This window comes from Numenius arquata, chromosome 3 (assembly GCF_964106895.1).
Source record: "Numenius arquata chromosome 3, bNumArq3.hap1.1, whole genome shotgun sequence".
Lineage (NCBI taxonomy): Eukaryota > Metazoa > Chordata > Aves > Charadriiformes > Scolopacidae > Numenius > Numenius arquata.
Window position 1 is genome coordinate 41,188,886 of NC_133578.1, and position 144,179 is coordinate 41,333,064.

Sequence of the window (144,179 nt, forward strand, 5' to 3'; positions counted from 1 at the left end):
CCCCTTCTCCAGTGAAGGACCAGACCCCAAGCCAGCTTTGACACACAGGGAGCCAGTGGAAGCATCAGGATTGTGTCGGGTTTCAGGAAACAAGGTGGATGTTGTCCCCTCGTTTCTACCAAGCACCCTCTCTGATAACCCTGAGGAATGTCTCTTCAGTGGAAGAGGCATCAGCTGTTCAGGTGTTCATTTCTGAATTTTCTTTAATTCCTGCCACCTGGTTCTGTTTCCAGCTGTGCCAGCAATGGCCATCTGTGTAACTACCATGGCTTTCCTTAAAGAGGGTTTAGTCTTCCCTTTAGCCCTGTTAGGCTCTTGCATCGGTCATAGCTCTCTGGACTGATAGTTGGCAAGAATAGTGATGAGAAAATTATGGGTTTTTTTCTTAACGATGACCCAGTTAATAGCTTGATTTATTTAAATCACTTTTGGCTCATTTGAGTAATTGAGCTCCTTTTGGGGAATAAAAAGTATTAAATCATTGAATTCTCTTTTGGGAGGATGTTTTCCTGGTTAAGCAAGCCTCGCTGGTTTCTGCTCTGTAGGCTTGGATATGAAGATTAAATAATAAATTGGCCATCTCTATGACAACAGATACACAGCTTTCTGAAGGAGACATTGTTTTAGAAGACTTGCCAGGTGGATCACAGATAAGAAAATCCTATAAATTATATTTTTGGCTCCAACACATAAAATATTATTCTTGGTGCCTTTCCAAAATGTGATCAGCTAGTGCAGGCTATTCCACTGCCAGGGCCGTGAGCCTGGGGGAGTCCAAGGGCTTTTTGCTGTACAGCCAGACCATGTGGCTCACTTGGGTCTAGAGTAATTAAATTTCCATTTGTAGATTTGGGACAGCTGAAAAGGTGAGCTGAGGCAAAGAGGGATGTTCAGGGAAATTATTATTCTGGTGTTTGTGGAAAAAAAAAAAAAATATATATATATATAACAAAAAGGCAACAGCAAGAGAGAAAGCGTTGGCCAAGATGTTGCGGATGGTGATCCATGGGTGAGGAGGACAGGTGAGAGGCCATCATATATTTTAAGGATTGATGGTAGAAACCTAGGGTGCTTGTTTTCTTGTATATTAGGTATTATATCACCTGGGGCTGCACAGACAAGGAGAAAGATAACTAAGTCCACAGGGGTGATTAAATGCCAATTATGTAAGTGATGATTCGTCTTCTAAAGGAATGCTTGCTACAAAGCAGGCTCTGTGCAGCACTAAAATATTTTATTCCTGCCGAAGTGCCACAAAAGCGTTGCAAAACCACATGGTTTGGCTTTTCTATCTCGTGCCTCATCCATGCCTGGTCAGCACTGCCACTGTGTCTCACTCTCCCTGTTTTTCTCCCTTAGATCTCAACGTTGGGTGCTTTGGAAGAAAGAGAACGGAAGGAAAAGTTGGGTAAAAGACCAAAATGAGGAAACACCGACATTTGCCCTTGGCGGCAATGTTGTGCCTCCTACTCTCAGGCTTTTGCTCGGTTCGTGCCCAGCAGCAAGCAGGTAAGACTGGACTGCTTCACCTGACTTTGCGCCCGTACGAACATGCCGCTAGTTTGCACCGTTTGGTTTTTAACATGCATGTTGATGGTACGTTGTGGTTGACCTTCTGCTCCTCGGCTCCCAATCAGCTGAGGGTCCTTTTGGACCCAGACCTTAGCCAACGCGCGTGGTGCCTTCCTGAGCATGCTGCTGGCTGGTGGTGCGCCTTTGAGGATGCTCTCCAGGGGACAGGGGTGTGGGACGTGCACCCAGGGTGGCCCGGAGCTGGTTTTCTCCTTCCTTGCATGTGTAGGAGGGATTTTTGCAGTGAGAAGAGTACTGTCACCAACCTGCAGAAAGGCTGTTTGGCTTTTTTTAGAGGAGATCCTAGTGCCTTTGGGACCAGAGCTGGTGTCACAACGGGGGCCAGGGGGAGGGAAGGGAGATGGGGGGGTGTTAGCAGCAGGAAAAATATGGAAAACTTACGCCAGCACCCAGGCTGTTTAAAGCAAGCAGCCCTTCCTTCCTCGAGCAATTCCGCAGAGCCAGCAAAGCCCTGAGCAAGCAAGAAATGTGCAGGAGACCATGAGAAGAATGAGCTAGAAGATGAGCAAGCCTAAATTCACACATGAAGCTGCAGTCATCTTTGTCTGGCTCAGGGCTGGTGTCCAAACCCGTGTGGCAAGGGTCTGGGAGGGGAGAAGCATCTCACCTCCCCTTCCCTGGGAAGGGTAGGTCGCATGCTGTCCCCTCCTGTCCCCCAGTGCCTGTGGTGTCAGGGTGCTGATGGCTGCCTGGTTTTTCTCTCGTGCTTCTAGTTTGCTGCGGGCGACAAGGGGAAGCTAAGCTTCACTTTCACCATGCAAAAGAACCTGTCTGTTGTTCGGGTGAGGAGGAGGAGGAGGCATGCTTGCGCTGACCGATAGAAAATCCTAAACCCCCATCTGTTTTTTTAAAGCTGTCAAAACCGTTGCTGTGGCTGATATAATATTTCTAGTGGATTCCTCTTGGAGCATTGGGAAGGAACATTTCCAACTTGTTCGAGAGTTTCTGTATGATGTTGTAAAAGCTTTAGATGTGGGAGGAAATGATTTTCGCTTTGCCCTGGTCCAGTTCAGCGGAAACCCCCACACAGAGTTCCAGTTAAATACCTACCCCTCTACCCGAGACGTCCTGTCCCATATTGCCAACATGCCTTACATGGGGGGAGGCACCAAGACTGGAAAAGGATTAGAGTACCTAATCGAGAATCATCTCACTAAAGCTGCTGGAAGCAGAGCCAGTGAAGGCGTCCCCCAAGTTATTATAGTGTTAACGGATGGACGATCCCAGGATGATGTGGCTCTGCCATCATCTGTCCTTAAATCGGCCCATGTAAACATGTTTGCGGTCGGCGTGCAGGATGCAGTGGAAGGGGAGTTAAAGGAAATAGCGAGCGAACCCTTCGATATGCACCTTTTCAACCTAGAGAATTTTACCGCTCTCCATGGCATAGTTGGAGACTTAGTGGCGAGTGTCCATTCATCCATGACTCCAGAAAAGGCTGGGGCCAAAGGACTGGTTAAAGACATCACAGGTAATGGCTGACTGCTGATGGCTCCCATCAGTGTGGTATCTGCTGGTGTTGCGCTGTTTAAAGCCTGTGTAGAGGCAAGACTGAGATGGACGTTCAGAGGTTTAAAAACAAAGGTTTGAAGCATGCGGCCCCGTGTTTGTAGCTATCAGGGATGCCGTTGTTTGCAGACCGAGCTGGCATCCCTACCAGAGCTGCCAGGAGGCAGCGCGGGAGCCCTTGGATGGGCAGTGGCCTGTTGTGGCCATCCATTTCCACCCCTAGCATGGAATTGCAAAGGTAGGGAGATCTGCAGAGTTATTAAATTGCCCCATCCTATCCACTCCCAAGGCAGGGAAATAGGGATGAACGCACCAGCCGTGAAGGTGACTCTTTGAGGCTCTGACCGAAAACCCTCTGGAGGCCGAGAAGGTCACTGCTGGCTGCAGGAACACCATGTGGGATGTCCCCTTGCAGCTAGCGGGGGAAATAGGCAATGTGCTACTCCAGAAAGTCACATTCTTGGATGAAGACAGCAAAAGCAGTGCAGGGGTGAACTTCTTCACTGAAACCCCATCCCTGAGTTGGCCCTTAGTCTCTCTCCTCATCCACTTGGGGAAAGCATGCATGGTTGGAGAGTCCCTTTTGCGATGCCACTCAAACACCTTCTTTACAAGCCAACGGCTTCCACCTGCTGGAGCGCTGGACCCTCCCCATAACTGAAACCTCTCTGCAAACCATGTTGGCTTCAATGGATCTCTGCTGACTGCAAGCCAGGGGCCCAATTTGCCTGGGGAAAAAAAAAGAAAAAAAAAAAAAAAAAAAAGACAATCTTCCTCCTTCTTCGTCTCTTCTCTGTTTATGAAATTTCAGTGTGGAAAGAGCCTTCTGAGCAGCTTTGTGTTTCAAAACACAAGTCCCAGAGATCAAACCTTTCTTTTTATTCCTGAGACTCCATCTGAAGGTCAATAGCTTGTGGGGTGATGTAAGGCAACAGCGGTGTGACGAGGCAGTGTAACATTAATCCCCCTGTGTTGTCTTGCCTGATTAACCCTCACGCCAGCCCCACTGGGTGCTCTCTGTCACTGCATGACACCGATCCACGCCAAAAGGCTGTGCTCACGTGTGTTTTTATTGTGCGAAGTGCTTGACAGGGCAAATAATCCAGATCATGTGAAAGCCACAGGGAAGAAAAGCAGCTGCCCTAGAAAGATGACATAAACGTTGCCATTCCAAGAAAATAATGTCAATATATATGGAAAAAAATGAATGTTATACCCGACCTGCTGACAGCCCTGCAGTGGCTGTTTGGCATCTTCACCTTAAAGGATCCCAGTGCTTCCCTGTTGAAATCAATAGGGGAATTGGTCTTTGGTGGCTGGCTGTCATTCTCTAGGGCACGCCAGCAGGTAACCCCATAGTACATAAACACCTACAGTCACAGACATTTCTTTAAACCTTTAAAGGCAAATTCCTGCTTCATGTATATCATGCATTTCCCAGTTAATTTCTATCCAAGGATATTTTCTGCAAATATTTCCTTCCCCCCTATAACAGAAATTTTAACTAATCCTACTATTGTAGCTTTGCCCCTGTGTGACTTGCACGGGCAATCTACGGAGCATCACTAAACATGGGAAAAGATGTTACAGGCCCTAAACACTGGATGAAAATAGCGTGCGAGGCATGGTACAAATAACTTTTTGCATAAGAGTTTAATATGACACTTATTCAGCTGATAACTCCATGTAATGTTAAAATGTATAAAAATGCCTTGGATGTTATGCTAGAAATGAGCCCTAATATGAAACAAAAATGGAAAAAAAAACAAAGGTCCTGTAGTACTTCCAGTATGGAGTACCAAAGCTGTTGGTCTGTGGCACTCCCCAGAGCTGACTAGCCTAAGTATGAAAGTCAGCCCCCAGTTTGCCCTCATGTATTTGTTGAATCTTAGCTGTCTGTCTCATCTGACCCTCCTTGCTTAGTTGTGTAACAAGCATGCTTTTATTTGTTCTCCGGCACCAGCTTGTTCCATAAGTGTGCACTGAAGTACAAGGTTTTTTTACAGTGATGACAAATTATCCAACGCATCTGCTTCATATCTATTTTCTCTTCTGTGGCAGTGACCCGCGCTGCCATGATGACACCCATTGGTGTCTGAAATTTTGTTCCTCAAAAAGATGTCCAGGGTATCTAAAGCAGTGCTGGGTGCAACCACTTTGAGATTTCCCTTTCATTTATATGGTGAAGTAGAACGTGTTTATCCCAACTGAAAATGGCACAGCGAAGACAGCCCTAGGCACCCCTAAATTTCGATACAATGATGCAAAAATAAATCCTGGAGCCCTTTGCAATTCTGAGCCACGATGATGTTCTTCAAGCCGGCACTGGCTATTGAGTTGGCCCAGGAAAGCAATGATGCCCTGGAGACCTTCTCCTTTGTCACTGGCTTTGTGGCATTATTTCAATCTCTCGGTGGCATTGTGACGTATGAAAACATTGTCAAGAAAAACAACCAAACAGGCCAAAAAATAAAATAAAATATTGACACCGCTAGTTAATAGCAAAGACCGCAGGTTTATTCCTGGCCTTGCTAAACCACATGCCAGTTGTGCTACTGGTTTCACCACCTTCTTTCAAAAGTTGAGAGCTGGGAGTGATTTCCAAATGTTGCTTGTCATTCATTTGCAAATAGTCTGAAATTTGATTTCTTAACAGTATTGGAGAGTAACAGCATGGAAACATCTGAGCATGCCTTGGGGTCTCCTTCCTCCCCCTTTTTGCATGCATACAGCTCTTGGTGCCGCTGATGGTAAAATTAGTTGAGCAAAAGAGTAAGAGCAGATGCCAGGGAATTTTGGGTCTGCTTCGGTAAGTCTCACAGCAGAAATGCTTCCCCCTCAGCAGCCGTGTTCAAGCCATATAAAAGTTTTGTTTGGTGTGTGTATGTTCTCAGCAGATGCTTGCGATCATCTGGGTATGGTCACAACAAACAGAGTTGGATAATTGTGTCATGACTGATTTCATCACCCTGTTTTAACCTGATTCTGCATTCCTTGATCGAATATTCGAAGTCCATATGAAAAATACAGACCAGACCCCTCTATCGATAACCGATGCATCTTTGTGCAAAATAATGAAAGCGGGACTATTTTTGCGTGGCACAGGCTGACAATTGTGCGGGTCAGCTTGCTGGACAAATACCATCATGTAAATGCTGGCAGCTGGTAAAAGAGTTGCAGTGCAAGAGTAATAACTAAAACCTTTTCAATTGTTTCTAACAAATGGATTTCAAATCATAATCCTTCACGGTGGGAGAAGCCAATATATTCAGCCACTGTTTTTAACCAGCAAACGAGCAGAATTGCACCAGAATCTGAATCTTTCCATGCATCCAGTGGCTTTTCTCTTGCCTGCCCTCCCCACCCCCCAAAAAAACCCAAACCAAAACAGAAAAGTCTGCAATGAGGAAAACCTCCAACCTCTTACGAATATTACTGTCCTCACCCGCTGTCTTCGGGATGAATTACCACCCAAAATCCACTTTTTTTTCTTTTGGCTCTGTCTAAATATTTGGACAGTACTGGCCGCTGATAAAATGGATCTAGATTTCCAAAAACTTGTATTTTGCCAAGTTTTCTCCTCGTGTGCAAATAACGCTGACCGCCGCGTAACTGCAGCCACCGGCCCAGGCGGTGTCTGCTCGAGGCGTCTCTCGGTGGGTAGCGGATGCTGGGATGGGGCTGGAAGTTTGTATTCAATCAGAATGCAGAACTAAGGCAAACATCACCTCCTCAGTGAACATGTGTTTTGTTTTCTCATTTTCGTGTTTCTTACTGGTTTTTCCAAGAAACATGTCAGAACACTGTACAACCGCATGTAATCACCCATTTTAATGCTTTCACCTTTTGCATTTCTTTTTTTAAAGCTCAAGAGTCTGCTGACCTTATTTTCCTTATTGACGGATCAAACAACATCGGAAGTGTCAATTTTCAAGCCATACGTGATTTCCTTGTAAATTTGATTGAAAGCCTCAGAATTGGAGCTCAGCAAATACACATTGGGGTGGTGCAGTATAGTGATCAACCCAGAACTGAGTTCGCTTTGAACAGCTACTCCACAAAATCAGATGTTCTGGATGCCGTCAAGGCACTTAGTTTTCGCGGTGGCGAGGAAGCAAACACCGGTGCGGCACTGGAGTTTGTGGTGGAGAACCTCTTCACCCAGGCGGGAGGCAGCAGGATAGAGGAAGCGGTGCCTCAGATTTTAGTGCTGATAAGTGGTGGAGAGTCTAGTGATGATATCCGAGAGGGCTTGTTAGCGGTGAAGCAAGCTAGTATATTTTCATTTAGCATTGGGGTCCTGAATGCTGACAGTGCAGAGCTGCAGCAGATTGCTACTGATGGAAGCTTCGCATTTACTGCCCTGGATATCCGTAACCTTGATGCTCTTCGAGAATTATTACTGCCCAACATTGTTGGAGTGGCCCAAAGACTCATTTTGTTAGAGGCCCCAACCATTGTGACTGAAGGTATGTATGCCTTTCTAGACTGTTGCATATCGATGAATGAATGAGCTTTTGCACGCTTTAAAAGCATATTTATTTTAATTTTTTTTTTTTTATTTTTGCAATGCATCTCTCTGGTCTGGTTATGGAGAAACAATGGGAAAGACAAATATTCCTGCGGCTAGTGTGCAGAAACTCACTTGCCCAGTGGGTTATCTTTTGAAAACCGTGAGGCTTTATGTCAAAAACTGGCATGGCATGGGGTTTTAAAGGACAAAAGCAGAATGTTAAAAAGCTCATATAATACTTATTGGGCCATTTAAGCACCCTGGGGATAAATACTGCAGCAGTGTCAGTTCTAAAAGCATTTATGTCATGTAAGCTTGCATTATATGTCAGTTGAAAGTGTCAAGAGAATGAAATTCGACTGGGCAAGCTAACAAGGATGTTAAATGGATCCCTGTTTCACAGCATTCAATTTATAAACTTGCTAAAATGGTAAAATTCCATACCTCATTGAAAACTATGCACTATCCTTGGGAAAAGGTTGAAATTCCTGTGTTGAACTTAAAAGCAAAACAGCCCTTAGTTCTTCTGCGGTGAAATCCCTGCCTTGCTAACATTTATTTCCCTTCAATCTGTAAGCTGAGAAAGTTTACAGCTTTCCATGAGGCTATGGGCAATGAAAATGTAGGTGTCAATATTCCACTTAGGTCACTATGTCGCTTTTAAGTCCCCGTTGACATTGTTTCTGGACTAGCATTAGCTTGGGAGCAGTAGAATAATGAATATCTGGATTTAGGGAGCAAGCAGGTGATTAAGAGTTTCCCACCCTATGGTTTTATGTCTAAAATAAATATACTGACAAAGAAGCTTTATGAAAGAAACAATACGTCGTACTTCAGAGGCCCCTAGAAAGGGCCAGGCTGCGGTTGCTGCACTTAATTACCAGGGCGCTTAATGCAAACAACGCTTTTGGGATCTAAGTGCCAGTCTGGAGTTCTGTACGTGCTGTTCAGCTCATGATGTATGTTGACATATAAAACTGCCTTCCAGATGTCTATGCTGATCTACGTCTAAACATGATTGCTATCCCATGGCTCAAATCAAAGGGAGGAATTTGCCTAAGAGATCATTTTATGACCCTGCCTTCATTGTTCCAGGAAAGAACATAAAGCACTTTTGCTTGTAGCACCCCACAAGAGCCATATTTAGCTAAATAAGCTGAAGTGTGCATGTCTAGCTAAAATGTGCATGCAAGGAGCCATGCAAGTCAATGGAAAACCTCTCTTTAACGCTGTGTTGAATGGCAACATTCAACACAGCATTAAAGTTCAAGATTAAAAATGTTGGTACATTTGGTTTCATCTGCGCTTGCATATTTTTTACTTAAAATGCCAGCTCGTTTGTAGAAGGTACTGCAGTAGCATCAGCCTGCGCAATTACATATAGATGGATACGCTAAATGGAGAAGTTGGTATTTTCAAAGAAGCTTTAGGGTATTTCCTTTGCCTAGTGTCCATGAAAATTAATTTTGACTGGTCTGCTTGATTCAAACCAGGACAGCCTTGGAAGTCTGCAGCATAAAGCACTGGTTTGGGACACACGGCCTGAAATGGATGCCAAACCCATTGAGATGCCAAGCATTCCTGTGAAATACTGAAGTCACTTCACTTTAGGTCTCAGCTGTAGGCTGGTCCTCCTGGGATGAATGCGTGTCTCAAAGTGTCTTTTCTGCCTCTCTTCTCCCCTCTTCTTTAGCTACTGGGGGAGGCCAGATGATTAAATTAGATGAGGTCCTTCACCAAAGATAGCTGAGGTGGCAACGAGGAGAGATCTATGCAGGGCTGGGTTTGATCCTGACACACTCTGATATTCTCAACTCTTAGAGTCAAAGATATAATGCTTTGATCCCAAATCCATTCAAATTTCTGGGAGAGTTGCCATCAGCTTCACTGGGCTCTGGATCAGACCCTATGCGATGTGTACAGCCTTGAATGCTTTTGCTTTAATTGTATCCATTGAAATTAGCACTGTGGGGTGTTTCTTCCTGTGGGTTTTGGTTTCGGTTCTTGCATTTCTCTTCTCTAAGGAAATGTACTGCAGGGTTTGAGAGCTGCAAGAAGAATGAGTAGCAGAGGGAGCTCTTACTTCCTGGCCTCCCTCATCTCTGCAAAGCCCCTTTGATGTTTCCCAGAAACTTCTATATAAAGTCAAAAGTTTCCAGGGTCTTCACTTCTTAGTATCTAGCTGCTGACAAGCTAAGGAAGCACTTTGGACATCTCTCCTTGAGTGATACAAAGCAGGGATTTCAGCCTTTGTTATCCCTTTGGAAAGTTTCCTTTTTTTTCAGCCCTCTCCTCCTCAGAGTAACTGGTGAGGAAAAAAATAGCCCGGCTGGTGGGCTGAATGCTGGAAGTCTCGCTGCTCTGGGAAGGGGATAGTTTAAACAAATCCTTGTTGTTTTGTGAGTAGCTCCGTTTGGATAGCCCGGGTAGTCAAGTGCAAGCCACCAGCTGCTCACGCGAGCCTGTGGCTTGGAGAGGGGACCACCACCTTCGCTTTGTGCAGGGTTTCATACTTTTGTGTCCAGCAGCACCCCGGTGGGCTATTTTAAGTGTCAAATTTTGACAAGCGGTCCTTGCTCGAACAAGTTCCAGCAAGACTTTCTGAGAGGCTTTTGCAAAGGCTCACGCTTGCTGTCAGAGGCAGGTTTCTTGGAGTCCCAGGGCAGAGGGGGCAGATGAGTTGCAGATGTCACCTCCAGTTCTAAGTCACTCCTTAGGGTAGCCCAATCTCATGGCACTTGCCCGTAATGAGAAACCTGACAGAAACCGGCCTTTGGGAGCACTGCTTTCTGTGGCCAGCTGGTGTCCAGCCAAGGAGGACTGCAGCCAGAGCTTTGTTCTCTGTTCAAATCCAAAGTAAATAGCCTTCACGCAGAGGAGCCCTGATGGGCCGAGGGACTGCCCTTTTCCACCCAGGCAGGATACGAGGCCGTTTTCTACCACTTGCCCCGAGTGGTGTGAGATCCCCACGATGCTGGGTCTCCTCTTCCCCTGGGCTGCGTGCTGAGCACAGCAGTGAGGCTGGGAGGTGATGCACCTGCTGCTTTGAATATTGATCCCATCTCAGGAGCCCTTAGGTGGGTAGGCAATTTAAGGACACACCAAGTCCAATGAAACAAGATGATCCATAACGCTCCAGCATAACCTGGAAGGAGCACAAGATTTCCTTTTTCACTTCAATGGCATGAAACAGGGAGGCGATGATGACAGTGGGATTATTTATAATATTGGCCATGGCTCACTGCTTCAAAGAATACATGTGGGTTGTCCAAAAGATGGTATGAAGATTATCTCCAATGATGATCATGTAGAATGCTTTTATCATAATGCTATTGGTGGTCTTGTTAATATTTACTGTTTTTCATGTACATTTGCTGAATTAAATATGATGGTGCTGTGGTTCCAATGGTGTACAACAGGGTTTTTTTTCCCCTAACTATCTTCCTTCAAACTTAGGCAGGGAACTGGAAAGCTAATTGTGTTCTTCCTGTGTCCTATGCCATCATCAATGATAAAGTTTCAGAGATTACAACGCAGGGGACCCGTTTTGTTAAAGACATGGCAACCAGAATATAATTCAGCTCTTCCATGACTGGGCTAGCTGTGCCAAGAAAAATTATAACTTGTTTTTGTTAGATAAGGAATAACATGTAGGATGCGAAGACCCAAAGTCCAGGTATGTTGAGTAAGTGGAGACTGTTCTTTACTTGTGTCATTGCTCTTGGGAACCTAATCCTTCTGAGAACAAACCACACTCTGGCATAATTCAGGTGGCTCCACTGCAGAGAGAGGGAGCATCACCTGCTTTTTTTATCTCATGTGCCAGCTGAGTGCCAAGATTTCTCCTGTTTGCCTTTCATTCTTGTTTTGATGAGAAATGTATATGCATTTTAATATCAATTTTTATAACCAATGCAGTTCTTGCAACACTTCTCTGTTTTAGAAAGGAGAAACGTCCGTTCAGATTTCTTATTAGCCCTCTGCCAGAACCTAAAAAATAATTCTGTTTTGAAAGCAAGACCCTTTTAAAGGTGTTGAGAGTAACAGGGCTTCAAACCAACAAGGCGTCCTAAATGTTGCTGAGCTGTTGTAGATCTGATGCACACTGTGGTGAAGGCTTTCACTAACATTTATGTTCATGTGTTACTTGCAGTTATTGAAGTGAACAAGAAGGATATAGTCTTCCTGATAGATGGCTCAACTGGTTTGGGGACTGCCCCCTTTAATGCAATTCGTGATTTTGTTGCCAAAATTGTCCAAAGGCTGGAGGTTGGACCCGACCTGATCCAAGTTGCTGTGGCGCAGTACGCAGACACTGTGAAGCCAGAGTTTTATTTTAACACTCACCAGAGCAGAAAGGATGTGATGGCTAACGTGAAGAAAATGAAGCTCATGGGTGGTACGGCACTCAACACTGGCTCAGCACTGGACTTTGTGAGGAACAACTTCTTCACCAGTGCTGCCGGGTGCAGAATGGAGGAAGGGGTGCTCCCTATGCTGGTGCTCATCACTGGTGGTAAGTCCAGGGATGCTGTTGACCAAGCTGCAGCAGAGATGAAAAGAAACCGGATAGTGACCCTTGCCATTGGGTCAAGAAACGCCGATCTGGAAGAACTTCAAGAAATTGCCCATGAGAGAGATTTTGTGTTCAACCCAAATGACTTCCGTGTTCAGTTCATGCAAGGCATTCTTCCTGAAGTGCTGTCGCCTATCCGGACACTCTCTGGCGGACTGATTGTCCAAGAACCACCGTCAGGTAATTAATTACCTTGTTCTAATTACGGAGATAGGGTTTATATGTTTGTCAACCCTTACTCTATGATGTGTAGAGATAAGGGGGAAAAAAGCATCAAGCACGTGTTTCAGCATAGCTAAATGTTGTCTCTGATTTGTAAAACATGCAGGAACAGATCAGCGAATTTGGTAGTGTGGTTGTTGTTACAGGTTTGTCATTCCTTCCTGCAGTTTTTTGTCCCATTCCATGTTTGTCACCAAGATTTAAAGGCCTTGACGTGGAAGATGTGCTCTACTAGTTAGGTACTGAAATCTTTCAGCGGAGGCTTTTTCTCTCACTTAGGGTTTGTGTAACCTATGGACAGGACACACTGTGAATGCTATAATCTCTTCCCCAGTTTGAAAATTGTCCATAGTGGATATTTGCTCAAGAAAGCTTAAAAGTTGCTTCTGAGTGTAAAGAAAATAAGCAAGTTTGTTCATGGAGGTGTTCAGAGAAAGCTAGCCTGACACTGTTGGACTGAAACTCACCCTTTAAGAACATATTTAGAGTTTTTTTATCATTTACTCAGTTTAAGCCATAAAAGGCATACAAGATTATTGGAATGTTGATTATAATTTAATCTGTTTGGAAGACGATCCAAAGCCCCAGGAAGCCAGTGGATTCTTGTGACTTGGTCTTGTCATTGACGTCAGCAGACTTTGGAAGCAATCCAGGTGCTAGAGTCATGTCTTCTGAGGCAGTTTCCCTTTCATTTCAAGAGGTGTTCTAGCTGCATAGAGATTTTATACCAAATTTCTCAGGATTTCTTCCCAATAAAGGCACTTGACGTTGAATTAATGTTCAGTAGGTCATATTTGAACTTTGCATTTCTGTCTCGTGGCATGTAAACATTAGAAAAACAGGGCTTCTTCCAGCTCCCAGTAAGGTCAATACTGAGGTTCCCATTGGCTTAAGTGGGTGTCAAACCGTGTCCATATTTTTGCTAGTTTCTCTAAGTAATTTAAAATTATAAGACACAGTGCAAAAGAAACTGAGTTTTTTGAAAGAGTCCTTAAAGAAATAAAGCCTATGACTGATTTACATGAAGACCAGACATTTTAAAACCAGTTTACCAATACTTGTCCTTAATTAAGATGAATATCACGGGACTTAGCATTTAATAAGCTTTTTTTCAGAATGTGTTTCCTGCTAATACAGTTTTGCATGGCTATACACCAAACCTGACATTTTAATTTTTTAATGTAAATTTAAAAATGTTCTTATACTTCCTTGTTCTTTAAAGCTCATTCATGCAGCTTCTCTTTTTTTCCAGTCCTTTTGCTCTACTGTACTCACATCTCTTCACATACACAATAAGCAAATAATCATATCCTACTCCATAAAATGACTATTATTAGTAACATAACTGATTTTGACACTAGGCAGTCTGCCACATTTCTCCTAGATATTGTTTTGCCCTGGGCCTTCAATGGCACTTTTCTGGCAAAAATTAAAAATACAGAAAGCCAAGACAATCTGTACAATATGAGAGCAATGCCTGTACTCCAAAGAGCCCTTTTCTCCCTTTTGGTTATAATATCTAAGTATTTATATATTCTATATATAGGACAGCAAGCTTACAGGGATGAGGCAAGCTAGAGAGATGGATGAATATAGCCATATATCCATAGGTAAATGTTTAAATGCTTTAAACAGAAAGATATTGATCAGAATTAGCAATGGGCATAAATATATTATTGAATAACTTATTTGCATGAAGGCATCCAGGAGATGCATCAGATGAGCCCACTCATCAGTTCTCTGAGATCTTATTTAAAGATTTGGCATTATTATTTGGCATTTTGGTCTGTCATCTGTCTGTCATGATGTGTTCAGAGCAAAAAGTGCAGGAGGGTGATGCTGGGGTGTCTTTAGGGTGATGTTGCAGATCTGCCTTGAGGCTCAGATGCTGGGAGACAGCCTAGGAAGGATTTAGCCTTAAAAAAAGGAGCCGAGAATTGGCTGATTACTATGAGAAGCGGGAAATTTTTGCCCCCCTTCAGCAGCCCGCAAAAAGTATGTCTGACACCAAAACGCAGTTTTCTGCCTCAAGTGCAGATGTCAAAAAGGCAGGTGCCCCAGGCAGCCGTTGCAACCACATCAGGACCAGCTTTTCTAAGCCTATCAGTAAAACCTATTTTTAATACCCTCTCAAAATACCAACCGAATTGGTCACTTGGCAGAAGTGTTTTTCCCCATGCAAGCGGAGCCTAACTCTGTGCCGTGGGCCAGCTGATGCTGGCTGCATGGCAAGAGGGTAGCGTGATGATGGAAGTCACTGCAAGGCAGGGACATGGTCCTCTACATCTGGGGATACACGGGAGTGTCCCCACGGAATGGGTGATTGCTTAACAAGGGGGTGTTAGCGCTGGGTGTCAAACCACGCTTTAGGTGCCAGAAAGCAGAAATATTCCCTAAAGCTTCATTGGAAAGCCCCAAGAAAATGCGTGGTGATTTGGCAGATAAGCAGGGTGTCTGCCGGCGTTAATTCAGTGTTGCTCCTCTAAAATCAATGAGGCTGGCTTTCGCCGGATAAGGACCTGGTCCTGAGCAAGCAACTCTGGCATCAACAGCTGTTGAAAACATCTGCCGTGACAGAGACTGAGCCCAGTTGATAAACCTGACGTTTAAAAGACTTTTCAATACAAGTCAGAATCCTCCCCTGCCAAATGTAGTAGTTTCCAGCAAGGTCCTAGTTATTTCTGTGCTGATCACACTCTTTCTCTTCTCTATCTCCTATTTTCCCCGCTTCCTCCTAACGAGGTTTACATGCGTGTACAGCGTACGCTGTATGCACACATGAAAAAAAAATAATCTATTTTTGTTTTCTGTGATGTCTCATGTTATTTTCTGTGCTCTACTGCAGTTCAAGTAACCAAAAGGGATATCATCTTTCTTTTGGATGGATCACTCAACGTCGGAAATGCCAACTTCCCCTTTGTGCGTGACTTTGTTGCCACCCTAGTTAACTACCTTGATGTCGGCAGTGACAAAATCCGAGTTGGTTTAGTGCAATTTAGCGACACTCCTAAAACTGAGTTCTTTCTATACTCATACCAAACCAAATCAGACATAATTCAACACATGGGGCAGCTGAGGCCCAAGGGGGGGTCAGTGCTGAACACTGGCTCTGCACTGAACTTTGTGCTTTCAAATCACTTCACGGAAGCTGGTGGGAGCAGAATAAACGAACAAGTGCCGCAGGTCCTAGTCCTGGTGACAGCAGGGAGGTCTGCCGATCCCTTCTTGCAAGTTTCCAATGAATTAGCTCGGGCCGGAGTTCTGACTTTTGCTGTTGGAGTTAGGAGTGCGGATAAGGCAGAACTTGAACAGATTGCCTTTAATCCAAGAATGGTATATTTTATGGATGATTTCAGTGCTCTGGCAGCTTTACCGCAGGAGTTAAATAAGCCTATAACAACATATGTTAGTGGAGGTGTGGAAGAGGTTCCACTCGCCCCATCAGGTAATACCTACCTTCCTTCATGTTGACTGCATTAAATTGATCTTGTTTCTCTTGGCTCTTTGTTCCCAACGTACACCTTCACATCTGTCAAAGGCCCTGAGTCATCAAAGCGGTAAGGGGTGGGCTTAACCTTAAATATGTGGCTTGATACTGGAAGCTCTTGATTTTGTTCAAGTCATTGCTTTTGTGTGCTTTAAAGCACACTTTAAAGACAGCACAATTTTAAGCCCTTTAGCAGGTCAGGACCGAAGGAGGATCCAAGTGAGTCTGTGCTCACCAGTCACTTAGGGAGGTGTTCCCTTTCGGTTGCCATAATAACGTCACAGCCTGTAAATGCATTGTCTGCACGAGTTCAGGATATGGGAGCAAGCACTTTTGGCCACAAGGAGTGGTGTGGAAAAGTTAAAGTCGTGCCAAAGAGCCCAGAGGAGCAGAGGTCTAGCCAGGTACAGGTGGCTAAATCCTTCCCCTGAACCACTCTGTCAAAGTGCTGTTATCAGGCTGTGAAAGAAGTTGAATTTGACTCGAGATACTCAAACATTCTCTAATATTAAATCCAAAAGCTGTTGGCAAGTTTAACCCTTTTTAAACAGGTATTTTCTAACTAATTCCCTTATTGTGGCCAAGTTGCATACAAAGACTAAAAACAACCGGGATTGCTTAGTATGGAAAGGAGACCATTAAGATGAATATGAAAGATGTTAGGACATAAAATTATGAGATGCTTCATTTTGCCTTGGATATTCAATGAGATTGAAAGGGCATTGAACAGAAACGGGTAAAAGGATTTTTCTCCTCCCAAAGTTGTGACTCACCTGTGGATTTAGATGCCTCCTTGTGTTGCAACTGGGAGAAGTACTTTCAGAGAAATACAGAAAATGCTTTGTGTATGTATGTGTGAACTAATTCTTTATGTTCTTTATCTACTGAGCCTTTAAATAGGAAAAAAACCCCCCACAACCCTCCACCGCTGTTGTACTTCATGCCTGTGTCATCGGCAAATATTGCTAGAATATAAACATCACTGGTATAATCTGAAACAGCCAATTTATTATATGATTTATATGATGTTATGCAATATATGATATGACTGTGTGGTGTCTGAATTTATTGGGTCTTAGGAGAGAGGTGTCTTTGCTTCCCTTTCTTTCTCAGATAAACAAGACAAAGGTACTTTTAGTCCTGTAGCCCTTGAATACTTTGGTAAATGAAAATCACTTGCTTTGCATATTGAAACCCAGCTAATTTGCAGAGAAGTTTCTAGGATGAGATTTAAGAAGAAAAATGTCTTCATATCTTTTTTTTCTTTCCCTCCTCTTTTCGTTTGTGAATTTATTCTAGAAAGCAAGAAAGATATTTTATTCCTGATTGATGGCTCAGCCAACCTCTTGGGTAGTTTTCCTGCTGTCCGGGACTTTGTACACAAAGTAATTTCTGACCTGAATGTGGGTCCCGATGCCACACGAGTAGCTGTAGCTCAATTCAGTGACACGATCCAAGTTGAGTTTGACTTTGCTGAACTCCCATCTAAGCAAGACATGCTTCTGAAAGTGAAAAGGATGAAGATAAAAACTGGGAAGCAACTGAACATTGGAGCTGCGCTGGATGAAACTATAAGGAGGCTGTTTGTTAAGGAAGCTGGAAGCAGAATCGAAGAAGGGGTTCCTCAGTTTTTGGTTCTCCTTGCTGCCGGGAGATCAACTGATGATGTGGAGCAACCGTCAGATGCTCTGAAGCAAGCTGGAGTCGTGACATTTGCTATCAAAGCCAAAAACGCTGACCCTGTAGAGCTGGAAAGGATAGTTTACGCCCCACAATTCATTCTGAATGTCGACTCCCTCCCTCGGATTTCAGAGCTTCAGCCAAACATAGTCAACCTGTTGAAAACTATCCAGCTTCAGCCAACAGGTACAAGGACCCCCCTGGGTTTCCAAGAGGCTGAAAAACACCACTTACATGCCACCTTCAATTTGGTAACTGGGGCAATTGGGTGTCACGATATTTAAAACGATTATGTAGAAACTGCTACCGTACTTGGATTTTCCTCTGGTCAGACCAGCAGATCCAGCAAAGCATTGCGGTCCAAACTGAATTTTAAAGACAAATAAGCAAAAAGCCTTTTGTTTGGCTGCAAGATCTGCCATAGGTGGTGTTACCAGTGTGTAAAACGTGGTACAAACCTGAAATAAGAGGGTTGTTGGTGCAGAGATCTTGCAATAATTGATGTGCAATGCTAAGCAAGGGCTAGAAGAAGCAAAGAAAGGCTTGTATTGATTTCTCTTTCCATCCTCCCCTTTCTGGAGGAGTGGTAGGGAGTAAGGAGAACTGCAGCCCGCTGGATTAACTCTTGCTCCATTATTTCTTACTGGATATGACGGCAGTTTCTACATTTTGTACCTGTGCACCAACAAATTAGATGCTCTTGAATCAGTTACTGTTACAAGCTCAGTAGATGAACAGGGATTAATTAAAGAATTAAAAAAAATATATATTAAAAGAATCACATGGCCACAATTGTAAATCGACACTACGGTATTGGAACTTAGACATGTCCAGCTGCGTGATTTCCTGGGGCAGCCCTAATTTGAGAATTAAACTGTCTCCCAACAGCAGGTGGGAACAAGGAAAAGTATGATAACATCCACGTCATCTCTCCATAGAAGTCCTGGGTAGATGGTCTTAGAATCATAGAAACATAAAAAGAAATAGGGCTGGAAGGGATCTCAGGGTGCCATCTGCTACATACCCTTGTCCCCAACAGGGTGGTCTTGTCCAGAACCAGCTGACATTGGTCTAGTCTGTTCTGAAAATCCTCTGGTGGTGGAGATTTCCCCAGCCTCCGTAATCAATCTGTTCAATCGCTTTTGTCCTTATCTTTCGGTAGTTTCCCTCAGTGACAAACCTCTGCCTTCCTAGTCATAGTTTAAGCCTTTTACATCTCTTTCAGCTCAAGGATACAGATATTAGCTCATTCCTGTGTTTTGTGTGACAGTCTTTCATTTCTTTAAGCTTGCCATGTCCATCTTGTCTCAGTCCTCATGTCACCAGCTGTGTACCCAGCTCATTCAATCTTTCCTTGAAGGTTTTCTACCTTTTCACCCTCGTGTCTCCAAAGTCAGCCTGTTCCAAATGACCAGAGCATAATGATGGTGTCCCCTGGTCATCTCTTACCCCATCCTTTCCATGCAGAGTCATTGCCCTTCCCATAGTTGTGGAGCTTCTGCCTCAACATAGACTAGTGCAGCTGGTGGTCTCGAATTGCTTTCTCCCTTTTCAAACCATTTCTGTCTTGTCAAGATCATTTTGAATCCCTTTGGTCACCAAGTGCTGTCAATAACTGTGCTAATTGCTCACAAATAACTGCATCCACCTGCTTTTCCTAGTATTCTTGGCTAAAAGAAAGCCACTTCATAAGAGTACCCATATTTTTTTCTTCTATATCTGCTACATAGACACCTTTGTTAGGACTATCTTCCCCTGCTCCTGAACTTCAGAGGAAGTGTATGAAACTGGGATACACCAGGCGATGTCTGCTCTCTCTTCCTACCTGTATTAGTCAACAAGCTATGTTAATATTTTAGTACTATGCATTAACCCCCCAAGCTTCCAACATTCCTCTTAAAAAATAAACCTGGTCTGAAGTCTGCATTAAGACTTCATCTGCCCTCGGTAACTCTTTACACGTCTAGCATTCATAAGCAGATATTTAAGATTTTCTTCAGAGGGACAGATCATGCTCCTGCTTGCTCCACTTGACCTTGCTATAAACAAGCCAATGGCATTTTTGGGGATGCCATCCATCAGTTGCTGTGTTTGAGAGGCACTGGTGTTTTCTGCTTGGCTGAGCCAAAGCTTTGCAATTCTGTTAGTCAAGAGCAGAATGCATCAACAGTTCTCTGATCTTTGACCTTTCGCTATCTTCGTTTTTTAAAAAAAGAACATTTGGTCACGCTTAGCATTTTTTTTGTGCTTGAAGTCAGTAAAAAAAAAAAAAAAAAACCAGTGTCTAGCATTTTAGAAAAGCTTTTTCAGTGGGATGTGCCTTCCAGGAAATTCTTATTTTATCTGGGCATGTGCAGGATTATTTATTTCTGAGTTCAGCGATGCTTCAGAAAAGCTTTTCTCTCTCTCTTCACCAGCTCCCTGTGAGCACTCTCTCTGCAGTATGCCATTTCCTTCAGAAACTCAGTTTTCTCTGAGACCAAAAGATACGTGATGCCCCAGCCTCCTGTTGCATATTGCAAAGTCATGTGCCAGCTTCCCAAACCCCTTGGGAGCAGATGGCTTCTTCCAGTCTCAGGTAGGGGATGGCATCCCGAGTCCCTTGGCACTCTATTTCCTATGGGTCTATGATTCTATGACTCGGTGGGTAAGGCACAGCATGCGTTGCACTGCGGTTTCCACCGATTTGCACCCATCTGCCTTTTCACCAAGGATTGCATCCAATAGCAAAGGAACTGAATCACCCGTCCTCACACCTCACTATCCCCTCCCCGAGTTTTGTACTCCTTCGGTTCAATGTAAGTGGCGGATAATAATCACTGCAAAAGAGAATCTCACTTATTCCCCCCTACCCTTACTTGTCTCAAACAGTAGTTGAGAGAAGTGAGAAGAAGGATGTGGTGTTTCTAATTGATGGCTCGGATGGTGTCAGAAGAGGTTTCCCTCTGCTGAAGACCTTTGTCCAAAGAGTTGTTGAAAGCCTGGATATCGGTCGTGATAAGGTCCGTGTCGCCGTCGCACAGTACAGCAACGTCATACAACCTGAGTTCTTACTTGACACCCACGAAGACAAAGCAGATCTCATCAGTGCCATCCAGGAGCTGAAGGTTATGGGAGGATCTCCTCTGAACACTGGAGCAGCCCTCGACTACCTCATCAAGAATGTGTTCACGGTGTCGAGCGGCAGCAGAATAGCAGAGGGCGTCCCGCAGTTCCTGATTCTGCTGACAGCTGATCGGTCCCAGGATGATGTGAGGAGGCCCTCGGTGGTCCTGAAGACAAGTGGCACGGTGCCCTTTGGCATTGGGATAGGAAATGCTGACCTCACAGAGCTGCAGACAATTTCTTTCCTCCCAGATTTTGCTATCTCTGTGCCTGACTTCAGCCAGCTGGATACGGTGCAGCAGGTCATCTCGAACAGAGTCATCCGGCTGACCAAGAAAGAGATAGAGTCACTTGCCCCTGATCTGGTTTTTACATCACCCAGCCCAGGTGAGAAGATGTTTGTGTCTGCACCGAGAGCCAACGGCAAAATATGATGTTTAGTAACATCACGGTTGCAACACAAACTGAGAAAAGATGGTCACAGATAAGACTCCAAGTCCATCTTGGTCTCACTGTCGATATATATATATTTTTTTTTTTTAATGTACATAAGGTTGGTAGGAGCTGTGTAATTCAGCTGAGACACCTTTAAGGCCATCCCTCAAGGTGGTCCATATTGTATCCACATGGAAGACCCACAGAGTGAGTGCTATGACCTTAATCTTATTTTCAGTTGATAGATTCTAAGTCCATGCTATTCCTCCTGGAATGGAAATTGTGTCATTTATATGATATGGGGACACCTTCACACCACTATAAATCAAGGTCAGCTTTCTGCTAAATGTAAGACCTGCTGATGTGTCCTACATTTGCTGTGCTTATTCACTGGGGGAAGGGAAACTGGAAATGGGTATCAGGAAAAGGATCAGATCTCCCATTTCTGGTCTTGCTTGGAATGAAATCCAGCCAGTGTATGCCTGCAATGAAAGGTACCTACTCTAGATCAGTCCCTTTGAAGTCTGCCATCCTATTTTATCTGTTTCTTCCCTTCAGAGCCACACTGATTTCCTCCAACCTCATTTATCAGTGTGATATTCAGCAATAATTCACGCTCTGACCTGAATTACCACTGCAGAAAACACTTTATTAGGAAGCCAAAAGTCATCCTGAAAAGGCAGAAGCTGAGAGAGTAACAGGATAGAAGCTGTCCTAGAGGACAAAGCCAAGGAAAGAGGGCTAATACTGAGCGTAAAACAACCCAAGGCTGCCTGACAACCTGCCCTGAGTAAGGAGCATCACCAGGCTACATGTCCTTGGGTGGAGAGCCCACGAGGAATTATTGTTCCAGGTTTACCCTACTCCCTCTTGCTTCCTTTGCTCTGGAAGTTGCTGTTCTTGCACTGCCTGGGGATGTCCCTAGCGGATTGGTCCTGTCTCTGGGTTGAACCCAGAGTCGCCTGCTGGAGCTCCCAGGAGATGTCACAGGCCACAAAACAATGAGCATCCTCCCCATGGCCAACAGCATAGGCCAGTGAACTAGCTTAGCTGGTCTCCATAAGCAATGCCTGATGCAACCTCTGACTGCTGCCTTCTTTCCTGCAGCGGGTGTGAAGAGGGACGTCGTGTTCATGGTTGATGGCTCACGCTACGCTGCCCAGGAGTTCTACCTCATCCGTGATCTCATTGAGAGGATAGTGAACAACCTGGACGTGGGTTTTGACACCACCAGGATATCGGTGGTCCAGTTCAGCGAGCATCCCCACGTGGAATTCCTGCTCAATGCCCACTCCACCAAGGACGAGGTGCAGAGTGCGGTGAGACGGCTGCGGCCGCAGGGTGGCCAGCAGGTGAACGTGGGAGAGGCCCTTGAATTTGTGGCAAAGACCATCTTCACCCGGCCCTCTGGGAGCCGCATAGAGGAGGGTGTCCCTCAGTTTTTGATCATCCTCTCCTCCCGCAAGTCCGATGATGACTTAGAGTACCCATCACTCCAAGTTAAACAAGTCGGGGTGGCTCCTATGGTGGTAGCGAAGAACGTGGATCCTGGGGAAATGGTACAGATTTCCCTTAGTCCTGATTATGTGTTCCAAGTCTCCAGCTTCCAGGAACTGCCCAGCCTCGAGCAGAAGCTGCTGACTCCTATTGAAACCCTGACTGGGGACCAAATTAGACGTCTACTGGGAGATGTGCAACCCCCCATAGGTAAGGCTTTGACAATACCAGCTGCCTCTGTGTTGCTATTCAAATAAATGTTGCCCAAATGTGTAAATAATTTTCTATCCTTTCTTTCTAAACTGAGATTTTCCTTACTTAAAAGCAAAGGTGTAGCACAGAGTTTTAGAAGGAAACTTTTAGATATGTGGAAATTCTACCCAAGTACCTAAATAGATTGTAACTTTTGATTTTCAAGTCAAGTACCTAAAAGCGTTACATGTTTTGATTTTCAAGTCAAATACCGTCTATTCCCATTTAGCAGCTCTCTAGGAAAGAGACATAAATCTGGGGCTAAATGAAGCTGGAAAAATTGACAAATCCAGAGAAGAGCGTTAATGAACGAAACAGATAAGGCTCTGAGTAATGCATGCTTTGAGTATTAGGCAGACTGCTAACGCACTCATGCACACTTGCACGCAAACCCTTTTGGAGAGGCTCCCAGTAGTGCCATGCCTAAAGTTGGCTAAAATATGCCGCGTGATTTTACATCACATGAGAGCAGATAGCACAGGCATCCTACAGCAAAGCCTAAGCAAAGACTTGGCGCACAAATAATTTCCTCTGTTCTTCCTTCCCTGCAGATGTTTCTGGTGACGAAAAGGACATAGTCTTCCTTATTGACAGCTCTGACAGTGTTAGGCCCGATGGGCTTGCTCACATTCGGGATTTCATTAGCAGAATTGTTCAGCAGCTGGAAGTTGGGCCAAACAAAGTGCGAATTGGTGTGGTGCAGTTCAGCAACAACGTCTTCCCTGAGTTCTACCTGAAGACCCACAAGTCCAAAAACGCTGTCCTGCAAGCCATCCGCCGCTTGAGGCATAGAGGGGGGTCCCCCGTGAATGCTGGCAAAGCCCTAGACTACGTGGTGAAGAACTACTTCATCAAGTCTGCAGGGAGCAGGATAGAAGATGGAGTGCCCCAGCACCTAGTTGTCATCCTCGGAGACCGGTCCCAGGATGATGTGAACAGGCCTGCTAACGTGATCACTTCAACAAGCATTAAACCTCTGGGTGTTGGAGCCAGGAATGTGGACAGGGACCAGCTGCAGGTCATTACCAATGACCCTGAGCGTGTGCTTGTGGTAAGGGACTTCACGGGACTCCCAACTTTAGAAAAGAAAGTGCAGAGTATTCTTGAAGAGCTTCCGATACCTACAACAGAAACCCCTGGATTTTTAGGACCTGGTAAGACTGCTATTCATCCTGTCGACTTTTCTGGGTAGAGCACGGATAGAATTTGTATCATGTGAAAGTGATTCCATAATAACGCCTTTTGATTGGCAACCATTTAGTCACATTGCTTTAAAGAAGACTTTGAAGATCTTGTTGAGCATAGGAAAGAATAGAATTAAATTTGAAATGGGATGAGGGTGTGTATCACAAAAACAAGTATGTTGGATAAAGTGTAATAAATATGTGATATAAAACCTTCCTTCTTGTATGGATGTAAAATCATGGCAAAGACCAATGAAACTAAAAAGGTAGGGAGAAGAGAGAAACACAATACTACTGCACTAAGCATCTGAAATAATACAGATGCCGCAAATAATTATTAATAACTGTGTTTTCTTTGTAATCTTTCCAGGAGGTAAAAAGCAGGCTGACATTGTGTTTTTGCTGGATGGCTCCATCAATCTGGGGAGAGATAACTTCCAAGAAGTTCTCCAGTTTGTCTACTCTGTGGTGGATGCCATTTATAGGGATGGCGATTCTATCCAGGTAGGACTGGCCCAGTACAATTCAGATGTCACCGATGAATTTTTCCTCAAAGACTATTCCACCAAACCTCAGATTTTAGATGCCATCAACAAAGTCATCTACAAAGGCGGCCGAGTGGCAAACACTGGTGCAGCCATCAAGCACATCCAGGCAAAACACTTCGTGAAGGAGGCCGGTAGCCGAATTGACCAGAGGGTGCCCCAGATTGCCTTCATCGTCACGGGTGGGAAGTCCTCGGACGATGGGCCGAGTGCCTCCTTGGAAATCACACAGAAAGGTGTCAAGGTGTTTGCGGTTGGTGTGAGAAACATTGACCTGAAGGAAGTCAGCAGGCTGGCCAGCGAGAGTGCCATGAGTTTCAGAGTGTCCACAGCCCAGGAGCTGTCTGAGCTGAACGAGCAGGTCCTGGTTACACTGGAAGCTGCTATGGAGGAGAAATTGTGCCCAGGAACAACGGATGTTACAAGAGGTAAGTGCGATCCTTTCATAATGTGCTCAGGTTATTCCCGAGGGTGGCTTTTAATATCCAAGGCATTTTGATGGACTTGTCCAACCTGCTCTTGTGCTTCGCCTATAGCCTGAAGTGCACCATGGGCTCAGACCTCCTTCATAAGCGTGGTGGTAGGCTGCAAGCCTTTGGCACGAGAACTGCCTGTTGGTGTGCTTCAACGGGTGAATGGCTGGTGTACCATCACTGCAGAGGTGCCACCGTGGTGGAAGAACTTCAGATACGACAGGCAGACACTAAATAACTGACCTTCTACTACTGCGTTGGAGGGGCTCCTTTAACTAGCTGCCTGTGGACTAAGTCTCACTACCTTCCTCTCCAGATGTGTAGGCACATGGTGCATGTTGGTAGACCAACTTGTTTAGTGCCAAAACGAAAAATGATAGTCCTTGTTCTGCCTGCTGCGTTTGTAACAAGCTAGTTGGATTCCTTGGCCGTTCAGCCCATTCCATCATGTGCATGATGTGGTGGAAATCAGAACTTCTCTTGCCAGATCATCCAGGGTGCCCACTTAATCTCATGAGTGGTTGTATTTTAAGGTAAAATTGCCTTAAGAAGGAATCCTGTGATTTGGCTACTTCAGAAGCCAAGCAAGGGGAGTTGGGGTGAGTAAGCACACTGGTATTGCTGTTGGACCAGAGCCCCTGCAGCTGGTTTAACTTACTACGGTACGGCAAATCCTACTCCCAGCTCGGCCCTCTGGCTTTTGAGCAGAGGCGTCTCCCAAACCTCTGGAGAAGCTGAAAGAGAGCCACAGCAGCCCTGAGCTGAGCAGCAGCTCTGGCCAGGATGAAAAACTGAGTGCAGGGACAAGCAAAGTGCTCCTGGTGGTAACCATGAGTGCTTCCCAAGTGCAGCAGCAGCGTGACGAATATCAAAGAAATTTCAGACACCTCCATGCTTGAAAGCCCATGTAGGTGCAGGAGATCCAGACAAAGGGTGGCTGACAGCCTGATTTCCCCATACCCCAGACCAATGGGCATCTCAGGCATGCAGGTTGGCTCCAAGCCTGTGCTAAATATTCCTGCAGAAAGGCAGACCGTGCATGACTTTATGCGCTTGGGCTGAGCAACTTCAATGCCTCTTTCTGCCCTCGTTCCCAGTTATCCCATATAAATCCTAGCTACACCGTTCAGGGACTGGAGATCAGTCGTCTGATCGTCACCTCCCTCTACATCCCCCTGACTGCAGGATGGTTGCTTCAAGCACAGGCAGAAGGCGCATCAACACTCTGCAAGTCCTGACAGGTTTCCATGCAGTGGAGAGAAAGCAGCAGTCTTGGGTGCCCGATGGAAATGCAAAACCCTTGCTAGACTTGGTCCCAAAGCTAAGCAACAATTGCACAGGAAAAAAAAAAAAAAAAAAAATTAAGCTCATAAAATGCAGATTTTCCCAGGTTTTCATCATTGTCATGATGAAAGGAAGGCTGAGGCACTTGTGTATCAAATGGTAGCAGTTCTTGGTGCAGAGTGTCTTCTCTAGCGACTAATAGAATTAGGAAAGTCATTACTTGAAAAGCAACAGCTGTATTGCTCAAAGGTGACGTTCTCCTCTCCTCTCCTCTCTGCGTTTCCCTTTCAGATTGCGACTTAGATGTGATAATTGGCTTTGATGTCACGGATGTCGGGTCCGGACAAAATATATTTAATACCCAGAGGGGTCTGGAGTCCCGGGTCGAGTCCGTCCTGAACAGAATAACTCAGATGCAGAAGATCAGCTGCACTGGCAACCAGGCGCCCAACGTCAGGGTGGCCATTATGGCTCAGGCTCAAGGGGAACTCGTGGAGGGACTGGACTTCTCTGAGTACCAGCCTGAGCTCTTTGAGAAGTTTCAAGCCATGCGTACCCGCGGGCCCTATTTTCTCACGGCAGACACACTGAGGTCCTATCTGAACAAATTCAGATCTGCGCCCTCCAGCAGCACCAAGGTAAATCAAAACCAAGGCCCCATGGATGGTGTTGGCCAGGAAAGCTGACTTCTGATGTATTTTAGTTAGCAAAGCAACTGTTAATTCTTAATAAATTGAATAAATTTATTCATTAAATAAAGAAATTTATTGCAGCCTGTACCCATGAGTACTGCTTGGCTGCAAACTATTGCTTTCCAAATTTGCCCTATTGGTGCTTTAAGAAAAAACATCTGTGTGGTGTGGTACACCATAATCTGGCAAAGAAACGCAAAGTTTCATGGCCTGGAAAGGGCATAGTAATTCCCCCGTCTCCTCTCAGATGAAACGTCCCTTGGAAGGCGGCCCTGCAGGTTACACATTGATTGTGTTTCACACCTGAAATATTCTGGGTCCGGACATAAATTTGTTTCTCTCCCAGGTCATAATCCATTTTACTGACGGTGCAGATGACTCCATAGATCAGCTGGAGGCTGCTTCGTCTGCTTTGCATACAGAAGGTAACTTTTTTACTCAAGGCAGTGATTATAGTCCATGTTAACATGTGGCCCATTTTACCACCGTTTCTCATAAATCCACCAGCTTTTGATAGTAATGGTTTCTATGACTTCTACATGCACTTGCTGTTCTTCATTGCCTTCCTGTGATATTTAGCTACCTGCTGGCACCTAAGCATGTGGAAAACTTGCACTGAATGTGCTTGAAGATGTTTGTTCTCAATTAAATAAGCTCTGTTTGCAATCGAAGAGGCGGATGACGACCCATCCTTGCAGGGGAGGGTGTGCAGGCTCTGCAGATCACCCTGACCCATCACACAGCCCCTTCTGCTTCCCTTCCCTCCCACTCAGGTGTCAACGCTCTCATCTTCGTCGGGCTGGACCGAGTGAGCAATTTCGACAGAGTGATGCAGCTAGAGTTTGGTCGTGGGTTCACCTACAACAGACCGCTCAGAGTTAATCTGCTGGACTTGGATTTTGAGCTGGCAGAGCAGCTCGTAAGTAACTTGGCACAGGCAGCGCTGTCTTGTAATGCTGGAGGAAAGCCAACGGCTGGAACTCCTCCAGGGCTGAACTGTGGCTGAATTACACCCTCTTGGCTCCGGTCCTCTCCCTTCCCTACTTCATGTCAGCTCTTTTTACAGATGCCACTGCAAACAAAGTTAAGAGCAGATCATGGTGTTGCCTGGTCTCGTACCATTCTTGGAGAAGCCCTACTCCAGCCGAGGCTACAGCGCATGGGATTAAGTTGAACGAGATGGGATAAGATGCCATCAAAAGCTGCCATGCCAGAAAGCCCTCCCTCCGCCTACATTTATACTGTTGTTTTTTTTTAACCTTACGGATAATGCACTGTCATGCCTTGCAGTGCTAAATCTCTTGCAGAAGCACTGCTTTCTAGGTTTTTTTCCTCAAGTTGATACACTTTCTGTATTCCAGACATGCTTTTAACGGATGAAGGAGTTATCCTTTCTTCTTTATAGATTTACTTCCCTCCCATTTATGTAGTCCCTCTTGAATTTGTTGAGTTAATTTGCTATCAACCTCGGTATGTCCAGTTCCTCCCAACTTCACATCTGCTACCAGCATCGTTAAGCTCCTTTTCCAGTGGATTTAATAAGATTGGGCTTAACCACTGATCCCTGTGGTAACCTCGCTGGGCCCTTCTCGACAAATCAAAGTTACTTGGGAGTGAACCTTGGGTTTTGGGATAAGAGCTAGTCTTCAGCCCATCCCCAAGTAAGTCAGATGCCTAGGAAAATACTTTCAAAATATAAATGTGCAAAGCTGGCAGGAAACATTTTCAGCCAGAAATGTACTTGGCAACAAAAGTGATTTTTTTTTTTTTTTTTTTTCTTTCAATTGGATGATGCAAAACCAAGCTGTGATTTCTCTGAATCCATATCTTTGTTTTTTTCTGCCTTTTTCCTCTTTTGCTGCTTGCTCACAAATTGTTCTCTGCCTGTGGGTTGCTGGTGAGCTACTAACTGCAATGACTTTCTTATGGCCTCTTCCACAGTCCGGATTTGTTTCTTTGGAGAAGAGATTGCTCTTCGCAGTGACAGATAGCGCTCTGGGGACTGATCTTCTACTAAATGGTCCTACAAATTGTGCCCCACGCAGTTCCCATTGAAACCCTTGCCCCTGATGTTCAAAAGATAATGTTGACTGCTGTTTTCTAACTGTGCAACATAACCAGTCTGCTGACACACATCTCCTTCTCCTGCTGCTGTGGTTTCAAGGCAGAGAAACCCCAAAATGCTGCTGGACCAATGTTATGCTTGGCACTTGGAGCAATGGCACAGACCTGAGGGCTTGCGGGAGTTATGGCGCTGGGGCTCTGCCAGGTTTCTAACACCTTCCCGTTGTTTCATGTGCGTTTGCTGCAGGACAACATCGCAGAGAGAACATGCTGCAAGGTTCCATGCAAGTGTTCAGGGCAGAGAGGAGACAGAGGTGTGCCTGGCCCCATAGGACCAAAGGTAGGTCACTTCATCTGTGGTCCCTGTGGAAGGTCAGTCTCCACCATGGTGGTGATGGGTGGGTGGCATGCATACATTGTAATGGGTGATGCTAACGGAGAGGTCATCTCCACCTACCTGCCGTTTTAAAGCTGGCCCTATTTGAGAGCTGCTGTTCCCTTTGTTCACAGCCTCTGTGTTGTAAAACAAACAAACAGGGATTAGTGGCTGGAAGGAGGGGGTGAAGTGTCTTGTGAAACAATTTAGGGATGTCAAAGGGTTTCTCTCATTAACTTGTCTACACATATGACCAAGCAACTGCTTTGTGTTAATCTAGGGAAATTTTGACTGTCAATTTAGAGGGAGGTCACAGAACTATGAAAGAAATGCAGAATCCCCTCTGTTATCTTCTAGGGTGCCACAGGTGATCTTGGCTACGGAGGATATCCTGGCGATGAAGGAGGACCGGTGAGTGATTGCCCCTGCTCTGTGCGGTACTGCTCAAATTAGGGGTCTCACCATACTGAAGCATTTGGAGGATTTTTCACTAAATATTTTCTGCTAAGAATGTGGGCATGGATTAGACAAGAGAGCAAGCAGAACTTTGTGTTTCCCCCACCTGATGGCCTGAGTTGATGGTCCCAACTGCTCCTGGGAGAAGGTCAGTAAGGAGCTCCTTGATAGCTGGAGAAGCAAGGACAGGGGAAATAACTCCGATTATTTCATGTGATCCGGCTCTATGCTGCTCCTCTAGGGCAGGTGGGAATGTTTGTAGCTGGTCCCAAACACCTGTGAGCAGGGCAGGGTGATTATGAACACAATCAAATCCCCAACTTCATTAAAGCTGCAGCGTATTCCAAAGTTATCCATACCAAATGCAGCTGAAAGATTTGAGTTAGTCCAATAATGGGACCAAGAAGGGGTGTTTCTATCCATCACAGTGTCAGACAACATGAGTCCCATGACTTCTTACTAGTACTATTCCGTCCAAACTCTGACTTCATGAATCCCATGTCACCCTTGGAATAAACAACTTTCCACACATCACGCCCAGGAGGTGAAGTGGAGGCCAAGGGGCTCATTGGGTGATGCTCATCGCTTTTCCAGTAGCACAGGCAGGGACCAAATTCTGCTGTCAGATATCACGTGCAATGCAATGTTTTCTTGGGGCTTTACGGTCGGAGTGGGATTAAACATCCATGTGAGCTCTAAAGGTTTCATCTTGTCATTTTACCTTTGAAGTAGAAGTTTGATAAAGCTCTTTCATAGCTGAGACTTTGGGAAGGATGTGATGAAGACTTGCAGTTGGTCTCCACATGAAGAAGGTTGCGGGCAGGAAATGGTGGGGTGACCAGGTGTTGACCTTTGAAAACCTGATGCTCCATTTGCTCCCAAACCACCTCCTGTGCGTGCTGATGCATGCAGTTAGCTGAAGAAATGCACTTAGCATGCAAACTCTGACCATTTCATTTTCTTCTCCGTGCAACAGGGTGAGCGTGGACCACCGGGTGTGAATGGGACACAAGGTTTCCAGGGATGCCCCGGGCACAGAGGAACCAAGGTATGTGCAGGAGGAGCCTGCACGAAGCAGACCCAAAGGCCATTTCATGGGAGTCCACCAAGGGCAACTCCTGCTGCTTTAGGATGTCACACTATGGCTTCTAAATCCACTTGAGTGGTGGTGTCCACCTGGCCAAGCACCAAGGCTTTCAGCAAGTGTCATGACTTTAGTGTTGCTATGAAGACCAAAAGGGCACCCAAGCAACTCAGGCTCAATCTGCAGACAAGGCTGATTTATTTTCTGCAGCTTGGCTGTAGGCAAAAGATATGAGAAGAGACAGATTTGTTCTTAACACCAAGCAGCAACATCTGCGTGTCTTGGCCTGGGGCTGGAAATCTGCTGTTGGGGAGGAGGGAGAAAAGTGAGCCATGGTTGCTCCTCTAAAGAGGAACCTTGAGCAAATGGTTCAGGACAGCAGCCATGCCACAAGCCAGAAAAGGTGGTGAAACATATAATATTTTATTATTCAGCAATATTGAGGACATGTTTCCTACCATTTGCTCTGACCACAGCATCCTCTGGCAGGGAGCAGAGGAGTACATGAATCAAGCCCATTAGTTGCAGCTGAGATAGTGAGCCTCTTTAAAAATCTGTCCAGCCTTGGATAAAGGCACCGAGACTGGATCTGGATTCATATTAAAATGGGTGCAGGGACAAAAGAAAGTCAGCGGAGAAAGAGTTGTGGCTAAGTAGTAAGCTATTTTGTTGGATCAGCTGGCTAAACCCAATGATGCACATATTTTATCTCGGCACAAATGTTGAGGAGGCAGCTGAAGAAGAAGATTGGCATAAAAGAAATGATGGAGAGTTGAACCCTGGTGTAAAAAACCCTGGCTTTCCTGTCCTGATCCTGGGTCTATGTCTGCCACCAAGCACAGCCACCCTTCCCCATCACCTCCCAAGGCGATGAACTGGGCAAAAGTGGAGTAACTCCGTTTTCTGATCTCTTTAGGGTTCTCGGGGATTCCCAGGAGAGAAGGTATGGAGTTATTTTCCTCATGCCACGGTGGTGAGCGTGAGCATATGGACACATCGGTATCCCCCTGCCCATTTCCCCTGTCCCTTGGTGAGCATTTGCCCCTTGCTTCTCTTCTGCAGGGTGAACTGGGAGAAATGGGTCTGGATGGCATTGATGGAGAAGAGGTCAGTCGCTTTAATTGCTTTACACTTTATTACGAGATGCTTCAGTGAAGCATCTAAGCAGCACCTTGAAAGTGGCAAATATCCTAAAATATTTTTCTTTTTTAGGGAGACAAGGGTTTGCCCGGCTCCTCTGGAGAGAAGGGATACTCTGGCAGGAGGGTAGGCTTTTATTATGTTTACAGTGGGGCTAATTGATGATGAAAAGGTTGATTAGAGCCAGGAGGGAGTGGAAAGCCATCACGCTCCCCTCAGGGCTGAGGACCCAGGCAGAGGTGTGCAGCAGCAGAGATGCTTTCAGCAGGTAAGGGCTGCTCTCACTAACTCTCTGTCTCTTTCCCCAGGGTGATAAGGGAGCTAAAGGCGAACGAGGAGAACGAGGTGACCGTGGGCTCCGTGGAGACCCGGTAAATATTGCTAAGGCATCTTCTTGATTTTCCATCCACTTTCCATCAGTCCTAGGGGTCTTCAGCAAGCATGCGCTTAGGCTTATAAATGCTGCTTGGCAGTGGCAGGTCCAGCGACAGAGCAGGGACTTGGAGAAGACATGTGGGTAACGCACGCCTCTTGATACCAACCTGTCAATCGCTGTTTCATTATATTAAAATTGCCCTCCTTCTTCCTCTTCAATATTATTATTTCTCGGTTGAGAAGCTGTGTGTATCTGAAAACACCATTAATACTTCATGTAATTCAGTCAAAAAAGAAAAAGAAAGAAAAAAAAAAAACACGTTGGTTCTGAGCTATAGCAGAGCAGTTTGGGATGTCTGACTTCTGTGTCCCACTTACACAGATGTTTCTCATTGCTCTATTGCTTTCAGGGAGATTCAGGAGCTGATAATACTCAACGGGGAACCAGAGGCCCAAAGGGTGAAATTGGACCAATGGTAAAGTTTCTTTGTTGTCTTTTGTTATTTTTTGGTTTTTACAATAGGATGGGACAGAGAAAGTAAGAAAAGGGGATGCTGCCAAAAAGGTGCTAGTTCTTAAACTCATTATGACTTGTTGGATGGAATATTTTTCCACTGGAAAATGTTGTTGGTTTGCAACCAAAACTTTCTCTGGGAAGACATCAGTTTAAAAGATGTTTTGTGTAAAAAGAGTGTGCTTTTTTTTTTTTTTTAATTATTATTTTATTTTACTACGCCTTTTGGGAGATTGTCACTGAAAACAACTTTGTACGTGGTAATTAACTTTCTGTGTTCTTGAGGCTCATAGTCAAAAGCAAGGAACTGTTTAGATGATACCAAATCTGAATGTTGTGATTCACCTGAAACGTTTGAAACAAAAAACAAACCCACGTGCTCCTTGAAAAATTTCAAAACCTATTTGTTTTCATATTAGCTCAGAATAAAAATATGTCTTAAAATGTCAGAAGGCATTTCCCAAAGAATGAGAATGTCGGCTTGCGCTATGTTGGAAACTTGATGGAAGTTCTCCGTGAGTTGTTAGAAAGATTTCCACTGGTGTGGTACTATCGAGTAGCTTGTGTGAGAGTGTGAAAGGACCCATTTTTTGAGAACTGAACCTATTTTCCTGGCCCCTGGGCTCTTACATAAGTTTGCTTTTCCCTTAGGGAGACCCAGGACCGGCGGGGCTGGATGGCCCGGATGGTGGAGTTGGGAGGAAGGTGAGTTGCCAGACCCACAGTCAGCAAGAGCTGAGCTTAGATTGACCTGGACAGGCTGGAGAGGTGGGCCCAGTTGAACCTCATGAGGTTCAACAAAAGCAAGTGCAGGATTCTGCACCTGGGAAGAAACAATCCTCAGTATAAATACATAGTGGGGGATGAGGTATTAGAAAGCAGTCCTGAGGAAAGGGACTTGGGGGTGCTGATGGACGAGAAGCTGGACACGAGCAGGCAATGTGTACTCGCAGCCCAGAAGGCCAATCGCATCCTGGGCTGCATCAAAAGAAGTGTTGCCAGCAGATCCAGAGAGGTGATTCTGCCACTTTGCTCTGCTCTGGTGAGACCTCTCCTGGAGTACTGTGTGCAGGTCTGGAGCCCTCAATAGAGAAAGGACATGGACCTGATGGAGCAGGTCCAAAGGAGGGCCACTAAAATGATCAGGGGGTTGGAGCACCTCTGCTACGAGGACAGGCTGAGGGAGCTGGGGTTGTTCAGCTTGGAGAAAAGGAGGCTCCGGGGAGACCTCATAGCGGCCTTCCAGTACCTGAGGGGGGCCTACAGGAAGGCTGGGGAGGGTCTGTTTACAAGGGCCTGCAGTGACAGGACGAGGGGCAACGGTTTTAAGTTGGAGAAGGGGAGATTTAGATTGGATATTAGGAAAAAGTTCTTTACCATGAGGGTGGTGGAACACTGGAACAGGTTGCCCAGGGAGGTGGTTGAGGCCCCTTCCCTTGAGATATTCAAGGTGAAGCTCGACGAGGCCCTGGGCAACCTGGTCTAGTTGGGGGTGTCCCTGCTGACTGCGGGGAGGTCGGACTAGATGACCTTTGGAGGTCCCTTCCGGCCTGGACCAATCTATGAATCTATGAATCTATGAATGACTATTTACCCTCCTGCCTTCCCAAGTGTTTTGCTTTTACAAGAGTCAAGAGTTCAACCTTAAAAAAAAAAAAAAAAAAGAGGAAAATGTCTGGCGGTTTGCTGGCTTGTATAGACATTAAGGTCTAATCCTGATTTTATTCCCACCAAAGTAACTGCTGAGATCAGTGACGTTACACTTGGTTTACTCTGGCATATGCACCTGCATTTAGCTGCTGGTTTTTAAAAGGCAAAAACCAAGCTGGAGCTGGTGTAGCTGGGATGTCTGGGGACGTGCTCCCTGCTGCTCCGCTGCTGCCTGTCCCTTGGGGCACGTGTCCCAGGGACTGTGGCATGCTTCTGCATGTGTGAGTGAGCAACTCACCTGTGCAGAGGACTGGGGGATGCAAGGAAGGATTAAAACATGCCAAAGTTTGATTTAAGAGAGCTGGCCATCTGGCAGAAGGTGGAATGTGGATTTCTCTCTCCCTCTCTCCCCAGTAGTTTAAACTATTCAACCATAATTTTGGACTAGGAGGAGCAGTGATACACAGATCTGAAAGCAATAGAGAAACACTTGTGCTTACATATTTGCATAACGAGTCTCATTGTATCTTCATTCACAGGGTATGACAGGACGAAGGGGACCAATAGGTGTTAAGGTAAGTGGTGATGGGGACAACACCTGGAGCTCCTGCCATGCCACTGGCCAGCATCCAGAGGGGATGTGCCAAGAGAAGAGACATGCTTTGCTTCTTCCTCTCTGCCTCCTCTCTTCAAATTTCCCTCCTCTTCCTCTGGCCCATCTCCCTGTATGGTCCTTGCTGGACCCGGTGCAAAAGCAGGCACCCATATGCCTGGGGCTGCCCATCCTCTGCAGCGTTCCCTACTCAGATGCTTCATCTCCATATGCTGCTGGAGTAGCGTAATGGGGCCAAAGGAGAAGCCATGCTCTCCATGAAGGAGACTGATGTCTGTTGATTGCAGGAGGCAAATGAACCTGCCAGTTCTGTGCTCATTCTCTGCTATAACCATATTCTGCAAAAAATCCCCAAACAACTGTTCTTCCCTGCTCTTTATGCAGCTGTAAATGCCCTCTGTCTCCCCACGATGTTGGCCACATGTCCCCCCCGTTAACCTGTGTTGTCCTATTTTGCACTTACAGGGTACCAAGGGCTCACTCGGTCAACCAGGGCCGGCTGGAGAACAAGGCATGAGAGGGCCACAGGTCAGTGAGCTTACGGCAAAGTGAATGTCTCATGTCATGATGCTGTTGCGTTATTTCGTCACAGCTGCTCCCTCAAAGAGTCTCGCCAGTGAGGACTGTTGGGATTTGGGTATTTTTGGGTGCAGTGTGGCCTGACTGTCCTGCTCTGGGACGTCAAGCCTGCCATTCCATTCACACCATCTGAGCTGTGACATGCTTGAAGACCATCTTTTGGGTGCCGTAGCGTTTTCTTCCCCTTGCAATCTCGTGTAGCACTGATGTGGTTTTGCTCAAGTGCTTTGACACAGTCCCTCTTTTCTCCCTGCACAGGGTCCACCCGGCCAGCTTGGCACGCCAGGCATAAGAGGAGAGCAGGGCATTCCTGGACCCAGGGTAATCCCTTCTGCTACTTCTCAGCCATTGACTCAACTGTACTCAGTGTGAACATCTCTCTGAGCTAAAAAGATGCAGCAGATGTGTCTTTCTGTTTCCCTCTTTAAGGCTCTAACTCTGTTTCGTTCTCTTATAAGACACTCCTTGAGTACAATCCTCCTCTCAACTTATGTTAAAGATTTCTTGATCAGGAGTCACGAAAGAGAAAGTGTTAAAGGAGGTCCCTTCCAACTCTGACAATTCCGTGATTCCGTGAAAGACAACCAAAAAGGGATCAGGACTTCAGCATTTGGCTTATTATGGTTTGTGATCTTAACTAAAGAACATCCCTGAGTGACTGGCAGAGCATCTTCTGTGATGTTTCAACCTCTGAAGCCAGAGCATGACCATCTCACATGCTTGCTGGGGGCTCCCCATGCATTTTTTTCTCCCTCTTGCTGCCCACTGCAGCAAGACTCGTGGCCATAAAGCCAGACACATCTTGCATTTCCCTATCCCGAGCAGGACTTTTTCCCTCCTGCTTACACCTTTCCCAGGGGGTTGCTGTGAGGATAATATAGGTTGCTGCTGATATTTGCATTCAACTGACCTGGCCCTTCAGCTCTTCCCAACTTCTGAATTTCCTGAGGTGCTTTGAGAGGCGCCAGCACTACTGGTTAATACATAATTTCTAAGGTCAAACAGTCCCCTGGTTTCTGGCACCCTTTTATTGACACGTTGCCAGTGTGCCTCTCCTTGTTTCTATTCCAGGCCGGTAGTGGACCACCAGGAACCCCAGGAGAGCGGGGCAGGATAGGTCCCCTGGGACGAAAGGTATGTCTTCAAAGCACGGGGCATCAGCAACTAAAACAGAAATGAAAAGATTCTGGATAGGAGTGATCTTAAAAAAAAAAAAAAAAAAAAAGTACTGGAGATTAACAATTTGGAATGAAATTATCTTGTCTTCACTGGGTTGCACAGTGTGGAGTAGAGCAAGGTCTGTGCTCTTGTTTCATTAGGCTCCCATTCCATTGAACAGAGGCAAAAGTAATTGAGTAACTGAGATTCCAGACTAATATTCCAGGATGGATTCTCAGCTGGTGCCCACATGGGAAGGTGCTCGTCATGGATCTCTCCAGACCCTCCGTATGGTTTTATCTCTCCAGACTCACACACACTGGTTCATTTCCATGGCTGCTCCACTGTCCATTTGCACTAGCAAAATCCCCAGAGCTTGGGAGCTTTTATTTTTGCGGTGCTTATAAAAAGCAAACACCATCCTGTGGTGGGATCTGGTCTCCCATGTCCCATTGCTCAGCTTTCCTGAAATCACTAAAAGTCCCACTAAAGGGTAAGCATTTTGTAACATTGCTGGCCATGTAGGTCCAGCCATGACTTTCTGCCTCAAGGACCACTGCAGGCTGGTCTATGTAAAGAAACCAGTGCCGATGGGGTGGGAAAGGCTCAGAGTTGCCTGGAGTTTCAGCACATGCTTTAACAGGTGCTCCTGTTTTCAGGGTGAGCCTGGAAACCCTGGACCCAAAGGGCCAAATGGACAGCAGGGCCCCCGAGGAGAGATGGTGAGTGTGGCCATGCATTCACACCTTTAAGGGTGTTGAGCTGAACTCTTTCCTGTGGCAAACAAGCCACAGCCCTTTGCAGCGGAGAGTTCAGCTCCCCTATGGTCTTTGCATCTTCCGTAGTACAATATGAGAGAGGGAAATCAGCCTTATGTCTTCAGCTGGCATGAGCATAGTTGGTAATGGTCCCTTTGAGGATGTGAATTATATTCACTTGAAAAATGACTTTTAACATCTCAGAGATCAGTCTGCAGGGCAGAGGCTGTCCAGAGTTGCTTGGCCTTGTCCTGGCTCATTGCATGAGGGTAGACACCCGGGGCTGACCCCATGTGGAACCCAAGTTAACCTATAAAAAGGACGTATGGAATCAGCCTTTCCATGGGGCCTGATTCTCGTTATTCTCTATAATGAGGAGCCAACTGAGGAAAAAATGGTTTGTGCAAAGCAAGGATTGACCCCTAGCATTGACTGATCTCCTAACCTGCTTCCCATTGCTGGCTTCCACTTGAGTTTTACATGTTATTTGTGTATACTAAGCAGGTTTTAATTCAGATTTGTAGTTTTGGCACCTTTTGTGCCTTTTTTTTCTTGCAATAATTTCATCTATAGGAGGACTTCTCAAAGGCCTGTGGTATCAGTGGGTTCTTTTTATTGATGCTGCTGGATGCCTGAGGTTTAAGCTATTCACGTATGACTGCATATTAATGACTTTGACTTTCCAATTTTAGGGTGATGATGGACGAGATGGAATTGGTGGCCCAGGTCCTAAAGGCAGAAAGGTAGGTGTATGCTCAGCACGCCCATCTACCAAGATGACTCGCCAAGGATAAGGAAGTAGCCAGTGTAGATGGGCAAGGACAGAGCCTAGCTGAAGTCAGACACATACAGGGATAAAAATCAGCCCTGTGTGTACCCTGGCGAGAAAAACAAGCAAAACTCTTCAAACCTTTCCCCTCTGTCTTTGTCTTGGTTTTGCCTATGTAAATACAATCTTTTTGTACCTTCTAGCCAGAAAGCCCCATGAATGTCTGTGGGACTTTGAAAACAATATGGCAGCATCTCTGATAGTTCCTCTACAGTTGAACTTAGCCTTAGAGGAGCAATCAGACCTTAAAAAGACTATCTGTTACCTTTTTTTTATTCATATGAGGAACAAAATTGCACAGTGAATTTACAGTCTCACTCTCTTTTTCCTCCATTTAATTCCTTCAGCTGTTACAGATCTGCCTGCAGAATCAAATTCATTTTCTAAAACCCTATATTCACATAAACCCTTATGTTGTTTCAGGGAGAACGTGGCTTCATTGGCTACGCAGGGCCTAAGGTACAGTGCAGCCCGTGACCTATGCATTCATTTTCCAAGCAATGTAGCTTGGTCCTGAGCTAGTTTTTGTGGTTTTTCCCTAACTAGGGTGGACCTGGTGACCGCGGTGGTGTTGGAGGCCCCGGCCCTAAAGGAAACAGAGGCCGCAGAGTAAGTTGGACTGTGACACAATTTTTCTCCTCTGCATGAATGGCCTGAAAGAAGTGTGCATCTTTTCCCCCTAAGAGTTGACCCATGCTCCTGGGAGTCCTCTTGCAGGTGTTCATGGAGAGGATTTTTTTTGCTCTTGCTCTCTCTAGGGAAATGCAGGAGATCCTGGGACACCTGGTCAGAAAGGAGAGGTTGGATATCCTGGACCAGCTGTAAGTGTTCATTGCATCGCTGATGCAACCTCTGGCTTCCTCCCCAGAGAGACTTCTGAGTGGCCCTCTGAGAAATGTGGTGGTCTCTATTGTTGCCAGGGGTTGAAAGATATGCCCACCTCCATCTCCTGCTAATTTCAGGTTGGGTGAATTCCTCTTTATTTGTTTTGGATGTGTCTCTGTAAATTCCTAACTAGCTGTTTATCATTGATAAATATTCATCCATGCTCAAACTGCAACGGACAGCAGAAGGAAAAAATCAAGAGATGGGCTCTTTTCAGACACTAGGACTTCCCCATGGCAGCATGCCACTTAAAGCTCCTTCTGGGAAGTTCTCAGCTCTTTATCATTTATCACTCCACACAGGATGTGCTCCATGACCAAATCTGACTGGCACATAACACCCTAGGAAGGCCAAGGTGACTTGGCTTGCTCTGCACATGAACCTAGATCATCATAAATGTCCCTTTTGGGTTTGGTCTCGGCTACGTTCACTCCTCACAGGGAAAAACATTTCCCCCTGTTGTTGGAAATGCCACTGAAAACTGGCAGGTTTAGCTTCTGCTAAGGGGAAGGCTTTGTGTTTAAATAGTTATTCCAACTGGGTTCATGGGGCACCCTGAAAATAAACATCACACTCATCAATTTTATTTTTAAACAGGGACTTAAAGGTGACAAAGGAGAATCCAGGGATGTAAGTGTGGCACCATTTCTCTCTTGTTTTGAAATACTCCTTTCTTGACTGCCTCATATATAACTTTTTTCCCCTTTCTCTCTCATCTTATTTTCTAAAGCAATGTGCACTTGTGCGGAACATCAAAGACAAATGCCGTGAGTACATCAGTGCTTTGCTAGTTCCCCATCACTACCCTTGTATGCCTGTCATGTTACACAAATGGCACTGACCAATCTGCTCTGTTTTTTCCTCTTTTCCACAGCTTGCTGCTATGGTAAGTCACCTTCAGTCCTTTAAACCCCAGTGTGACCATGTGCCAAAATTGTTTCTCTCCCCACATATGCGGTATGAATGATTTACTCCTGCTGAGTAAATCAGGGTCCTTGCACCCTGACAACTATTTGTGGCACTCTTTGTTCCCAATGCATGTTTCTGGCAGGTCCCAAGGAGTGCCCAGTCTTCCCCACTGAGCTGGCCTTCGCTATCGACACCTCCTCTGGTGTTGTGAGGGAAGTTTTCAACAGGATGAAGCAAACCGTGCTCAGAGTGGTCAACAACTTAACCATCGCTGAAAGCAACTGTCCTCGGGGTGCCCGGGTGGCTCTGGTCACCTACAACAACGAGGTCACCACAGAGATCCGCTTTGCTGATGCCAGGAAGAAATCGAGCCTCCTCCAGCAGATCCAAAACTTCCAGGCAACCCTGACTACGAAGCCACGCAGCCTGGAGACCGCCATGTCCTTTGTGGCCAGGAATACCTTCAAGCGTGCTCGAAGTGGCTTCCTTATGAGGAAGGTGGCTGTCTTTTTCAGCAATGGGGACACAAGAGCTTCCCCACAGCTCAACGACGCTGTGCTGAAACTCTACGATGCTGGGGTCATGCCCGTGTTCCTCACCAGCAGGCAGGATGCAGTTCTCACCAGAGCTCTGGAGGTTTGGGTCATTCACCCTTTTTTTCCTAGTCTAGTTTTCTGGGGGATTGGTGGTGTTGGCTCTTATAGGTGGTGGTTGCCTTCCACAGACCTTGCAAGCGCTTAGTGCTGAGAAATCTTTGCTGGCCAAACTCATCCAGCATGTCTATTAAGAGAGAAATCCAAAACATCGTTTCAACATGCTGTGAAATGCTAGTGGGGTTATGATGAGTCATTTGTTTCCCAGAACATGGCCCCAAGGTGCCAGGTGTGGTATGAAACAGAAGAAAAGATGGTCCCCATAGCAAGGAAGGTCTGAATTGAGACAGAAAGGTAAAGGATGGGAAAGTAACATCGTAGAATAGTTTGGGTTGGAAGGGATCTTTAAAGGTCATCTAGTCCAACCCCGCTGCAATAAACAGGGATATTTTCAACTTGATCAGGTTGCTCAGAGCCCCATCCAACCTGACATTGAATGTTTCCAGGGATGGGGCATCTACTACCTCTCTGGGCAATTTGTTCCAGTGTTTCACCACCCTCATTGCAAAAAAATTTCTTCCTTACATCAAGTCTAAATCTTCATTCTTTTAGTTTAAAGCCGTTACCCGTTGTCCTATCACAACAGGTCCTGCTAAAAAGTTTGTCCCCATCTTTCTTATAACCCCCGTTTAAGTGCTGAAAGGCCGCAATAAGGTGTCCCCAAAGCCTTCTCATCTCCAGGCTGAACAACCCCTACTATCTGAGCCTGTCCTCATAGGAGAGGTGTTCCAGCCCTCTGATCATCTTCACGGCCCTCCTCTGGACCCACTCCAACAGGTCCATGTCTTACCTGTGCTGAGGGCTCCAGGGCTGGATGCAGTACGCCGGGTGGGGTCTCACCAGAGCAGAGTAGAGGGGCAGAATCACCACCCTCAACCTGCTGGCCATGCTTCTTTTGATGCAGCCCAGGACACAGTTGGCTTTCTGGGCTCATTGTCAGCTCATGTCCAGCTTTTCATTCACCAGTACCCCGAAGTCCTTCTTGGCAGGGCTGCTCCCAGTCCCCCAGCCCGCTCTCAAATCCCCCCCAACAGTGGGTTGCCCTGACTCACATGCAGGACCCTGCACTTGGCCTTGTTTTGAACCTCATGAGGTTCACATGGTTCCACTTCTCGAGCTTGTCCAAGTCCCTCTGGATGGCATCCCATCCCTCAGGTGTGTCATCTGAACCACTCAGTTTGGTGTTGTCTGCAAACTTCCTGAGGGTGCACTCAGTAAGAAACACCGTTGGCAGGGAGAGAAGTACAGAGATTTAAAGCAACAAAAAACCCCAGATGAGTACACTGAGCACTTGTTCAAGTGCTTCACCCTTTTCTTGGACTTTGTCTCTAAACTAGTCCCACTAACTGTTGTCAGGGGCGTTAGACTCCTCCAAATGGGATCCACCAAAAGCAGTGTGCTGAGTAGAGAATCCCTTAGAGTTGTGGATTGTCCTCCCCTACTTTGAGCTGAAAATAACAGAAGGCAGCATTACTAACACCATATTTTTCTGTTTCCATCGCCCCAGATCAACAACACAGCAGTTGGACATGCAATTGTTCTTCCAACCGGTGGTGGTCAGCTGAATGAAACTATCCGGAGGCTTTTGACTTGTCACATTTGTCTGGGTAAAGCATCCAATTTCTCCTCTAGACAATGCCAAATCCTTCTGGTCATGCAGCAGTTGGTTGTCAGTGGTGCAGAAGGGAAGCCCAGTTGGGAGTCAGCCCTTTTGCTGCTGAAGATAAGGGATTCATATTCTTAGGCTGAGCAGATAACACTGGCATTGTGAATGAGACTTGCTGTTTAGCATGGGCGTTCTCCACTTTGCAACTAGAAGCTCCCTTTTTGGCCAGTTCCCATTTTTACAGCCCAAACAGCTAAGTGCTCTAAAATATGGCTTTCTGCCATTTATGACAGAGTGCTTGAGGGAACCCTTTGGACAAAGGACTGTGTAAAAATACTACATGCATAACTAAATGTGAGTTTGGGATGAAATTACTTTGGTATCAAGTAATGGACCAGTGAATGTTCAATGATAGCAGTATTTCATATGACACGAGAGATTTTTACAGTGACAAGGGAGGGTCATCCTCAGTTCCTCTAGGTGAAACCTAATGTATTTTTTCCCCAGATGTGTGTGACCCTGATCCCATCTGTGGTTTTGGTAGTCAGAGACCTGTATTCAGAGACAGAAGGGCAGCCCCAACAGATGTAGACACTGACATCGCCTTCATCATGGATAGCTCAGAGTCCACCACCCCTCTGCAGTTCAACGAGATGAAGAAGTACATTTCCCACCTTGTAAGTAACCTGGAAATCAGCTCTGAGCCAAAAGTATCTCAGCACCATGCAAGAGTGGCAGTTCTCCAGCAAGCTCCTTATGAATATGAAACCAACTCAAGCTTCCCACCAGTAAAAACTGAGTTTTCACTAACTGATTATGGATCCAAAGAGAAGATCATTAATTACCTTCACAACCAAATGACCCAGCTCCATGGCACAAGAGCTATGGGAAGTGCAATTGAACACACAATGGCTCATATTTTTGAAAGTGCACCAAATCCTCGGGACTTAAAAGTCATAGTTCTGATGTTGACTGGAAAAGTGAATAAACAAGAACTTGCATACCTGCAGAAGGTTGTTATCGATGCAAAGTGCAAAGGGTACTTCTTTGTTGTCCTGGGCATTGGCAGGAAGGTGAATGCCAAGAATATCTATAACCTAGCTAGTGAGCCAAATGATGTGTTCTTCAAATTGGTCGATAAACCAGGAGAGCTTCATGAAGAGCCCTTGCTACGCTTTGGGAGACTGCTGCCATCTTTTATTAGAAGTAAGTAAAACACCCTGCAGCTAAAGTACTATGGAAGGGGCATAGTGTGACCTCAGAGGGGTTAATCTCCCAGGTTTGGTCTACCTGCCCGTTGTTTGGGTGGGCTCTAGACTGACCACCTCCTTGGGCAGCAGGGCCCACTGAAACATTAGTCTCTTTTTATATGTTCTGTTCTGTTTGATCTGTTTTGTTGCTGGCCATAGGTCAGCCTAGTTGAATATGTCTGGTTTTTGTTCACTTTGGCCTCCCCAGCCCATCCCATGCAGTCTGTTAGTCTTCCAAGTAGAGTCTATACTTCTGTCTGGTTTGACTTGGTCTCCATGGGATCCCATCTATGGGATCTGACCTAATCCTGCGTGGCTCGCCGGTCACATTTGTAACATGTCCCATAGGGTCTGGTCCTGCTGGGGCTCTTGGCCCTCTGCAGCCCAGCAGCCTGTTAGCACTCCCCCTAAGCTCCGTGAACATCCAGCAAACCTTTCTTCCTAACTTCAGCATAATCATGTCTAGCAGGCGTTTGGATGGCTCAGTCTGAGATCTGGAGCTGCTCTATGCAGATTTAAGAACCAGATGAACAGGATTCTTTATTCAGGGATAAATAATGCTGCTGTGTTTGGGATGTGCAGATTGTGCCTTGAAAATTTCCATCTCAGCTTAGCTAAGACCCCAGGCTGGATCTCCAGCTAAAGCCAGCTGCCAGATATCCTAAACAGACCTGGCCAGCAAGGACAAGAAATAGGCCTTTTCTAGGAAAGCTAGTTTTATCAAAAAAGTCCTGAAAAATCAGTGTACTGGGCTAATAAACCAGTGTTTCAGGAATGTGTTGCACTAAATAGGAAGCAGACATGAGCATATCTTTCCCTGGAAATCAATGTTTAGGTTTTCTCAGTTTGCTTTTTCCATTTACCACTTACAGGGGGTCCTGGAAACTTCTAACTCTTGAAAAAATATTAACTGTGTGGTTGGAAGTGCCTTGTTATAAGCAAGCTGTTTACATAGACTCATAGAATTGTCTAGGTTGGAAGGGACCTTTTAGATCATCTAATCCAACCATCAACCTAACTCTGATAATCAAAACAAAACAACCCCCCCACATCACCAAACCACGTCACTAAGCGCTATGTCAACTCATCTTTTGAATAACTCCAGGGATGGTGCCTCAACCACTTCCCTGGGCAGCCCATCCCAAGGCTTAATAACCCTTTCAGTGTAAAAATTTTTCCTAATATCCAATCTGAACCTCCCCTGGCACAACTTGAGGCGATTTCCTCTTGTCCTATCGCTTGTTCCTTGGGAGAAGAGACCAACCCCCATCTCTCTACACCCTCCTTTCATCTGTAGAGAGCGAGAAGGTCTAGCCTCAGCCTCCTTTTCTCCAGGCTGAACACCCCCAGCTCCCTCAGCCTTTCCCCATAAGACTTACTCTCCAGACCCTGCACCAGCTTCTTTGCCCTTCTCTGAACCCGCTCCAGCACCTCAATGTCTTTCTTGTAGTGAGGGGCCCAAAACTGGACACAGCCCTTGAGGTGGGGCCTCACCAGTGCCCGGTACAGGGGGATGATCACCTCTCGAGTCCTACTCCCCATGCTATTCCTGACATAGGCCAGGATGCTGTTGGCCTTCTTGGCCACCCAGGGCACACTGCTGGCTCATGTTCAGCCCACAGTCGACCAACACCCCCAGGTCCTTTTCTGCCGGGCAGCTCCAGCCACTCTGCCCCAAGCCTGTAGCGCTGCAGGGGGTTGCTGTGACCCAAGGGCACTGGGCCTTGTTGAACCTCATGCTGTTGGTCTCAGCCCATCCATCCAACCTGTCCAGATCCCTCTGCAAAGCCTTTCTACCCTCAAGCAGGTCGACATTCCCACCCAACTTGGTGTCATCTGTGAAAATACTGAGGGTGCACTTGATGCCCTCATCCAGATCATTGATAAAGAGTTTAAAAAGAACTGGCCCAAATACTGAGCCCCGGGGGACACCACTCGTGACCAGCCGCCAACTGGATTTAACTCCATTCACCACCACTCTCTGGGCCTGGCCTTCCAGCCAGTTTTTAACCCAGCAGAGAGTCCTCCCATCCAAGCCATGGGCAGCCAGTTTCTCCAGGAGGATACTGTGGGAGACTGTATCAAAGGCCTTACTAAAGTCCAGGTAAACAACATCCATAGCCTTTCCCTCATCCACCAAGCGGGTCACTTTGTCACAGAAGGAGATCAGGTTTGTCAAGCAGGACGTGCCCCTCATGAACCCGTGCTTGGCTGGGCCTGATCACCTGGGTGTCCTTCATGCTCCGGCACAATGGCACTCAGGATGGTCTGTTCCATGACCTTCCCAGGCACCAAGCTCAGACTGACAGGCCTGTAGTTCCCTGGATCATCCTTCTGACCCTTCTTGTGGATGGACGTCACGTTTGCTAGGTGCCAGTCATCTGGGACCTCCCCAGTTTGCCAGGACTGCTGGTAAATGATGGAAAGTGGCTCAGTGAGCACTTTCACCAGCTCCCTCAGTACCCTCGGGGGGGATCCCATCTGGTCCCATAGACTTGTTTATATCCAGGTGTTGGAGCAGGGACCTCACCACCTCCCTTTGGATTACAGGGGCTTCATCCTGCTGTGACATGTGACAGACTAAGACATATAGCCCTCTGGTATCCTGTAGTTACTGCTCTCATGTTTGTAAATTGTAATAACAAACCTCCCAGCCCAGGATGCTCCAGTAACCACACCAAAAGTCAAGAGATATTCCATAACTTTTGTCAGAGCAAGCAAGAAGAGAAGAGGGGTTTTTAATCAAGAAGAAATGTATGTATGTAATGTGTCTTTCGTAGGTAACCACCAGCCTTAATACCAATGTTTAATGCCACGCTTTCTCTGTCTCTAGGCGACTTTGCTTTCCACCTGTCTCCAGAGATAAGGAAAGAGTGTGAGTGGTTCCAGAGTGATCAACAAGCCAAGAGCCAGAGCCCCGGGCACACCGGGCACAAAGCAGTGTAAGTAGTGGCTTGTCTGCAAGAGAATGAGCTTTATTAACAGACTGTCTGGGGGAGAAGCATTCATTTCCAAGTCCCTGTTTGGGAAAAAAAAAAAAAACCCCAAGAAAAAGCAACTTCAATGATAACAGTCAGGATTATCAGCATGTTATGAGTTCCTTTAGTGCGGTGGCAAAAGAGCAACAAGTCTAACAGAGAAGGGTAGACAAATACACATGTAATTTAAAATTTGTGTTAAACTTCACATTCGTCTCTGTATAAACGATATGAAGGAGGCACATGCTACTGTCATGCAGATCAGGAATTCAAGAAACTGCTATTAATTTGGGATTTTCCATTCAAAAAACTATTTTCAGAGGCTGGGCTGCCCTGGACTATCTAATATTCAGGACCCATTGTAGAATATATCCTAATGTTTTCTGAACAGAAGTGAAGGCTTGTGTGACCACGACTCGCTCATCGCCGGCACAGAACTGTCCTGGCTTTAGAGGGTCGAGCTTCTTGAGATCAGGCAGGCTACAGTTCTGTTTACTGAATTCACGCTTACGTGTGTCAAGTTGGTGTATAGATAGGCTTGTGCCCCAAGTAAGTCCTCTGAAGCACTTTTCCCTGCTTGGCTGTGGGCATATTGAAAGCTGACAAAGGCTATTGACCTCAGGGGAATTCTTGCCAATGGTTTCTCCAAAGTTCTCCAAAAGTTCCAAAATTCTGCTGATATGGGGGGAAGCTATATCAGATGCTTTTGCTTTGACAGGTATGTGGCACCCAACGCGACCATAAGCCGGACCCTCAGTCCCAGCACCACAGTCAGTGCGAGCATCAAGCCTGTTGCGAGTACCAGTGCCCGTGCCAGAACCACCACTGCCAGCACCACGGCCCAGACCAGAGCCACCGACCAGACCACAGCCAGCACCATGGTCCAGGTGAACACCAGCACGCAGAATGCAGCAAGCACCACCACCCACACCAAAGCCACCGGCCGCACCACCGTGAGCACCACAGCCGCTGTGGCAGGTGGCAGGAGAAGACAAGGCGGTACGTGAAAGGCTCTCCCCACGCGAGCCCTGCCTCTCACCTTGTACCACAGTGGGTTGTGGCTTGTCTTCCTCCCTGAGAGGATTATTCCTATGGGAAATGTCACTAAGAGTCCAAATTTCACGCTTGAAGAAACGAGTATTTAGGTGCAAAACTGGAAATCTGCACTGGGCTTTGACAAACTGTGTTGAGAATTCTGTGCAAAACCAAGCAGGGCGCAGGCTGCCTCTAGGCAAAACACAAGCAGGACATCTAAACATGGGTCAATTCATCATCTGCTGCCATTTCTCTTTCTAGTGTGGCCCATTTGCTTTCTATGTTTTCCTTGTAGCATTACCCCTTGGCTAAGTTTTGCTATTTATGGTGATTCATACAATGGCATTGTTTGAATTCTCTGGCAGCTAATAAAAATAGTTCAGTTCATCACTGAATCAGTGTGGAGACCTATTTGGGAATGCTAAAGCTTTCATGTCAGCACAGTTCATCTATGGGAGTTTTCTGGGGAAAAAAAAAAGGTTTCTTGTGTTTTTCTAAGGGAGCGCAGGCAGCTCTGCACTACCTGAACAAGTAACAAAGAATACGTGTCAAAGCACAGGGATGCTTAACCAGCCAATGAATGCATGTCCCTGTGTAAATATTAAATAAAAAGCAATAAATAAAAGCAATCAGCTTTTGCAAGTTTAATGCTTTCATCAGCTTGAGGGGAACAAGCGTTTCTGGGTGTTTCTTGCTCCACTGCCGCTTCCAAGAAATGTTTATAAAGGTCTCATTCAATACTCTGCCATAGCAGGAAAACCTTTCCCTAATTGCTTCTTTGACCTGTCTTAAGATTATGTTTGATCTTAAGCAGGCTTTGCTTGAAGATCAGCAGGTCGGTGAATCCCTTGCACCCTAGAGAAGGGTCTGACTGGACACGCTTACAATTGTTGGGAAAGTTTTGCTGAGAATCAAGTTTCAAGTTGTGTAAATCTCGTAAAAAAAAAAAAAAAAAAAAAAAAAAGGCTTTGAATTGTTAGGTTGCAGCAGATTATTAGAAAATAAATAAATGACTTGGTCAATCATCTAGGCTGGGAAAAAAAAAAAAGCCTCCCTGAAGTGTGCTGGGTTGGTCAGCTGAGACAGCAAAGTCACAGACAGTTTGCCCACGCCATAACCGGCTGCAGACAAATTTATTTGCTGTGGACTGGGAAGGAGATCCTGCAGCACTGAGACACTTTTCCCTGGAGACCTTTCCCCTTCAAGTCCTTGCTTAGCGTTTCTTCTGATTTTGCATTGCAGCAAAGACCCACGATATCCAAATCACAGATGTCACCGAGAGCGGTGCCAGGCTGCGCTGGGCCAGCCCCGAGCCACACAACGCCTACATGTTTGATATCACTGTCACCTTAGCACATGACCACTCTCTTGTGCAGAAGCAAAACCTGACAGGCACTGAGCACGTCATCCAAGGACTTAGAAGCGGACAGAAATACCTTGTCGTCATTACTGGCTACCACAAATCCCAGCCCAAAGTGACCTACACAGGGACATTCAGCACAAGTAAGTACCCCTTGAGGAAGACACACAAACATTTATTTTTTCATAAAATGGACGTGAAAAATGGAGGGGGAAAAAAAAAAAGTAAAGGATGAGGAATCAGTTGATACCAACAATCTCAGCCCTGGCAATGGGGGCCCTGGCAAAATGCTCAGTTGTGTCACTGCGTGTCTGGCATCCTCCAGACCAGCAGCAGGACCCAGTTATGAAACGCTGCAAATGTGTTTCTTTGGCAAATGCAAGTTAACACTTTAGTGGTGTTAAATCGACACAGATTGTGGGAAAATTAAAGCCAGTCCCAGAGTTGGGGCTTAGTCTTATTGTGCATGCAGGAGGCTTTGAATGGGTCTTGGTGGGGTCCAGCTGGCATTGCTGTAATTAATAAGAGTCAAACTGGTTTAACACAGGGTAAATTCAGTCCAGCCTGATTGCAAAATAAGCAAGAAAAGCTGTTTCTCCAATTGCTATTTCCATAGCCGCCTATCTGCTGCACATACTATGTTATTCCCCCAAAAATACATAACAAAGAGATTAAACAGAGGGTTTAGTCTTTTGAGGATCCAAGCTCCATGTGTACAGACCACATGTAAACCTCATCAAACCCTTTGGCATGGCCAAAAGCTGCTATGTAAGACACAGTGAATTTTTTTTTTTTTAATATAATTTGGCGTAGAGGTGGTTTGGAGAAGTTTGCGCTGGTCCTGCCCAGTGTTGCATCTGGCTCGTTCTGCCACTCCAGAGCCAATTTCAGTGCCCATAGAGAGCCTTTCCACTGGCATCAGTGGGTTTGGATCAGGTCTGAAGTCTCTTACCTTCGCGAGCAATAAATGTGCCCACAAAAATGTTGAGAAAAGACATCAATGTGTAGAAGTAACATTTTCACGTTGCTTACTTTGAGCTCTTGATGCCCAGGGAAGCTGCATTTCCCATAGAGTAAATGTCAAATGGGAACAAATTGGGCAGGCAACAGTGATATTACCTGCGACCCCAAGATGTGACCTGGACACTGGGTAGGACTGTCCCCCTTACCCACACCCATATCCTCCAGAGAAAAGCAAATCCAACCCTTCATGTGGCTACAGCCTCTTTCTGCCCTCCAGCCCCACAGAAAGTGAGCCACAGGTGCCCTGGGAAAGGGGTTTAATGCAGTATGGTGGAGTCATGCAGGGCACGATGCAATATGAACCATGTTCTCCTTTCCATCACAAAGGCTTTCTTCCCCCAGTGACAGTCCTCAACAATATAGTTCTCAGAGGGCCGTAGTGGGAGGAACGTGGTCAAGGAGAGGCAGGCAATGCATGGAGAACCCTTGAGGGCTGCAGGGGAGCAAGAGAAGATCCATGATAGAATCATAGAATGGTTAGAGTTGGAAGGGACCTTAAAGATCATCGAGTTCCAACCCGCCTGCCATGGGCAGGGACACCTCCACTAGAGCAGGTTGCTCAAAGCCCCATCCAGCCTGGCCTTAAACACTTCCAGGGATGGGGCATCCACAACCTCCCTGGGCAACCTGTTCCGGACTATTCATTCCCCTGGAGGATGCCATTATTTTTTTTCTGCTATCTTGTAAGTCTAGAGGTGCAAAGCTAAACTTGCTACAGAAGGGCCACATTTGCTCCTCCAGAGCCCCTGCCCAGTTGTATGCTGTGGGGTGAGCAGGGGTCATCTCCAAAGCAGTTGTGTGGGGCCCTGGGGGTGCTCCTCCGCAGTCACCACAGAGGATGAACCTGAGTGCACAGCAGAGCTGCCAGCTGGGGAGAGCAAGGCAAACCCGTCCCGGTGTGGCTGGGTGGCCATGGATTACTCATCCTGTCAGCTGCCTCCAATAAACATTTCTGAAGTCTATGTGCTGGAGTAAACAGATCCAGACCTGACTTGTGTGTGTCCCCTGTGCTGGAGCTGGGGCCAGTGAGTTTGTTTATGGCTGTGCTGAGGATGCTGCTGCAGATCCCCTTCCACTTGGCTGACCCCACTGCTTCTTTCCTCCAGAGATCCCGGCGCAGTCCAAGGTGTCCCTGGCCAACATGATGCTCAACACTGAGCCCCTGGAAGGGCCTGAGAGTGGTGAGTATGGGCGATGGTTGGGAGTGCTGGGTTGGGGGACTCTGCCAGGACCCTCACCAAGAGCCTGACTGTTTGCGCTGGTCTTCCCTTCTTTGCCTCCTCCCAAACCCGGCCTTTCTTATAGCCCTGCTAGGACCAAAGGATCTGCGAGCCCTTTGCTGTGCAGAGCCAGCAGGTTATGAGCTAGATGACAGCCTCCTCCATGCAGACCTGAGCCCTGCATTGGGGTCTCTGCTCCATGATGGATCCAGAGCTCCCTGAAGTTGTGGTTGCCTTCTTGGGGGACTTAAACCAGGTCCTGTTTCCAGTGCAAAGATGGGAGATGAGCCAGGGCCTAAGCACCAACCACTCTCCAGGGACAGGCTGTGCCCCATGGCCTCCCTGACACGCGTAGGTGCAGGTGTGGATGCAGAACATCACCCGATGCTTGTTTGCACTCTTGCTCCCCACTTGGGGCAAAGAATAGGTCTCGGGTCCTTTGTCTAACACTTGGCTCTCAACAAGGGCTTGACCAACAGCCAGGGATCGCAAGGGAGTTAGTGTCAGACATTTGCACAAATTTGGCTAATTGGTAGCCTCCCTCCAGTTTTAACCCATCTGCCCATGCCCTGTTTCTCTGCCACCAGTGAGGCATGTAGTAAACTGCTAAATGAGCAAGCTGTCAAGTCCTACTGTTGTTAATCCTGTTAACCTGTGTTAATAACCCATAATTACCGTAGCTGTTAATATGTCATCTCACTGCTTTTGTTGACATCAAGTTCATTATATTGGCGCCATTACACTCAGTTGTACCTTACGCGCCGGGATGCAACCCTTCTTCCACAGGTCTGGAAGGGCTCTCAGTCTTCATAAAGCCCTCTTGCAGGCACCGACTGTGGATCTGACATCCAAAACTCATCCCTGAATCTTCACCCTCTTGGGGTTTTTTAAGCCTTTGCTTTTTCTATAGCTCACTTTCTTCCTGAGGAGATTCGAGAGCATGGGGAGATGTTGGCTGAAGGCACTGAGCAGCAGCGAGAGTTGCAAAGCTGCTGTTGGGGTCTGGCTGCTTGCGTTGAAAGGGATGAGCATGGACCTTGTGCCTGGTTGGTGGTACCACTGGAGCTTGCTGCAGCAGAGGGGCTGAGGGCTGGTGCTGGGCCAGGACCATATCATTTCTGCCTTGCTGCATGTCCCATTGTCCCACCCTTCACACATGGTGTTCCCACTCGTTTGGTCCTTCTCCCTGGCACAGGCATCCCCTCCAAAGCCCTCACCTGGCATGCAGCCTTAGGTAGGTCGGTCTGCCCAAGGGAAACGGATGTGCTGTGTGCTCGCTCTGCTGCTCCAATGCAGACCTCAGCCTTAGCTCCTCTTGTTGACCCACTCGCAGCAAACGTGACTGCCTGAGGATTTATGGCAGCAGCAATCTGGGGGAAACGTTCCCTGAGGATGCCAATCTGTTTTTTTCAACAGGCTAAAGACATTAAACGGGGCAGGGGATTTGGGATAGGTAGTTTAGCTGCGTTTTCTCCGCGCAGCAGGAGACCCATGTGTAAATCAGAGGAAGCCCCAAATTCTTCCTTCCTTATATAGGCAAAGCAGCTGCTAGCACGGATGGCCTGTCTTTGCTCATAAAAACTCTGGGATTTGGACCTAAATTATCATTTCTGGGCAGGAAAGGAACGTATGTTTAAATCCTCATCAAGCCTTAAAATCTACCAGGTGTGACTTGCCTTTAGAGATAAAATAAACACACTTAAGGTTTAAAAGTTGCTGCCAAGACAAATAACTTTGGAAATAGGTGGGGGAGTTGTGTGAGGGGCTGATCCTGCATGTCCCAGCAGGAAGTAAGGGGCTCCCACCACCCTGGTCCAGGGACTTGGGGCTTGGGTGTGCAAAGAAATCCAAGAGTGGGGAGAGGCAAGCTGCAGGTTTGCATTCAGCAAGAGTAATGACGCGACAAGGAAATGCCACCACCTCTGTACCAGGCTTTTTTTTTTTTTTTTTTTCCCTTTTCTTTTAAATCTCTTTGCTTTTTCAGCTTTTAACCCTTTCAGAGTCAGTTAACCTTTGCACCTTTTGACATGCAGATTGGCCAGACCCTTGCTTGCTGGACTTTGACATGGGCATGCAGTGCAAGGACTATCAGATTGTGTGGTTCTTTGACTACAAAAACAAGATCTGCAGCCAGGGTTGGTATGGTGGCTGTGGTGGTAATGCCAATAGATTTGAGGCCGAAGCTGAGTGCCTTAGCAAATGCTTAAAACCATGTAAGTACCACGTGGGGATTAATCCTTTTGTATTTTATCATATTGTCAAATAATGTTTGGATCGGAGAGAAAACATCATTTAAAATCCAAACCCACGCACTTTTTCCTCCAGCAGCAGCCGAGAAAGCCATGCAGCAGCCACCCCTTGAGAAAAGATTATCGTCAGGTAACAGTCAAAAAAAAAATATAAAAATCACAAACCAAAGCAAACCCATTATTTCACCTTGACCATTTCATAGCATGCCTCCAAGCTTGTCCAGTACGAGATCACCAGTAGTATAGACTTGGTTTTCATTTGCTCCTTGACATGACCATGCTCTACTATCTGTTTTGCATGAGCAAGTCACCTCGCATGTACATTGTCACACCAGGACGTGTTGTGTTTGCACGACCTGAGTGCAGACCAAACCTATATGGCAAAATCCCACACTGGGTTCGGTGAGAAGTGTGGGGTTGCTGAACTGGAGCACGGCATGGTCCCAAAGCGGTTTCTGTTGTCACTGCATGACTAACCAACGCCACCACTCAGCAGCGTGCCTTCGCTGAGATGTAAAGAACGTTTACATCAAAATGTTTCACTGCTTGTAATGAAAACGCTGGATGGAAAATTACACCACGGGGCTCGGGTCTTGCGTGTAGATGTTTTCCTTTTGCACCAAAAGATAAAAATCGAAGGTGAAGGAGGAGCCCGCAGGAGAAGAGCAACGGCCTTCTCTCCTCAAGATTAAGGGGTTGTGTTTGCAAACCTCTTTGAGACCTGGGAAGGAAGTAGAGACTTGCAATTGCCTGTGTTGGCTCAGCAAGGGGTTGGGATGGGAACTTGACCCCAGCAAAGCCTTGCTATCATAGCAGCCTCCCCCTTCTAGTGGTGTTTCAGGGCCCTTTGCAGAGATGGGAGGGAAACCTAGGAGAGAAGCAAGCTCTGGTACCTAATGGCAGGGCTTTAATCCTTGTGGGGGCATGACAGGGTTTGAAAAGGCAAACTGAGGACCCCTCCCAACCATTTGATTTTTCTTAGGTGTATTTTAGGCTCCTTAAATCAGACTTGGGAATTTTTTGTCAGTGGCAGTGGTGCAGCCTGAGTCAAGCTGTGGGTGCCTCTGCAGAAACACGCGGGCAAGCAGGGATGAGGCTACCACCAGCCACGGAGATGCCTGGGGTGGCAGCTGCTTGCACAAGGATATTACAAGGTGCTTCTGGGCTGCAAAAGAGCATCATGGACAAAGATCCATTGGTTGTCGTTTGAGGACTTTTCAGGCAGAGGAGGCAGTGTATGGCTTGTGCAGAAACCTGTGACTTCAGTCTAGACCAGGATTTCATCCTCACAAAGCAGGGAAGCCTTCCTGATGTGTTTTTTCTCCAGAGGGCACGTGTTTCTGCTAGCCTCATCCCATAGACCAGCCCCTTCTGATCATCGTCACATGCCTTGATGATGTTTCCAGCAACTGTCGTTCAGGCTAAAGTGATATTTCATGAACTTGGCGCTGTTCTGCCCTGGGCAGATAGTCAAGAAAAGCAACGGAGGGGCCCTGGAGGGATGCTTGCGTCTCTGCCTGACCTGTCAGGGTCTCCCGCTCTACTCACCACTTTATTCGCTTTTCGTTTTCTGCAAAACCAGAGGTTGAATCCACCATGGAAAAAGAGGCACAGGAGTTCACGTGCAGCTCAGCTTTTAAAATGCTGGGTGTTGAGTTGGGCTCTCAGCTTCAGCCCATATCAGGCACCGGAACCAGGTGCAAGACTGAGAAATGAGTTGGTCTCCACAACCTCAGGGCTTTCTGGGTGCAAAAAACGTGCTCCAGACCCACCTCCCATTTGAAGCCTTTTAAATGCTGGGATAACCTTTAATTGTTAAAATTTTAAATTGATATCTATTCATTTATTTATTTATTTACCATGACAAAATTAACCGTAAGTGCAGCTGTGGAGCCCAGGTACATTTTCTCCATGGAATGAATTTAAAATCTGGCTTAGAGTGGCTGTCCCCATCTTTTGAACCTGCCAGAGCCAGCCACAGCCTAAAACATATTTTAGCTCCCTAGTTCTTGCTCTCTATCAATTCCTGGATAAGCTTGGTAATTTTTGGATAAGCTTTTGTTTCATTTATTGTGGTTTGGGCTTGGGGTTTTTGGTAGGGGGGAGGTTTTAGTTAAAATGCCATCCAGTGGTTCAGCTGGAGGAGTTACTAGATGGTGTTTGATGGTGCTCTGAAGCTGGATGGTGGCACAATCACCCCATGGTGTGAGTATTAGGGCAGGAAAACTGAAGGTCACGATTCAAGTGAATTTTCAGCAGCTTTCCCGAAGCCAGACCTGGCTCTAAAGTGGTGGCTGAATTTCCCTGTGCATCCGCTGATCCTGAAGGCTGCTTCCACTCTCAAGGGGGAGGAACAGAGCTAAAAGCTGGGCTGCCTGTACCCCTGCTGCAGTGAAAAATTGTGTTATACCTTCCATCAGCTGAATGTTTTGATTACTGGTTGGATTCCTGAAAGGGTGAAGAGGATTTGGGGTCCTTGTATTCGTATCTGCTGGCTTTCAGTCTTTTGGAAGGCAGGAAAGTAGGGAGATGGACTTTGAAAAAAAAAAATCTGAATAATAAAAGGCAAAGAGCCTGCCAAATACATGAGGAAGCTTTGGGCTGTAGGAGCCAAAGAACAAAGCTGAATTGGAAGGTCAATGTTGATTTCAAATTCCAAGGAAAAATGGAGATTAAAAGAGAAACCCTGCTTCAAAACACTGCATTTAGAACAGGACGATGGGCAAGAGCATCTCCTTGGATGTCTCCTCACTTGGGAGGGACATAGTCCCAGCTCCCTCTATCTGAACAGAAAACCCACTGTCCAAATAAACCACCCAATTGCCATCATGGCTGCAGTGTGGACCACTTGAGTTTGACCCCTTCGACCACAGTGTTGTTCTGGCAGCGATCTGTTCGATCGCTCACGGCACGGAGGGAAAAATGCATTTAAAATGAGCTGGCAGAAAGGGTTTAGATGTTTGACAGGGTCTGCCCAGAAGCATGCCTGACATTGGTCTGGGCATTTCCATTTTCCTCCAGGAGCATCCCGGCCTTTGCTGCAGCTTTCCTGGGCTCTGGGCAGCTGCCAGCATCAGCTGCAATTTCCTTTAAAGTAAACCTGCTGCCAGGGTTTTCTTATTGCCTAGGGTCAATTGCCAGACCTACTTTCTGGTTGGGATAACCTGCGCCCTTCTTCCCCTCAAAACTTTAGAGGGGTTTAGTATGCCATTGCTCTCACCAGATCCCAGAGAAGCTTGCTGGCAAATGCACCTTCTTATATATTCACCCTATAGCTATATACTCATTTATGTATTCATTCCTGGGTATGTTGGGACTCTGTTTCCAGTAGAACAGAGAGCTGGGAAGATCTCTCAGCCCTTTGCCATTAGTGGCTGATTGCTCTTTCTTATTGCTTGGGACAGGCAGATTTATAGAAAAGTGAATATAAAATTATTTTTTTACCAGCATTGAGCTCTTGATCTCACAAAATCCTGCCCGAGGATCAGAGCTTCAGTTCAGGAACCTTCACTGTTAGCAAAGAGCTGTTTCTGGGGGACCTGAGTGATTTGGAAGGGGGCTACAGAAGGCTTGAGGCTGTTTTCAGGCAAGTACTTTAAGTAATTTCATTTCTGGCACCTGTTTTACAAAAGGCAGGATCCGAAGACTAGATTGTCAGAAGATAACTTCCAGACCTGAATTTCCCCAGCAGTCATTGCTGATGTACGCTGTATATATTGATTTATCTTTGTATTTGGAATAAAACCAACTTTTTAAATTGGGAAAAAAAAATAAAAAAATTCTGGGTTGCAGATACCCCTCTAGTAAGAGGAACCCCACGCTTTACCCATCTGGCTCCCCACCCCATCCTCATTCATTTTTCGGTGCTAGCTGTTTTACTGATACTCGTTTGACTGATGACTTATGATTTTTATGTACGCCCAAGTCTGGACACCAGCACCTTGAAGCCGTGCTGCGGGTAAGTGGAAGCAATGACTGTGATATCAGAAATTTTTGGGATCTTCTTAACTCAGCGATATGGTAACAAGGCTTTCCAGGACAAACCATGATGGCTGATGATTATGCTGTGCTGAGCACACATCCCCTGTGTGCAGGGGATGCGTAGTTTGTGACTTGATGATCAGTTTGTGATCAGATTTTTTTTACTTTATTTTTTAAAGTGTATTGGGCAATTTCATGGTAACACATCCAAATATGTTGTTATTTGATGCAGAAGAGATGCAGAATGTCACCAGGCAGTGTGTGGTAGGTCCAGGAGCATCTTCATATAGAAAATTTCTCTTTTCAAGGGAAGATAGTGTTTTTAATGGGAAAATGATGGTACAAATACATTTTCCCTTGCAGCCCAGCCAGTCCACTCCCCGTTCTGAGACCTGCCAACTCATTTCCTGCAAATCCAGGGGATTTGCAGACAACTGCTGCTATGCAGCACTCTTCCTTCATCTCAGCATCGCTCCTTGGATGAATGACAGCAACCTGGCTGAGGGCTTGTTGGATCAGGGCTGGTGACCTCCAAAGACAGACCTTCTCTTTGCAAACTAAGAGATGGGATTTAGTCACAGGAGATGTGTGAAGTCTATGCTGTGGTTGCCCTTTCTAAGCTTGCATGCCAGCCCTGCTTGCAGGCATTTCTCTGCCCTGCAAATACATTCAGAAAGGCTGTATTTACCCAGGAGTGCTGTTGCTGACTCTTCTTCCTCCTGCTTTTATCCGCAGTCACGGATATCTGCCGGCTGCAAAAAGACGAGGGGACCTGCAGGAACTTTGTGCTGAAATGGTACTACGACCCCGAGACCAAAAGCTGTGCCCGGTTCTGGTACGGCGGCTGTGGAGGCAACGAGAACAGATTTAACACGCAGAAAGAGTGTGAAAAAGTTTGCATCCCTGGTAAGCAGCATATGCGTGGCTGGAGAGGAGCCAGCCAGGTCCCTGGCATTGCCAGTCCTGTGCACGGCTGTAGTGAGCTTGCTTGTGGTGCTCTGGACTCCATTAAAATCCTGGCAATGAACTCCATTTACCCTCCCTCGATATCCTGCGCAGTTTCCCATGCGTGGAATAACAATTTATTTTCTTTTTCTCCATCAAACCTTTTCAGGTAACATCAATCCTGGCGTTGTTACAACGATAGGAACATAGAGCCAGCGACCTGTCAACACATACCTCTGAGACAGTCAGGAGCATCAGCCATTGCCACCTTACCCCTATAGAAGCTAAGGGTATAGACTACCTTGCACTGTACTATTTCATGCTTTTAACTTCCGAGCAAACCTTGAAGAAGGTGTTTTGCTGCATGACCTATCAATATGGTGCTAAACTGTGGACTGAGTGCTACATGTGTCTGGGTTATATTGTATAGCTTCAACATTACCAAATATTTACCTAATTGCAGATTGCTATTGTCTCTCAACGTGTCTCTAAATTACCCTTCCTTTATGATTCCGGCAATCTGCAATCTAAGGCACCATAAAAATGAGACCAAAAAAAAATCATAATAATTTCACTGCAACTGTTACATGCTTGCTTTTATCATTTTCATAACTGAGCATAACTTTACAGGGGAAACCTTCGCGTAAGAGAGTAGCTAATTCTGATAAACAAGTGGTTCAATTTTTCATTCTTCCTTTTTTTTTTTTTTAATTTTTATTTTTTTTCTCCTTTTGCTGTATTAGATTTCCAACTAGATCTCTTGTATGCATTTTTTAACGTACGCGGCCAACCAAACTAGCAAAGAAAAGGAAACAAGGTTTCCAAAGGCAAATGCACTGCTGGGACCAAGGCCTCAGTTAACAAATTTTTAAATTGTGGTGTAGGATGCCTCTGGCATTCTTCTGATGTTGTATGTTTTATAAAATACAAAGCAAAGCAATTTGGGGGAGGGGGGAGTGGCAGGTGGGAGGGCGATTTTATTTTTATTGTGGATTCTGTGTCAGGAAGTCTATACAAAGAACTTTTAAATAAAGTCTAATGGAGGTTTTGAGAAACTCATGGGTTTGTCTGTTTAATGGCTATGGCCGACATCAGTGGAGTGATTTTCCAGAGTCTGGAAACCATTAATTTGGAGGGAAATCCCAGTGGCCCTTAAAGGGAGGATGGACGTAGTATGGATATTCAGGGTGACATCACTGAGATGCTGCTGCTAACCTGGCATTTTCCAGCTTAGAAAAAGCTGGAAACTGGGACGTCTCAGGAGATGGTGGGGAAATCTCCATCCTGGATGAATTTATGCTCAGCAGGATATGGCCGTGAGCAACCTGTCCTCAGCTGGCCCTGCTTTGAGCAGGGCGTTGGACCAGAGGTCCCTTCCAAACTGCATGACTTAATGACCCCACGACTATTTGCAGTTGTCTCCTTTGCTGCCCATAGCCATGATGATTTTTACCCCAGGGTATTCCTGTGCTTGTCAGGGCTCACCCCAGCAAGCTAAAATTCACAGAAACAATGGACTTTTCCATGCCCCTCCAAAAGCACAAAGCAGATGAACTCTACCCACACTCCCAAGGGCATGGGGCAGCTCTGGGTTGTGGGGCAGAAGTCCTAAATTTCCCCAAGCCTCAGCTGTGGTCTGGAGGCAGGGGTTGATAAGACATCCCATGGCCCAGTGGAGATGCTCAGAAGGAAGAGGTGAGCCTTGCAGGCACATACCATGGATGAGGCAGCTGAATGTCAAAACCAGAGCAGGTCTGCAGGAGAGAGGGCATTCACCCACTTCTGGAGAACAGGGTTGCATTGGTTAAATCTTGGAGAGGAGACCAAGGTTACAATTTAAGGCTTATCCAGTGTCTTCCTCCATGGGTCGGGGTGGGACTGTCACAAGGAGAAGGTGACCTGGTCCTCATCTGCCCCACACTTTGAGGTGCTACTTTCTGAAGCACTTCAGGTGGGTCTTTGAGGACCACAACACGAGATGCTCCATATATGTTGTACACGGTGCCTTTGAAAGCAGCCCTCCAAACAGGATTTGCCTTCCATAACACCATTTACAAGACTAAACAAAGCTGGCAAGACACCTCGGGTTCCCCGTTCATTGCTGCACATGATCCACAGGGTTCCAAGAGGCTCACCTTGACTTGTCCACTTGGCCACGTGCAGATTCCTCATGGCAAGGGCAGCGAGTAGGGCTGCTCTGGGTTTCGTCCCCGTGGGGATTTACATTTTTAGGTGTCCCAGATTTTATGCCATTCCCAGGATGTGGGGCAACCTGGCTCCCAAAATTTCCTGTCAGTACCAAGTCATTTGCGCAAGGCTTGGTGATGGCAGGGACGCTGCTCGACTGGGGACGGCTAAGCCCTGGTAGCCGTGCTGTTTATTTGGCACCTTCCCCGAGCACAACACAAGGGCTTCATTAAAAAAAGAGGGTAATGGGTAACTTTCATTTATTTATGTATTTATTATTATTATAATTGGCTCTAGCAATGGCTGCACCCAGCTGTGGCTTCTCTGGAGGACAGAGCAGCCTGCCCTGGATTTCACTGTGCACAAAGACATGCTGAAGACCCCCCGTTTTTGCTCTCACAGGGCATATAAAAGTTGCAACTAGGTTAAAGCCACCCACAAATCATCCTTCCCTCTGGCCTCCCACCCCTTTACAGCACGGGAGAGGTTTGTTTTTTTTTTTCCCCAACGTCGGTGCCGCCTCTGCTTCCCAGAAAAGCTGCTTTCGATGGACCATGCAGGGCGCTGGGATGTGAAGGCACAGCTCGGGCTTTCAGAGCATGCCGGGGGGAGCAGGCGGCTTGGGAAGGGGCCCCTCATCCCCTCCATCCCCAGGGCCACGGGGCGTTGCAGTCGCCTCTCCCAAGCCTTTTAAGGAAGCACGTTACGCCCTGGGACCCCAGCCAGCGGCCGCGCTGGGGTTACACATGGAAGTCATCTGCAGCTGGGAGCGCATCTGCCAGCGTGGCTGGGGGACCAGACCAGGAGTAAAAATAGCTCAGCCCAGCCCGGCGAAGCCCCAAGCAGCCTGCTCCGCTCCTGCCTGCTGATGGTTAGCCCTGACATCCGCACCCTGCTGCTCTTAGGGTGGCCTTCGCCATCTCCCACCACCATTTATTAGCCCCCCCCCACCCCCGCCATGCTTCAGATTCGGTTAGTGTCCCCCACAGTCGCCAAGCCCCCCATGTTAGGGGACGGGGCTGCTCCCCTAAGGTGTTTTTTTTTCTAGACAAATTAGATCTGGGTAAATAGTTCCCATCCCCTTGTGAAACCATTTCTTAGCAGCATCCTAAAAGAAATACAGACACTGTGTTAACAAACTCAAGACAGATGTGAAGGACGTGTGTGCTGCAACCCAGAAGACACAGTCCTTTCAGCAGGACTTCTTATGCAGATTTCCCATCTAAATCTCCTGCACCAAAAATGCCCATGACCCTGACTTCCACCCCTGCCTGAGAGTGAGACAGCAAAGACTTAAATCTGGCCTCAAGCCTAGCATTTCCCCATAAGCGGAGGGCACATTGTGAAATAAAAGAGGCTCACTGGAAGGAAAGTATCCTGGTGAAAACCTGTTCTGTGGCCTAATGCTGTTTAGAAAGTCTCTCCATTTTTCGGCATGAGCCCCGAGCAAGCTGCCGGAGGACACGTCCCATGGTTGGGCTGATGTTCTCAAACCCTCAGCCTGTGGCCCAAAAAGGACTTGCGTGCCTGACAGCCTGCTTTCTTAAGACACATCCAATAAAAGATACCATCACTCCCTATTAACTACATCTTTCATTGCCAGACCACGACAGCTACATCACTTCCACCAATGGCCAAGATTTCTTGTAAAAAAGTTCAGTGTCAGTGGAGAGGGTAACCTGGCATCCTCTTCCTACTCTGACCTGCTCACATCTTCTTTCAGATAGGCTTGGCCACATGTTTTAGCATAACTCACCTGTGGGACTCATGCTCTGATGCACCCTGAAGCAGCGCTAGGAAGGTCTGACCATCAAAATAGGCTGTACGGGTGGGATATGGTTGCCTACATCTAGGCGTGATGTGTCATTTCGGGAACCCTTGGGCACTAGTTAGATGGTGTGTGGGGGATCTCCTTAACCTTTACCGTGTCTTCCAACCCCACGCAGATATTGTCGACCACGACTGAGCACCTTGACTTGCATCGGGGCCTTGCATTTAGGCAACCAGGACCCGCTCCTAAATGGAGGTGTGGATGCAGGACTTTGTGGCTTCCTCTGGGCAACCTTACTGTGAAATACTGTATGAGGAGGCTCACAGGTAAAATAAGGGCCAGTGGCTTTGATGACTGAGAATTAGCACTAGGACTTGAAGACAAGTAATTAAATCCAAGGCTCACTTGGACTTCGTGTGTGTCTCCAAGGCAGGGTCAACCCGACCTATGTCGGCCCTGCAAAGGTTTGTCTAACTTGTTCACAGAAAACTCCAGAGATGTGGGGCAATTGCCCTAAAGGGTGATAGTGGGAAGTCCCTGGGACAAGCTAGTATGTGGATTTTGCAATAGCCAGTCTCAAATCTCACTTACTCTAACTGAAATCCACAGGCTTTTGGATGAACATGATGCCCTTGGATGCAGATGAGCTGAGTCCAGTGGTGAAAACCACAGGGTTCAGCACCAAAGCCGAGACATAACGTTTTATGATACCAATGGCATCGTAAAAAAGAGGAGCAGGACATGTGGCAAACTTAAGTTAGGAAAGTTAGGACAGCACCAGCATTTAATGCTTGGTCAGGTTCTCTTAATGCTGTAGCTTTGCATTTAATCATAGCCTTCTTGGGAAACCTTTACAAGGAGAGGCAAAGTGCCTCTGACACATTTTATTAGCCAGTATTAAATTTATTACATCAGTAAAAGAAGTCAGTCTATAAGTATATAGATGTACGCGTGTACCTGCCTTGCTTCTTTCAGTTAAAGTAGGTTTTCCAGTGACGCAATGGCAAAGCGATGTCCTACACCATGAGCGTTGACATTGCAAGGTCAAGAGTTTAAGGAAAAGGATGTCTTCCACACCAGGCGTTCCTGGAAATTAGGGCTGAATCCAAGAGCTTCAGCATAGGTGCAGATAAACTTGAAGCAGCTGAGCCTGGAGAAAAGAATCTTCTGATAATTGAGACGCAAGTGTGGGCTTTTCCTCGGCCATGGGTCTTCTGCGTGGCCATCACCCTACCTTTTGTCCCTTCTTGCTTCAGCCTCCTGCTTGTGAGATAGAAATAATGCATCCCTCAACCCTAAAATCATTAAACCTCTGAGTAACAAGGAGATGATAAGCTGAGATAAGGGGATTTGGAAGATGCCAGATTTTGTAGGTACTCATTTGCCTTCTGCCTACCCGTGACAGCCCGTTAAGCTCTTTGGGCCAGGGCGGTCGCTCTGAGGGAGCAGCGTCTCGCAGGGAGCTCACTGCAAGCAAGCACCATTTCCGTGAGCTCAGCCGACTGCTCAGCCCCTGGCGTGCCCTGCCACCGAGACAGGCACCCTGCATGCCTTTAAACCCCGAGATAATTTTAAACCCGTGATAATTTCTCAGCCCTTGCCACCCACTCCGAGCCCCGGGCCCAGCAGCCGGGGACCGCTCACAAAATGGGAGCAGGCAGCTCGCTGGGAGAAGAGCCTTCCCAAAAGCCAACCCCATGGCTAAATTGGATGGGGGGGGTGGAGGGGGGGTTAAACATCCCCAGCAAATAGCTGGGACTACGCTCCAGCTGTGGGATGATTTACGAGATGGCAGGAGCGGGTCTTTTCTTCGGTTAAACAGAGCAGATCCGAACCAGATGTCTAACCTTTATCTCGATTGCTGCGGAGACAGAGGAGCAGACGGAAGAGAGAAAGACATTCGAGTTTCCATTCGCTGCCGCTCCGCTGTCTTCCAAAGTCAGCTCATAAAGAAAAATGAGCACCATTAGCCAGGAAACTTTGCTTTGGTGAACTATATGTTTTGTTTCGACCTTCGCTGCTATAGCGACCGTGCTGAAATAAAAGCGCAGCCGGCTGTGATGACCTCACCGTATTACTCAATTAAAATCTGATACTATAAAGATAACCCAGACAGACAATCGGAGATTTGCACATAGGGATGGCTGTGGTGTCCGGGAAAGTGGGGCTGGGGAAGGGCAAGTACAGAGGGAATGAGGGCAGGAGGTTGTGAGGCACCCATCCTTTGGGATTTTTCCCACCCAGGGAGCAAGCGAGACAAGTGGGAGAGAGACGAGCTCTGCCTTGTGTTCCCAGGGAAGGGGTGACTTTTGGGAAGCTTTTGGGAAGGCTGTGCCAAGGGGGGACCACATGGTGTGGTTACACAGCCCCGTCCAAGCAATGGGGCTTTCCAAACGGAGAGCCTGAAGCACTCTCTTAGCTCAGTGCCTAGACAGGCAGGGAAATACCCTGGGAATAACATCCGGCCCTCTAACCCACTAAAACCAGCTTCCAAACCTGGGGTGAAAGCACCTGTGCTACTGGGAATCTCATCTGAGATGCGAGTGTCCCAATTTTAGGACACCCCAGTGGGCAAAGGCCAAGTAAGTTGTCACTCTTTAAAAAAGGTAGAAAATATCTAAGCCTGTAGGTAATTAATGTGTATTACATAGCTTACAAATGGGATCTGCAAAATTGTGAGCACGGTCAATGAACTGAAGTGGAACTGAAAGGCCTGAAAAAAGGTTGCTAGGGACAAAAGCAGTAGTTTGTTAGTTCTAAAATACTTGTCTAGTTTTCCAGCAGTGATTAATTCTGCAGATGGGGAGGTTGCGTTGGAGGTTAATGAAAAAAAATGAGCATTGCATTAGATTGACTGGAATATTGCAGAGGGCATGACACAGCCTGCTTTGGTAATAACTGGACCGCTGTGGCCGCTATTCTATGGCGTACGTGTTTCAAGCTCCCCTGCCTGGCTCGCTGCTGCTTCCCTACTCCAGCCCTTAGAGCATCCTTGTATTTACTGATGGTTTAACTGCAGTGCACGTAAATCCCGGATGACAGCATTACCGCTCACTGTCCAGCAACTAAAAGTTTAAAAAAGTGCCATTTGGAAAGGAAAGTTAAATGCGCTCACTCGCTGCTCACACATTTTTCCACCTGAAATCTGGCAATTTTTGTGGCAAGGATGGTTTTCTAAGTAAAAGGTGATCAATGGTTTAAAAGGGGCTTTTTGCAGCAGGAGGATTAAAAACAGCGATCCTGACATCTCCCATTAACCCACAGTTCTGCTGCTCTCATGGCATTGCGTTTTGCCCCAGCTCATTTTTTTTTAAGGCTGCTAGAAACGAAAAATTATTTTGGAAAAGCCAGTGAGCTTGATCCCCTGCTTCTTCCCTGGGGGGCGGGGGGTGTCCTTGCTCCTGCTGGGGTCCCCGCACAGCTCACTGGGTGGAACATCCAGCTCCCTGGGCTCCTGGGTTGGCGGCGCTCAGAGTTAAGCAGGGCTGGGTTTTGGGCAGACCGGCTGACAGTTTGACACACAGCCAAAAAGTTGCCAGATGCTGAAGTGGTTTCCAAAATAATTACTCAAAACCCCCCAACAAGCCCCCTTGGGTTTTAAGAGCCCTTCGTTTTCACTGCGCTTTCTTGGTCTCTGTCCTCCCATCCCTCTTCCTTGGGATGCAGACCATGGGCAAAAAGCTCTGCATCACTCTCAGTGCCACCCCAGCGATGGATGCAGCTGGTCCCCTGGCTGAGCTTAGCTGTTTTATTTAGTGCTGTTTCTCCCCCAGGATGGAAGGAGCCATGGGAGAAGGGCAGAGGGGCACCTCCAGGAGCAGTCTGGAAGCTGCACTCCTTCACACCTGAAAGCCTGCTGAGGCAGAGCAGGTTGTAGGTGTCAATCTGGGACTAAAAGCAGCAAACTGTCCAAAGGGGAACCCAGAAATGCAAACGTTACCCTGAAAAACTTCAGCGGACAAGCCCACAAGGTCTCAGAGAACAGTAACCGCTTGTTACACAGTGGTGTAACACACCCTAAGTGCAGCTTGAGAACCTCAGAGCCCGTGGTAGGTGCACTCGGTGATTTCTGCGTATTGCCCATAGTCTTAGGAAACACCTGCTCATTCTCCTAGCAAGGAGAATTCTAATTCTCCTCCCCAGGGAGGTTATTTCTTGAAACAAGCCAAGTAGAAACATCCTCACAACGCAGCCTGAAGAGCCCCTTTTTGCCCACTTCCCAGCAGGATGGGGTGGATTAGCAGGGTTCAGCAGCCAAGTGCAAAAGCCGTGATAGTGCTAGAAAAATATCTGCTGTTTGGAAGAGCTTAATGAGCTTTGAAGTGCTTGCTGTTGAATCCAGCTTAATCCTGAAAGTGGGAGGCAAGTAAGGAAGCCAGGCACCGTGCCTGCGTGGACTCGGGGATGGGGTTAAATCCCAAGTTAGAGTGCCGGATTTGAGGGTTACCTCGCATTTTTAGTACTTTTTCCCCAATGTGACTAAAGCTGTGTCTATCTGCTGCATTTTTCTGCCTCCAACACCAGCCAGCCCCAGCTGCCTTGGAAAGGGGTGTGAAGACAGGGAAAAGGATGGGGTCCCTTTCCCCATTGGGCTTGTAGCACCCCACAGCTTCAGGAAGGAGTCACCATCATTGGCACATCTCCATTTAACACCCCAGAGGATGGGGGTGGTTTTCCTTCAGTTAGGTTTCATTCAGTAGCGGTTTTTTTTAATCCCTCTACGGTGTTCCCGGTCCATTTGACCTCACCCATCTGAAGCCCCAGTTTGAGACCTCAGTTTTGGCTGCAGGCATTTCAGCATTGCTCGATTAGGAAGTAGCGCACTGAAAATGGCACCTCGTTTCTTCTGCTGCTGCTGCAACAGGCAGCTGCCGGAACGTTGCCTTCTTTTTCTTCCTTCCTTCCTTCCTTCCTTCCTTCCTTCCTTCCTTCCTTCCTTCCTTCCTTCCTTCCTTCCTTCCTTTTTCTTTCTTTCTTTCTTTCTTTCTTTCTTTCTTTCTTTCTTTCTTTCTTTCTTCCTTCCTTCCTTCCTTCCTTCCTTCCTTTTTCTTTCTTTCTTTCTTTCTTTCTTTCTTTCTTTCTTTCTTTCTTTCTTTCTTTCTTTCTTTCTTTCTTTCTTTCTTCTTTCCTTCCTTCCTTCCTTCCTTTTTCTTTCTTTCTTTCTTTCTTTCTTTCTTTCTTTCTTTCTTTCTTTCTTTCTTTCTTTCTTTCTTTCTTTCTTTCTTTCTTTCTTCCTTCCTTCCTTCCTTCCTTCCTTTTTCTTTCTTTCTTTCTTTCTCTTCCTTTTCTTTCTTTCTTTCTCTTCCTTTTCTTTCTTTCTTCCCTTTCTTTCTTTCTTTCTTCCTTTCTTTCTTTCTTTCTTTCTTTCTTTCTTCCTTCCTTCCTTCCTTCCTTCCTTCCTTCCTTTTTCTTTCTTTCTTCCTTCCTTCCTTCCTTTTTCTTTCTTTCTTTCTTTCTTTCTTTCTTTCTTTCTTTCTTTCTTTCTTTCTTTCTTTCTTTCTTTCTTTCTTTCTTTCTTTCTTTCTTTCTTTCTTTCTTTCTTTCTTTCTTTCTTTCCTTCTTTCTTTCTTTCTTTCTTTCTTTCTTTCTTTCTTTCTTTCTTTCTTTCTTTCTTTCTTTCTTTCTTTCTTTCTTTCTTTCTTTCTTTTTTTTTTTTTTAATTTTATTTTTGGGACTAAAAAGGCATTTTTGTTTGTAGACCAGAGCCAAGCTTGTTGCAAAAGAGCAGGCTGTACTCTACTCAGCCCTGTGCGTCGTTCCCTACAGCTGTGTTCCATCGCGGGGCCATCTAATGCTGGTGGTCACGTAAGGATGGGAAGGAGGACATCCCCCTTGCAAATTTTCTTTGACAGCCCGTGCCTGTAAAGTGGTAAACTCAGCCCTCTTCCAAAGGAGCTCAAGGATTTTCCGAACCAGTGCTGTGCTGATCCCTGGGTGCCCGTGTCCCTGGCTCCCCTCCTTGTAGCTGTGGGCTCATCCCATTTCCTAAACGAGTTTCCCTACGTAGGGGCAGCTCCTGAGTCGGGGCCTCATTCTGACTTGGTTTGCAAAGCCTCCCACACTGCTCTGGGGTGTTGCATGTCCTGCAGCTGCGCATCCCACTGGGCTCCTCCAGGCACACCAGAGGCTGCGTGTGATGGGTTTCCCAGCTTCAGCAGCAGCATGGGAGGAGCTGGCACAAGGGGGGGCAGCCGTTCACTGCCAAAATCCACTACCTCCAATGAGCTTTCATCACGCCTTTGCTCCTTTGGCATCTCTCAACCATACATGGAAATCACCTGAGTGCTTGGAAGCTGGGGACAGCATCTCCTGTATGGCAAGGACCAGCGTGCGTGGCCAGGGCTCGTTCAAGCTGACCGTGCCATGCAAGGCAAGGAGAAGTCCAAGTCCCCTTTCCAAGCCCCCAGCTTGCCAGAGGCATAAAAGTAGTTAGGAAAACTTGATACAGCAGCAAATACTTGAGTCTACCTGCAGTTCTGATTTAACATGGGTTGCCCCAGCCTTTTGCAGGTGCAGAGCGGAAAGCATGAGTAGAAAGGCTTTGTTTCTGCAGAAAAGCCATCTCCTAAACCGCTGCCTCCTCCCCAGTCCCAGCTCCATTCGTGTCTGTCTGCACCAGAAATCTCAGGAATTTCCACTGCACTGCTCTCAGGAAATCTCTGCATTTTTCACAGATGTGTCTACGAATGGACACCGATTGTGCAAGATGGTCTGAGCGCTGGGGAAGGGAGAGTCCAGGAAAAGAAAAAAGACAAAAATCCCAAGCAACAACTCTGCTCAGAAAAAGCAGTCAGAAGTTTGAAGCACATCCAGACCACTGCTCTGGAAATCAAGCTGAAAAATCTTGTGACATCAGGCTTTCTCAGGAGGCTCCTGCTATTTCCCAGCTGTGAAGCCCTGGGAATGTCACTGGCGGCCCATGGTCAACTTTGGAAAAGCTGGAAAGATGATGCCACAGTGCCCAAGGAGTGTCTTGCAGCAAGCTTCCCACTGAATGCCATCACAAGACTCTGGCAGCACAGTATTGCAGAGCACAAAAGACAAATAATTCTCCATCGGTCATTAATTTGCTCCAAAGGTCCAACACCTGGAAGCTGAATATGCGCAGAGAAGGAGAGGGCGTCTTCCAGGCCCCCTTCAAAGAGCTCCCAATGTTTGGGGAAGACAGGGGATTACATGTCTCAGAGTATTTCGAAATAAAACCAGAGCAGGTTTGTATTGCTCAGAGATGAGGGCAGCTGTGCAGATGTGAAGCAAGAGATGCAGGAGAGAGATGGTCAAGTGGAAAGAGAGCTGATAAAGCATTTTCTTTGCCTTTTTTTATGTATGTGTTTCTGTGCATCACAAAATCTGTGCTTGAGGCAATCTCCCTCTTGCTCAAAGGAGTGCAATTTGCATTTTTTTAAAACAAGCACACACTTATTCCAAGAAGTGTTGCTGAAAGTTTATGGGTATGTTAGAAAGTCGCTTGGAAATTGATTGAGATGGTTGTCCCAAGGGAGACAGTGCAATCTCAAATTTGTCACTGGTCACATACCCTAGGAATAATACCCAATTGTCTTATTTTAGGGATTGGCAACAGGAAAAAAAAGAAATTTAACATTAAAAAATATACGAGAATTTTGTCCAGCCTGCTGAGCAGCTGGGGAAGATGGATACACCAGGGAAATGAGTGATAGAATGGAAATGGAGGAGAACACAATCAGCCAAGAAAGCAATAAGCCTGGGCCTCAAAGGGTGTCTAGCTTTTATGGTGTACATCGTATCCCCCTACAAGCCATTAAGCTGCTGCCTGATGCTGCTCCCTTACTCCTGCGAGGCGCTCTGCACCTCCTACGAGCTGCTGGGACCCCTCATTGCCCACTGCCGTCCCTGGGATTCATGGTGGTTTGGCCACTTCAGACCTTGGTGGCCATGAGGTCCTCCTTAAACGTAAGGAGCTGCCCAAAACCTCCCTGGTTTGATTTTTTTTTCTGCTTCCCTGGGGTCCACCCCTCTCACCCTGCTGTCAGCCCACCCTTCCCTGTCTCCGGCAGCTACTGTCACTGCCCCATGCTGGCGATTCCATGCCATCCTGTTACCACCAGCCCGGCAGGACATTGTGGGGGTTTACATCTCCACAGCCTCCCACAGGCTTGACCTCCTTGCAATGGGATGAGCTTGAGGCCGACTCCAGGGCCCATCACTCCAACCTCGGGGCAGCCAGCCCCGCTCCCCTCTCTGGGGTGCAGCGATGCTTTTCGCTTGGGTTCCTGCACCCAGCACCTGGGACCAGCCCCAAGCTCAGAGCTGGGCTGACTTTTGCAATCCCTTCCCAGCCCCATCAGCAAAAAGAGCGTTTGGCTGTCTGGATGTGCCCCTTGCCTGTGGTGGCTCTGATGGCACACAGTAGCCCAGAGCTCACCGGACTGGGGCCAGACCCCGACTGTGGCCGGCACCGGGCTGAGCCGCAGCTGAGCATCATCTCCCTGCCGCCCACGCAGATCCGGGACCCAGCAGCGAGCCACATTAGCTCATCGCTGGGGTGCTGCCAGCCTGGCTGAGGAGGGAAGGGAAGGAGAGAAAGCAGTACAAGAAAAAAGAAGACTAAAGGGAAAGAATGACAGAATCACAGAATCTTCATGGCTGGAAAGGACCGCTGAGATCACCGAGTCCAACCATACACACACACACAAAAGACCCCCACAATCTCGGGCACTAGAGCATGCCCTGAAGTGCCATGTCTACACATTTCTTAAATACCTCCAGGGATGGTGACTCCACCACCTCCCTGGGCAGCTCGTTCCAATGCCTGACCACCCTCTCAGTAAAGTAATTCTTCCTGATATCTAATCTAAACCTCCCCTGCCCCAACTTCAGACCATTTCCTCTGGTCCTGTCATTATTCCCTTGGGAGAAGAGGCCAACACCCACCTCTCTACAACCTCCTTTCAGGTAGAGGCAGTGAGGTTTCCCCTCAGCCTCCTCTTCTCCAAACTAAATATGCCCAGAAGGAAGGAAAGGAAAGAAGAGGGAAGGAAAAAAAAAAGAGAAAAAGAAAAAGGAAAAAGGAAAAAATATACGTATAAAAAAATAATTAAAAAAAGGAAAATAATAATAAAAAAAAAAATTAAAAAATTGAGACCAAGTCCACATGGGTCCACAGCAACACACAGAGGGGACAAGGGGTGGGATGAGGGCCAGGGCGGGCCATCAAGCCAAAGAAGTCCCTTATCTGCTGAAAACAGCCTCCCCATCAATCCCAGAAATGAGGGAAAATTCACACGAGCTTCCAAGTCTTTTGAGCCTATATGAAGTGCTTTGAGCATTTAATAGACATACAAGCAGATAACTCTGCCTCTCCGGCTGGGAGGGGGGCAGAAGGGCTGACTGTGAGGCCTGTGGCTGGGGGACCATGGCAGCAGGCACTCAGACAATGAGGGGTGCAAGTAAATAACTTGCTGTTTGGAAAAGCAAGTGTTTTTAAAGACTCTGCTTGGCCAGTCTCCTCTCGGAGCTGGTTAAGACACGAGGATGATTTGCGGCCAGGGATCATAGAATCACAGAATGGTTAGAGTTGGAAGGGACCTTAAAGATCATCCAGTTCCAATCCCCCTGCCATGGGCAGGGACACCTCCACTAGAGCAGGTTGCTCAAAGCCCCATCCAACCTGGCCTTGAACACCTCCAGGGATGGGGCATCCACAACTTCCCTGGGAAACCTGTTCCAGTGCCTCACCACCCTCACAGGAAAGAATTTCCTCCTAATATCTAATCTAAATCTCCCCTCTTCCAATTTAAAACCATCACCCCTTGTCCTGTCACTACACTCCCTGATAAAGAGTCCCTCCCCATCTCTCCTGTAGGCCCACTTCAGATCTTGGAAGGCTGCTGTAGGGTCTCCCCGGAGCCTTCTCTTCTCCAGGCTGAACAACCCCAGCTCTCTCAGCCTGTCTTCATGGGGAGGTGCTCCATCCCTCTGATCATCTTCGTGGCCCTCTGCTGGACCCGTTCCAACAGGTCCCTGTCCTTCCTGTGTTGAGGACTCCACAGCTGGACACAGTACTCCAGGTGGGGTCTCACGAGCGCAGAGTAGAGGGATCCCTGAATGAGATTTGGATGCGGTCCCTTATTGACATTGTGGCCACTGTCTCTTGCTCTAAGGGCCAGGCTGGTGGGAAAAAAAAAAAAAAAAGAAAGAAAAGAAAGGAGAATTTGATCAACAATAGCAACAGCTTTAATATTTGTGCTATTGCGATCATCTTCTCTTACTCATGCATGACTGCGACTACCAGATGGAGCAGGGCCCCCAGGAAAAGCCTATGGGGTGGCTTGTCCCCTACTGCTCCACATCACAGCCAGTCCATCCAGTGAAAAATACCGGCACATCTTTTTCAGAAAGACTGCACAAATTCTGTAGGATTGTGCTTCAGCCACAAATGAACTCTGTTACCAAAACCCCACATACTCCTCATTGGTCTGTTGGTGCACAACAGCTGTTTCTCTCATCACCTTGTCTGATGGTCATTTTTTGTGCCCCTGTCATGACCTGCTTCTCCAAGTCAGCTTGACGGAAGAGGCATCATTTATTTTCCATGTTGCCCATCACCTGTACTTTAGGTACTCCTCACTGTGTAATAAATCACTGATAAAGTCTCTTAACTATCCTCTGGGAATCATCAAAGCATCTAGAAGGCAGGATTTTACTTGTACTGCCCAAGTGGGAGCCAGCTCAGGGGACACCCACAGGCTGGCTTCTCCTCAGTGCTGGGCAGAGCACGGCAGTGGAGGTGGGTTGTACACCCAGACCCAGCAAACTGTGCAAACAAAATCGATGGTGCCAACATGGGGTGAGTAAGAAAACCCAGCTCTTGCGTAGCTACGGCCATCCCACCCGTGCTGTGATCTTCTGGAAGCGATTTTATGAGCGAGGCAAGGCAGAGAAGGAGCCTTTCCTCCCCACGGTGAACCCTGCCCCGCTAATCTCTTGAAAATGTGCAAAAAGTGAGAGAGATTCAAGCGTGTTTTAAGCTGTTTCTCATTAGCGTGGGAAGCAGAGGCACGCTGTGGGGAGCTTGGGACAGAGCAGGGGGGCTGCTTCTCCGTGCATCACCCAAGGGGATGCTACCCTGCCCCAAAACAGGGTGAGTGGTACCCTCAGCCCCAGCAGGACGGGGTTTTCCACACATTTACAGTAGCAACCCTTCTCATTTCAGCTTCTTCCTTATGACTGGGGGTCCGCTAGGGACACCCCGACCTCACAGCTTGCCACTAAGGGCCGGAGGTGAAATATTGGATTCACAGGCAGCTCAAAGCTGCCTGAAGCCCCTCCAATGTGCCAGTGCCGGGGCCAGGAAGAGCCAAACCCTGTGCACAGCCAAGGGTCAGGGCAGGACACCCACGAGAAGAGATGGGAGGGTGGGAACAGAGAGAAGGGAGTGGAGCAGAGATGTCTTGGAAGAGCAAAGAGGAGGAACGAGAACCATGACATGAGAGCATCGGCCAGCTACCGAGGAAGGGAGCTGTGTGACCAAGTGCATCAGCCTGTTTGTAATCAGCCCAGAGGTAGCAGCAGCCCGGCTGCTGGGGTCACCCACAGCCAGTTGGAAACCTGCTGGAAAAAGGCTGCAGGGAAAGTCTTGCGCTGACGCAGAAAAAGACGCGATGACCTCACGCATCTCTTCCATCCCTAGGTTTTATGGCCCCAGCGCACATTTCACAGAATCACAGAATCACATGGGGTTGGAAGGGACCTCTGGAGATCAGCTAGTCCAACCCCCCTGCCAAAGCAGGTCCACCCAGAGCAGGTTGCACAGGAACGTGTCCAGGTGGGGCTGGAATGTCTCCAGAGACGGAGACTCCACCACCTCCCTGGGCAGCCTCTTCCAGGGCTCTGCCACCCTCACAGGAAAGAAGTTCCTCCTCATGTTTAGGTGGAACTTCTTACATTCAAGTTTGTGCCCATTTCCTCTTGTCCTGTCCCTGGGCACCACTGAAAAAAGACCGGCCCCATCCTCTTGACACCCTCCCTTGAAGTATTTATAAGCATTGATCAGATCCCCCCCTCAGCCTTCTCTAGACTAAAAAGAATGTGAACCCAATCCTCCTAATGATGAGTACCGGGTATTGCACCCCAGGAAATTATCACATTCACTCCCACGCCCACCCCATGCTTGTGGGAGTTTAAAAAAACACTTCTCCTGCCTTGAAATTAAGGACGAAGCCCAACGAAGAGCAGGAAAATGCCTTTCCTCCTTTTTATTCCCAGCCCATGTGTAAAACCAGTAAATTACACTCCGTATGGGACTGGAGATTAATTAGACTGCAATTTAATTGCAGTGGGGGCGTTTTAGGTTAGTTATGAGGAGAGGCAGCAGCTTTGCTGCCAGGCACACGGTCCCACATTACACTATCAGGCTCCGGGGATGCTGCCCTTTCCTCCTTGGGACCACGTGTGGCTTGTACAAATATATATATATATATATAAGAGAAACCCAGGACTTGTCTGTTTGCTGAGCCGCATTCATAAACCAGGACCAGGCCTTTTACCAGCTTGCTGGAAATAAGGAATGAGCCAAACCACACATTCAGGAGATGCCGATGGCTGCACTAACATCTCCTAAACCTTTCGTAGCCCAGAAGGGGATGAAGTCTGAGGGCAGGCACATCCCTCAGGCTCTGGCTGCAGTTGAAGGGCATGCGAGCTTGTCACAGTTTTATGCCTCAAGCTCCAAGGTCCACCACAAGGAAACCAGCCTGTGAGCCGAAAATCATTTGTTCCCCTACTTGACAGCGAGCAGGGGGAGAAGAGCAACCACTTGCACGGTGCATGGGGCTGTGGCAGACAGGGAACACTCTGTCCTTGATGAAGAGCCCTTTCCCTGACAAACCAGCCACTATGCAATGCAATTAGCCATAATTAGCAGGCTACAGGCCAGTGGCAGGGTGTTTGCGTTGCAAGTCACCGTGCCAGCTGTGCCTCTTTGCCAATGGGGCCGGCTGCCCTTTCTCAGCTCCCCTATGCTGCCAGTTTATTTTTGTGCTCAGACGTCCCGGGCCTTGGGGAGCTTTGAAAAATAATTGTTTTACTGGTTAGGATTATAAATTGATGTCGAAAAGTTGGAGAGTAAGACTCATCCAGCTCTTACTGACACAATCCTACTCATTTGTTTAATTTTAACAACCTTCCTAGGAATCAGAAGGCAGAAACAGTTCACCAGTTCAAGTTCCAGTGGGTGCAGCAGCTTTGGGGACGGAGATCTTCCCATGCCCAGCCACCTGCCCTGCTCTGGGGCCAGAAACCCTGCAGGTTTTGGCACCCGTGCAGCCCTATACCTGCAGAGATCAAGTGGCGGGAGTGCCACCTGCTGACACTGCAGATTATATAGCATTGTCTATACATTAACCCCTCCTCTCCTGAGGTCATCATCTCACCTGTCTCCAAGGCACAGCCGTCCACCGTGTCCAGCCAGCATTTGCCTTAGGGAGACACTGCTAGTGGTGGTCCTCACCATCCTGCCAGGAGAGGACAACGTTGGCTGCTCTGATTTCGCACCCATCCGCAAGGCAAGGGGAGGCAGAGCTGTAAAATGAGGCAGTTTTTTGGAGGGGAACCACCATGCCACGAGCACCTCTTGCTAATAGACTCTGTTGGTGGTAATGCATTTTCAGAACCTTTTATTTGTAGCTGGTGGGTTTGTATTTTATTTTTTTTTTTGATACAGAGAGGCTGAGTTAGTTAATCTCTGGAGAGGCTTGAGGGCTCACAAGGCAGCGCTGAAACCCCACCAGCATCTCCCCACAGAGTGGGGAGTGTGAAGCCTTGGTGAGGTGGGAGCAAGAGGAGGAACTCTCCGTTTAAAATGGAAAATATTTTATGACTCCTTCTCGTAAGGTCAGTTTCTTCCCGGAGGCTCACTAGGCAAACCTTTACCACCACCTTACAGCTTTTACAGATTGACTTTTCAGAGGGAAAGAGCAGCAGCAAAACCCCAGCCTGATTCAACCCCAGTCCCGGTCTGGTTCTTGCAGGGCTCTGGGTGGCTGGGGAAGCTTTCGGGTGTCCAAATGCTGGGAAAGGGATGAGCGCTTGGGAGGGAGGAAAACTCCTCGCAGCCCAGGTGTGGCCAACGCAGCCCCAGACGGATTCAGACCCCCCCATAAATCATGAGCGGCAAGACCCTCCCTGTCCAGCACCCCAAGGACACTCAGGACACTTTTTCCAGGGCAGCCCCAAGCCGCTCATCTTTGAAAATAGAAAAATATACTAGCTTGGACTCCGAGTGATTCAGATGGCTACCACTTATTTTATCCAGTGGTCTTGTTTTCCTGGCCGCAGGCTGCTTCTGGGAAGCTATTTACCAAAATGACATATGGTCTTTTTTTTTCTTTTTTTTTTTTTTTTTTAACTCACAGTGCACTCCCGCCGTCCCAGCCATTAACCAAGCTGCTAACCAAGCACGCAGGATGCCCACTGCAGCCCTACCAATGTGGCTAATCCTCAGGAAACAGTAAAAGCAACCCAATAACCCCTCCAGCAGCCTGAGCCCTTGGCTGTGCCATCTCCCAGAAACTCAGGGGTTGCTACTGGCTGATCTAAGGCAGAATTTCAAGTAATTTCCTCCAATTAGTGTCTTTTTCCTTTACTTCATTTACACTATTTTCTGCGGAAAGCTTTGCCGGAGCGTGCGGTTTCTCATGTTTTACAGGGACGGCCAAACACCTTCTTGCAACAGCGACCGAGTGCCCAAGCTGGGTTTAAAGAAACTCAGCGCTTTCTAGCAATACCTTAATCTGGGAAAACCTTCGAGCTTTACTTTTACTTTGCCCCCTCTGTTTTCCTGGGGACTTTGCTGCATGAAGAGACACAGCAGAGCCCTTTGCTCATCCAAAAATCCCTCTTCCATCTCCCAGCTGCACGGGGTTGACGGCTGGGCTGAAAATGTGTCCTCAAAAGCTTCGCTATTTGGCTGTTCTCCCTGTCTTTTTTTTTTTTTTTTTTTTCAGAAGAAATGTCCAGGCTATATTTCGCAGCAAATAAAAGCCAGGCATGAGAGCCCGACTTTCCTGGCAGCCGCTCGGGCGTGAAGCTGGCAGGTAACCGCATGCTGCTGGGCTGCACTGGAAAAAAAAAAAAAAACCAAACGTCCCTGTCCCACTTCTCAACCGATTCAAAGCCGAAAATCATAATCCTCCCTCCCTCCCTAGCCCTCTGGACGGGAGAAAACAAGTTTTTCTCCAATGCAGCTTAAAAGCAAAAAAAAAAAAAAAAAAATCAGTGAAAGCCTAAATACCCCACTTACTTCTCACAGGGGTGGGAGAAAGCCCAAACCCCGAGGAGAGGGGTGTGATGCCGAGTGTGCTAGCAGCAAGTTTCAGAGTTCCTTCCTCACCGTGGCCAGATAAGCAGGCAAAGCCCAGCCCCCGGTGTACAGGGATGCATTATCAAGGCCAGGCTGATGGCTGAAGGAGCCAAAGCCATTCCTGCTTACTCTCTTAATTTGTAAAAAATTTCAGGCTTGCACAAAAACCCACCCTTTTTGAAGGATTCATCCCCTTGGTGGGGTTGGCAAATACAACCAGCCACCCTGCTGAGAGCCTTTTTGCGAGGACACAGGGGGAGAGATGGGCTTATTCACCCCTACAACATGAAAACTCGACCACAGGCAGACTCTGATACCTCCTGAGGAGGGAGAAAACGCAGAGAGCCGGCATGTGGGCAAAAGGCAACGAAATGAATGTGGTTGGGAAGCGGAGAGATCTGCACCCCTGGCAGCAGCTGGGTTTCCTACATCTCACGTAGCTTCTTTGGGAAAAAGCATCTACAATAACGTGCTGGGCTGGAGGACCGTGAGGGGACTTCAGAAACCGTCACCATAGGTCTCAGTAGCAGCCTACATCCCTCCCTTCCCACCGATACAAAAGGTCCTGTTTCATACCGCTGCAAAATTGGTTTTGCGTCCTCTGGTTTGTTGGGAAAGACTTAAGCTTGCTGAGCCTGGCTTAAATGTGTAACAGAGCACAACAGTCCTGCAAAGTTCTTTAAAATTCATCAAAATCCTTGGAGGAGGAGCCATGTGGGTGCTGCTCAGTTCCATGTCTGCTGGGCGCCTACTAAGCCAGGGCTGACAAGTGTCACTGAAACACATCAGGCTTTGACCCAAAATCCCACGTGAGAGCTGAAGTCTCTCTCCTGACCCCTGTTTTTATCATCCCACTTTCCTTATGCATCCAGCAGCTGCCCCTTCATCTTCACTTCACTATCTTCAAACAGCAGCAATGATAAAAAGAAATTTATTTCTGTGGGCCACAGCCTGATGTCATTTTGGCAAGGGAAAAATCACTGGGATAAAGAATAAAGACCCCAGAGAGGTGGTGTGGGTCACCGAGGAGGTCAGCTGGAGCAGACTGTGTGTGCTGCCAGAGCAGGGAGTGGGCACGGGCACGATGTGGGGGCTCCTTATCATAGATTCACAGAATCATAGAATGGTTAGAGTTGGAAGGGACCTTAAAGATCATCCAGTTCCAACCCCCCTGCCATGGGCAGGGACACCTCCACTAGAGCAGGTTGCTCAAAGCCCCATCCAGCCTGGCCTTGAACACTTCCAGGAATGGGGCATCCACAACTTCCCTGGGCAACCTGTGCCACTGTCTCACCACCCTCACAGGAAAGAATTTCCTCCTAATATCTAATCTAAATCTCCCCTCTTCCAATTTAAAACCATCACCCCTTGTCCTGTCACTACACTTCCTGACAAAGAGTCCCTCTCCAGCTCTCCTGTAGGCTCCCTTCAGATATTGGAAGGCTGCTATGAGGTCTCCCCGGAGCTTTCTCTTCTCCAGGCTGAACAACCCCAGCTCTCTCAGCCTGTCTTCATAGGGGAGGTGCTCCATCCCTCTCATCATCTTCGTGGCCCTCCGCTGGACCCATTCCAACAGGTCCCTGTCCTTCCTGTGTTGAGGACTCCAAAGCTGGACACAGTACTCCAGGTGGGGTCCTTATGCCACCGGAGGGGACGGCAATGTGGCACGGAGCAACCACCCACCATTACAGAGAAGCCCTTGAACAAAGCACAGAGGAATCTCCTTTGTGCTCAGGAAGAGCTCCATTACGGGCTAAAAATACTACAGGGGATAAGTGGTCCATTAAAAAATATTAAAATTAAATAAAAGTCAGTTTGCTAGATGCTTAGGAGAGTGCACTCCTTGAACGTGCACCCTGCACTCAGCCCACACACACTGCCGCAGCGATGCTGGAGCTTGCTTGGTGGTCCACATCCCTCCACTGGGATTTGGGTCCTCCAAACCTGGGGTGCATTCCCCTCAGACACACAAACAATGGGAAGATGCGTGCTGGTCAGCCAGGCAGATCACCAAGAAGCCAGCCTGCTGTTTGCTTTGTATTTTTGTTGCTGAAAGAAGTAGCCGGTCCCCATCCTGGTACGAACCTGGTGATGAGCCAAGGAACGAAGTTTGCAAAGGAAAGGATTCAATTATTTAATTCAGTTATTTAATATTCTGAAAATGATCACGGGCTGCCAAATCAAACAGAATTAAAACACTGGCCCAACTGGGTGGGAAAAAGTTAGGTGGACTTTTTGGGTTATAGGCTGGCTGAAAACCTCTCCCTAGAGATGCCTTTTGTTTAAGGCTTTTAACAGTTTGTCTCACCAAGTGAAGACAATAATGATAGTGCTCACATGATGGGGTTTTTTTTGTGTTTCCCTTTGCCTTCCTGCTGGCACAGGACGCCACAACCCTTACTCACGCTGGTCGTAGAGGATCAGCCTCGTGCTCAGAGAGGAGACGAAAAGAGAAGGAAAAGAGCAAAAAGGAAGATTTCTAAATCCAGATTGATCTAAGCGTGTGGCATCTCCTCCACATGGCTCTGTACCTCCGCTTAGACACACACAGGCAGCCTCTGTGCTCTCGGCAGAAGATGATGCTCTTCTCTCTTCATCTGTCATAAGGCTTTTGGAGAGGTGTAAAAATCCCTGCCTTGTTTTCTGCCACCCTCCACCACCCCAGTGCAGTGAAGCAATGTCAGGTCCTTGTTTCAAAGCACTAGTACCTTATGTACTAACTGCTTGTACAGCACCTTGTGGTTCAATTGTATTTTTCACTTCTTTTAATGATTTTATGAAGTGGTTTATTTGCCTGGTACAAAATATTCACATTAAAAAAAAAAAAACCAAACCAAACCAAAAAAAAAACCAAACAAAAACCAAACAAAAACAACAACAACAACAAAAAAACCCAAAAAAACCTAAACAACAACAACAACAAAAAACCAAAAAACCAAAAACAAAACAAAAAAAAACAAAAAAAACCCCAAACCCCAAATTAAAACAATTCTTCCACGTATGTATTTACTTTTTGGCCAGATACTTCCAGTCTTGCAAAACAAGTTTCAGACAATTTGGGTGGGGACCATTTGCTCTCATGGCTTTGTGTCCTCAAGCACGCACGGGGATGTCCTGCCCGATGGCTGGCAGGGCCACAGGACCAACACAAATCCTGCCTTTTGTCAACGAGGTGGAAGAGGTGACATGGCTTGATCATGGTGAGAACAGGCAGCAACATAACTCCTTCAAATGAATGACAGGCAGGTAGACACCACAAGGGAAAACCAGAGTGTAGGAGGTGGATGGTGAGATGCACGTGCCCAGAGCAGGAGCATGGTGCTGCTGATGGTGAGATGACCGTCTAAGCAAGGCAAGAAATCTTCCCCCAATTCAGCTTCCATGGTCTAAGGGACTGGTAGCAGAGAGTAAGCTGTCCAGTGAGGCAGGGCATGAGCTAGGAGCGGGGTGACATGGGTTTTCTGGGTCCCTATTCAGGACCAGCTTGCTAGAGTAAGACGAGAGGAGGTGACATTTGGCCCCTCACCGGCCTCTTTTGACTTTTCTTTCAGCAAAGCCGGGGAGGATTTGCTGCAGCCAGAGTTGAGCTCAGCTGGAGCCAAGCCACGGGAGAGGTGTGACCTGGTTTAACATGAAAGCCCTGGGCCAGCGTTTTGACAAGCCTTCCATTGCTTTGTAGGAAAACATGAAGAAAAGGCAGAGAGGACCGGCAGCAGGTCCCAGGTCAGTGCCAAGGACTGCTAGCATGCACCACACGTTCCTCCAGCCATCTCCAACAGGATTTTGGAAGAGCTCAGGGGAACTCACTCCTAGGAAGCCATTACTTGCAAGAGAAGACACACTTGTGTCAGTGCCTCAGCATTCCCCAGCCCCCCTCCCAGGGCACAGGACGGAGATCAGCTCAGCTTCTCTCAGGGTAACCTAACCCACAATGTCTGCATCACCCGGGAGAAAACACAGCAGGGCATTTTTTTTTTAATTTTGCAGCTGGGCTAAGTCCATCACAAGGGTGCAAACACTGTCTTCGACTGCAGATTTTTGGAGGAGAACTGTGTCTTTGTCCTCCAGGTGGGTTTCTGCACCGGGTTTGAGGTGTTCCAGTACTGCTCACCAAACACAAACTGCGGATTTCACTCCTGAGTCAGCAAAGGAAACCACGTACAGTGAGTGAAATTATACCCAAGGCCAAAACCAGCCTCATTAACAGAAGCACAGATAAGAAACCACCTTCACTGACAGCTTTGAGACGTGTATCTGCTAGTTACTGTAAGGGAGAGTGACTACCCCCAGTGCCTCTAGCAGGCACCACAGTTTCTGAAAAGAGTGTGTATAAGTACTGTATTTTTTTAAAAAAAATATATATAGTGTCTTGGTCAGCAATCTCTAGGGTCACTAACTAATGCAGAAGTGAGGTATCTACTTTTTTACCTCCAATATTTCACTATCAATATCAGCCTTTTCCTAATTTTCAGGTTGCTGCTGAAGTCTCCCAAGGCTGCACCGTCATAGACATCAGCTGGGAGCTCCTGGCCCAGCAGTTCCTCTTGGACCCAGTTCACAGACTTTGTTGACCAAACGGCTCTGAGATAACACCCAGCTGACCTGGGCAGCTTAAGAACAACAGTCGTTTCCCTGAGCCCAGTTGGCCTCACTGCACGAGCCCTTAAAAATCACCCATCTTGCACCTCTTGGGGTTCCCACTCTCTGGTGATGGGCCAGCCGAGGCCGGTGGAGCAGGGCAGAGGTTTCTGGACCAGCCCAGGAGAAAGGCTGCAAACGCCCTTTGCATTTGCCCTTTGCTCTTGCTGCTACTTCTGACCAGTACTGGAATGTGCTGGATGGTTTTCTGAAAGAGAAACAGCCTTCGCTTGATTTTTGCCCGAGTTTGCTCGTTTTCGTCTGCAGCCTGACGTGCAAAAAAGTCTCCCATTTCAGATGTGATTCTTCAGCGTTTTCTGCAGCCTCTGAACCTCTGAACACACGATTGCGCTGGCACCGAAGCCAGAAAAGTTTAGTCATGGCCTATGTGCCAAGGCAGACAGAAATGAAAACAACCACGTTTGAGGTTAGTCAATGGGCTGAATTCCAGCCCAGAGCTAAGGAGTTAGAGAGGCACTTACCCTAGGAATTTACCCTAGGCAAGAGAGCATTAGCCACACAATCACCTTCTCAGGTAAATCAAAGGAACCTCCAATTCAAAAAAACTTAAGCTTTCAAATTTTAATTTTTTTTTTTTTTAATTTTTAAATTTCAGGCTAAGGAGAGAACAGAAAAACCCTACAAGGTGAGGACTTTGAAAAGAAGTTTCTGCTATCAAGTATTCCCCAAGCAAGAGAGAGCTGAGCTCTGCCTCAAGGAAATTGAAAGGATCCTCCCTCCCCACGGCAGCCGATGCTGGAGACCCCTACTCTCCCACCCCAGCCTTGCCATCACCCCTTGGGAAGCTCCGGCTGCAGCCCTTCCAAGAAAAGATGAGTCAAACCTCAGGAAAATCCCGTTACCTTAAAAGTCGGAATTTCTAAAGAAAAATTAGTGTCATCTTTATTTCACTTATTCCCGTGGTTTTTTAGGGGTTTCATACTGAAGCTTACCTGTGAATCCTTACCCAGGAGGACTGGAGACTCCTCACAAGCTGAAATTTCAGGCCAGACCCCAGACCTGTGAGCCGTATATTAAAAGTGGGCAGCTCCACAATCCTAGTGACCACTATGGCCTCCACTCTCATTTTTCCTGTTTCTGAAAGAAAAAATAAAGCAAATTTTTCCGTCCCCCTTAAACGGTTCCCTTGTTTTTTAAAGCAGAAATTCCTAGTTTGACTCCTGACACCATCTGAACCAGTTTCTGCTGCAGTTAGTGCTCAGAGGATGCTGAAGTGAAGCCTACCACGGAGCAAGGGCAGCCCAAATTCAGGCCTCCCCTACACTAACCCTCACTCCTCTGCCCTTCGGCTCCATACCCAGCTTGGCTGGGTTGTTGTGCTGGAAAATCCAGCTGCAAACGTCCATTGCACGAATCAGGGCAAGACTTTGTCCCTTTTTCCTGCCAAAGAACCACAACTGACCTTATGTAAAGTGCGCGTATGCATCTACACCTAGAGATACGTAGCATGTTAATCCACAGACCGACTTCAGTAATCGGGGTCGGATGTGCACGAATATCCCCTGTTCCCCATCTTAAAATAAGCCGAACAAGAACGTGAAAGCAGCCACATGCTCCCTATTGATCCTGAGGCCACTGCCACCATGGCAGCTGCTTGCCTGCACCCTGCTAGCAGCAGCCTGACCTGGGTTAGGTCTGCACCTCTTCTGATTCGCTTGCGTTTTTGCTCACACGTTGAGGACAGGAGCAAACGAGGACCACGCGTACGCTGTGCAAGGGAACGACCAAGCTTGGCGACTTGCTGACTGGCTCTGGTTTAGTTGCACAGCTGTGCCTGACATCCAGTGGGAACATCCGCGTGGAAGCGCGACACGTAGCTTTGGCTGTGCTGGTGCCAGATGTCGTCCTGAAACTAAGCTATGGAAGGAGGCCGTGGACTGGATACAATTTTCATCAGTTCTGTAGAAAAACTGATTTTTGAAGGGCTTGAAGATCCCACTGAGCCATGTAGAGGGTCAGTCTCCAGGAGATATAAGAGGTGGGTGATACAAAGCAGGCCACAGCAAGGCTGAGGGCTGGGGTGACAAACCTATGGAATGCCGAGCTGAGATAGACTGCAAGGGGCAACCAGTGAAACCCCAGATGATGCATCACGAAAGAAAGGAGTTTTGCCAAAGGGCTCCAGAAGCCGAGAAAACAGGTCCGCAGATACCATCAAGGAGCTTTTGTGAAGATAATGCATGGGGGAGAAAATTCTGGAGATGAGGACATGGGCAAAGTCATAATGGGGTGAATGATTGTGGAGAGGAGTTAACTACGAAATAAGATCTTGCATTGATCAAATGGCTATATTATGGGGAACTTCATATGGAAGGAAAAGCAATTCAAGTTCCTAGTTGTTAAATGGATAATAATACTCAGATACATTGGAAGCAACATCAGGACGAATGCCGTCCACAAGCTCGGGCAAAGCAGTAACTGCACGACTGCTAGCTGTGGGCAAGACACTCTGCAAGCTTCAAGGACATCTAGAAGGAACTAGCATCCAGAGCTACTGCTAAACAAATCTGCTATTTGGCTAAATATCTCACCTGTAAATACCTTCATGATACAATCCTGCTGCAGCCATCGAAGGTAAAAACAAGAGGTAAAAAACGCGATAGCAGAATGTGATCCACACCTTGGGCTTTGGGTAGGGTCAGGTTGCCCAAAGCCTCGGGGCAGGCCTAAAAATGATGAGAATAGTTAAAACTAAAATAAAAAATAAAATAAAAAAGACTTGAAATCTTGGGATCCCAAGCAGAGGGAGAGGCTAGCTGCTCCTCTGGCCTTGATGGATGATTCCCAAGGTGAGGAGTCCCATAATGTATTTGGGTTTCCTCCACCCACCAGTCATTTTCCCCACATTGCACAGATAGACCCTTGACTCTTCTCCGCCACTGAAGAACAGCCTTTCGCTGCCGAACTGCGCAATTAAACTCCCAGTGTAGGATTTTCCAAGTTCCTATTTTAATTTGTTGTGCTAACAACATGCCTGAAACATGTAAGCCCGAGGGAGTATCGGAGCAACACGAGCAGTAACAGACTAACTGGCAAAGGTTGGATCCCAGAGAACGGGAGCTTCTTTTCAAGCAATATTTACATTAAAGTCCATTTATTGGCAGTAAGGGGATTTTATAGGGTGCAAAATCCCCTGCTACTTGTCAGATCTATGGCAAATAGTGCTTTTCTCCCTCCCGGCAGCACCATGGGGGCCAGAAGCAGTGAGGGGCATGCTGCAGTCACTACCATCCGCTCGCTCATCTTGCCCCCGAGAATAGTCCTCAGCCAGGGACAACATAGGAGGATATTTCCATTTTAGGAAGTGAGCTGTTATTTCAGTTCCTCTGGCCAACCTTCGTTTATGCAATTTGATGCTGACGAGGGACAGAGCCCTTGCACGACACACTCTACTGTCTACAGTACTTTCAGTTGCAGCAGACCTCCCTGTCTCCTTTGCTTAGAGCGGTTGCAAACAGAAAGGAAGGCAGATGCAGGGACCACTTGCGGAACAATCTTCTACAGGACACTGTAGAGAGGTTGGTGCTGGTCTCTTCTCACAGGTAATTAATGACAGAACGAGAGGGAATGGCTTCAAGCTCCAACAGGGTAGGTTTAGACTGAACATTAGGAAAGAATTTTTCACAGAAAGAGTGATCAGACACTGGAACAGGCTGCCCAGGGAGGTGGTTGAGTCACCATCCCTGGATGTGTTTAAGAGCCGTTTAGATGTGGTGTTGGGGGATATGGTGTAGGGGAGAACTTTGTAGAGTAGGGTAGATGGTTAGACTCGATGATCCTAAGGGTCTCTTCCAACCTAGACGATTCTATGATTCTTCATCGTTAAAGTGAACAATTATTGTGAAGACGTGAAATATTGCTTTGAATCACTTACTAGCTGGTAAGTGACGTGGCTTTGACCTGAGCTGCATAACGTATCATCTAAGCGAGCAATCAGAAAACACGGTGCACCGAGAAACGATCCCTCAACAAGGACACAAAACCTCACCCATCCCACTAAAGGCTGAGGGACAGTGAATGACACAATGGCAGGGGTACATTTGAACGGCAGCTGCTGCAGTTCTGAACCCAAAGACACATGAACCAGGTAAATCACGTGCATGACCAATTCCAGGTCAGCCTAGTCCCCTGCACCTTCGCTTCATCGAGGAGACAACCAGACAATTTTTGCCAGACATTCACTTTATTGCACTCCTGCTTTGCAATGCTTCTGCAGTGAGGCTACTATGGGGCTGGCCAGAACTTGCCACTTTGCAGAGCCCCCAGCCAGCTTTCCTGACTCAGTGTGCTGCAGCACACAGCCCTGCTCTGCTCTGCTGTATGGTCAAACCCCCTCACAGAGTTTTCATAGGGGCCATAAGGAAAGGGGGACTGTGACAAGGGTTTCTGCTTGCAGAAACTCACCAAAACCTGGCTTGATGCTAAGAGCTGGGCTCAGCTAACATTAGACCAATAAATCAACCCCATGGGGCAACGTATCTGGCAGCGCCTTCCTAATACACTGGTTTAAATTTCCACCCAGGGCTGGCCCAGCACCACCAGTGCTTGGCCACCCACCAGCATGTGCCTCCAAAGGAGGCACCTCTGTGAAGAGTGGTAGCAACAGGACACGTGATGCAGTGAGACCACTGGAGAAGTACTGCTCTTCTTCGTCTCAACAGGGAAGGAAAGATTACTGCATCACCAGAAATGGTGTGGCAGAGGATGTGGCTTCCAGGCCACTGGGACCATGAAACATCTGAAGACTTGTCTACCACTTTCCGCACTGATGGGCAGGTAGCCATAATGAGCTCCAGAGAGCCCATGTTCAGCTGCAGGCCTATAAGGAGGGAAGAATAAAGGGCTGTAACCTTAGGGATCAGGGCTGTTTTGAGGTAGGACATACACATTTGGCTCAAAGCAGACTCAAGATAGCAGCTTGGATTTCTCCTTGAATGCATTAACGTGCAGAGCGGAAATATCTGGCATTCAGCTGGGACAACATACAGCGCAGCTGAGGACCCTAGAGGAATCTGAGGCTTTCTGAACTTCTTCAAACACTTCCTTCTTTTTTTTTTTTTTTCTTTTTCTTTTTTTCCCCCTCTTCTTTTTCCTAAAAAGTGTTTCTTTTCCCAGGGAGAGATATTAAGTTCATGATGTAATAACTATAGTGCGGGCTGTAGTTTAAGTAAATAGGGATGTGCAGCCATGGAAATATGAAAAATTATGGGAAAAGCGTCTTGGTTAAAATTAGTCTACCCTCACCCAGCATTACAGAGAATTGATCTTTAAATCCAAACTCTGCCTTCAGATACGCACGATATTAACCAAAACTTGCAAGCATCATTCTTATGTGCCCAGATACTTGTACCTGGCTTAAAACAATAAGTTTTACATGTTTTACACTATTCTTGTACTGCATTAAGGCACAAGCCAGCTGCTCAGCAGCTGGGGTGGCTACTACCAGCCCACAGAGGTACCAGGGAAGTAGCCCCACTTTATCCTGCTTTGACAGTGAAGAGACCCATAAGAAGTGAATATATTTGCACTTCTGAGACTTCTCACGGATATAACAGAGGTTTTGCAGCGTAACTGAAGACTTCTAAGTCTGGGGTTTCACAAACCAGGGGAGCCTCTACCTGTGCTTCCCCCCCCAGGATGGGACTAGGGATATCCAGTGTCCCTGGATGCTCATTTTCCAGGCATCCACCCCAGCAGTGGCTGTTTTGTTTTCACCCTCACTCACTCAGATCAGGAGCCTAAAAAGAGCCTGGGCAATGCTCCTAATGCTCCTCCTTGCCTCCTAATGCTTTTTACTTCTCTGTGCATTGCGCTAGACTGAGCCGAGGCTATGGTTCAGTATTTCTGAACACTTTTTGACACACTATCTCGTGACTTGCTAAGGAAGCACAAACTCCTTTGAAAAGAGACATTAAGATCCCGCAAAGATCCTAGAAGTTAAACACCCACTTAAGCTAGACACGCGGGACTCTGTAGCTGATGGAAAGAGAAAGAAGCAGCCACACAGGGTGAGTCAGTCTGTCAAAAGTTAGGTGGAAGGGATGTATATTTGAGCCAACCTGACATTCCCTTGGAAGACAAATCCCACTTTGCAGTTTGTTGGGGTTTTTTTACATTTTATCCCAACAATACAGTAATTTCCAAATGACTTTTGCCCTTTTTTTTTTTTTTGCAATATATCCGATGCCTTTGGGAGCCTTCTGGAAGAAAGGGTTTCTATCCACGTAGGCCATGAGTCATTTGGAGGAAAGGGAATCCCCTTGGACCTGGGGATGTAACTGGTTCACAGGGCTGCTCGTAAGTCTGAAAGAGCTGTAGGTGTCTGCGGTCATGGAAAACCACGCAGGGGCTGGGAGAGGGCTGGGAATGGTGGCCAGCTAGGTCCTGAGCCAAACCAGGGCAAGATTTTTGCTCAGTGAGTCTGACGACCATGTCCATTAGCCAAGGAAGGAATTTGACAAGAATGTCACCAGGATGACAGCCACAGAAATTGCTAGCAAAAGGCACAGAGCCAAAGGAGTGGCAAGGATGGAGAGAGTCCCCACAGAACATATCCCACATACTATCTTCCCATCAGCAAGTATTCACTGGACATTTCACAGGCTGGGGCCAGCTCAGGTTTTCCCGACATGCTCCTTTTCATCCCTGAAGAATACCATGGGCTTCTCCTAATTCTATCCATCCCCCTTGGCAGAAATTATAAGTTCAGGTTACATGGAAATAGTAGGACTGAGGTTTCAGGGCACACAGGAGCTTGCACACAATATGTATTTTGCCAGGCTGACAGCCCACACAGTTGACACAGTGCCCGTGACGAGGTATTTCAACTAGATACAAGACTTTGAGAGGAAGCCAAATTTGGTGAGGCGTGCTTTTTTTTTTTTTTCCTAAAGTCCTTCTATTTCTGGATAACCTTGCTGGAGGTCTGAAAAACCTGCAAATGGCCTCTGCAAGGTCTCTTCTGGACATTAGGAGCGAGCAGGAAGTGGCAGGGGGCAGCGAGCGTTACAGGAGTGCTCTGGGTTTGTGGCTACATGAAAAACATCTTTGCCAAGAGATGAGCACATCTCTCCATCACCGCTGGCGGTCCCCACACCAGCAAGCAGCTCAAGGCTATTGAATGACAAGAGGCCAAAAGAGAAACCACAGGGCTGGGTGGGCCACGTGAAATGAAATTTTCAGCTATGGTCACCTTCTTTACCTCTGGTTTCCCATCCTGGTGAAAACAAGGGTGTAACAGCATCAGTAAATGGCTTCCCACAACATGTTGCATTAAGAGGTAGCGGGCCGGGCCATCGTTGTTGGGTACAGACAGGTTGCCTTGCGTGCAGCTCTCCTCATCAGCTCAGGCAGATGTGCATCTTGGTGGCACCGATCTGAAACTAGGACAGAGATACAGCTGGTGAAAACCTTGCAGAAGAAGGGAAGCCAGCCCAGTGGGTCAACTCCTACCCGCTACCAAATATACACGGCAGACAGCCCAAAGGCAAGCAGCACCTCCTCCAGATAAGAACCTCACACGTGCGTCTCCCATATAAACTGCCTGGGGCATAAAGATTTCTGCAAGACGTGTGGTATCTTGCATGCTGGCGTTATCTCAGTGATGTGAAGGGGAGGATGGAATGTCAGCTAAAAGCACTGGGCCACATGCAAAAGAAAGTGATATAATGGATTTCTCTCCAGGGGAAAAAAAAAATAATAAAAAAAAAAAAAAAATCAAACCAACAAAACGCCAGCAGGTTTTAGAAACAGAGGTTCCTTAGAAAAAGATAGCCCCGGCCACTTTCCATCCTGTGGAAACCCTTGCATAGCACCAGCACCTCTTCCTCACATTAAATACCTTGGACTCCATTCAGAAGTGATGTACAAACCTAAGAAACAACAAAAAAGGTCTAGGACTTATGTATTGACTGACATTCACCTCTGTATGAAGCCACGGGTGCCACATAAGATATCTACATACTCTCTCAAAAGACTGCCAGGAGAAAGCAGACAGACTTCAGGAAGAATCAATTTTTACCAGCTGAAGTTCTTTAAAACTCACTGAATTTTCCTACAGTCCAAACGAGAGCTTGTATTACCGCAAGGACTGTCCAATGTCAAGCTTTATTACGTGATAAACAATGACAATTCATCTCATGTTACAAATATTTCTGCTACCGACATGCTAAAATGCTGTCACAAGTCTAGAGGACACTAAAGGTTTAAATATACTGGTTTGGGGCTTATTTCTTTTGAGGGAAAAGTATATGAAAAAATTAGGAGTTGTCCCTGGATACTTCTGGGAGCACTGGAAAGACGTGGATAAGTGTCTTTACGCAATCCACTAGCATGAAGTAATTCCTTCCGGTTCAAAGAACAACCTCCAAATTTAAAACTAGCATTTTTGTCAAGATAAATTCCTCTTGGCTTTGAATAGGAGCTCCAAAGAGACTGAAAAGTCTATTTACGCACGTCACTTGACCTCTTGTTTCTCCCGAGTTTCATTAACGGTATCCTGCTCCGACGGATTTGCTTTGAACAGCACATCAAAAGTGTTGTTAGTGTAGGAGTTGTTAGAACTATATTTGGTTGCAGGACCTTGTAACAGGATTTTTTTTTTTTTTCCTAGAAAGCTCACAGAACGCTAAAAAAAAAAACCAACCAAAAAAACCCATAAAGAATGGATCTGGCCTGACCCAAACATTTGGTAGGTGAGACTTGAATGAAGCAGACCCCTGGCAAGCGGCATGCTATCATGCTATTTTAACAGACTGTTTATCCTGAGCCTGGGTAACCATAACATGATGAAAGGCTGGAGGCCAGACTGTATTTCTCATCTTGTAAACAAAATTAAAGGCGAACCCTTCCCTAAGATCTTTTACTTTAGCATTTGCTTTACATGTAGCACCTGACATTTCTGAACAAAGGCAAGACATCACAAAGCATAAATGTCAGCCTGAAATGTCCCCAGACTCCTGGATTTCCCTGAAAATCTGGAATTTAAACCGGGAAATCCTGAGGCAGGTTTCCTTGAATAAAAGAAGGGCTGTTTAAAAGGCGATTAGAACACTTTGAAACCTGTAAACCCACCAAATCCTGCTGCAGGGTAGTCTGTCTCCAATCACCCTATGTGTAAATCTGTCCTAAAGCGCTAGCAGTGTTGTGCATCCACTAAATAACGCATCCCCCAGTTCCTTCCCTAGGACTGTGGGCACGTCTCCAGAGCGAGCAGGAGTTGCAGTCTCCGCTTCAAGCCAGACTCCACCGCACTCAATTTCTACTACTTTGGCATACCACAAATACCGCAACCCCTACCCTGGTGTTGCAATCCGACTGGCCAGTCCTCACCATTTCATCCAGTTTCACCCAGATGGAGCAAAGAAAAGTTTGCTGGCAGCGAAATCCTTCGGATGAACTGGAGTAAAGGCCATACATGTGGCGCGCTTAACTCCCTGAGTAGGAGCATCAAAGCACAATAATTTGTTTAAGCACTTTATTACTCCCAAGTTTGGCTTTTAAGTATGGAACAATCCTGGTAAGCTCCGAATTCTGAGCAAGTTCAAAAAGATGCACGCATTAACCATCACTCTTGGGATAACCCTCGGAAAATAAGAATTTTGGATGAGATGAAGCTGTTAAGAAAACAATTTTATGCAGGATCATATCGATTGACTTCTTGTGATGCTCCAACTGAAGATATCGTTGCAAGAGAGGGAGGAAAACCTGTGTTTTCTCGAGGACACAGCAAAGTTTTAAACAACAGGACAGAGTGGTTGCTCCTGAAAGAGCTTTACAAAGTCTCCCACTACAGAAGGTTGGGATCTGGAGAAACCATCGGCAAGAGAGAATGGGAAATACAGGTAGCACCTGCTGGAGCTGCTGGGGGTCCTGCTGCTGTGTGGGAGATCCAGGACCAGTGTTCATAGGTTTGTCTCCCTCTGATTCCCTGCACAACCTTTGGAAAATAATTCTTCTCTCAGTTCCCAAATTCCCCAGACGTAAAACAGAGGGATTAACGATAGAACTCTTGGCTATTTCACACAATTACGCTAGGCAGGGACTCTTTGACTCTCTCTGTATGGTATCCAACCTCAGGGTCAGTTAAAGCCCCTGGGTGCTGTTGCAACTTAGATACATTTAATAACCGATAGGAGAGCGGTAATGTTAAATTACTGCAAGTTCTTATTGCCAGACCACAGGGATCATGAAATAGGTTGATAAATGGACTCTCACACTAGTGAAATGAATGCATCCTTATCTCTGCAAAAAGAATTACACACAGGTGGACTGGCAGGTGTAATTTTTGTCCTCTGGACAGCCCCAATATTTTTGTATAAGCTCCAGATGGAATAAGGAAATTAAATAAAAATTGCATTGTGGAAATTTATCAGTGAATCGCTTAAAATAAGCGAGAAATACCAGTATAGTTTGCTTTAGTAATGCTGATTTTTTTCTGATAACATAAAACATCTCCTTGTCAAAATAGTTTGTTGCAATAACAGTAAAAAAAAAAAAAAAAAAGACTAACATACTATAAAAATAACACGGTATAAAGCATACTGAAGTCTTATTCTGATAAAAGGATCTCCATCAAAATGGCAAAGTGGCACGTAAAAATGAAACGTTTTGATAGCGTCAGAACAAAAAAAAACGGTGCTGTCAAAGCATAGGAAACCCGTGCCAGCCTAGAAAAACTAAGCTCCCTTTCTTGGTTGCAAATGAAACATCCAGACGCTTTTATCACAAGCCTTTTTTTTCTCCCACTCGAGTCAGACTCCCGATAACTGATTCAGGAGCGCAGCCCAATCCTGCCTGTCCCAGAGAAGACAACAGCTTCCCCGAGACATATCATGTTGATGGCCAGTTACAAAACCATGATAAGCGGAGTGCCTCACAGCCCGCCTCCGAGCACGCAGGGTCGCCTCGCAATGAGTTGTAGCCCAGCGCCCGACAGCAGCGCCAAGTGGCCTTCTCCCATAGAAGTACATCCTTAAGGTTTCAAGGATATTGATTAGGTCCACGGGATCCCAATGTGCTCCTGGCACCGCCCTGCTTCCTGTCTGGAGGTGAGCTCTTCCTCACTTCCAAAACACTACTCAAAGGGAGAGGGTGAGTATCCCAAACCAGAGTCGTTCCACTGGCTGTGGGTCAGATTTGCAGAGAACGAATTAAATCCAAGGCGAGCCCTTGAGCATTTTGTGGAAAGCTTCCCACTGGCTTCAGCAGGCTTTCATTTGGCTTTTTGGGCTCCAGCCCAAAACCACCAAGTTCTCCAGATAAGAGGTGGGTTTGTATGATGTGATAACGCCTTGGAGATCCTTGGCTGCAAGCAGAGGCAGTCCCATCCCTTGTCTGAGCAGCGAGCTGGAAGGCACCCCGGTATGGCACACCAAGAAAGAGGTAATGCAGACAACTGTTGTTGGTTTTGTCTTTGTCATGCGAATACCCATCATTTCCTCAAGCGCTCAACAGCTGGAAACAGCTGTGCAGCTTCCTAAGGCAAAACCGCTGGAAGCCACCCCACTGTAATATTTCCTACGGTACTACACCCTGGTCTGTTTTCTTGCGTACGTACGTATATTATTTATTTGCCCTACGCATTGTATGCTGCAGAAGTATTTTCTATTTCCTGGCAATCCTGGAAATCATTAATGACCTCAGAGCACAACAGATGGCCTTGCCTTGCTTGTTAGAAAAGAAAAAGCAGTAAAATTTGCAACACCTGCTCGGAGTCCTGCGGCTAGCTCTGCTAGTGAGAGCCCAGCGGTCCAGAGGGACCCGGCTGCTCAGCATACGCACAGCCTGTCCCGAGGCACGCTGCGGGCTGAGACGCGACCTTTGGGGACCTCCCTCTCCGAGCAGAGATTGACCCATGGTTTTGGTGGGTTTGGTTTTTTGTTGGTTTTTTTTTTTTGGGGGGGGGGTTTGGCAAATGCACCCAGCTACTTTGTGCTGTGCAGCGACGCTACTTAGACATACCTTGGAGAAGCTGCTGTGTTCCTCTCCAGCTCAGGCAACGGATTTGTGTGAAGTTCAGGGTTGCTTCACGCTCTGACTGGTACAACACATGCTGTTGTGCTTTCACACACGGACAATTTAGAGTCAAATCTTGTCTTCTTGACCCTGGTGCGACTGCTGTGATAGGAAACCCGAAGGGGGAGAACTGGCTGACCCTGAGCGGGGAGAGGAGGACGTGTGCTCATTCTCTCATTAAAAAGGGTGTCACAGAAGCACTTACAGCCAGGAACAGGCACGCTAGGAGATGTACACAAGCATAAGAAGGAACAGCCTCTACTTTAGAGAACTTACAATCCAAACAGCTAAAGAGAAAAGTACTGTCCCTTTTAATCGCTGGAGAATTGAGACAGAGAGGGGTTTCAAAGGCAGGCTTAAGGTCACATGGAAAGAGCTCCGGCAGGGCCGTGATCTGAACTCACTGTCCTGAAGGAAACCCAGCGTCCCATCCCAGCTCATCACGCTATCTCTCTGCCTGACCCCCAGCACAACTCCCACACCAGATCTGTCCTGCTAAGGGTGCCAGCAACGCTGGGGAAACATTTTTCCTGCTGGAGAAGAAAATAAAGGGTGGGGTGAGATGAGACTGACTATGAGGGAATTGGGGATTATTATCATCATTGTGGGGATGCAGAATTTTGTTTGGTCTCACTCCATTTTCAGCTTTGCAGATGGAGGAGAAACTACAGCTATCATCACTGAAAGTTTTCCCTGGCATTTCGATTTCTGCCCTGACTCTGACCCCTCTTAGAAGCAGAGCTGGGAAGAGAGAGGAGCCAGCAGCTGCAAGCAGGACGGCCATGTGGCTTCCTGAGCTGCAGCCTGACGGCCGTCAGAACCTATGTGCCTCTCTTCCTCTGTACCACTGACAGAGGACCTGGCTGAAAAGGACGCAGTCATCCTCAGCCCTAACTTCTAGAGCAGACGAGCTCCTTTTCACCTCATTAAAACCCTTCTTAGAGAGCCAGCTCCATTTGGGAAGGCACCTAAAAGCAGCTAGAGGAGCCTGGCCTTCAGTACCCACATTTGCCCAATCGTCCTGTTCCTTTTCACTGAATTTCACTGAGAGTTGGAAGGAACCATAAAGATCATCTAGTCCAATTCCCCTGCTGAAGCAGGATTGCCCAGAGCATGTCAGAGCATGTTACTCAGGACTGCATCCAGGCGGGTCTTGAAAATCTCCAGAGAAGGGGACTCCACACCCTCCCTGGGCAGCCTGTTCCAGGGCTCTGTCACCCTCACCGGAAAGAAGTTTCTTCTCATATTTGAGTGGAACCTCCCATGTTCCATCTTGTGCCTGTTGCCCCTCGTCCTCTCACTGGCAACCACTGAAAAGAGTCTGGCTCCCTCCTCCTTCAACCCACCCTTTAGATACTTATAAGCATTGATAAGGTCTCCCCTCAGCCTTCTCTTCTCCAGGCTAAAGAGTCCCAGCTCCCTCAGCCTTTCTTCATAAGGGAGATGCTCCAATCCTTGAATCATCCTTGTTGCCCTTCGCTGGACTCTTTCCAGTAGTTCCCTGTCCCTCTTGAATTGGGGAGACCAGAACTGGATGCAGTATTCCAGTTGTGGCCTCACCAGTGCAGAGTAGAGGGGGAGAATGACTTCCCTCGACCTACTAGCCACACTCTTCCCTATGCAGCCCAGGATTCCATTGGCCTTCCTGGCCACAAGAGCACACTGCTTGCTCATTGTCATTTTGCTGTCTACCAGGAACCCCAGATCTTTCTCTTCAGAACTTGACTCCAGCAGGTCCACACCTAACCTGTATTGGTGCCTGACATTCTTCTTCCCCAGGTGCAGGACCCTACACTTTTCCCTGTTGAACCTCATGAGGTTCTTCCTTGCCCAGCTCTCCAGCCTGTCCAGGTCTCGCTGGATGGCAGCACGGTCTTCCAGGGCCCTTTTTTTTAGGGCTTCAAATTTATTCCTCTCTCTCATTTCTTTTGTAAGCAGTAAGTTTCTGGGGGGCAACAGACCACCCCTTTGCCCTTGCTCACGCAACCCTGGGGGCGGCGGGCGCTCTCACTGCACAAATAACTGAAGGGGTTTCACAGTGGAGCCAACGCCTGCTCCCCCAGACACGGTCCCGCGAGACAGCGGTGCCTGTCAAGAGATGCTGGTTGTTAGGATTGCCGTAACATTTCAAGGCCTCACCACAGAGCTGTTTTACCTCAGGGATATCACATGTATTCAATCATCTCCCAGTAGCCACCCCCAGTTCTCCCAGCAGCTGCACAGAGAGGAAAATACCCGCAGCCGTTAGTCAAGCAGCAATAACAGTTCAAAGATCCCAAAGTCTAATTTTTCTGTGTCATTCGGGGCTTTTTTCCCAAGCCTGCTGACTGCCTGGGACTCTTTGCAATGACCTAAAAGGTCAGGGATTGGGCAAATGACACTGGGCAGGGACTGCATCCCCACTAACTGCTGAAAAGCATCTGTCTGAACATCCTGGGGCAGGGTGGACTGCTCTAGCTCCCCTGAAAATGTTCCCTTCTAAGTCAGTTCCTCTCACACTGCTCTTTATGCCTCCTGCTCTCTCCAATCAGCCTGGGGATGGGGTTTGTTACCAACATACCAAAACCTGCTTGCTTGTACAGGGTGCAGACTTGCACCCCTTTAACTGCCAGGGGCCTGAGCCCACCCCTCCTATGGAACACCGCTGAGCTGGCAGGAAGGGAGCTTGCTCAGGGATGGCCACCCTGTGGTCTCCACTGCTGCTGACATGTTCCTCACCACCAAACACAGCAGCAGCCTTGGCTCAGCCTGCTCACTTGACTCCTTTACTCCAGGGAGCTGCCTTCTGCCTCTGAGGCAGGGCTTCCAGCAGGCAGGCTGTCTGTTCCAGCAGCCCCTCAAACTCCCAGGGCCACCTCTGTTCCTGTAAAACCAGCTGCTTTCTCCCAGACGGAGGATTTCCTAAAAGGGAGGAGCAGAAGAGCAAAGAGGTGAAATTCTGTTTTCCGTTAACTCCATCCCTCCCTGCCTGCAGCCAGGGCTGAGCTTTTATCTGCTTCCCTCAGTGCTTTGCAGAGCAGATCCTGGCAGTCTCTGCCCTACATTGGGGTGGGGGTTTGGTTGGTTGGTTTTTCATTTCTTTTTTTCTTTTTTTTTTTTTTTTATTGGTTGGGTTTTTTTTTCCCAGCCTTTCACTGGTGATGCTTATTCTAGCATGGTCCACTTGGAAAGCCGACCGAGGGCACACAAGCAAAAAAGATAGAAGTAAGAAGCTGGATCTAAGTGCAGGTCCTGTGGAGCATGGGGATCTCACATAAGGAGCCGCAGGGAGGTCAGCTCTTGATCAGAGGGGAGCCTGCCTTTGGCAACGACATTAAAGACTGTTCTCAGGAGAGGTGATTTCAGCTCCTGGCTCCGACACGGGCCTCCTGCCTGAGTTGGCCAACTCACTTAATCTTTCCCCCTTTCTCCAATGGCAGCAATATTTCTCTTGCTCTGTCTTGTCTATATATATCACAAATTTTTTGGAGGAAGGGTAGGGTTAGGCATGTGATTTCTGGGCTTTGATGAACCATAGCTCTGATTTCCTGGATCTGCTGGGTACGATCCTAATGTCTGTCTTGCTGGAAAACTGTAAATGTCCCTTCATCCTGGCTCTGGAGGATCCTGGCTCTGCTTAGGTTTTTTTTTTAAAACCAATTAGTTATTACAGACATGTCTCAGCTATTAGCACATCATTAATCAACATATCACAAATACAGCAGCTTTTTTGCTATCTCAGGCCCCTTTCCAAGAGACACTTCTAATTGTTGATGACTACTTGCCTATATTCTTGTGATATGCTTTCTTGCTGTGTGTTTTTGGAAGCAGTTTTCTCACAGTCACCTCATGACAAATCTTGTTTTGTCAGAAAAAGAAAACGTGTTTTTATTAGAAAGGAATTTATGTATATCAGGGAAGGGTTTTTTCTTCCAGGTCCAGGATCAGTTTCCTAGTTAGATAGAAAGAGCAGAGCCCAGCATATGCAGTGCTAACCTGAGGACCAGCAGACTAAATTTTGATTAATGCATCTAACGAGACAGAGCAGCACTTTAAAGAAGTCTTCCCAGACTCCACAAAGGGTTGGGATCAACTAGGGTACTGACTCTTATGAATGCCATTCTTTCTGCCCATATCCTCATTTGGAAGAAAATCAAACCCTTCCGGGAGAGTTTCTGAGATGACTGTAATTATCATGCTATATAAAAGTTGTTCTAAAGGCAAAACACCGTTTAGTGTTCATTAGCCTTGATTATAACAGTGCAACCAAGGTACCGTTGCCACTACCCTGAGCCAAAGGGTGCACCCTCTCTGCAGAGTAGCTTTTAGAAGCCCTTCAATGGGAAATGGTGGCCATCATGCTCAGACTTGGGCAGCGAGGGGAATTAAAGCAGCTGTGAGGAGGAGCTTCTCATTCTTTCATGTATGGCTGCTGCTCTGGTTTCACAGAGCCAGCGTGGACCAGAGCAGCCGCAGTGTAAGGTATATATAGGAGGCCTGTTTCACAGCCAGTTTTCCCTACCTGCCTGTTGCATCTTCCCTTTATGTTACATTTCAAGCAGGGTGCCTGGAGTCCTGGCCTCAGTTTCTGTAGTTCAGCTGTGGGAAGGAAAGGTGAGGAACTTGCTGATAAGTGTGACCTTACACCAAGCAAATCCTGCATCCTTCTCTTTGGATAGAGACATTTGGCTCACCAGTTTTTAAGCAGTTCTCTCCTACTTTTTCAGCTTTCTCCTCCACTTCAGTGTTAAATATCTCATGGTTAATTTCAGCCATGACCTAAAAAAGTAAAGGAACTAAATTCATTCTTTTTGAATTTCTTTCCCTGCTCCCGAGCCAGCAGGCAAAGCTTTATAAGATTACATTTTTCCCCTCTCACCTCCCTCGTGCCCCAAAGCTTGCAATAAGCATTTGCCTCAGGATTTCACGCACTCAGCCCACGAGAGGTGCTTGGTCTCTTACGCTTTGCGCATGATGCTGTCCAGGTCTGCACAATGTGATTCCCAGGAAAAGAGAAGCCAAGAATTGCATCTCAGCTGCTGATAGGCAATCAGTTCCCATCAGCTTTCCAGAGAGCGATTCAGGGCTTGAGAACTGACACCAAGAGCCAAATGGCTCAAGACAGACAGGAAACATAACGGTTTCTATTTAACCAAAAGAACACTCCTGAGAGAGGCTGGGATGATGATGATGAGGAGGAGGGGGGGGGAAGGGCCTTTCCAAGACTCCACTGTAGAAAAGGAGGAATCCTCGGTGGGCTGCCTTTTGTCTCCTTCCCCCTTGATTTCTGCAGGTCCTTTTAATAAAGATGAATGTAAACCACAGACAAGAGAGCTGAAGGCTCTCTGCTGTTTTTTCTGCCCTTATATTTCTGTTTCCATCAGCATAATAATCCCAAGGAAATCCAGATTAGCACCTTTTCAGTAATTTATATATTTATAACAGGACCCTTGAGACACAATGCTGCTTCTGCTGTAAAAGCAAATGTCAGCTTAAGAACAGTTAATTCTACTGACTAGAAGGGAGTAACAGCATTTATTTTTGTTCACTGGCAATAGCTAACCCTTTAAACGATATCAGATGGGCATGAGTCAACAACATAGCCTTGAACAATGTGCCGCTCAGACTGCCTATAAATAGATTTAACTTTCCCTCTTTCACATAAAACTAGCTCCTACAACAGCTACACCCAGCCAAGAGGTCTGTTGGGGACAGACACAAACACACCTGGAACAAGGGGGTATTGAAGTAGCTGCATTCTCTCTAATCTCACCCTGCCAAAGGGGCCACTAAAAATACAGTAGCCACCACGTCGCTTTAGCTCTCATTACGGCTGGGTGGTGCAGAAGCAGAGAACAGCAGCCAAATTCTTCGTATCTCCTTAGTCTCTGCTGAAAAAAGCTCCAAAGCAGATGATCATTAAGCCCTTAATATTTCAAATAGATTTAAAATATGGCTATTTTTACCAGACTAAGATGCAGAGCCAGGAACACACACTGCACACAGACAGGGAGCAGCCACTCTATCCTGCCTACTTAGACAGCCGCAGTCTTTACAGTGGTACACCGGGGAGGTGGAGAACTTAAATAAAAGTTGGCTTTAAGAGAGTTGTCACTCAAACTTCAGTGTTTTGTCAAGCCAGGTAATACTGAGGATACTGAATTATTTTAAGCTGTTACAGGAAAAAGCTGTATTACCTCTTTACGAGAGGACACAACATTTTCTAGTTAGGACTCAAGGCACAGGCTCTAGGAGCAGTGAATTTGAAGTTCAGCCTTTCTCCAAGATCTGTACCCAGTCAAACATGCCTAATGGCCCTTTGGGCTAGCTAGCAGCAAGGACGCAATATAGCATCATATCCCACTGTCTGTCATTCCTCAAGCCAACGGAGAAGGCAATCATAGGGAGGCGAGTCAGTCTGGGGTGAATTCTGGTAGGAATTCCAACCCAGCAAACATTTGCGGACCTACTTTTCAAACAAACACATCATTTTATGCCCCTTTCCCTCACCACCACCTGCATGATCTATTTACATTACGAACTTTCCGGGTAGGAATCGCTCCCTTTCTCTGCCTCTTCAGGGCTTATTACAGCAAGTGTCAGTCTCACATGCTGTCACTATATAGAACATAACTGTCATGATTTTGGCCGGATTGGCCAATCAGGATGACAGATGGCCCCTCCCTGCCCCCTCTTCAAAGAGGGGAGAGGAAGAGATAAAGAGATTTATGAGTTTTGAAAAAGAACTAAACTGCTTTAATGAAAAGATTAATAAATAATGAAATAATAATAAAAATAATTTTTTAAAAAGGGGGAAAAAAGTATACAGTATATACAGAACCATATCAAGCTCCCAGGATGACGATCACATCACCAGCAGGCACAGGGAAAAGTCCCAGATTGGACTTGGTGATGGACAGGAGCTGGATTCTGGATCTGGAGTCAGGAATTCTCGGATTGGGATCAAAGGCAGACAAACAGACAGGGTCCTCCTCAGACACCAGACATTGAAGAAAGAGAGTTGACCCTTTGATCCCTTAGCTTTTATACTGAGCATGATGCGGATGGGATGGAATACCCTGTTTGTCAGTTTTGGGTCACCTCTCCTGTCCCCTCCTCCCTACGCTTTTCCATTTCCGACTCTCCAACGGGGCATACAACAAAGTTAGCTGACCTTGGTTGTTATAGCAATAAGTATAAGCAAGGGCCTCTCTGCACACCATTCCTTGGTATAATCAGGTCTTATCACTCTGAGAGTGAACAGTTTCTGAACTGCTGTTAATTTCAGAGTTTAGTTAGTTAGAAGCTAAAAAGTAAAATTACTGAACAGAAAATTGGTTCTGTTTTGCCTCAAACCAGGACAATAACTTGAAAATCCCAATCTCTTTATTAAAATAAATAAGAGAAATATAACCTACCACATTCATTTTGGTCAGGTGTTAACTCTACAGCCTAATGACACAGATTTCAGGGCTAGGATCGTTACTGGTGATTATTTTTAGCAGAAACCTGTTCGCCCTAAGACTAATGTCACCATCTCTATTTTAGAGCAGAGGCGATTCATAAGAAGTCCTGGTACCTCAAGATCAAGTTTCATTTAACTCAAGATCACACATTCACATACCTGAAAATTTCATAATCTTTTGTTCAGATTATTTCTTTTATATCTGTTTTACAGGATAAAAAGAGGCAGGAACATTCAGGCAAGTTCACAAGAGTTCTCTGCTCCCACGTTGGGTGCCGAAATGAACGGGGAAAATTTTATGTTCATTCAGGGTCTCTTGTTGGGATTTTCTTTCTTGTCTTTAGAGAGAATTCAGGATGGTGAATGCCAAAATCTTGGCTTCATCTCTGGGATTTTACAAAACTCCTCTTGTTGCTCTAACCCTGAGCCACAGAAATCAAAATTATTCACTGCTTATTTCAAGAGATGGGTAAGCACTTTGGAAAAATCCCATCTTACATCTCACAGCTGCAAAGTGTTTATTAAAATCTTGGCCCCCATTGCAGGCCATACGTAAGAGATGAGATGTTTGGAAAAATGTCCCACAAAACCAGGGAATGATGATAAGGAAGAGATTGAGATGATGCAGTTAGGTTAGAAACTGTTCATGCCTCATCACACACTGAGAGTAATGAAGGTCTAGCCCATGCCATGGTGCATAGCAGAGAATAGAAGCTGTCAGAGGATTAACAGAATATGATTTTGCAACACGCAACAAAAAAAAAAATCCCAGTAAGTGAGCCAGCAGAAGTCAATCTTTGTGTCAAATACTGTATGTACTGGGGCAGGGTGACCAACTCAGCTGAGAGTCTAAGTTTGGTGACCGAGTAATCGCTCTCTCAACCTGCTGAAAGGGATCCAAAGGTTTTCCCGCTTGGTTTGACAGAAATAGGTACACATAACGACTCTCTGATTGCAAGACAAATTTTCTTCTATTGCAGCTCAGACAGGGCCAGGTTGCACCACAGAGCATAAATCAGTCACAATTTACAGTCTGTCAGATATGGGCATAGTTCTTTACGTTTGTGCTTTTTTTCCTGCCCGTGGACTGAGCCTGAAAAGCATTTAAGATTTTCTCCATCAGTCAAAGATTTCAGCCAGTACCGTGACCTGCACAATGGTGAATGGCAGCTCAGTGAGATCCAGCTCTTGGAGGGCTGCGCGTGTGCCATACGATCAATTTGTGCATCCAGAGTAGATCTGAGCTTTCCATGCAAAAAGTAGAGTCATTGCTGCCTGAATATGCTGGGAAATCCCAGAGCAAACAGCAGCCACCCAAGGAAGGGGCAGCCCCATGTTGCTGGAGACCGTCTGGTCCAGCGCATAAAGGATTACACAAACAGCCAAGGAATCCCCAGGGAGGTGTGGTCGGCACAAAGTTTCTCACTATTGTCAGCCCTAAGAAGAGAGCTGAAATGAGTGAGCATAGTCTGCTCACGCAATAACGGCGCTCTGAGACACTGTGGATGGCACATGTGCTCCCACTTGGACCAGATTACCCCACCCTGCTATAGGATAGGGTCTCCTGCAATTCAGTGCTACATTCTTCTTGTCCTCCACACTTAGCCACTTTCCACTGCAGCGTTGACACTAGGCACTGCGTGTCCTTCAGCTACAAATTCAGAGACTAAGGAAGGAAGCATCACATTACCTCAACCGAGCACTAGTTTTAATCCGATCATCCTTCATCGTGCCTATCTTTCAATCTTACTCTAAAGTCCACCAGGGGTGAAGAATCTACCGTTTGATGAAAGGTAAAAAAAGCTATACACTGTCCAAAGAGTCAAATGCAAAAGAAAAGTCAGTAGAAATGTCTTCTTGTTTTACTCCAGGGCTAAATCTCCATCCTTCCAGAATATTAAACACACAATTACTTTGGAAGCTGGTAACGACTGACTCGGATCCACAGACAATCACAGATCTAAAGAAAGGCAGGGCAACGTGTCTTTCAAGTACCTAAGCAAAGGAGAAAGCCTAAAGGAAGAAGCAGGAGGCACGCCTGTATAAGGAGAAGAACAGACAGGGCTTTTGGGGCACAGAGCTTGCTGAAGAGAGTTGCAGATTTCTGACAAGGAAACTGTTTGTTTCTTTTGAGGTCATAGCAACAGGACATCACGTACATGGCATGTACATAAATCATGATTTTTCCAAGGAATACCTCTCTCTAAATAATATAATCAATTTCTCCTCTTAATGGAAAAAATCCAATACGATCCTGCCAGGCCAGAGGGACAACATTATCCTCATCCAGGACGTCTTCTGTTTTTCCAAAAGCGTTTCCCAGCTTTCGTTCCAAGGTGCTGAGTCCTCCCACCCAGATAGTCGAGCAGAATATTCAGAAGGTACAGAAATGACAGATAAGGATGTGACAACCCCCCAGGCCTTAGTTAAGACAGGGGATTTCAGGAGAATGGGAACTCTCCTCCAGTCGTTGGCTGGCTTCAGTTTCAGGCACAGATTGTCGGAAAGCATCCCAGGTTATTTCCCATCTTCCAGTAAGGAGTGCATTTCTACTCTTTGACCATCTCTTTTCCTTGCAAAGCACAATTGAAGATAGTTACACCATTGTATATCTGGATTGCAACCGGAACACTTCAAACCTGTGTGCTACTTGTATAACAGAAAACACGGCCTTCTCCAATACTATCAGCAAAGGGGGGAAATAATTACTCCATGAAAAGTGTTTTGTCCTACTAATCAGCTCCTTCACTGATTGGCAATTACAGCACTGGCTCAAAAGAAGCAAAAGCAGAGACTAAACCTAGAACCAAATTAAGTTACCGTAAACTGGTACCCTTTCCTTGCTATCAGTCTTTCTCTACCGATTACTAAGGGTCTCGCTCATTCTGTTGAATCCAGCGAATGGCTCGTGTATGCACGGAACACGAGGTGTCACCAGCTATCCCGAAGCAGGCTGATAGCAGAAGACTTCCCAACATGAAGAACAAAGTCACTATCTATGATATGCGACTACAGTCACACTCCTGTATGTTTCTGTTCATGTTCCTCCTTTCTTTCCCAGCTTCTTTTGGCCTTGCAAACAGGAAGAAATAAATGGTTTTTTTCATTGTATCATTTCAAATAGTTGACTTAAGGGTTTCTTTGTAAATACTTAGAGAGGTGTAATTCCTACTACAGACTAAGCAGCTGTGACCCTTCTATGTGGGAAAACTGAAAGAAAGTAACACTAATTAGAAGCTTAATTGAACTCTTCTGCTCAGAAATGTACACTCTCCTAAGGGTATCTGTAATATCTGAAAAAATTTAAGGCAGAGACTTTGTAGTAAAAGAGCATGTAAGAACTCAGAGATAGACAGATTCAAGTAGTTCCTGGGCTGAAAATTGCTGAAGGGCAGGAGAACATAAGGGGGAAATATCATATATACCAACCTTGAGCTTCATCTTTCTTGGGCACCCACTGCTGTAGACAGGATGCTGGGCAAGATGAACCCCTGGGCTCATCTAATACAGCTATTATCACCAGATCTGCAAGTACTATATCAGACTAAGAAGAACAGTTAAAGCATTATTGATAATTTTATAGGAAACACACTGGGGAAAGGTAAATGACAACAGGGACAGGTAATTGATACACCACGTGTGGCATTGCTCCATACACTGGTGTTTAGCAGCAACAGAGTTACACAGCAGCAGAGCCAGGGTGAAGCTCTTCATCCTTGGACAATGCATAGTAAATGGTGCCTCAGTTTTTATTTCTATCATTTGACTTTTTCTTTTGCTATTTAGAAGTGATTTAAAACACTGAAAAGTTAGTGGCAAATGAATCAATCAGGCCTGTACAGATGTGCTGTCCAGTGTCTTTCCAATGATTCTGATGTCTGTGAAAGCAGAGGGGAAGTCTTTCCTTTAAATTGACTTTCAAGGCATTACGATTTTTCTAAAGTTGAAGACTATAATTCTTTTTTTTTTTAATATTTCTGAAAAAAAAAAAAAACAGAAACAAAAGCTTTATATTTCATTTTACAAACATATTCCCACTTGGCAATTAAGGAACTGATGCCAATGAAGTCAAGCATGGGAGATGCATTGCAAACTCAGGGGCAAGCACACGGTTTACTCTGTTTCTTTGCTCCCTGACACTTAAGAAAGGAAAAGGGCATGCCACGATGCTGTTTTAAGTGCACATTGAACAGACGTTACTCTCTAGTTGATTTGTTTGATACACACGATGGTTGTGAATCAACTGAAGTAGTAATTAGGTACTGAAAAGCACATACAATTAACATTCACAATTTAACACCCCTAAAGCAATGCAACCTTAACAATACACTTAAATTAGAAAATATCAGTTTGATTCTTACCTCATCTTCCATCCAAATCCAATAAATACATAGTTTAGTGGAGTAAGCCTGCATGATTATATTAAAAAGAGACTTCAAAAAGTTTTTGGTTGAGGGCTTCCATACTGTATCCAGATGCTTTCATGACTTCATAAACATGACAAAAATATGCATCCAGCCTCATCTCTCAATGCCCTGTTCTTAACAGAATGAAAACTTCCGGAAAGCATCTTCTTAAAGAAAAATTTGATTGTTCTTGGAATATAAATGGAGGTTTTTTTTGTTTCAAGTTTCAAAAGTCCAGGTTTTGAAAAAATAGAATAGACATTTCTCAGCAGATAAAAAAGTATTTTTCTAAATAAACACACTGATAAGAATGCGTTCGGAAAAGCCAGAAACATTTAGGACTTCAACAGCTGCAGTTGCTTTGGGAAGTTAATTCCTTCGAGCCCATTCGTTCATAAACACAGCAACTTGCCACAAACTCACTCTTGTATTTGAATGATTTTGAAAGAAACCTGTATAGTATCCATTTCAACGTGTCCCTTACTATATAAATATACAATCAGAGAAAAAAAAAAGACACTTGAGTGTACAAAAATAACTGCAGTGAGCACAAACATTACAGGAGCAGGTTGAAATGACCGACCACATTGCTGTTCAAGATAAATTATTTTAAAAAGGGAAGGCAGGGTTCAGTTGTAAAGAACTTAAGAAGTCTAAGATGAAAACTACACCTCTAGGTGGGAATGTGCTCAATCGGGAACTCATCGTTCAACTCTCATCCCAAGCATTACTCCAGCAGGATGCTCAAATTTATGCCTAACCTTAAACATAAATGGTGTGATTGCGCCCAAGGTCTCACCTCTGCCCTGCCTAAATGTCTTGTTAAACTCAAAGGAAACCTTCGCCGCAGAGACTTCTCCTACCACCCTGCCAGCCAGCTGAACCTGCCTAGGGAAAAGTGAGTCTGCCCCAGACCTTTATAGCATCCACATTCAGGTCCTTCACCATGCTTCAGCCGTGGCCATGTGAAAGCCCAGCATTAACATTGGCCAATACCTCATAACTGCAGGCGCCCTTTTTTTTTTTTGGCTCAGGAACCAGTCTTGTTACTTGGTCTGGTCTTACCAGCATTCCCATTGCCTCTGCAAGGCCAGGGTAGAAGCATGTCAGCTCTTTCTGCAGCGTTATTCAGAGGCTCATCGGTGTCTGAGTCATAGCTGGTTTGGGATTATGGTCTGCGTGTGATTAGTCACTGGAATCTGGTGGGAGGCTATATTTAATAGCACCCTTCACTCCAGAGAAACAGGGAGCCAGAGAATCTTTAAGGACCACAGATGCATTATAAACTCTTTCCACAAGAAACGTAGCCAGCAAGAAGACAGCCAAATTAGCAAAAGAGCATATATGTAGGCAGGAGGGCTGTACTGTTGGACCCGTGTTCTGTAACATGAGCAGAGCTTTAGCCAAGCATCACATCTCCTGGCCAGCATCTGCAGTGGCACTGCTGCCCTCTCGCTGCGGGACCACTTACAAAAGACCCTGCAAGCACTGGATATCCCGACTGCCAGACATCAAGACACAATCAGATCAGCACCTGAAGGGATGTGGAATACGTGCCATTCAGCTGGAGCTCTCACTGCTCACTGCTCTGTCTCCAAAACACAATACAAATTACAAAACAATTTACAAAAAAAAATTAGAAACTCCTACCTCAGTGCTTTGGAGCATTAAATAAAGGCAAAGAAAGCAAGAACAAGTGAAGAGTGTGCTGTCAGGATGAGTTCAGGACTAAATATCACAACAGAAGCAAGCCTAAAAAATCATAACCATGAAACTGTATATAGAAGTTACACACGTACATGGGCTCTACTTTCACTCTTCCCAAACAGCTGAGATCTGAAACATTTTTGCTTCTCTTTCTCCCTGACCACTAGCAAGCCGTTTTGCTAAACAAGTAAGGGTCTTGTACTGAACTCAACTAACGCTAAATCTCCGCTTTCCTCTGGCACTGCCGCCAGCTTCCGCAAGCCATTCCAAGCTAACCAGATGAGGATTATTGTCTGTTCATGATCCAGTTTTCCCATCTGAATGAGGAGGATAACTGTTACAAGTTTTTGCTCCACAGGGGCCACTGAAGACATAGATATTAATACTTAGAGATGCTCAGACGTAAGACAGATTGGCCCTCAACCAAGAGTTACTGCAGTTAAAGGAAGACTTCACTGGAGTTCATGGGACTCAGTGCTTTTAGACCTAAACACAAGAAAAAGACCAGCATCAGCAGTGACACATCACAGTAGCTTCATGTCACAGAAGAGGCATCTCCCAGTGATGAAGCTGTTTCAATATTTTAAACAAATTTGAAATGTGTTTAGTCTGGAAGTGATTACTTTGCTTATTCGGATGCATTTGATGTTTGCCCCCACACTGCAAATATGGTCAGCTGGCCCAGTTCCAACCAAGGAAAAAGAGATCACAGCACCATAACCAAAAGTGCATTGCATAGGACTGAATAATATCTCCACACCATAATTAAAATCCCACAATTTAAACTGTGGAGCCAATGTTTTATGGTGGCTAGGACAAACATGATAGATGTTCTCCATTTTCAAATACTGCAGTGTTTCAGGATACATGGGAAAGCAGATGTTTTTAATAGTCTGGACCTTTAAAGAAGCTTATTCTTCCAAACTAACAACATGCAGTCAGGAGTGAGACATTGCTGTAGGAATGGGTCAAAGCGTTCCATCTGTCTTGACTCCAGTGGAAAATGTTTATTCTGACCAAAATAGATATTTTTACATTAAGACTAACTTTTCTCAAAAGCAGCCAGATGATAAATTAGATGTAATTAAAAAAAATACATATTTACTTTTTTGTTTGTTTCGATTTGTTAAATCCAAAGGTTTTCAAATAAAAGTTCTTAAAAAAACCATATCTGGGGAAAAAAAATTACTTAAACCCTACATTCCTTGTCAGGACTTTTCCCTTTTTGCACATCTGAGTACAACGTGAAGCTGTATATCCCTGTCGATATGTTTATCACTCAACAGTTACTTCACGCTATGCCTCCTTCCTTCCACCATCCTTACTTATGTGGAGTGAGTCCGTGGATGCTGCTTAGCAAGTCACCCTCCCTAGCGTGGTGGTAAAAACCAGGCTCAGACGTAAGAGGATCCCACAGACCTCCTGTATACTAACTTAAATCTGTTTGAGAGAGCTGCTGCATGCACCCACTGACACGGAGGACTTTTCTTTGTGTGTAGACTGGAACAAGTAGCGGACAGGTCGAATCTGAGGGGAAAAAGAAATTAAAAAAAAAATAAAAATCTGAGTGTAACGTTTTCTCTATGGCCTTACATAAAGGCTGGCTTTCTTTTCCAGCCTGCCATAGAGTACTGAATAGTGAACTTACAAAGAGCCTCAGTCACACAGTGCTGCAGGCATATGGCCCTCAGTTGTCAATGACACGCGAAAACACATGCTGCTCAGACATCAGTCATACAAACAGCTGAGAGAACTTCAAGCAAACGTGAGACTACCCAAGAGGGTACGTAGAATGGGGAGGGAAGAGAGCGAAAGCAAACCCAATAGTAAAAATGGAGAGTATCAGCCACCAAGGAAAAAAAATGGCAGAGGACCATTATGAGTGATGTTCTCAGGAAGCACAGTATTACAGGCAGGACCACAAGCACTCGACACAGGAAAGCTCTCAAAATAAATGTGGTGTGGGTTTAGACCAGAAGCTATAAAGGACAGCTGCCCTGGTCATCTTACACTATTAAGAGAGAAGGGAAAGATGCCTGTTGAAGTATTGCTCCTCCTCATCACCCAGAGGATGCAGGCTGTGTTGATGATCCTCCCCTCCTGCTCAGTGGAGAAGGCAGTGACCCCTCTAGTTAAGCCAAGAGAATCACCTCAAGAGCAAGCAACCAGGAAACGGTTTCCAAATAACAAGCCATCTACTCACAGATCTTTTTGTTCATACCTTTCACTATGTCAGACCACTGAGACACCTATCCCCTGCTCCCTGTGCCAGTCAAAAGCCTCACCAGGTGAAGATGCTTACATACTGCTTGGTCTGATATCTTCCTCAAGATCTTCTTTTTCACTGGAAAGAGTTTAAATGCACATAGTAGGAGCACACAGTAGGTGCCAGGCAGCAGGCTATGAAGGGGAGAACGCAGGCTGCTCTTGGTACTTAGAATCATAGAATCATCTAGGTTGGAAGGGACCTTTAAGATCATCTAGTCCAACCGTCAACCTAACTCTGATAAAAAAACAAAAGAAAGCCATACAAAAAAACCACACCACATTATTAAACTATGTCTCCAAGCACTATGTCAACCCATCTTTTGAATACCTCCAGGGATGGTGCCTCAACCACTTCCCTGGGCAGCCCATTCCAATTCTTAATAACCCTTTCTGTGTAAAAATTTTTCCTAATATCCAGCCTGAACCTCCCCTGGCGCAACTTGAGGCCGTTTCCTCTTGTCCCATCGCCTGTGACTTGGGAGAAGAGACTGACCCCCACTTCTCTACAACCTTAAACAACTTTCTCATTAAAACGTGCAGATTTAGTATAAAGTCCCTTTGCTGGAGCAGGAGCTGGGACTGAGCCCTCCCTTCAGAGCAGGCAGGTATTCAAGGTGCAGAGCCGAGCTCTCCCTGCCTCTTGCACACAGCAAGTGTTGGGCTGGAAGAGCTAGACCCGCTCTGCAGTCTGTCTGGGCACGCTCCCAGCAAGGGAGCAGCGAAAACAAAATGTTCGTCTCCATCACTGAGTAAGCTGACCACCTAATAACGGCAGGATGCTGCCTTCTGTTATGTGGGTTTGGTGAGGGACCTCAGCCATAAGGTAAATCCTGTGCTCTGGGCTTCCCTCATGGGGTTCAGCGAGGGATAGAGCCAGGGTGTGGAGGTTTGGGACCTCTTCTGCCACAGCTACATCCAAAACTTTAAAACCTGGCCTCCTTGCCTAGCAGCAACCATGTTGGGCACATGCCACACGAGATGCAAGAGTTATCACAGTACAACAGGCAAAATAGTGCAATTAATTCGTGTTTCTGACATGAGGCAGCTCCTAAACAGGGGGAATTGAAGGTCTCGGTTTTGTATTCAGCCACCTAAGACTGTGGTCTAAATATTGCAAGTTGCTCACTGGTGAGCACAGCGTTCCTATGGATGCCAGCTCAGCCACACTAGGAAGGGCGGTTTTCCAGGCATTTGTAGGAGCTGCACAGCTTAGGTGACACAGGACATTCATACTCAGAAGTGCTGAGGGGACTATGCATTGAATTGGGCCTCATGGGGACACTACCAGGTCACAGAGATGGCAGGATGAGAGCGGTGGGCGCTAACAGAGAGCAAATCCCATTTATTCCCTTTCATGGGTTCCCACTAAGCTATCCGGGGTGTCATTCCTCAGAGCAGCAGCTCAGCTCCTTGGTTTCCTTAGATCAGAGATTTTCATCTGGAGCAAGCTGCAGCTGGATTGCATCGGCGGAGAGCAAGCAGCGTGTGGCCCTCAAGGGGCAATCTGCATCGGGTGCGAGCAAGACAGACATCAGCAAGGCCTCTGCCTCCCAAACCTTGAGAGAGATGCAATTGCATCATGTGAAGTCCCTTTAAACCCATTCCCTTGCTTTGCAATGACAGCAAGGAGGGAGGAACTGGCAGGGTCCCTGACTCCCAGCTGCACACTCCTGATCCAGCTGAATTTTTTTCCATTCTGATTCCCGGAAACATTTTCTGTGGAAGAAGCCAAGGCTTTTACTGCTTCCAACACCAGAGAGGCTTCTTCTGCATCAACAATTTTCTACCAGCTGTTTGAGCTCATGACCAGAGTCAGACAAGAAGCAATACTGGACAGCTGCAGGACCCTGAGCCCCTTTGCTGCACAAACGAGCTAGGTCCCTTGGTTGAGTACAGGCTCCCTCCTCCATCCCAGGTACTTTGACCTTGCCCACCCTCTTCTCCACACTGATCACCTCCTGCCTTTCTCTTTTGGCTACCTCTTCCAACCCTCAAGCATCAATCAAACTGCTCTGAGTTTCCCAGCAAAGCCCTGTCTTCCTTGGAAAGCCCCAGTCAGTCTCCAGCTCAGAAATACGCTTCCCTCACCCTTCCCCCATAGCACACCAGCATGGGGGAGCATCACCTCACCCTTGGACAGTCAGAATTGCACAGCAAGACCTCTCCTTTTCCTCAGCAACAACATGTACTATTACAGGTAAACTGGGTGCTACCATTGGCAAGAGAGTCACAGAATCACATGGGGTTGGAAGGGACCTCTGCAGATCATCTAGTCCAACCACCCTGCCAAAGCAGGTCCACCCAGAGCAGGTTGCACAGGAACGTGTCCAGGTGGGGTTTGAATGTCTCCAGAGGAGACTCCACCACCTCCCTGGGCAGCCTCTTCCAGGGCTCTGCTACCCTCAAAGTTCCTCCTCATGTTTAGGTGGAACTTTTTATGTTCACGTTTGTGCCCATTTCCTCTTGTCCTTTCACTGGGCACCACTGAAAAAAGACCGGCCCCATCCTCTTGACACCCTCCCTTTAAGTATTTATAAGCATTGATCAGATCCCCCCTCAGCCTTCTCCAGACTAAAGAGACCCAAGTCCCTCAGCCTCTCCTCATAAGAGAGATGCTCCAGGCCCCTCATCATCTCTGTATCCCTCTCCTGTACCCTCTCCAGCAGTTCCCTGTCCTTCATGAACTGGGGAGCCCAGAATTGGACACAGTGCTCCAGATGGGGCCTCACCAGGGCAGAGTAGAGGGGGAGGATGACCTCTCTTGACCTGCTGGTCACACTCTTCCTGATGCACCCGAGGATGCCATTGGCCTTCTTGGCCACAAGAACACATTGCTGGCTCATGGTCATCCTGTTGTCCACCAGGACTCCTAGGTCTTTCTCCTCAGAGGTGCTCTCCAGCAGGTCAGCCCCTATCTTTGAACTTTGTCCAAACTAACCATTTTGCTTGGTTTCAAAATAGGTGATACACGCCAGGAATGGAGTACCAAAACAGGGACAAGGGACATAGAGTCACCTTGTAACTCAGGATGAGCAACTGGCTGAGCATTTGTAAAGGAAGATAGACCCTCAGGAGGTGTGGCCTCTCTTCTCTACATTGTCACTTGCCCAATGAAAGGGCTTACAGAGAAATCAACTCCTTTCTCAGGGCTTCCCTTTCCTCCTCTCTTTTGTTGGCATTTCTCACCAGTTTAGCCATCTTTGAGCTGGAACCTGGTTCTCACAGGAAGCAAGATCTCCAGTGATTTAAGAGAGCTGTCCTCCCAGCTTTCATAGCAAAGATGGCACAAAAGAGAGTACATCTGTACCTCAGGCACCGATGCATCCAGCCCAGCATATGAAGAGCTCGCTTGGGCATGCAGACCAGGTGTTCCCAACCTGCTGATGTTACATTCACTAGGAAATAGCACCATTTCCTTTGGATAAGGAACTGGAGTCGCTGGAGAAGGATGCTCTCACCTTGTCAGCTCAGCACTCAGTATAGCAAGGCCTTAATATCTAGCGAGGCAAGAAAACACAACATGACAGGCAAACTCTTGTCTACATGATCCAAAAACCAGGAAAACAGACCAGTTTCCCTGTCTCGCAGCTATTCACTCTCATTTGCTAAATGAAACCCTCAGTGCCAAGTCGTATTTTCCAGCCCTGCAAACATTTTCCCTAGCTAACCAAAACCAAATAATAATGGTATGAATTATTTTTCTCCATCCCCCCACTCCTGAATTCCCACTTCATAGCTCATCAGGCCTGGTGCTAATTAGAGCAGACTGTGAAGTTCACTACATCTGTGCAAAAAGGCAGGGGTGGACAGACACATGACATGAGAGTTGCGAAACCTTCAGGTCCCAAAGAAGCAACCCATATGATGCTGACTGCTGCTTCAGTCACTCCTTTTGGAGGAAGTGCATGGTATTTATCGTCCCATGAAGCTTACTGAAAAGTGAAAAAAAACCACCAACAAAACCCAACCTCAATCATTTTGAGGGGGAGGGAGTTATTTTGTTCGAAGGCCTTCCATTAATAATCCCCTTAATAACAGGTTTTATTTGTTTGTAAATGTTCCCTTTCACTCAGTCATTCGATGGCATCCTTGGCAGCGACAGCCCATAATTCTTCAAAGCCTGTGTGTATGTCTGCTGTTTGAAGCAGACCTAATTGAAGTAAGGCTTGTGGTTGAGGCTCGAGCATTTAGTTCAGCGCACAGAAAGGAAAGGAGGGCATCAATACAGTAACAGCATTCCCATTAGCATGGTAACTCACCAAGACACAGTAAAATCAAAAAAGATTGTGTCACCCATTTTGCAAAGTACTTACCCTTCCTAGAGCCACCTTGGCCAAATGTATGTCACTTTGAGTACTGGATTCAAACTGACCTGAAGACCTTTCTATCCATTCAGATCTGCATCCTCATCCACTCTTCCATCAAAGAATCCTGCACACTGAAACAAAATTTATGCTGGGAAGTAAATATTACATTACGTATTTTAGAGGTAGATAAATAGAGCTGATTTCACAGTGATTACACTGGAAGAGAACTGTATGTTTCTGGGAATCATACCTGAAGCTTTTTGCATCATGTCACGGTTTGGATAGAGAGGAAAAGTGTGCCTTTCTACCTGGATTCCACTGACCTCACTGCGATGCACTGAAACTACTGAACCGCATCTTCTACACTAGTCAGTTTAGTGTTTGGACTCTCTCTCTGGTCTTCTAAAGCCACAGTGGAAACTTCACGGTGCAAACAAGGTTGGAAGGTGTAGGACTTTGGACCAGCTCCTGAAGTCCCTCCTGTTCTCTTGGCTTCGCTAACTAGAAGGCTTCTGGAGAAGCCTGTCAGGACCCTAGACAAATATCCTCAGGAAAAAATTGAGTAGGAGGCCTGGCAAGTAAGTTTTCACTCTCCCTGTGATTCACGAGGAAGCCAGACAAGGAATGCCTCCATCAGCAGACAAATGTGCTAGGCTTAGTGGCATCTTTAATGGTGACATATTTCTTTACTAACTACCACTTAGTTACTGAGACAGCCTCCGTACAGAACAAGAGTGACTTCTAGTGCAGTCCAGGGATATGGCACGGGTTACTGCTTGGCATTATCCCTACGTGTGTTTGACTTCATCAGCCTGGGACGCCTAATGAAAATTAGACATGGTCTGAACTGCAAAGTGCCTGTAAAAGTGCTGAGGATGTTGCCGCCCTGGTGAAAACCAGAGCCTAGTTATGTTCCATCTTACAGAGAGAAAGCCAGGGCATCCAAGGTAACTTCATGAAGAAACAGCACACATGGCTGCTTGTGGCAGCAATAAACTGGATTTCCTAACTCAAGAGCTAATTCAACCTCTGCAGAGAGCAATTAGGGTGATAGATATATACCCCAGCCTGGGTTGACTTACTTACCAGTTTAAAAGCTGAGAGCACTGCCCTCTCCCTGCCTGATATTCCTGAATGAGGCTGAAGCATCTCCTCTCCACTCCACCTCACTTCAGACCTGCCCTGGCACCACAGGCAGGAACCGAAGGCAGCCTGGCACCTCCTGCACCCCATGACCACAAGCTGTCCTCAGAGTTGGGCTGCCTGGCAAATGACCACCTCACAGGAAGCACAACCAAGCCAACCTGTATGCAGAACATACAGTCTGCATACAGGCCCGCCCAGGAGGTCATGCTGCATCCAGAAAGACTAGTTACACCACTGCTTCCACAACCCAGGACCCTCTGCAATTCCCTATACTAAAGGAGAGCATAAGTATTTTTTGAAATCAAAATGAGAATGAATAGAATCATAGAATGGTTAGAGTTGGAAGGGACCTTAAAGATCATAGCGTTCCAACCCCCCTGCCATGGGCAGGGACACCTCCACTACAGCAGGTTGCTCAAAGCACCAAGAAACCATATCTGGGCTCAGGAAGCCTCCCAGCCACAATTGCTGGAGATTTGGAGAGTATCTGGAAGAAGTGTTGCTACATACATGTGTTATTTTTATGGTCCCTCCAGATCTCTACCCCCAGACCACGCTAGGAACAAGATGCCAAGTCAGGCAGATCTGTGATCTGACCCAGCAGAGCCATTCTTATGTTCTTAAATGTAGAACAGTTTCTGCTTTCTCCTATTATTGGCTCACACTAATTTTTCTTTGCCATTTTCAAGTCTGACTAATGGAGCTCACACACAGCCTTTGCAAGTTAGTACTTTAATCTACCCCTACCCAAGTTGTGATCCACAGAGCTTCCATCAGTATCGCACTGCTGGTGCCCACAGGACTGTGTTACCATCTCACCAGAAAACCGTGGGACATCAAGTATTCCTGGCTGTGTGGAGCACTGCTCCCTCTCTGGATGCTGGGACATGCACAGGCCCTTCTGCAGCAGCAGAGGCTTTTTATCATCAGGGATTTTTTTTCATCAGGGATTTTTACAGTCAACTCCTTAACTGTGTGACCAGATGTCCTGGTTTGAGCGACACAGGACTAATTTCTCGTCTAACGCCTGGGAAAACTGTACTTTCAGAAGACTCTAGTGTCTGAATTTGTGAAAATATTTACCTTATAGCCAGCTGTGCCATGTGGGATTCAAGGTCTCGGTGTTTTTGAGCCTTGCCAGGTGCAGGGATGAGGAGGAGCAAGACGCAGGCACTTGACCCAAGCTGCCAACAGGATTATTTTATACCACAAGCATCACATTCAACAAAAATTAGAAAGTTTGCTGCAAAGTTCTCTCTCTCCCTTGATGGTGGTGGTCCAGAGAACTCCTTGCCTTGGTGCTGGACCCCTGAGTGTCCCACATTTGCTGTCCCCTACTAGGAGTGCACAGCTTCCTGCTGACAGAATTGGCTGAGTATAATCCCTGTAGATTTTATACTGGTATCAGGATCAATACTGGTTCTTTAGTATTACTGTAAATTATTTAGTCTTATCCTATTAAATCTATTTATATTTCAACCCTTGTGTTTCTTTGTGTTCCCCAATTCCCCTTCCAAGGTGGGGAGGTGTCATCGAGTGATAGAATAATTATCTAAATGACAATAAATTGTTATGGGTTTCTCATAATTATCTAAATAACAATAAATTGTTATGGGTTTCTCAAACCATAACACCAGACTGTTGTCATAGCATGTGTCAAGTGTCACACAGGGTCCTGCTTCTACCTATTGCCCGATAGCAAATGAGGGGAAAGTTAGACACATGATGGCAACCTGGTTGGTCTAAAAACTTTAAGAACCCTAGTCCCATCACTCCCAGCACCACCGTTCAGAGTCCCATTCTCTCTGCCTGCATGCTTACAGTCTTACACTGTCTCCAACAAATGGCATGAAAACCAAACCTTTAGTATGCTTCTACCCAAAGCGTTTTATATAAAACGGTAGACAGAGAGGAACAGAAGAGGATGAAATTGGAAGATCAGGGGAAAAAAAAATGAACTGATTAATACAGTTCCTACTTGGTGTTGTCTTTGTGCGACCGTGATGTTAGCTAAAAACTGCTAGCAAGTGAAACCAAGAGGGATGTATCTCAGCTGAACAGCGTATATTCACTGGGAAGCAGAACACGTTAAGTTGACCATAACAGCGCGTGGCTGTCCTGTTTGTACAAGATCAAATTCTTCCCTGTGCACGTAGCAGCCTTTAAAGAATCACAGTCCATGACGTCACCCGGGAGGCACAGTGCCAGATGTCTTCCTTGTGGCTGTGCTTTTAACAAACAGAGCCCCCAAAGCGATTGGATGGAATGAAAATGTCATACTGGGTCACGGTAGGTGAAACCCTGCGTGCGTGGATGTCAGCTTCACTTCTGCAAACAGGGATTTCACAGAGATTATCACATCAAGCTCATCTAGGGATCCAATGCAGCCAGCCAGAATCTCTCTTCAATCATTTAACAGAAAGAGACAACTCCAGCGAGCAATACACAGCAGAAACCTGCTCTAGACACTCCAAATTGTTCCAGCCAGGAACCTCTTTCCCCACACTGGCCTGAAGTCCCTTGGGTACCTGAGGATAAGTAATGGGAAAGTTTGATCAAGTTCTGATATCCAAGAGTATTCAAAGCATTGCGGCATTTTCTGGGATGTATATAGCCAGAAATTTAAAAACACAAGGAAAAATACAAAACACTGAGCCTCCAAGCATGCTGGTCTCTTCAGTCTTAAGTATATACTATCAGCCAGCTAATTAGAATGACGGAATGGGGCTTTGAACTTTAACTGCTTCCTAATGCAAATACACCTTGACATATCTTCTCCATTCATCAAAAACACTCTTTGAATGACAGTTGGTTTGAATGCAGGGAAGAGACACTTTTTTTTTTTCAGGAGTCTAAGAGTTATGTAGGAATATTTCACTAAAACATTGGAGCAAATAGAGACCTCATTAAAAATGAAAATATTCAAAGGAAAGAGTTATTCCAGATGAGTCTTAAGTTTCAAATTTCTCAAGATGTTTTGCTGTAACATTTTTCAAAGGAAAAATGCCAAGTTTCGAGCCTGTAATGGCTTCAATTTAAACAATGTTTCTTTCTTCTACAGATTTTTTTTTTCCTAGCTCAGCTGTTGAAGCTGAACTGAAATTTAAGAAATTTTTCATGTCTTCAACAGGTCCAATAACATACTTTTCTCCCTTTTTATTAGAGATGTGATTTCTACACCCTTGGTTTCCAAATGGAAAAAGAATTACAGCTCATCTTTTTTCGTTCCTATTAAAAAAAACTCTTCCCCACCCAGACACAGTGAAAAGGGGGAAAAAACCCAAACAGTTTGTATTAGATGTGTTTATACCTCTGTCTCCCAGACAAAACCCAAGAAGTGTCTCCTGCTTTCTAATTCAAGTGACTTAGATGCGTGGCTTCACCTAGAGCAGTGGAGCAAGTTCAGCTTGGTGAGCAGAGTGGGTTTCAAGATTTAAAGCAATAGCTAACAAATGGCTGCTTTGGTTTAGAGATTCTCCCATGGCCTTGTTGAGTTCTCTGCTCCCAGGAAGCCTCCAGCAATTGTTGCAAGACAGACTCAAAGCTTTTCCTGCAACGGTAATAAGTAATAGCATTACATCCCACACCCAACATAAGTACTTGCTGTACGTTCCAGGCTGCTGCCGAGGCCATGACTCCGTTTTTCCTGCCTCTTCAGTTCTTGGGCAAAGTTACATTTCTAATCTGTACATAATGTTCAGCTTAATGTCTCACAGTTTATGGACTTTAACACAGTGGCATTTCTCATTGCCACTGGAAGGATTGAATCTCTCCCCTCGTTTCCTGGAAAAAGAAAAAAATCTGTCAGGGCAGACACTCCAGGCTAGCCTTCTTTTCATATAACACAAGGAAAACAAAGCACCCCTAAAACTGCCCTACGGTGATGATGACCAAGTCCCTGGAGACATGGGGTTTATTTCTAGCTCTGCCACAGATACCTGAAGTGAACTTCTGCAGATTCTTAAAACCTGACTCCGGCTGAACCAACTTTTTAAAGCCTGAGTAGCCCATCACATCAAATAAAGCTGTAAGTAAAATAAAATGCTACTCAGTGGTTGAGGAAAAAGTCAGAAACACATCCTGAAATTCTCTGCATCTCAGTCCTGAAAAAAATAAGCATCTTGACTCTTCGTTTTCTAATGCCAAATTTCTTTCCAAAACGCAGGTTCCTAATCCTTTGAGTCAGCCAAATTTGTCAATGGTTTATCATTGAGTTATGGAGAAGAACCTGCCTCTCACTGTGGCCAAGATTCAACCCAGCTAACCGCAGGCATTAAGCTCCACTCCCAGTTTGCTCAAGCTCTTTACATGGTTAGTGAAGAGACAGATAACATCATAAGTAAGGTAGTTCAGATGTTGATATAGCTGAGTCACCCCCTTTCTGTAACCTGGACACCCTGGAGACTACTAAGCATGACCATAAACAAAATAACCACCATCTTGGGGGCCAAGGTCAATTTTTTATCCATCAGTCACTGGAAGACGACACTAACCAGACTGTAAGCTCGCAGGGGTTTGGCTCACTGCTGTGTTTTATTAAAGACCTGAATGCAAGCAGAGTGCAAGGATGCATCTATGCCTGAAGCCTCAGCCAGACCTAACACAGCTAAAATTTCCATGGAAAGCTTTAGCTTGAGGGAGGGGAGCAGGGTGGAGGTAATAGTATCAGTCACTTATTTAGTGACAAACTCCTGCCTGGCATTGCCTCCTCAAAGCATGAGCCAGCTGCAGTCACTCCTACCAGCCTTCAACATCATCAACCAACTGAAGTGGCCCTATTCATATTTGAGCAATACTTATTCTAGCTAGCAGATTCAGCCCTGAGAATCTCTCTGAGGACAAGATACACCTAGTGGGAATTAGCCAGTTAATTCCCATCGTTTTCACCGAGAATACAAATATCAGCTCAAAGTACAGGACAAATAATCCTTCCATTACATCTATGAAGATTAACAAGCAAGTGGACCATCCTTATTTCATGGATATGGGAAAAGAAAGAAAAGGACAAGAAAGTGCAAGAACAGCACTCTTACCACCCCAACATATGGTAGAAAGAGCTATCATTACCTGCACCTTCATGATTAATGTTCCAACAATAAGGTTGCTCGTTTCCACTGCTTCACACCAGGAATTAAAATATGATCTTTTCCTTTCCAGGCTCTGCTAATGTCATAAGACCACAAGAGCTTCAGGTGTTGCCTGACACTCACACCCAGGTCCTTCAAAAGCTCTGTGCCAGCAATGACACCAGTACCTGACTTTTCTCTTCTACATAGCGAGCTCATAAATAGTTACAGAGAGAACCTATTTTCTGAGGCTGAGCTTCCAGCTCATGAAATATTGTGGATTCAGAGTGGTGCCATGTTCTGACATTGACCCTGTGCCAGAACATGCTTCATATCTGGCCCAGCAGAAGGGTTCAGATCAGTCTTCGTAGCTGCAGGCTTGTTGTTTCTAGATTGTGGGTCTCCTTATGTGTTCCCTCCATCCTGGATCTTGTACTCCAAATCTCAGCGGTACAAACAGAACTCACCTCACCCTCTCCACTTCCCTAGGGGCCACAGAAGAAGCTGACTTGCTTACTGCATGCTATACAGTCTCGCTTCTGATACGCAGTTCTGTGCAGACCAAGGGAGCACCTTCCTCTCAGACCTGTCCTATGTTTAAGAAACCCAGATTTTAACCACTCACACCAGTAGGACAAACAATACAATGTTTCACTGAGTACAATTTTTCTATTGTCTAATAGAGTTCTGACAAATGATTGAGTAGGTCCTGTCTGGCATAAACACACGGGTCTTAAAATCAAGCCATTTTAGAGTGTCTTACACCAGTCAGCACATGCTTTAAGGTGCTTAAAATAGGCCATGCTGAAACAAATCCTTGCCACTAGCTAAAGACCCAAACGAAATATCCTTTCTGGCTTACTATCAAATATACATCTGATGAAGAATTAGCTTTTCAGCTAACTCTGGCTGAGGAAAAAGCTAGCAGAGCTGAGAAAGCTACTCAAAACATCCACTTAAAACATTGATACTGTTTCTTGTCAAGCTGCAAGATATTCCTACAGCCAAATTAATGGTAACAGCCCTCTTTTTGCTGTCACCCGGTGGTGGTGACGGCAGCTGATGGTAAGAACAGGAGAGAACAAAAGTCACTAAGGAAACTTGAATGTCTGATTCAGGTACACATGTATTCACTGCTTCAGGTCAGACATCTGTCTTTTCAAAGAAGCCCCAGAGCCTCTCATCTCCTTTAAGCACAACAGCCTACAGGATGGAAAAGATTCTGGAGTAAAGGTGGTATCTGGTGTGAGTAAGGGTGAAAGTATTTTGGCTGGGAATTTGTGGCTATGCAAAGGCGTGGGAGTTGTGATTCATGAAACGCTTCCCTTCCCCTGCAGTTCTCCACCTTACAAAGAGCAAACAGTTGGCACTCGGGAGCAGTAACTCAGTGGCGAGGCATTTGGCAGAAGCATTTCTGGAGCAAGTACCAAGGCTTGAGCTGCACGTCAGCCAGAGCGTCTCCTCAGAGCAACTCTGCTGGAGCAGCACCAGGAACAAAACAACATTTCCTGAAAATATTGCAAAGGAAGATAGAAAATTCATCCAGTCCTTGATCCAAGGGGGCGTAAAATACAGAAGGATTATGCTTTTTTCTTCAGTTCCAAACAATATCCCCAATATAGATATGCTGAATGGTCCTGAGGAAGAAATTCAGGAGTAGCTGGGCCTGAGAGATCACAACCATTAGAGTGCAAACCGAGCTGTAGCAACACAGCATTAATTTCTCACTGACATCACGGGCCACCATGGCTGCACGTGCTCTCAGTGTAAGGCTGGAAATGATCTTTCCCAAGTGCACTGGTGCTTGTCCTGACCTCAGTTCCCCTGCTAAGGAACGCACATACCTAGGGGATGCTCAATGTGCTTGCTCCACATAGAGCCTAGATTTTAAACGCAGGAAAGCTCACAAGCAGGACCATCCCATCTGCCTGAACTTCAGCCCAGATACTTTCCTCTGGTGCAGAAAACTTGAGGATGAGCGCATCAATACTGTAATCATACCCTGAGCAATATTCAACATCACTGTATGTTTAGAATTGACAGGGGGAACAATAAACCAACGACACCCTGCACGATTACCATTGTCAACTTTTGCAATATCTAATATTTTATTAGATATATATGACTGCTCTGGCAGTCATCTTAATTTGTGATAAGAAGCAGTTTAGCAGTTACAGTTCAGGAAGGCCTTGGTAATGGGAACTAGCAAGCCCTAAAATAGATTTAGAAACAGAAGATGTAGAAAAAGGAATTTTGTTTTACTCTTCCAGTCTTCAAGGTTCTGACTTATGATTTCTAAACCACCAGAGAGCAACAGTACTTACTAAAGACCTTGTCTGATTAAAAAAGTATCAAAGGCAATGTCACAGTTAAAGTGTCAGGAGTCAGCTTTAATTGTTCTGCAGGGGAAACTTCAAGATTAGGAAGAAAAAAAATTAGTTCCTTATTAACTGTGGGAATTAACCCTTTAAACATCAGTAACTGTGTAGAGCAGATCATGAAGCAGTGAAACCAAGCAGTTTGAATTGGGAATGATACACTACTTAGCACAATGCAGTCAGTTCTCAAAGTCTAGTGAAATGCAGACAAGTTGTAAGTGCAATGTTCTCTTGCTTGCCTTTGGAAGGAAATATGTATCCACTGCTCTGTAAAGAAACAAGATTTCTACAAATCGAGAGTTCACACTGATGCACAAATACTAAGTTCCATCCTTCTGAGCCACTGGAAAAAGGAGTAACCTTCCATGCCTCTTACAGTCCAGCACACAAGGGGAAAAGCCGTGGGCTCACGGTCAAAAGCAGAACCCACAGATTTATCTGTGGAAATCACAGCTCCTGTCACCATGAAATTATCTGGGAACCAATTAATCTTTGGCATACTTTACTCCGGCAAGGCTTGGTTGCACAGAGTGAAGTGAGGCTGCACAGCTTTTGCTGCACCAAAGACAGGTCTAAGAAAAGGGAATGGTACTGCCCTCTCCCGAGTCATGAAGCTATGAGCTGTTGAGGCAATCTTCCTCCCTAGTTTTCTGGCAAAAGCAAGTGCACAAGCAGTGAGATGTGTCCTGAGCGCAAGGCACTCCTGTGGCTGGCACTACTCTTAGCCAAAATATTACTAATGCAAGCGTGCTAAGCAGCAGCAAGCCTGTGTTGGTATCAATTCACGGGCAGGCAGATGCCGGAGGAAGCATTTGTCTACATCTGTGCAGGGTGGAAAGAGCAACAAAAGTGCCTTAAGGGCCAGGAAGATCAACCAGGAGTAAAAGTATTTATTCATTGCTTCTATTTTTTGCCTCCATTTGTAGTTAAGCTGCTAAAGCCAGAAGAAAGATCTCATAGAAAAAGAACCTATAGGCTTTAGCATTCATCCTCTCTTTCCTCCCAAGCACTAACAAAAGGTTTTGCTGAATAATAAAGTATTTATGTATAAAATAGAGCTAAAGTGCCACAATGACCATTGCTGGAAAAAATACAGCAGATAGATCTAAATGTGTCCTAGGCAGTTTGAGGCTGGTTGAGAGACCAGAGAGGGAATGGAGGTGGGGCCCTCCCTTCTCCTCCATTTGTGATTAGGAAGTCCATGTGACATGGGAGACCTCAGAGATGCAAGGTCCTCCTCAACCTGATATAAAACTAGACTTCAAGTTGGATCTTGTGTGTCCTAGAAGAGCGGCTCACACATCTGATATTCTGGCCTGGGGCTCCTTCTACAGCTCCTGGTCCTATACAATATAAAAATCCATACATAGATATCAGAAAAAGATTTGAAAGCTCCTATACCCCAGGATTATATTTAACTAGTAGGTTAAAGAGCACAGTGGCACCTTCTTTCATGAATTATGGGCTTTGTTTTTAGCTGAATATACTCCCAAAATGGCTAAGTGATCTGTTTTAACTATTATGGGAAGAATTTATTTCAGTGCAGTCACCCTACAAAATTCCTCCACCAGTCATTTACACCTGCTCCTCATGACCAACAGCATTGCTCACAGTCACAAGCCAGCTGAGGTTTATTGTTCCCCAACATGAACAGAAATAGGACCGTTAAAATAAATCCCTTTGCCCTGCCCCGTTTCCTCTGCTGTTCTTATGCTGCAGAAAGGGCTAGAAGAAAGCAAGTTAGTCAGTGAATTCATTATAGTATCAGTGAAATTGCTAGGAAATGGGCCTAATGAGAGTGCTGCAGTCACTAGCAATCGACATTAGGGGTAGGAGGTTTCATTCTCTTTCTTCTGAAAGCCACTGGGTAGATGCCTCACAGTAGACTGGTGTTGCAAGGTTATCAGTTTGTCTCCAAACTGAGGGGTAGAGCTTCCCCCTGCTCCAGAAGCAAAGCAGATTGTGCATCCTGAGCCAAACACCACACGCTAATGGATTTTTCCACATGCTGAAACCCAAGAGTTTGAAGGGAGCTGTTAGGGCTCCTAGAAATAGAAAACTTCGTTACCTGCCTTGGAAAACTTTGCTCTGTGCTTTATAGTACAGTCCTGCCCATGTTTGTGAGGACACTTAAGGTCATGAATGAAAAACTTCAGTGCATATTTCTGTTCAATTCTGTGAGGAAGGAAACAACGATATTTAAAGAGTATCACACAATCCCTGTGACAATCCTACCAGGGCAGAACACTTCCCACGGTGTAAGGTGTCCGGAACATATTCAGCGTATGAACAGGCTGACCAAAGGATTGCCACAACTTGGTGATCACAAAACTACTCCTCTGTGTGCATCTCCAAGCTAGAGCGCTTCATGCTGCAAGTGGGTTGAAATTTTAAGTGGTAGCAGATGTTGGCAGTATGCTCCAGACCTTTGTTTCGTGGATTCCCAGATAACTGCTGCTTTTGTGCTAGTCCTTCTCTAGTAATAACAATAATTAAGTGCCATTTATATAAGGTCTTTCATTCAACAGTCCCAAAGCGCTCAATAAATTTAACAAACCATTAATACTCAACAGATGTATCACTTTACATTTTTAAAGAGGCTGCATGCATCTCAAGTAATCCTCCACATTCCCGCAAATGGTAGGTACGATAATTACTACCTTCAGTTCGCAGAGAAGCAGAACCAGGGAATGCCAAAGGCCACAGTGCATTCTGCTAATAACAAAGGGATTTAAACAGCTCCTGGCTCTTAACTCTGTTCCCACTGCAAGCAGGAAACCACCCTGCCTCCAGAAATTCACACGCACTGATAACTCCAGTGTTTTATCCAGAACACTGAACTGAAATGCAAGGATGCATTCCCAGAACACATGAAAAACATACTGGTTAAAGTGAGTCAAGTCCGATCAAAGCAACACGAATTTTTTCACTAGCACAACTTAACCAAGCTAGAAGTTAATTTAGTGGACCAGAAAGGACACTGGAGAGAAATCCAATCATCACTGAGGTATTAGAAAGCAGCCCTGAGGAAAGGGGCTTGGGGGTGCTGATGGACGAGAAGCTGGACACGAGCAGGCAATGTGCACTCGCAGCCCAGAAGGCCAATCACATCCTGGGCTGCATCAAAAGAAGTGTTGCCAGCAGATCCAGAGAGGTGATTCTGCCACTTTGCTCTGCTCTGGTGAGACCTCACCTGGAGTACTGTGTGCAGGTCTGGAGCCCTCAATAGAGAAAGGACATGGACCTGATGGAGCGGGTCCAGAGGAGGGCCACTAAAATGATCAGGGGGTTGGAGCACCTCTGCTACGAGGACAGGCTGAGGGAGCTGGGGTTGTTCAGCCTGGAGGAAGCTCCAGGAGACCTCATAACAGCCTTCCAGTACCTGAGGGGGGCCTACAGGAAGGCTGGGGAGAGTCTGTTTACAAGGGCCTACAGTGACAGGACGAGGGGCAATGGCTTTAAGTTGGAGAAGGGGAGATTTAGATTGGATATTAGGAAAAAGTTCTTTACTCTGAGGGTGGTGGAACACTGGAACAGGTTGCCCAGGGAGGTGGTTGAGGCCCCCTCCCTTGAGATATTCAAGGTGAAGCTCAACGAGGCCCTGGGCAACCTGGTCTAGTTGGGGGTGTCCCTGCTGACTGCGGGGAGGTCGGACTAGATGACCTTTGGAGGTCCCTTCTGGCCTGGACCAATCTATGAATCACCAAGTAACTTGCTCATCTGGAGCACTGGAGGGCAGAACAGCAGAACTTCATCTAAGCGCACACATCAAAGGAGACATTGCTTGGAAGAATCAGCCTTGCCAAAACAGCAACACCATCCTTACATGACCTAGATTTGATTCCCATTAGCTCACAATATATCCAAAATGCATGCAGGCAGTTGTTCCTGATGATAAGAACCAGCAGCACACACCGACATTTTGGATTCAGACAAGGAAGGACTTTGCCATGCCTGACGTCCGTATCACGCGGCTAATACAAGCAGAGTGCAAATGTCCAAAGGTAATATCTACCTATGAGACAGCATCCATAATACAGCACTGCCACCCAGATTACCTTCTCAGCTGTGCAGCTGGATGCTCTTCTGACCTTCTGCAAGGGCCACAAGACAGGGTTGTGAAGTGGGTGTTCCTGCTCACCCACAAGCTTTACCAGTATCGGCCTAAGCAAAACCAGCATTCTCTGAAGCACAAAAGCCTTCTTTGCAAGTTCACATTAGCAAAGTTATTCCTGACATGCAACCCTCTGACAGTCAGTAGCTGGACTTCAGGTATTCCAACTAGTTAGCTACTGTATAACTAGGTCATACTTCCACCTCATCGAAACAGCATCACTCCAGAGATCCTACCATTCGGTGTCCAAACAATCAAATCACCCTGTCTCAACAACTTACCTTCCCATCAGCAAAACAACAGTAGCTGAGCATCTATGCCCAGCCTGCACAAAACATGAGCAACAGATTTCAGCTAAGACACAGGACAACTCACATAATCATCAATTGTTATGGTGTGCACAAGTAGCAGCAATCCCTTCAGCTGTGCCCAAGCCTTAACATAAAGCAAAACATTCCTTATTGGATCTTGTCAGATTCTGTTTACCTTTTACTCATCCTACACTGCTTCTACCAAAGGCAGTTCAAGGTCTGTCACACAATTTGAATTATAATGCATTTGTTCGTATTTCAGGCAACAAAGAGGCACTTGCAGAAATCTCGGATAGTTTGAGACCATGGCTCGTCTGTGGTCACAGTAATATAAACTCTAACTTAACTGTGTATCTCAGTTCATAATTGGAATAATTATTAGAGGCTTTTTTTGCCTCTAGTTATCTGATATTACTTCTTCTGTTGATATGTTACACTCTTGCTCCGCACGGGAAACAGGAATCAAAAGGGGGAACCATGGCTATTAGAAGTGCTTCCTTCTCTGCTTCCTACAAAGCCTACCTTGGACAACTGATCGGCAACACAACCAGCTGACAGTAAAACCAAATGGAGACATTGCCAAGACCTTCTCAGTTGAATTAAAAGAACAGCAAGTAAGTAACATGGATTGTATCTAGTAAGTCACAAGACTAGTGCTTGGCCCTGACTGGAGGTAAGGGAGAAAGCCCATCCAAGGTGACGCCCAATTCTTTTCAGCTGAAATAAATTTAATTTCTACCAAGGGGAGCCAGGTTTCATAACCTATAATAGGGAAAGCGTTCACTGGACAGAGATTGTGTGAGTGCATAAGAGAGGCTAGACTGGGGTCCGTTTTTTTCATCATGCAGAAATGTAGCAGCTTTTTATTTCGTTTTATGACTCAGTGTTCCCAACGGAAAGAGCACACACATCATGGGTTTGGCACTCTACACCACGCAATTTCCTACCAGCCCCATCCTGCAATGAAATCCAACACAGCCATTTCTTTAACCTCTTCAAAGAAGGGTTCGTGCCAGCGGCAGTCTCCAGGAGCAAGAGAGGTGCAAGGCAGAGATGTGCCAGAGGAAGACTGCTCTCTGCTTGCAGTCCCTGCAGCATAAACCACCAGTGTAAGAAAAACAAATGAACCCAAGAGACACTTATGGGAAACTAGAGAAAGGTCTCCTCCTGGCATGAGTCACAGCAGCTCCAAAATAGTTGAAAGAGCTATTCTGTTTTGCATTGGGTAAAAAGTGTTCACCATAACGTATTACAGCTCTTCTCCCCACTGATTCATTCCCCAACATACCACAGGTAATCAAACTCGGCATGCAGGCTACAGCAAGCCTTCTCTCTCTACCTGAACACAAGCACAACCCAGGGTTTCAAACAGAAGGTTGCCTTTCATGTTTATTTGTGTGTCGCAAACATGGCAAAGTATCCCTGAGCTGCTAAACTGTGAGGGTTTCTATTTGATCCATAGCATGCATCTGGGAGGGTTGCAAAACTGCAAAAATCCTCATGACCTAGTTTTTTAAAAAAAAAAAAAAAAAAAAAATCAAAGGAACCAGCTCTAAACCAAATCTCAAACTTGATGTAAGAGTTTTCTGAGTTAATAATCTTGCTAAGAGATTTTTGGGCCCATACTGTCTTACCTTTTTTCGAATTATGAACTCCTTTCCCAGGATCTTTTGGCTAAATCCATCTCACCTATCGTCTCAAGTGTATCCTTCCATAGGGGCCAGAGCAATTAAGCACACCAAAAGCTCTACAGAGAGACCTAGATAGATTGGATCATTGGGCCAAAATCAATGGCATGAGTTTCAACAAGGGCAAGTGCCAGGTTCTGCACTTGGGCCACAACAACCCCGTGCATTGCTACAGGCTTGGGGAAGTGTGGTTGGAAAGCTGCCTGGAGGAAAGAGACCTGGGGGTTCTAATTGACAAGCGGCTGAGTATGAGCCAGCAGTGTGCCCAGGTGGCCAAGAAAGCCAACAGCATCCTGGCTTGTATTAGAAATAGTGTGACCAGCAGAAGTAGGGAGGTGATTGTCCCCCTGTACTCAGCACTGGTGAGGCCACACCTGGAGTATTGTGTCCAGTTTTGGGCACCTCAATCCAAGAGAGATATCGAGGTGCTGGAGCGGGTACAGAGGAGGGCAACGAAGCTGGTGAAGGGCCTGGAGAATAAATCATATGAAGGGCGGTTGAAGGAGCTAGGACTGTTTAGTTTGAGGAAGAGGAGGCTGAGGGGAGACCTCATCACTCTGTACAACTACTTGAAAGGACACTGTAGAGAGGTTGGTGCTGGTCTCTTCGCACAGGTAATTAATGACAGAACGAGAGGGAATGGCTTCAAGCTCCAACAGGGTAGGTTTAGACTGAACATTAGGAAAGAATTTTTCACAGAAAGAGTGGTCGGGCATTGGAACAGGCTGCCCAGGGAGGTGGTTGAGTCACCATCCCTGGATGAGTTTAAGAGTCGCTTAGATGTAGTGTTGGGGAATATGATATAGGGAAGAACTTTGTAGTGTAGGATAGATGGTTGGACTCAATCCCAAGGGTCTCTTCCAACCTGGATGATTCTATGATCCTATATTAGATTAAAAAAAGCATGGGCAGGGAGGAGTAAGGGAAGTACTCTAAAATATGGGATTTCTTAACATCTCCTTCTGCCTCTTCTTTCCCCTAGTCACATACTTAATTTGTGACTATACTACCAAGTGTCATAGCTCATCCTCAAAGTTCTGATCTCTTTGCCTTTGTCTGCAACTACTACTTTTCATGAATTTTAGTTAATTTGGGCTACCAGAATAAGTGATTTGCCAGGCCAAAATACTAAAACTATAATCATTTAAATGTTATGAGGACTCTAATTTCCTCAGTTATTTCTCTAACTGATTTGATACTATAGATCTGAACACTCCAACACACGTATGGCAACATGAATGTTGCGGTGGCAAGGGCTGATACCAGCTCCACCAAACACAGGAGAATACAAACAGCGAAAAAAACAATTAGCTTTCAAACACACATGTTGAAGGATATCATAGCAGCGTGCCAAATTCTATTACTAACGCTACAAAGACAAGAAGCAAAGAGTTGTTTAGGGTTTGCCAACTGCATCTGTGACATACAAGGAGAGTCCTCCAATAACTCTGAGCAGGAATACTTTTCTTGGAGTCAAGAGGGTTTTTAAGTCACCCCACCCACTGCATGACTGCTGCTCAAGAAGTCTATTACTGGGAAAACCATCATTTGCCACTGTGTTGGATACAATACAAAAGGGAAGAAAGTGGTCTTGTGGTGTGGTGTGCTGTTAAATTGATCAGACTCTGGTTATGCCAGGATTTCTAGAGTTCAGCCTCTCCCAGGTAATATTGTTGGTGCCTATATCTGGGAAATCTACTCATTTAGTAGAACTTAAGTTCTGTACTAGGTGCCTAAAGAAAGTTAGGGGGAAAAGGGGAAAGCAGAACTGCCTTCTCCCTCATGTGAAAGATACTGAAAAAGAGAGAAATAAATTTGAATCAAGATTAAACATGTCCATATCTTTTTTCCTTCCCCCTTTCCCTCTGCTGTTTTCTACGCTTTAGGTAGTCTCATTCTCAGTAGCTTCCAAGCAGAGCCTGCAAAGTTCCTTACCACAGTTCTCCTCTTGCCATCTGGCCAGATGCATTCTCTAGATACTGTGCTAGACTTGAGGTGGGAATTCTTGTCCTCTCTGAAGTCAGTAGGAGATCTTCCATGGGCTTCAGTGGGAACAGGACTCCATCTTTTGCCTCACGTGCTCTAGAAGATGTATTGCTCCTACTATCTGGTTGGGTCTCAAAATATAAATGATGAAGCCAAATCCCAATTCCTATTCTCTTCCCCAAAAGAGGGGCACAATAAAGCACATCTATTACAAACATCATAGCGTAATTTTTCTGAAGTGTTGATGCTAGGTTTCCAAATAGCTGAATAGATATTCCTTAATTCTTTTCTAGAAAGAATAGGATTTGGTTTATATCCATGCAGAAATCAGGACAGTGCCCCTTATATTTACCTTGACTGTGTTGACAAAGGTTTTTTTTTAAAAAAACAAAAAACAAAAAACAAAAAAGCTTCGAGCTAAGGGTTCTTGACTTTTGTTTATAATAGCCTAGATCACTGTAAAAGGGCCTGGAGAAGATCCATGTTTCTAACGGGACACGTCTTACAAAAGTCTGGGAACTCTTAACCACAGAAAACATGACAAGGCTTCAGAATGACTCACTGTCGATATCTGCAAAGATGTTGGAAGAAATTGAGTAACAAAGAGTAATAATTTTAATGTATTTCCCCCCTTCTTTTGTAGATTCCCATCTGCTCTGCCTCACTTTCTGAAGACCTCAACATACACATAAGCACACTTTTCTGCTTATAGACAGGCTGCATGAGGAGGACTGGTGCCACTACCACTCCTTTTCTTTACCCAGGGTGGTACTGTGAAAAATCCAAGAAGCTTTGGGTCACCTGGGAAGATGGCGACACCCACCCATCTGGTAGGGGCATTGCAGCCAAGGTTCCAAGACAAGCACTAGGGCACACTTGGGGTCACAGCTTACAAGCAGGCCTTCCTCTTTGAACTCTTTTTAAAGACAAGCCCTTGCTATGGTGGGAGCACAGTGCACTCCCACCATAATTGTGTCTTTCTGGCCTCAAGACACAAGCAGGCACAGCAACCTGTGGAACAGCTGGAGAGCAGGAGGACACTGGGGCCAGAGGCAGGAGCCATCTACCCAAAGCACATTGGCTTGAGATCTAGGCTCCCTCCAGCTACCCCCTAGTGAATCCACAGCCATCCTACAAGTGTCTGGCGGCTTTGCATGCTTTACCACTTAGTGGTGTACAAATTAAAGCTTATAGGTGAATGCTGGAAATAAAGGATATTTTTCAGTGCTGATGGATACAGAAAAGCAGGCAAAAAATGCAGATTCAGATATGTCCATTGGTCTTCAAGACTTTTGGGGATACTGCTAACAGAGAAAAACCTTGCCCTCAGAGGAATTCACCAGACTTTCTACGCCACTTCCTGAGGCTTTCCCACCTTCTTCAGACAGATCAGATACCAACAAAGACCTAAAAGTCGCATAAGAACAAGTTACAGTAAAATTTTTTTAAAAGGGAAAAAACTTCTCCCTCAGCTTGACCAGAGTCACGCATCCTTCCTAGATTGTCAGCTCTGGAGCAGTGTCTCATAGGGAAATCATTCAACCCACCCTGAAATGTTTTTTTTTTTCCTAAAGAAAGTAAAGCAGTGAAGTTGCTTATAAAAAAAAAAAAAAGGAGCATTGTGGTAACAATTTATAGCCTTCTGTGAACAAACACGGAAATTATTAATTTTCCAGTGGACTAAACCAAGTATTGAGAATCTGATCCTCTGTCACTTCTAGCAATGAGAAAATGCCAACAGCGAAACAAACTTTCAGAGTCAGTATCACTGCACATCTTTGGAGCAGCTGAAAGCAAAAAATCCATTTTACTTGCCACAGCAGAGCCCACGGGGCCCTTGATTTGAAGTGTTAATTAGTCAGTTCTACTCCACATTGTTAAAATCTCAAGTCTTGATCCAAGTCAACTTCCACCCAAGTCAGAAGACTTGTAACTGACTACAGTGGGAACTGGATGAAACTCTGAAGAGATAAACTGAAACAGGAAACGGCTTTAAAAGAGAGACCTCTTGCCCCCAAGGCGAGACAGTCCTAGGAAACTACAGAAACACATTGTTCTTTTTCAGCCTTTTGCTGAAGCCAAAAGATTTAAAACAAACATGGATCTAAGACAGCAAAGGAAAAGACTTCCATTCCTCCCACAGACATTAGCTCAGTTGAAATATCCTACTGACTTTTTACTATCACTGCAGAGTATTTCCAGCTTCAGCTAATAGTACAGAAGAAATGAAAACTTGTATTTCGCAGCATGCCTGGGAATGAAATCCCTAACGCTCTATGCGAATCAGTTATTCACAAAAAGCGTTTCAAACCTCTCAAACATCCACTCAGCACTTGCATTACATTGTGAGGAATTACCTTCCCTTCAGAAAAATTGAAAGACTTCTTATGGGAACAAAAAAGGGAGGGATTCCACCAATAGTGACAACAAAATCTCAAAGTAAACATTAAGAGACCTCTCAAAATGGAAGTTACAGCCACATGAGCATCAGATCTGAGGAACACAAATCTTTCCCGTTCCTCAGCACGTGTTCAACACACACTGAAGCTCTGAACTCAGCAAGCATGTGAAGGTGCTCTCCAAAGAAGTCCAGAAAGATTGCGTAATAACTTCACTGATCTGAATCTCCCAAAGCATATAATAATTTCCCACAGGACCCTGCCTTACTATCTGCACAGGGATGGGGAGGATCTGAGCAAATGACACTTCCCTGTGAGCAAATAACAAAGAGGAGAAAAATCTCTACATAGAACTAAGTTGCTCTGAACCTAACCAACCTAGGTCTTGTTTCTATAAATTAACTGCAATCCCAGACCACGTTATAACACACTGATTTGCTGTTCAGTCTTTTTCTACTCAGCAACATGTGTTCACTTCTCAATTCAAGGCCAGATCTCCCTCTATTTCCTCAAGCTGGGCATGGTTTTCTTTTACATCAACACGTCTTCTTGCGGTGTGATTGCGCAGGCCGCAGGACGGATGAGGACTCAAAGATCTGGCTGCCCCTAAGATTTCTCACAGGGGAGTGTGAGAGTGTAAGTCAGGTCCTCGTGGTAAAACTCGTCATCATCCAACTGAGGGTTCAGAACTGACTTCTTGCCTAGAGATATATCTGGGTACCTGTTCTCCACTGAGCTGAACATCACCACTCCGAAAAGGGCTGCTTGAGGGAACAGGCAACATTTTTAATAAGGAAACAGATAAAATTCACTCCCACCCTGTCCATGAGCATACAGACTCTCTCGTCATGTTTTTCCTTTTCAGGTTCACCAACTGTACCATGACTTTTCTCCTTTAGCAGTATCCAGATGGAAACAATGTACTCCCTACCACCATGAAATTTCTTCTTCTGATTCTAATCTTGCTATCTTGGCTCTTATACATTGGAGCCGCTCCAGAAAGAGTCTTGTCAGCTCGCAACTCCCACTCATGCCTTTTCTGCACATCCTTTCCATCCATGACTGCACCTCCAGGACCGAACGAGATTAGAAAAGGGTCTGCTGTGGCACTTACACTCTCATTATGATCACCCAGCATGTTCTGTCAGGAAAGAGAGTCCAAAAAGGGAGAACAATACTCCCTGAAGCTTGTCTTCACACATATTTAGCAAGGCATATTTTGGCTGCTGATAGCAATCCTCCCAGTCTGCACAAGAGTTACTGCTTTTGTGAAAACCACCACAAAACCTTCTCCTGTGTCCTGCTTTAAGCAGGAATAAGCACATGACTTGATGGCAAAAAACAGAGCCTTACCTATAAATAATAATAATAAATCCTCACTCAGATCCCAAAGCTAAGCCAAAAGTTATGCTGTATCCTGAGGAGCTATCCTGCTCGAGATCCCCCCCCCCAAAAATAATAATCACAAAGCCAAGAGCCTATCTCTTCTTTAGTGTGCACCATCTTCCACACTAAGTCCAGCAGCACTGGCTGCGTCACAGCACATCTACAGAACAACACGCAGTTACAGCTCTATCACTAAAATAAGTTCTCAATAGACTTCACCACCTAAGGCAAAAAGCCCCATAAAGCACATTTATCTCTAGCCTGCTTCCAGCTATTAGATCTGGATGTTCCCTTGGCCACTAGGCTAAGCCAAACAAATCTGATCTCATCCTCAGGTAAATACTCAAAACTCACAGCTTTGGTTTTTGTTTTAAGAGCCAACTTACTCACAAATCAACTAATTAGAGCAAACTTAGTGAGGCCGTAGATCTCACATGTTCAGGTTACCAGATGCCCTCCAACAGAAATAGTGCTGTTGTCCAAGATCCTCATCCTTTACTCTACTGTCTCCCATTGAGAGCATACAACATCTCTAATGCTCATCAGGGAAGGACCTTCTGTCCCATCGTGAGCATTTGCAGTTCACCAACTGCAGAGAACCTAAACTTCTGTTCAACATATTCATCAGCAACCTGGACGAGGGGACCGAGTGTATCCTCAGCAAGTTTGCTGATGACACCAAACTGGGAGGGGTGGCTGACACCCCGGAGGGCCGTGCTGCCATCCAGCGAGACCTGGACAGGCTGGAGAGCTGGGCAAGGAAGAACCTCATGAGGTTCAACAGGGAAAAGTGTAGGGTCCTGCACCTGGGGAAGAAGAATGTCAGGCACCAATACAGGTTAGGTGTGGACCTGCTGGAGTCAAGTTCTGAAGAGAAAGATCTGGGGGTCCTGGCAAACAGCAAAATGACAATGAGCAAGCAGTGTGCTCTTGTGGCCAGGAAGGCCAATGGAATCCTGGGCTGCATAGGGAAGAGTATGGCTAGTAGGTCGAGGGAGGTCATTCTCCCCCTCTACTCTGCACTGGTGAGGCCACAACTGGAACACTGCATCCAGTTCTGGGCTCCCCAATTCAAGAGGGACAGGGAACTACTGGAAAGAGTCCAGCGAAGGGCAACGAGGATGATTCGAGGATTGGAGCATCTCCCTTATGAAGAAAGGCTGAGGGAGCTGGGACTCTTTAGCCTGGAGAAGAGAAGGCTGAGGAGAGACCTTATTAATGCTTATAAGTATCTAAAGGGTGGGTTGAAGGAGGAGGGAGCCAGACTCTTTTCAGTGGTTGCCAGTGAGAGGACGAGGGGCAACAGGCACAAGATGGAACATGGGAGGTTCCACTCAAATATGAGAAGAAACTTCTTTCCGGTGAGGGTGACAGAGCCCTGGAACAGGCTGCCCAGGGAGGGTGTGGAGTTCCCTTCTTTGGAGATTTTCAAGACCCACCTGGATGCAGTCCTGAGTAACATGCTCTGACATGCTCTGGGCAATCCTGCTTTGGCAGGGGAGTTGGACTAGATGATTTTATGGTCCCTTCCAACTCTAAAAATTCAGTGAAATTCAGAGAAATTCATTCCACCTCTCCTTTCCTCACTCTTCAGCTCTTACTCCTTTGAAAAGGAAAGAGGCCGTGATAAATAAGCTTTGCAAGCCATGGTTTACATCACTCTGCCACACCATGCTGTACACAGCTTGCTTCATCATAGGTTAAAAATAACCCATCCCCACATTAAGAAGTTTGCATATGTACTCTGCAAATTCAAGGAAACGTTGCTTAAAGGTTATATTGATTCAAGAGAAAGCCTCGAGTTCCCTTGAAAGAACAGCAGACTAGCTGATGTTTTTTATAGCCCTTAGTTGGCGCGTCTGCAACCTCCTGCAAATCAAGAAAGGGAACACCCTCTGAGCAAGGGGTAGCAACCTGCAGAAAGACATGAGAGAGCAGTTAGGGCACATAACTCAACACCCATTTGCTTCATGCACATAGCCAGACTCTCCAGTGCCACCTGGGAGTTATCCATCAAGGCAGGTGGTTAGCCACTCCACAGCCAGCCATTGCATGAGGAGGAAATAGCACGTTCTCACCATCTGAAAAAATGGGCAAGGGTGAAAGCCTCAAGAGGGTACTCAGAAAGCTGCTGGTAACACCACCTGCCACTTCACTGGGGCCTGTGGATTTATTTGTAGACCACACAGGAACACAACCTATTATAAGAGAGCTGATTTTTTCCTTTCCCCCAGGCTTTGCAGTGACAGGCAGTGATCCAAAGGCAACTTGAAAGGATACCATTTAGTGCAACCCTACCAGGTTTTATTTCTCAGCCAAGAAGAACTTGAGCTTTTTCAGCCTTTTGCAACAAGTGCTGAAGATCACCTATCTTTCAGATTCACAAATTCAAACTGAAGTTTGCTGAATTTTGAAAGCCTTGGCTGAATTATGGCACTTGGGCAGGTCAGGTAGATGGCAAGAGCTACCTCTTTTGCATTATTTTAACTCCCAAATCAAGCAAAACTTGGCAGTTTTGGTTACAAACAAGTTTGCAAACAGTTCGGTTTGCAAACTTTTTTCAATCACAAATTGTATGAACAAAAACAGCTCTTAAGGGAAAGTTTACTTAGTGCTACAACAGCACTCCAAACTGAAAGAAGTATATTGCAAAAAAAATTAATCTCTTCTCTGGTACAAAGGTATCTGACTGGCCAATAAAGTACAGCTCTCCCTTCTTCTTCGCTGGCTGATAACTGATACTGTTAACAGGAGAAAAGTCACTAGATATTCATTCTGCGCTCCATAGCCAAAGCTGTGCAAAACTACAGATGCTGCCTTCAACTGAGTCAAATTTCAGCCTAGGCCTCCCACCTTCCAGAGATCAGTAAAGCAAATCTCCCCTCCCCAGGTCAGAGACTTCCTACAAACTGCTCAAATGCTCATAGTACTAAGCTACCTTTACCGTCATCCTCTTCTTCCATCCTGGTTGGCTGATTTCAGTGTCTTTTGAACTCCAAGTTGGGGCCAAGGTGCTAGTTAGGATATACTACAGTGATTATACATGTGTCTTCAGACAGACAAACATCACCGACTAAACTTCATTGAAAATTAAACCATCCAGTAAGCACATAAGGTGAATGTATATCTCTCCCTCTCTAGGTAACAAGGATGTATCTGAACTGAAAGACAGATCAAAACCCCATGTCAACAGGCTTATCCGTGTTAATAACTCTCCAGGATTTATTCTTCAAGTCGGAGTCCTAAAACTTTCACTCGCTTCTAGTACTGCTGGTGGCCTTAGCAGCTTTTCTGGCATGTGACTAAAGGCAGTGAGGCAAATCCCATTCTTGTTGAACAAGAAACAAGTCTCCCCTCAAAGTTCTGAAAGAGCACAGTCACCTCCTTACTTAATCCTCCTTCAAGCAACTTCAGACCATCAACTAGTTGACAGTCTAGTTTCAAAATTATGCATCATCTACCCAGCCCTCAGGCCATTCCTACTGCAATCTCCAACTTAGCCTTTGTACACTAAAAAAGTAACACTCTTTTCTGTTCTCAAAGGTGGGCTCACCTCTAGCATCCAAAGAAATCTCATCACAACAAATTAACAGCTCAGCTGTGCTCTGTTATATCCTTAATCCAGCTAGACCTGGAGAGACAGCCAAAAAGCAGGAAAGAATGAGTCTAGATAACACTCTCTCAGATGATTAGCATTTAGGAAGGCTGTCCCATGGAAATCAACTATTGCAAAATCAAGTAACAACTGGACACACAACACGTGGTTTGGATGAGTCACTGAGCAGCAGGGAAAATGATCAAAAATTTTTGGCATATCAGAAAATTCTTCCCACTCCCCGTTTCACTCCCACATGCTTCCTCACTTTTTAATAAAATATTAATTGGAACCTAAGTAGCCCAGGAGTCAACTACATTATGCTAGATGCTAGATACTGCACACACATATTATAAGAGAGACACTCCAAACCTTTGGGTGGTATCCAAGCAAATCACTTTGACCTCAATTTTCCTCTCCAAATACCCAACGTAGCATACAAAAGGTTCTCACACTGACTGTACTTGAAGTTACACAAACTAGTCTGCAGTAATGAGACTGGGCTGGAAATTTAAACCAGGACAAGACAAGACCTTCAGCACAGATCCAAACTATTAACAGAAGTAGGATCTTCCCTCATAATTAGGCATTTTCCTTGTAATCAAATCAGCTAGTATTTTAACATGAAAGTAGAATTCGCTCTTCAGGACCTCATGGGAGCATTTACTAATCCTGAGCTTTACTCACCAGATGTTAAAGGGCCATGAACCTGTGAACCTGAGAAGGCTGTGGGAAGCAAACAAAATGCTAAGATGTGCCACGCAAATCAGGGAGCATTCATGTCCTTTGGGTTTGAACGTTCTAAACTAAGCTTTTCATCCACTGACTGCTTGGACATACAGCAAGATGATGCTATTTCGCCTGAAATTTAGAAAATAACCTTCATTCTGCTTAGAAAACAAAGGAAGTTCTCAGATCTAACAGAATATAAGTGCACACTTCATTGTATACAATATCCCCAAGGACATTAGAAATTAATAAGTCATACTCCAACACCAGTTCTTCCATAATTATACTGAAAAATTCACAGGCCTTTACCCGTGTCATCCGAGTCAAATGTTAAACAATGCTTGGAAGACAGTAAAAGATAAGAAAACGAACATACTATTTGTGAGAAAGGGAGTCTATTTAGGAACATATGAAATATTACACTGCGTCAGAACAAAGGCCAGTGTATTTAGGCCTGGCGCTTCTCAATTATCCTTTCTTTCCTCAAGACTCCTCCAGCATCCACTAGAACAAGGATGATAGAAAGCACATGGCTTATTCTTTTTATTATCTGTTTACAGACCTCTTACCTGTGATTTTGTAATCCCTTTGAGAGCACATGGATAAGCTCTGCCTCTACCTTCTTCTGCAATAACAAGTTCCAGAGGCTCGCTATATGCTATACAGAAGTATGCTCCTTCATCTGCTTTAAATCAATGTCCAAGTGTGCCCTACCTCTAGAATTGTGGGGTTTGCCAAATAAGCTTTGCATTCAGCTTATCCACTGCCTTACCAATTTCATAAGTCTCAGACATACCTCCTCTATACAATCTCTAAACTAGAGGGTCCCAGCATTTTCATTCTCTCCCTAGAAGTCAGATGCTTTATCCCTTTCATGATGTTACAGGTACTTTTCTGCATCTTCTCTAACTCCGTTCTTGTTCTTGAGACGTGGAAGTCAGAACTATAATATTCATGTGAATTTTTATGCAAGTGCACCAAAGTCTTAAATAACAAGAAAATTACTCCCTCTTGTTCTCATTACCCTCCTTGATGATGCTTAGCACTGTTGGCCTTTTTCTCTCTTGCGCATTGATAATTGTTTTCGACAGCTATTGGCAAAGACTCTTCAATCTCCTTCCAGAGCTGTAAATGCCAGTTTGAAGTTCAGCATCATGTAAACACACCTGAAGATTATTTTGCCCCTGGAGCACTGTCCTACCTTTACCTACAGTGCACTGAAACTCACCTGCTACCACTTTGTCCACCCAAGTCAGTTTTGGGAGATTCTTCTAGTTTTCCTTGCCATCAATGCTACAATGACTACCTGAAAGAGCTTCCTACCATCAACAAACTAGGAGATTGTTGCACATGTCCTCCTCTGGGATATCAGTAAAAATATTGAATGCATTGGCTCCAGCAGTACTTCTCAGATTCATATTTACTGCAAGACTAGCCAGTAAGCCCTGCCTGTTTCTTTCTAGCCTTTAACCAGCTTTCAGGCCTTAAAGGAGCTTTCCTATGATCCTGCAACAATATTATTTCCTCAGTGTTTGGTGTGGAAAATCAAATCTGTCATATTCACTAGATCCCCTTTTATCCACATGCCTGAAGACACACAGAGAGAGTTCCAGCCAATAAGGCTTTTTTTTTTTTTTTAACAGAAGCCATAGTGGTTCTTCCCAAACAGACTGTTCTATCTATTTGTTCAGTGGTTCATCACCTTTACCACTAATATTTATTCCTAGCAAGATGTCTGACAGTTGGTAGTTCCTAGGCTCTCCCTACAGATCTTTACTTGAAAGAGTTACACTGACAACCCATCAGGCCTGCAGCACAGTAACTGTTTGCAACAGGAAGTCAGACACCATTGGCCTGCAACTTTCCACTTCAATATCAGAATTCCTTCAGGACTCTGATAAATACTGTGGTCTTGGCAGCTTTCTGGTATCTTACTTGCGTATACAGTCTAATGTTTCCCATATATTTACTGTAAATTGACCTAGGAACCCTGGGCTACCCGCTGCAAAGAACATGTTGAGGTGGGAATCTGCAGCAAAGACTGATGCAAAAACCATTCAGCATCTGTCATCTTCCCCATAGCCAAGGACAATTTCTACCAATTCCCTTGCTGACTTACCACTTGGAATACATTTAAGTAACTATGACCCACCAGTTTGAGCATCCTTTGCAAAAAACTGCTCTATTCTGGTTTCAAACTTTTCATTTCCTGTTTACATTTAATCTTACAAGTTTTATAGGCTTTTCTACTCTCCTTGTTAGCACATGTTTCTGCTTTAAGGGAAAACCTTTTCCCCAAAACACCTCTTCAGCTTTCCCACGGATCCACTGCAGGGGTGTTAGGCTTACACTTGTAGTGAGGCATATTTTACCTGAGCTTCTACAACAGTAGGTTTAAGTGTCCAGGTTGTACATAGGCATTGCTCAGATCTTGCTTTGATTGTTCCTTTTGCAGTTTCTTGGTTTTAAACTGCTTTTTTTTTTTTGCTTTTTTTTTTTCCCCCAGTCCCTTTCCTAAAATAGAATTTCCAAATAGAAAATTTGGCCTTCTCTCTCCAACCACACGTGAAACCTAATCATATTGTGACAGCTAGAGTAGTTCTCCAGCTAACATCTGTCCCAAGCAGCACTGAAAAATAGTCTTCTCTTGTCTATTACTAGTTGCTCGAGGCAGTGACAACCATTGCATTCACGTTCTCTCTACATCTCACCCCAGTCAGGCTTTGAGGTCTGTCTACGTAAGGTACCTAAAATCTCCCACTATTACTTCCTGTGCCGATCACTTATCCTTCTGATCTTGAGAAGGATACATTTGTAATGTCCTAGTAATAAAAATGCAGTACTGAACTTCCAGCTATGAAGATTTCCTAACAAGACCCACCCCAAAACACAGCCAGTATTTTCACACTGTTATACTTTACCCCATCTGCACATCCTACTTTGTGTGGACTGTTACTCCCAAGCAGGTGCTCTTCCACAAACAGAAGAGAAGTCAATCTCTAGTGTTTTACACACTCCCAAAGTTTAGCACATGCCAGCCTGGAAGAAGGAATGCATAAGCAGCTCCATAGGATTTAAGTCAGCTAAGTCCTAAGAGCCCAGCTCTGAAAGATCAAGCGCTGCTGATGCATCAGATCAAGGCTGAGCCCATTTGCCATTGTGATTTACCATAGAAACAGCATTAGGCATTAAAGATCTGGGAGCAGTTACTATTTAAACAGTTAACCAATTTGTAAAAATATAAATACCAAAGGTATCAGTTATTTCCAAATATCAGCTCTTTTAAGGGCAGGGTAAGCTGAATACTCCATTTACCTTGTACCAGCTCCACTGTACTGACTGGCTGAAAACGTAACACACAAGTTGGAATTACAGTAAAATGTTTGAACTTTGCTATAGTTCCCTTTGCTATAGGATTAAGTTATGCAGTGAGACTTCCACTGTGTATGGTACTTAAGTCCCATGTGTTTAATCATAAACTCAGGCTAAAACCGGATCCCAATTAGCATAGCAAAGCAGTGTGCCATCATCCTATCCCAAGTTCGTAAAGCTCAGGACGCCTGTAAGAGCTGGTATTCTCTACTTCAGACAGGCTCAAGCCCACGTAAAATGACAAAGCCATAAAACAGGTTGCATACCTCAAAAATCTGTCAGATTTTAAACATCTACAGGAGTGTGCCCTACCTTGTCAATCAGAGGCCAAGTCCTGTTCTCAGTGCTGTCAGTGATCTACAAGCCTTGTCACCTCAGACGGATTCTCATCATATGCTTTTACACCAATCTCAGCTTTGATGGGCTGTTATAATACAAAGTAAGATGCTAGTCATGATTCAGCACTGTTTGTTCTATCACTTATCCTAGCATAACAGAAGGCTCACACGGAAGAAAGAAATTGGGTTCCTGCTTCTAAAAAGCTTCATTCCTTCCCACTCGTACTTCTATTACATGAGAACATGTTCAAGAGACAGATACGCACGTTTACTGCAATGCTTTGGAACTGATTGTAAGCATCCTGATTGCTAATGCTTAGCACGTTCTCTGACTTTATTTACATTGAGTTGCACCACATAGCCCTAGCATCCCACCTGAACTTCTTTGCCGCAAAAGCACAGAAGAATCTAGCATTTAATAATCAATCCTAAAGTCAGGAAACCAGGAGCGCTCATTACTTTAAACACAAGTAGTTTAAAAAAAGTTGCAAACTTCCCAAGTTAATTGTTATGACCTCGGAATGTAAAATATTTGTAAGCTTGCTTCCCATTACAAACCAGCAACTCGTTTGCCTTTCATTTGTTATGGTCCATTGAGAATCAATTGCAAAACTGTATTTTGTTTGACACTAGACAGAGGCTGAAGTTTGGGGTTTTTTTTTTTTTTGTTTAAATGTCCACAGCTAGCCAGGTGAAACTACAAAACCTCAGTGCACTGCACTGCCAAAGGTGGCCAATAACTCACATCATTTCCCAGGGCACCAGCTCCAACATCCAAAATCACAAGGCCCATCAGCAGTAGTATTTCTCATATTTAAGATCGCTGAAGT

The 144,179-nt window shown here is 46.0% G+C and overlaps 1 protein-coding gene across 1 annotated transcript; it reads left to right on the forward strand.

The window, feature by feature from the left end:
• Positions 1-1,421: 1,421 nt before the first annotated feature.
• Positions 1,422-59,789, forward strand: COL6A3 (collagen type VI alpha 3 chain). The gene is made up of 43 exons (XM_074145842.1): positions 1,422-1,509; positions 2,447-3,064; positions 6,969-7,571; positions 11,769-12,371; positions 15,259-15,858; positions 17,200-17,766; positions 20,452-21,072; positions 22,228-22,827; positions 23,421-24,023; positions 24,424-25,026; positions 26,647-26,993; positions 27,394-27,472; positions 27,821-27,966; positions 29,359-29,451; positions 29,845-29,898; positions 30,920-30,991; positions 31,944-31,970; positions 32,090-32,134; positions 32,240-32,293; positions 32,476-32,538; positions 32,953-33,018; positions 33,708-33,761; positions 35,246-35,281; positions 35,785-35,847; positions 36,157-36,219; positions 36,970-37,032; positions 37,716-37,778; positions 38,507-38,557; positions 39,067-39,102; positions 39,190-39,252; positions 39,402-39,464; positions 40,126-40,158; positions 40,259-40,295; positions 40,403-40,414; positions 40,580-41,073; positions 42,598-42,697; positions 43,204-43,902; positions 46,780-46,888; positions 47,643-47,923; positions 49,202-49,462; positions 51,449-51,523; positions 58,528-58,698; positions 58,907-59,789. The coding sequence occupies exons 1-43, from the start codon at positions 1,422-1,424 to the stop codon at positions 58,945-58,947; spliced, it is 9,420 nt and encodes a 3,139-aa protein (XP_074001943.1). The 3' UTR covers positions 58,948-59,789.
• The last annotated feature ends 84,390 nt before the right edge of the window (positions 59,790-144,179 follow it).

What these genes read in the sequence shown, in the direction of transcription:
- COL6A3 (XM_074145842.1), top strand. Translation starts at nt 1,422, where the DNA reads ATGAGGAAACACCGACATTTGCCCTTGGCGGCAATGTTGTGCCTCCTA. An exon ending in TCGTGCCCAGCAGCAAGCAG is followed by an intron (nt 1,510 to 2,446) that starts GTAAGACTGGAC and finishes GTTTTTTTAAAG; the next exon opens with CTGTCAAAACCGTTGCTGTG. An exon ending in CCGGGCACAGAGGAACCAAG is followed by an intron (nt 30,992 to 31,943) that starts GTATGTGCAGGA and finishes TGATCTCTTTAG; the next exon opens with GGTTCTCGGGGATTCCCAGG.